The sequence below is a fragment of the Triticum urartu genome, chromosome 5 (assembly GCF_003073215.2).
Source record: "Triticum urartu cultivar G1812 chromosome 5, Tu2.1, whole genome shotgun sequence".
NCBI classification, from domain to species: Eukaryota; Viridiplantae; Streptophyta; class Magnoliopsida; order Poales; family Poaceae; genus Triticum; species Triticum urartu.
Window position 1 is genome coordinate 517,701,592 of NC_053026.1, and position 143,723 is coordinate 517,845,314.

Below are 143,723 nucleotides of genomic sequence, written 5' to 3' on the forward strand. Positions count from 1 at the left end.
GTAACTAACTCATTAGTCACATTGCTTGCAAGGATTATAGTGATGTGTATTACCTGGAGGGCCCAGAGATACCTCCCCGACAATCGGAGTGACAAATCCTAATCTCGATCTATGCCAACTCAACAAACACCATCGGAGACACTTGTAGAGCATCTTTATAATCACCCGGTTATGTTGTGACGTTTGATAGCACACTAAGTGTTCCTCCGGTATTCGGGAGTTGCATAATCTCATAGTCATAGGAACATGTATAAGTTAAGAAGAAATCAATAGCAATAAACTAAACGATCATAGTGCTAAGCTAACAGATGGGTCAAGTCAATCACTTCATTAGAATGATGTGATCCCGTTCATCAAATGACTACTCTTGTCCATGGCTAGGAAACTTAATCATCTTTGATTAACAAGCTAGTCAAGTAGAGGCATACTAGTGACGCTTTGTTTGTCTATGTATTCACACATGTACTAAGTTTCCGGTTAATACAATTCTAGCATGAATAATAAACATTTATCATGATATAAGGAAATAAATAATAACTTTATTATTGCCTCTAGGGCATATTTCCTTCAGTATTAGCATCCCCAAGCTTAATTCCTGCTCATCCTCGAATAGGTAAATGATAAAAAAGATAATTTTTGATGTGGTATGCTACCTAGCATAATCTCGATCATATGTCTAATCATGGCATGAATATTAAGACACGAGTGATTCAAAGCAATAGTCTATCATTTGACATAAAAACAACAATACTTCGAGCATACCAATAAAGCAATCATGTCTTTTCAAAATAACATGGCCAAAGAAAGTTATCCCTACAAAATCATATAGTCTGGCTATGCTCCATCTTCACCACACAAAATATTCACATCATGCACAACCCCGATGACAAGCCGAGCAATTTTTTCATACTTTTGACGTTCTCAAACCTTTTCAACTTTCACGCAATACATGAGCGTGAGCCATGGACATATCACTATAGGTGGAATAGAATATGATGGTGGAGGTTATGTGGAGAAGACAAAAAGGGAGAAAATCTCACATCGACGTGGCTAATCAACGGGCTATGGAGATGCCCATCAATTGATGTCAATGTGAGGAGTAGGGATTGCCATGCAACGGATGCACTAGAGCTATAAGTGTATGAAAGCTCAAGCTGAAACTAAGTGGGTGTGCATCCAACTTGCCTGCTCATGAGGACCTCGGGCATTTGAGGAAGCCCATCATCGGAATATACAAGCCAAGTTCTATAATGAAAATTCCCACTAGTATATGAAAGTGAAAGCATAGGAGACTCTCTCTATGAAGAACATGGTGCTACTTTGAAGCACAAGTGTGGTAAAAGGATAGTAACACTGCCCCTTCTCTCTTTATCTCTCATTTTTTCTCTCTTTTTTAAATTTTTTGGGCCTTCTCTTTTTTTGTATTTGGGCTTCTTTGGCATCTTTTATTTTTCATAAAGTCCGGAGTCGCATCCCGACTTGTGGGGGAATCATCGTATCCATCATCCTTTCCTCACTGGGGCAATGCTCTAATAATGATGATCATCACACTTTTATTTACTTACAACTCAATATTACAACTCGATATCTAGAACAAAGATATGACTCTATATGAATGCCTCCGGCGGTGTACCGGGATGCGCAATGATCTAGCGTAGCAATGATATCAAAAAACGGACAAGCCATGAAAACATCATGCTAGCTATCTTACGATCATGCAAAGCAATATGACAATAAATGCTCAAGTCATGTATATGATGATGAATGCCTCCGGCGGTGTACCGGGATGTGCAATGATCTAGCATAGCAATGATATCAAAAAATGGACAAGCCATGAAAACATCATGCTAGCTATCTTACGATCATGCAAAGCAATATGACAATAAATGCTCAAGTCATGTATATGATGATGATGAAAGTTGCATGGCAATATATCTCGGAATGGCTATGGAAATGCCATGATAGGTAGGTATGGTGGCTGTTTTGAGGAAGATATAATGAGGTTTATGTGTGATAGAGCGTATCGTATCATAGGGTTTGGATGCACCGGCGAAGTTTGCACCAACTCTCGAGGTGAGAAAGGGCAATGCACGGTACCGAAGAGGCTAGCAATGATGGAAGGGTGAGAGTGCGTATAATCCATGGACTCACATTAGTCATAAAGAACTCATACACTTATTGCAAAAGTTTATTAGCCCTCGAAGCAAAGTACTACTACACATGCTCCTAGGGGGATAGATTGGTAGGAAAAGACCATCGCTTGTCCCCGACCGCCACACATAAGGAAGACAATCAATAAATACCTCATGCTCCGACTTTGTTACATAACGGTTCACCATACATGCATGCTACGTGAATCACAAACTCCAATACAAGTATTTCTACAATCCACAACTACCCACTAGCATGACTCCAATATCACCATCTTTATATCGCAAAACTATTGCAAGGAATCAAACATATCATATTCAGTGATCTACAAGTTTATGTAGGATTTTATGACTAACCATGTGAATGACCAATTCCTGTCATCTCTCTAAATAGATATAAGTGAAGCAAGAGAGTTTAATTCTTTCTACAAAAGATATGCCCACACTCTAACAAATATAAGTGAAGCAAAAGAGCATTCTACAAATGGCGGTTTTCTATGTAAAGAGAAACAGGAAATCCAAACTTCAAATGATATAAGTGAAGCACATGAAGCATTCTATAAAGCCATACTCAAAAGATTTAAGTGAAGTGCAATGAGCATTCTATAAATCAACCAAGGACTATCTCATACAGCATGGTTCATAAAAGAAAAATGAAAACTAAATGCAAAGGACGCTCCAAGACTTGCACATAATGCATAAACGAAACGAATACGAAAACATACCGATACTTGTTGAAGAAAGAGGGGATGCCTTCCGGGGCATCCCCAAGCTTAGACGCTTGAGTCTCCTTAAATATTTACTTGGGGTGCCTCGGGCATCCCAAGCTTGAGCTCTTGCCTCTCTTCCTTCTTCTCACATCGAGACCTTCTCGATCATCGAACACTTCATCCACACAAAACTTCATCAGAAAACTCGGCAAGATCCGTTAGTATAATAAAGCAAATCACTACTCTAAGTACTGTAGCCAACCAATTCATATTTTGTTTTTGCATTTTATCTACTGTAATATAGCTTTTCCATGGCTTAATCCACTGATATAAATTGATAGATTCATCAAAACAAGTAAACTATGCATCAAAAACAGAATCTGTCAAAAACAGAACAGTCTGTAGCAATCTGAACATTCACCATACTTCTGGTAGCCCAAAAATTCTACCAAAATTAGGAAAAATAAACAATGTGTACAGGAAGACAGTGCAAAAGGAATCACAGCCAATTGACGTTCCAGGTAAAAATGTAAAATCGCGCAATACAGCCAAAGTTTCTGTCCTGCACCGTACAAACCAACAAGCATTGTAAACATCCTAAAGGCAAACCTTGGCACATTATTTTTATAATACAATCGGATTGTACAAGGGGATAATTATTTTTATTGAAAAGTTTCTGTAATCAACATTCACAAAGTTTTCGTCAGCATGAACAAAGTTCAAGGCTAGCTCCCACTTTAACAATGTTTATCTCTCTTACTTTCACTTTCCTTTTTGAAAAGTTTTGGGTTCCCCTCTTTATTTATTTTTTTGTTTTTAAACTATATGAAAGCACTCAACAGAAATAAATGACTCTCTAAAACTTCCGGGTTGTCTCCCTGGTAGCGCTTTCTTTAAAGCCATTAAGCTAGGCATATAGTGCTCAAGTAGTGAATCCACCCGGATCCCAAGGTATATCAAAGCCAATTTTAATTAACAATGATTTGTAATTTAGTAGTGAGCACAAAGTAACATATATCAAGCAATGGCGAAGTCTAACTCTCTTCCTATGCATCGGCATGTCATAAAAGAACAATTCATGCACACATAGTAAAGGCCAATGCATAGTATAAGCAGTTTCTTGCAATTCTATCGTGTTGGAAATATAAAGAGGTGGAGATATAGTTCCTCTCTCATAATAATTGCAAGTAGGAGCAGAAAGCACATGCATATTACATTCATCAAAATTATCATGTGCAGCGGTAAAAGGCAACCCATCAATATAATCCTTAATAAACACAAACTTCTCCGATATAGTGTAGTTTGGAGAATTCAAAAAGATAATAGGACTATCATGCGTGGGTGCAATAGCAACAATTTCATGTTTAACATAAGGAACTATAGCAAGTTCATCTCCATAAGCATAATTCATATTGGCATCTTGGCCACAAGCATAGCAAGCATCATCAAAAAGGGATATTTCAAGAGAATCAACGGGATCATAGCAATCATCATAGCAATCATCCTTCGGTAAGCACGAAGGGGAATTAAACAGTGTATGAGTTGTAGAGTTACTCTCATTAGAAGGTGGGCACGGGTGATCAATCCGCTCTTCTTCCTTTTGTTCTTCGCTCTCTTCATCATCTTTTCATCCAATGCGCTCACAGTTTCATCAATTTCTTCTTCCATAGCTTCCTGCGAAATATTAGTCTCTTCTTGGACAGCGGAGACTTTCTCAATAAATGTATTAATATTGTAATTGTATTCATAATTTTTATAACAATATTTAAGTATAGAAAAATTCTCAGATCTATCACCAGCATCATAAAGATTTTTAAACTCTTTGAACATAGATTCAATTTCATAAGCACCCATAAAAGGAACGAATTCTTCTATTTGTTCCACATCATAGTAATCATACATACCATTAGCATAATAAGCCAAGGTTTTATCATCATTAAATTTGCATGAAAAGGGAAGGTGTAGAGCCTTCATCCTAGAGCAGCAAGTATTATCATATCTCACGCATACTTGCCTAGCATACCACTTCAATAAATGAATTTGATCCCATAATAGTTTCCCTTTTTCTGTCAAGCGATAATCCTTAAAGTATTCACGTTGATCCAACGTTACTCCCATTACATAGTTGAACGGGGTTTTCTCAGGATTATCAAAGTAGTACATAATATCTTTCACATAGCCAACATCGAGGGTTTTAGGAGGTCCCCTATCTCCATGAGTAGCAAGTACACCTAATTTTTTTGGTATTTCGTGTTCCATATCCATAACTAAATATAGAGAACAACTTAGAACAGCAAATAAAAATTACTCAGTGATAAAGCAAACAAGCACACACGAGAATATTCACCCCACGCTATGACTCCCCGACAATGGCGCCAGAAAAAGGTCTTGATAACCCACAAGTATAGGGGATCGCAACAGTTTTCGATAAGTAAGAGTGCCGGACCCAATGAGGAGCTAAAGGTAGAACAAATATTCCCTCAAGTTCTATCGACCACCAATACAACTCTACGCACGCTTGATGTTCGCTTTACCTAGAACAAGTATGAAACTAGAAGTACTTTGTAGGTGTTGTTGGATAGGTTTGCAAGATAATAAAGATTACGAAAATAAAAAGCTAGGGATGTTTAGATAAATGTCACGCCCTCGATGCGGCTATAGCTCCCACGTGTCGAGGCACGACTTAGAGACATAACCGCATGGAAAGCAATGTCGCAAGTTAGGCAATCATCACAACATCCCATGTAATATATAGAGAAAAAGGGGAGATACATAGTTGGCTTACACTCGCCACGTCGCATCAAAGTACATAAATAACATACATCATTCAAACACTCATGGCCCGACTACGGCGCCAAAATAGAAGAAAACCCAACATGCGACACGGTCCCGATCAAACCCCAACTGGGCACCACTACTGATCATTAGGAAAAGAGACATAGTAACGCTGAGAGTCCTCGTCGAACTCCCACTTGAGCTCGTACGCATCACCTGGAGCGGAATCACCTAGACCTGCATCTGGTGTAATAGTAATCTGTGAGCCACAGGGACTCAGCAATCTCGCACCCTCGCGACCAAAACTATTTAAGCTTATAGGAAGGGGTAAGGCAAATATAAGTGGAGCTGTAGCAAGCGACTAGCACATATGGTGGCTAACTTAAACGCAAAAGAGAGCGAGAAGAGGAGGCGAAGCGCGAGCGAGAATCTAGAGAGAGCAACCTGCGCAATCATAACTCCAACACCGTGTCCACTTCCCGGGCTCCGCCGAGAAGAGGCCATCATGGTAACACACTCAGTTGATTCATTTTAATTAAGTTTATGTTTAAGTTATCTACAACTGGACATTAACAAATTCCCATCTGCCCATAACCGCGGGCACGACTTTCGAAAGTTCAATCCCTGCAGGGGAGTCCCAACTTAGCCCATGACAAGCTCTCACGGTCAACGAAGGAATAGACCTCCACCCGAGACATTCCGATCAGACTCGGTATCCCGGTACAACAAGACATTTCGACAGGTTAAAACAAGACCAGCAACACCGCCCGAATGTGCCGACAAATCCCGATAGGAGCTGCACATATCTCGTTCTCAGGGCACACTCAGATAGGTCAAGCTACGAGTAAAACCAACCCTCGAGTTTCCCCGAGGTGGCCCGCAGGCTGCCTGGTTCGGACCAACACTCAGAGGAGCACTGGCCCGGGGGGGTTAAATAAGATGACCCTCGGGCTCCAGAAACCCAAGGGAAAAAGAGGCTAGGTGGCAAATGGTAAAACCAAGGTTGGGCATTGCTGGAAAAGCTTTAATCAAGGAGAACTATCTAGGGGTTCCCATTATAACCCAATCGCGTGAGGAACGCAAAATCTGGGAACATAACACCGATATGACGGAAACTAGGGCGGCAAGAGTGGAACAAAACACTAGGCGAGAGGCCGAGCCTTCCACCCTTTACCAAGTATATAGATGCATTAAGATAACATAGCAATATAATGATATCCCAACAAGTAAATAAATGTTCCAACAAGGAACGGCTCCAATCTTCACCTGCAACTAGCAACGCTATAAGAGGGGCTGAGCAAAGCGGTAATATAGCCAATCAACGGTTTGCTAGGACATGGTGGGTTAGAGGTTTGACATGGCAATTGGGAGGCTGACAAGCAAATGGTAGGCATCGTAGCATTGGCATAGCAAAAGAGCGAGCAAACTAGCATAGCAAAGATAGTAGTGATTTCGAGGGTATGATCATCTTGCCTGCAAAGCTGTCAGAGTTGACTGGATCCTCAAAAGCAAACTCAACGGGCTCCTCGTTAGCGAACTCGTCTCCCGGCTCTACCCAAACAAGACAAACAAGCAACAAGTATACAATCAACCACGTGCAAACTCAAACAATAAGATGCAATGATGGGATGCTATGCGGGATGCGATGCGGGATGCATATGCAAGATATGACAGGAAATGCATGAACCTGGCCTCAACTTGGAAAACCAAGTATGCCACTGGAAATATGAGATGAAATCGCTTGAAAATGATATAAAGAACGCCGGGATCGGAGTTACGGTTTGGAAATGGCAAGCGATTCAAAATTGACACCGGTCTGCAATTTACAGCAAGTAGGCCTCTAAATGCAACGAAATGAACATGCTACAGCACTCAAACATGACATCAAAATACATGGCAGGGAAGCATTCAAGATGCTTAACAAAAGACTAGCACTGCGCCACGGCCAATTCTTCCATTATGAGGTTCAAACAAGCATGGCAAAAACGCAAATGGTAAACAGATCTCAGACTTGGTGAAATTAACACTTGTCTGAAATTTCAGATCATGAAGCCCTCTTCGGAGCAACAAAACAACATGCTACAGGATCTGAACATGACAAAGTAAGACATGTCATGGAGCTACTCAACAAGCTTAACAAAAGACCCTTAGTGACCTTGAGCCAAAAGGGAACGGAAAATATACTAACAAGCACACGAACATAGCTAAAACATAATCAGTTTTCAGACTTAGTGAAAACTGAGACATGCTGAAATATAACTCACGAAGGCATGTAAACGAGCCTGATGCACTCACTACGGTGCAAGTCATGGCAAGGCAAGCATACATCCGTTAAGAAGGCACAAAATTCAAGCTAGACATGGCAAGAACAATGGCATAGCATGCACGGATCGACTACAACATCACCGGCAAAATTGCAAACGAGTTGACAATCTGCCCAGATTCATCACGAAGCAAAAGTAGAGCTCGATTGACTCAAGCTAGGGTGCTCCATAATTGCAAACAAAGACATGGATGGATAGAGCACTACAATATTAACAAAACTCCTTTACTGATCATCCTCAAAAGAGGCACGGATCACTAGGAAACAGCATGAACATATGGCATCATGAACTAAACAATCCCAGACTTAGTGAAAACTACTAAGTCCCTGAAAACAGATTTACCGGGTGCCTCACTTTGCAAGCTTGCACAAATCACCACACACATCACAAAAACGCATGGGTTGCACCTCTGGAAAGATAACAAAATCCTTAACAAAACATATGTAGGACTCACAGGCATAGCATGCACACAATAATCATGGCAAAAATGACAAAAGTCTAAGATGAACTAGCAGATCTGACAATTAACTCACGAAGCCCTCTTCTAACAGCATTTCGGGCATCAAGATGAACTCAAATGAAAATGATGCAATGGAATGAAATGATGTACTCATCGAGGCGAACATTTTGATATACTATATGTCCAAATCAGAGCCACGGATGCGGAGATATCACTGGTCAAAGATATCATAAAAAAATTAACGGAGAGAGGCAAAAGTCAACCCTCGCTAGGGTTACTGTAGCAACCAGATCTGGATCGGCGCGCACGGACTTCGAGGCATGCCGTAGTTGAGCTCCTGTTCGCCGGAATCGACGGGGATCGCCGGAGTGGAGAGGAGAGGCCGGGGCCAGGCCGGATCCGGCGAGGCCGAGGCGAGGGGCGGCGGCGTCGCGGCGGCCGGCGACGAGGCGAGGTGGCGGCGGGGTCACGGCGGCCAGCGACGAGGCGAGGTGGCGGCGGAGCGGCGCCGGGCGGCGGCGGCTCGCGGCGGAGGCGGCGGGGCCGGCGAACGGGGCGAGGAGGCAGGCGGCTTCGGGCGGCGGCGCGGGGAAGACGGGCCGCGGGGGCCGGCTTCGGGCTCCCCGGCCCGCGGCGGCGGCGAGGTGGCGGTGCCACGTGGCGGGAGGAGAGAGGCTGGGGGGAGCGGGGCGGACGTGTCCGGCCCGGGTTGGACATGTCCGGCGGCTGGATCTGAGATTTTTAGGGTTAGGGGAAGAATGAACCGCGAATTTTTGGAGGGGGTGTATATATAGGCATAGGGGGAGCTAGGAGAGTCCAAATGAGGTGCGGTTTTCGGCCACGCAATCGTGATCGAACGCTCTAGGTGATGGAGCAGAGTTTGGTGGGTTTTGGGCCAAATTGGAGGGGTGTTGGGCTGCAACACACACGAGGCCTTTTCGGTCCCTCGGTTAACCGTTGGAGTATCAAACGAAGTCCAAATGACACGAAACTTGACAGGCGGTCTACCGGTAGTAAACCAAGGCCTCTTGGCAAGTCTCGGTCCAATCCGGAAATGTTTAATTCCCACACACGAAAGAAAGGTAGAATTGACCACCGGAGGAGAACGAAGCGTCGGAATGCAAAACGGACAACGTGGAAAATGCTCGAACGCATGAGATGAACACGTATGCAAATGCCATGCACATGATGACATGATATGAGATGCATGACAACGAAAACAACACACGGAGACAAAGACCCGAACCCAAGAAAATAAATTTCACTTAACGCCGGAAATGGCAAGAGTTGGAGTACAAATTGGGAAAGTTATATCCGGGGCGTTACAACACTCCACCACTACGAAAGGATCTTGTCCCGAGATCTAGGACTGAAAGAACGCCGGGTACTCAGAACGGAGGTGATCCTCGCGTTCCCAGGTAGCTTCACGGTCGGAATGGTGTGACCACTTGACTTTGAGAAATTTGATTGACTTGTTGCGAGTCTTGCGTTCAGTCTCTTCAAGAATAGCAACTGGGTGCTCACGATAAGAGAGATCTTTTTGGAGCTCAATGTCCTCGAAGTTGACTGTGCGGTCAGGAGTCTTGAAGCACTTTCGAAGCTGAGAGACATGGAACACGTCATGAACATTTGCAAAGTTTGAAGGAAGCTCGAGTTGATAGGCGAGGTCGCCTCTCTTGCTGACAATCTTGAAAGGTCCCACGTATCTAGGGGCAAGCTTCCCTTTGATACCGAAGCGACGAGTACCTTTGATAGGAGAGACGCGGAGGTAAACATGGTCTCCGATCTCGAAAGCCAAATCACGGTGCTTACTATCATAGTAGCTCTTCTGGCGGGATTGGGCTGCTTTGAGGTTTTCACAAATGACTTTGCACATTTCTTCTGCCTCTGTGATTAAGTCATTACCCAGAAGCTGACGTTCACCGGTTTCAGACCAGTTGAGAGGGGTACGGCAATTCTTGCCATACAGAATTTCAAATGGGGCCTTGCTCGAACTTGCTTGAAAACTATTGTTGTAGGAGAATTCAGTATAAGGAAGACAATCCTCCCACTTCATGCCGAAGGAGATCACACAAGCCCTGAGCATATCTTCAAGAATCTGGTTGACACGCTCGACTTGACCGCTTGTTTGAGGATGGAAAGCAGTGCTGAAACGGATGTTGGTGCCCATGGCCTTCTGAAAAGAATCCCAAAACTTGGAGGTAAAGATGCTGCCACAGTCTGAAGAGATCACTTGAGGAATACCGTGCAGAGAGACAATTCGAGAGGTATAGAGTTCCGCCAATTGAGCTGCAGTGATCGACTCTTTGATAGGCAGAAAGTGAGCCACTTTGGTGAGCTTATCGATGACAACGAATATAGCATTATTGCCACGCTTGGACTTTGGAAACCCAGTCACGAAGTCCATTTCAATGTGGTCAAACTTCCATTCTGGAATGGCAAGAGGTTGGAGGAGACCTGCTGGCCTTTGGTGTTCTGCCTTCACTCTTCTGCAGACATCACATTCATTCACGAATTGAGCGATCTCGCGCTTCATTCGAGTCCACCAATAAGCTTGCTTGAGGTCCTGATACATCTTCGTGCTCCCAGGGTGGATGGAGAGGAGAGAATTGTGAGCCTCGTTCATGATCACTTTATGGAGGTCACCTTTGGGTACAACAATTTGATCCTCGAAAAAGAGAGTGTCCTTGTCATCAAGGCGGTAGCACTTGTACTTGGACTGACTCTTAGCAATCCCAATCTTCACCTTTTTCACCATAGCATCAAGAAGCTGGGCTTGGCGAATCTGGTCTTCTAAGGTAGGAGAGACTTGAAGGTTGGCGAGGAAACCTTGAGGAACAACTTGCAGATTCAGTTTGCGGAAAGCTTCACAAAGCTCGGGTTGATAAGGCTTAAGAATCAGACTGTTGCAATACGCTTTCCTGCTCAAAGCGTCAGCAATCACATTGGCCTTGCCTGGAGTATACTCAATACTCGGATTATACTCTTGAATCATTTCAACCCATCGAGTTTGCCTGAGGTTAAGATTAGGCTGAGTGAAGATGTACTTGAGACTCTTGTGATCAGTGAAAATGTCCACTTTTCTTCCCAATAGAAGATGTCTCCAAGTCAACAGAGCATGCACAAATGTCGCCAACTCGAGATCATGAGTGGGGTAGTTCTTCTCATTAGGCTTCAACTGGCGAGAGGTATAAGCAACAACTTTCTTCTCTTGCATCAACACTGCGCCAAGACCTTGGAGAGAGGCATCACAAAAGACCTCGTACGGCTTGTATTCATCAGGCGGAGTCAAAACTGGAGCAGTGATCAACTTCTCTTTCAAAGTGTTGAAAGCAATATCACACTCCGGAGACCAAACGTACTTGACGTGCTTCTGAAGAAGATTTGAGAGAGGCTTCGCGATCTTAGAAAAGTTTTCAACGAATCTTCGGCAATAGCTCGCGAGACCGAGGAAATTGCGGAGTTGCTTCACATTCTGAGGAGGTTCCCAATTCACAATTGCAGACACCTTCTCAGGATTCACGGTAATGCCCTTGGCAGAGATGATATGACCAAGATAAAGAACCTCATCGAGCCAAAATTCACACTTGGAGAACTTGGCATAGAACTGATGTTCCCTGAGCTTATCGAGAACCAAACGCAAGTGTTTGGCATGATCTTCCTTGTTCTTGGAGAAAACCAGAATGTCATCGAGATAGACCAAAACGAAGTCATTGGTGTAGGCGTTGAAAATGAAGTTCATCATGCGAGAGAACGTCGGAGGAGTGTTGACGAGACCAAAAGACATGACAGTGTATTCATATGAACCAAAGCTTGTCCTGAAAGCCGTCTTGGGAATATCTTGCTCACGGATTCGAATCTGATGATAACCCATACGGAGATCAAACTTGGAGAATACTTGAGCACCTTTGAGTTGTTCGAACAGCTCATTGATGTTGGGAAGTGGGTATTTGTTCTTGATGGTCTTCTTGTTCAATGGACGGTAGTCAACACAAAGTCGGTCCGATCCATCCTTCTTCTTCACAAAAAGAACACCATAGCCCCACGGAGAAGAACTAGGCCGGATGAGACCCATTCTCTCTTGCTCATCGAGTTGCTTCTTCGGATCCTACAATTCTTTAGGTCCGAGCTTGTAAGGACGCTTGCACACAGGTTCCGTACCGGGCTCAAGATCAATAACGAAATCAACTGGCCGGTGCGGAGGCATTCCTGGAAGCTCTTCTGGAAAGACGTCTTGATATTCGCAAACGACTGGAATTTGCGAGATAGCATCCAGTTCACCCCTCTCATTGAGAGAAAATAGACGGATGGTATCATCACGAGCGGCAAAGACAATTACATCCTCAGACGAATGAGTCAATTGAATCTGCCTGGCTGCACAATCAAGCTGAGCCTTGTGCTTAGAAAGCCAATCCATTCCGAGAATAAGATCAATATCCGAGTTACCAAGAACCATTGGGGAAGAAAGGAACTTGTAGTCGCCCAAAGTGATAGTAACATCTGGCACCTCCAGACTTGCACTCAAACGTTTGCCGGGAGAAACGATATCCATTTGTTTACCCAAATGAGAAGAAACGAACTCATGCTTGGTAAAAAATGGCTTTGACATGAAACAATGCGATGCACCAGTATCAAAAAGAACTCTTGCAAGAATATCATTAACAGGAAGGTTACCCATGATGACATCTGATGAATCCTCTGGTTGAGCTGCATTCACCATATTGACCTTGGCGTGCTTGGGGTCATGCTTGACCACTACTGTACTTGCCGATCTGACAGGAGGAGGAGGAGGAGGAAGACGCCTCTGGTTGAAACACTTGTTGGCATAGTGACCCTTTTCTTGGCACTTGTTGCACGTGACCTCTGAGAGCGGACGGTGGTACGGAGCACTCGGTCTTGGAGGTTGAGACGAAGACTTGTTCTGAAAGCCAGGGTTAGGTGGGTGGGAAGAACCACTGCCACCTTTGCTCTTCTGCTGACACGGCTGACGGAACGGAGGAGGAGGAAGCCAATACTTCTGCTGCTTGGCCACTTGAGTAGAGGAAGAAGGAGTAGCATCTCTGGCTCGCTTCTTGGAAGCATCACACCTCAACTGAGCAGCCTCTTGCTTCAGTGCCATGTTGTAGAACTCATCGTATCTCAACGGCTCAAAGAGGACAAGAGCGAGCTGGATTTCTTCTCTGAGACCACCCCTGAACTGATATATCATGCTCTTCTCATCAGGTACGTCCTGCTTGGCAAAGCGGGCGAGCTTCTGGAACAACTTGTTGTAGTCATAGACAGACAAAGAGCCTTGCTTCAGATTGCGGAATTCCTGACGCTTACTTTCAACCACACTTTGAGGAATGTGATGAGCTCGGAAATCTCGACAGAAATCATCCCAAGTGATCAGACGTCCACCTCTAGAATCCTTGTACTGCTGGAACCATTCTGCAGCTTGATCTTTGAGTTGGAAGGAAGCGAACTTGACGAAATCTTCAGGCCTGACGTTGCTGCACTCAAAATGCTTACACAGATCCACAAGCCAATCGTCAGCATCGGAAGCCTCAACACAATTGCTGAACGTCTTTGGCCCATTAGCAAGGAACTGGTTCAGTGTAGCAAAATGATTCTGATTGCTACCTTGATTCCCTTGACTGCCTTGATTGCGCTCTTGGAGAATTTGCATGATCAACTGTGTGTTTGCATTGGTTGCGGCCATCACAGTTTGCCATGCCTCCGGAGGAGGTGGAGGTGGTGGCGGATCTTGATTCTGGTTCTGACTGGTGCTCTTAGCGGGAGCCATCCTGAAGAGGTTGACCACCGTTAGCACATAGACAGATAAATGAAGCTGAAACCAACGGAATGAAAAATTGCAACATAAAGTCTTCACATCCGAACAAAATGAACGAATGCATTTCTCTTGAAGTGGTCACATATCCATAAATTGCGAAGCCACGTAGAATGAAGGTAGATAAATAAATCAAGAAGGTACGGATGAAGAACGAATAATCGGTAAGAAATCCCAATCTCAAACCAATATCCGTGGAAGAAGAACTAGAGCTACGAGAATTCCCACCTATGAAACTCCCAAAACTTTCCGGTTATGCAATCGGGTGTTGGGGATACAGGGGAAGCATAATATCTCACCCAAACTAGCAATTCCTACATCCAGCTGTATCCATCCTTCAACACATAACCAAGAAACCTTCGGAAACCATCTACCTCAACCTTCGAAAAGCATCCGTTATACAAGTTATGGCGATACTCCCGAACTCCTGCCCCAGTACTGGGTGGCGTCGAGGTTATCTCACCAACGAACTGCATAAAAGAGATTTTCGATGTCGGCGAAAATATCTCAAGTATTCCAGAATTGCAACGATAAAATTATGATGAAAACAGCTCAGAGCTCAACTCCCCGGGACACTTCCACTAAATCCCTGACAGGAGGCACCAAGACAATGTTCTCATCATAAAACCATCGGAACGATTCCAAGATACTCGCGTGATCCTAAATTTTTTTTTAGTGAAATTTAAGAAGAGAAGAGTCAAAACTCTATATCAGGATGCCTTACCAGAGCGATGAGGAGACTGGGAAGTAAAAAGAATTCCTAAACTGTCCGATATATAATTCCTAAATGACTCAAAACATTTTTCTAGACACAACTCGGCTGCTAAAAACGATCAAGCAATGGGGCTCCTAAGGTCGGGGAAGGCTCTGATTACCAACTTGTCACGCCCTCGATGCGGCTATAGCTCCCACGTGTCGAGGCACGACTTAGAGACATAACCGCATGGAAAGCAATGTCGCAAGTTAGGCAATCATCACAACATCCCATGTAATATATAGACCAAAAGGGGAGATACATAGTTGGCTTACACTCGCCACGTCATATCAAAGTACATACATAACATACATCATTCAAACACTCATGGCCCGACTACGGCGCCAAAATAGAAGAAAACCCAACATGCGACACAGTCCCGATCAAACCCCAACTGGGCACCACTACTGATTATCAGGAAAAGAGACATAGTAACGCTGAGAGTCCTCATCGAACTCCCACTTGAGCTCATACGCATCACCTGGAGCGGAATCACCTGGACCTGCATCTGGTGTAATAGTAATCTGTGAGCCACAGGGACTCAGCAATCTCGCACCCTCGCGACCAAAACTATTTAAGCTTATAGGAAGGGGTAAGGCAAATATAAGTGGAGCTGCAGCAAGCGACTAGCACATATGGTGGCTAACTTAAACGCAAAAGAGAGCGAGAAGAGGAGGCGAAGCGCGAGCGAGAATCTAGAGAGAGCAACCTGCGCAATCATAACTCCAACACCGTGTCCACTTCCCGGGCTCCGCCGAGAAGAGGCCATCACGGTAACACACTCAGTTGATTCATTTTAATTAAGTTTATGTTTAAGTTATCTACAACTGGACATTAACAAATTCCCATCTGCCCATAACCGCGGGCACGACTTTCGGAAGTTCAATCCCTGCAGGGGAGTCCCAACTTAGCCCATGACAAGCTCTCACGGTCAACGAAGGAATAGACCTCCACCCGAGACATTCCGATCAGACTCGATATCCCGGTACAACAAGACATTTCGACAGGTTAAAACAAGACCAGCAACACCGCCCGAATGTGCCGACAAATCCCGATAGGAGCTGCACATATCTCGTTCTCAGGGCACACTCAGATAGGTCAAGCTACGAGTAAAACCAACCCTCGAGTTTCCCCGAGGTGGCCCGCAGGCTGCCTGGTTCGGACCAACACTCAGAGGAGCACTGGCCCGGGGGGGTTAAATAAGATGACCCTCGGGCTCCAGAAACCCAAGGGAAAAAGAGGCTAGGTGGCAAATGGTAAAACCAAGGTTGGGCATTGCTGGAAAAGCTTTAATCAAGGAGAACTATCTAGGGGTTCCCATTATAACCCAATCGCGTGAGGAACGCAAAATCTGGGAACATAACACCGATATGACGGAAACTAGGGCGGCAAAAGTGGAACAAAACACTAGGCGAGAGGCCGAGCCTTCCACCCTTTACCAAGTATATAGATGCATTAAGATAACATAGCAATATAATGATATCCCAACAAGTAAATAAATGTTCCAACAAGGAACGGCTCCAATCTTCACCTGCAACTAGCAACGCTATAAGAGGGGCTGAGCAAAGCGGTAATATAGCCAATCAACGGTTTGCTAGGACATGGTGGGTTAGAGGTTTGACATGGCAATTGGGAGGCTGACAAGCAAATGGTAGGCATCGTAGCATTGGCATAGCAAAAGAGCGAGCAAACTAGCATAGCAAAGATAGTAGTGATTTCGAGGGTATGATCATCTTGCCTGCAAAGCTGTCAGAGTTGACTGGATCCTCAAAAGCAAACTCAACGGGCTCCTCGTTAGCGAACTCGTCTCCCGGCTCTACCCAAACAAGACAAACAAGCAACAAGTATACAATCAACCACGTGCAAACTCAAACAATAAGATGCAATGATGGGATGCTATGCGGGATGCGATGCGGGATGCATATGCAAGATATGACAGGAAATGCATGAACCTGGCCTCAACTTGGAAAACCAAGTATGCCACTGGAAATATGAGATGAAATCGCTTGAAAATGATATAAAGAACGCCGGGATCGGAGTTACGGTTTGGAAATGGCAAGCGATTCAAAATTGACACCGGTCTGCAATTTACAGCAAGTAGGCCTCTAAATGCAACGAAATGAACATGCTACAGCACTCAAACATGACATCAAAATACATGGCAGGGAAGCATTCAAGATGCTTAACAAAAGACTAGCACTGCGCCACGGCCAATTCTTCCATTATGAGGTTCAAACAAGCATGGCAAAAACGCAAATGGTAAACAGATCTCAGACTTGGTGAAATTAACACTTGTCTGAAATTTCAGATCATGAAGCCCTCTTCGGAGCAACAAAACAACATGCTACAGGATCTGAACATGACAAAGTAAGACATGTCATGGAGCTACTCAACAAGCTTAACAAAAGACCCTTAGTGACCTTGAGCCAAAAGGGAACGGAAAATATACTAACAAGCACACGAACATAGCTAAAACATAATCAGTTTTCAGACTTAGTGAAAACTGAGACATGCTGAAATATAACTCACGAAGGCATGTAAACGAGCCTGATGCACTCACTACGGTGCAAGTCATGGCAAGGCAAGCATACATCCGTTAAGAAGGCACAAAATTCAAGCTAGACATGGCAAGAACAATGGCATAGCATGCACGGATCGACTACAACATCACCGGCAAAATTGCAAACGAGTTGACAATCTGCCCAGATTCATCACGAAGCAAAAGTAGAGCTCGATTGACTCAAGCTAGGGTGCTCCATAATTGCAAACAAAGACATGGATGGATAGAGCACTACAATATTAACAAAACTCCTTTACTGATCATCCTCAAAAGAGGCACGGATCACTAGGAAACAGCATGAACATATGGCATCATGAACTAAACAATCCCAGACTTAGTGAAAACTACTAAGTCCCTGAAAACAGATTTACCGGGTGCCTCACTTTGCAAGCTTGCACAAATCACCACACACATCACAAAAACGCATGGGTTGCACCTCTGGAAAGATAACAAAATCCTTAACAAAACATATGTAGGACTCACAGGCATAGCATGCACACAATAATCATGGCAAAAATGACAAAAGTCTAAGATGAACTAGCAGATCTGACAATTAACTCACGAAGCCCTCTTCTAACAGCATTTCGGGCATCAAGATGAACTCAAATGAAAATGATGCAATGGAATGAAATGATGTACTCATCGAGGCGAACATTTTGATATACTATATGTCCAAATCAGAGCCACGGATGCGGAGATATCACTGGTCAAAGATATCATAAAAAAATTAACGGAGAGAGGCAAAAGTCAACCCTCGCTAGGGTTACTGTAGCAACCAGATCTGGATCGGCGCGCACGGACTTCGAGGCATGCCGTAGTTGAGCTCCTGTTCGCCGGAATCGACGGGGATCGCCGGAGTGGAGAGGAGAGGCCGGGGCCAGGCCGGATCCGGCGAGGCCGAGGCGCGGCGTCGGCGGCCGGCGACGAGGCGAGGTGCGGCGGGTCACGGCGGCCGCGACGCAGGCGAGTTGCGCGGAGCGTGCGGCGGCGGCGGCTCGCGGCGAGGCGCGGGCCGGCGAACGGGCAGAGACAGGCGGCTTCGGGCGGCGCGGGGAAGACGGCCGCGGCCGCTTCGGCTCCCGACCTGAGGCCGGCGGCGAGTGGAGGTGCCATGTGCGGAGAGAGGCTGGGGGAGCGGGTGACGTGTCCGGCCCGGGTTGGACACGCGCGGCTGGATGAGATTTTAGGGTTAGGGAAGAGATCCGGAATTTTTGGAGGAGAGGTATATATAGGCAAGGGGGAGCTAGGAGACCAAATGAGGTGCGGTTTTCGGCCACGCGATCGTGATCGAACGCTCTAGATGAGCAGAGTTTGGGTTTTGGGCCAAATTGGAGGGGTGTTGGGCTGCAACACACACGAGGCCTTTTCGGTCCCTCGGTTAACCGTTGGAGTATCAAACGAAGTCCAAATGACACGAAACTTGACAGGCGGTCTACCGGTAGTAAACCAAGGCCGCTTGGCAAGTCTCGGTCCAATCCGGAAATGTTTAATCCCCACACATGAAAGAAAGGTAGAATTGACCACCGGAGGAGAACGAAGCGTCGGAATGCAAAACGGACAACGTGGAAAATGCTCGAACGCATGAGATGAACACGTATGCAAATGCCATGCACATGATGACATGATATGAGATGCATGACAACGAAAACAACACACGGAGACAAAGACCTGAACCCGAGAAAATAAATATCACTTAACGCCGTAAACGGCAAGAGTTGGAGTACAAATTGGGAAAGTTATATCCGGGGCGTTACAATAAAGACACAACTAAATTAGTTTTAGTAAAGAGTGTTTTGTTATGAGAAAGTTATTTGTCCCTAGGCAATCGATAACTAGGCCGGTAATCATTATTGCAGTTTCATATGAGGGAGAGGCATAAGCTAACATACTTCCTCTACTTGGATCATCTGCACTTATGATTGTAACTCTAGCAAGCATCCGCAACTACTAAAGATCATTAAGGTAAAACCCAACCATAGCATTAAAGTATCAAGTCCTCTTTATCCCATACGCAATAACCCCCTTACTCGGGTTTGTGTTTCAGTCACTCACGCAACCCACTATAAGCGAATCATGAACGTATTGCAACACCCTATAGCGGGGATCCCTCACGCTTGCGCGACACTGAGAGCACCATAGGACAGCACCAATAATAAAACATGCAACTCAAACCAATCACGATCATCAAATAATCATTAGGACAAAACAGATCTACTCAAACATCATAGGATAGCCATACATTATTGGGAAATAATATATAGCGTTGAGCACCATGTTTAAGTAGAGATTACAACGGGTAAGAGAGAGGTTACACCGCTGCATAGAGGGGGGAAGAGTTGGTGATGATGGCGGGGGAGGTGGTGTGGGGGGGTGGGGTGATGATGATGCCACCGGAAGCGAGGGGGAGAGAACCCCCCTCCTTCTTATTCTTCCTTGACCTCCTCCCTAGATGGGAGAAGGGTTTCCCCTCTGGTCCATGGCCTCCATGGCGTGGGAGGGGCGAGAGCCCCTCCGAGATTGCATATGTCTCTCTCTCTGTCTCTGTTTCTGCGTTCCGGAATTCTGCCCTGGCACCGTTTCCTTTATATCTGGAGATCCATAACTCCGGTTGGATTGAAACCTTTGCCCAGATCGTTTTCCAAAAATTAGCTTTCTTGCGGCCAAAGAAGGGCATCAACCACCTTACGGGTGGCCCACGAGGGTGGGGGGCGCGCCCACTTTATGTGGGCGTGGGCCCCTATCTCGTGGACACCTTGCGGATCCGCTCGTCTCGCGTTGATTCTTCCTCCCAAAAATCACAAATATTCCAAAATAATTCTCCCATTTGGACTCCGTTTGATATGGGGTTTCTACGAAACATAAAACATGCAACAGACATGAACTGGCACTGGGCACTGGATCAATATGTTAGTCCCAAAAAATAGTATAAAAAGTTGCCAAAAGTATATGTAAGTTGAATAATATTGGAATGGAACAATCAAAAATTATAGATACGACAGAGACGTATCACTCCCCGAGCCGGATACTCATTCACGAGAGGACACCGCCCTAGCCCTGAATCCAGAATCAGGCCACCCACAGGGCAACATCCCGGAGCCCGAACTTCCAAGATCGGAAACTCCCCTGCCCCGGGATCACAGATTGGGTCAAGGTCTGGACTTAAATCCACCCACCCACCCAGGTACAAACAATCTTTCCCACATTAGACAAGCGCCCCAAGAGACAGTACTTTACCATTGGTCCAGATTCCTCCTTGTAATGACCAAGGTCAAGGACTGTTGCGAGGAAGACGCAATTTCGCTCTTTTGCAACAATTGCACGGACAAGTGAGTCCTCAACGCCATAAGTCGCCGTGACATAGCACACTTTGCTGACTTGGCGGCCATAGTACGGAAATACTGTGCGATGGAAAGTGCCTGGAAAACCCAAATGCAATTTTGGGATAATCCAGCTCTGACAAAACCCCCAGTCCGGACTAAAAGGGTGCACTCTCATAACTCGCCCGACTCAATTACAAAGAAGCAAAAGCCCACTACAGGGCCATGGAACCGTATTGGAAGGATGGCTTAACATGCCCTGCAAAATCCATAGTACAACGGATACCATATCAACACACAGCCTTAGAGCATGTTGGGTACTCCGGCAGGTGGCCAAAAGCGGTGAGGATCTCCTCACCCAAAATACCTCAGAGCACCTTCCCATGGATAACAATATAGTATTAACGGTCTTCGAGACCTTTGCCTCAAATAACAGGCGCAAGCGAGCACTCTGCAGCCTTGCCGAAGTCTGCCACGTGGCAGCAATAAATCCATGGAGCGACACGGCTATCACCTTCAATGTCAGTGACAAACCTAAATTCCGAATAGCCCGAGCACCAGCCGCTTTGGTCCTCAGTCCAATTGTGGACGGCTTTCGGCTCACTAAGGTGCTCATGGACGGCGGTAGCGGATTAAACCTCATTTATGAGGAAACTCTAAAAAATGAAAATAGACAGCAACCGCATTGAGTAAAGCAGTATGACCTTCCGAGGAATCATCCCTAGTCGGGAGGCACGTTGCGCTGGGAAAGTCACACTTGATGTGGTATTCGGCACTCAGGAGAATTACAGGTCCGAAGAGATTACATTCCAAGTGGCCCCGTTCAGTAGTGGATACCACACCCTTCTAGGGCGGGAGGCTTTCACGATTTTTCAAGCCATATCCCATTACGGGTACATGAAGCTCAAAATGCCCGGACCCAATGGAATCATCACTCTAGCTAGTGATCTGGATATAGCACTCCGCGCCGAAGACAAAACAGCTGCACTAGCCCTCGAGGCATTATCCGAAGCCCTTGTGGCGGAGGAGTTAACCGCGCTGCACTCCACGGTGGACAGGGACGACGTGATACTAGACAAAAGATCCAAGTCCACCTCCTTTAAACCAGCGGACGAAATAGTCAAATTCCAAGTCCATCCAACGGACCCCACAAAAATAGCATCCATCGGGGCACAGTTAGACCCCGCTATAGACGCCGCGCTACGGGAGTTTCTGCACGAGAATTGAGACATATTCGCCTGGCATCCTTCAGACATGCCAGGAATCCCACACAGATTGGCCGAGCATAGCCTTAATATTTTAAAAGGATTCAAGCCGGTCAAGCAGACTCTTCGGCGTTTCTCTGAACCTAAGCGACAAGCCATGGGAGAGGAGCTAGCCAAGCTACTCGAGGCCAGATTTATTAAAGAAATAAAACATCCGGACTGGCTAGCAAACCTGGTGATGGTACCAAAGAAGGACAAATCCTGGCGCCTATGTGTCGACTTCAAAGACCTTAATAAGGCTTGCCCAAAGGATCCCTTCCCACTCCCTCGCATCGATCAAATCATCGACGCTACTGCAGGACACGAACCATTGTGCTTCCTCGACGCATACTCTGGTTACCACTAGATTAAGATGGCAGAGTCTGATCAAGCCGCAACGGCATTTATCACGCCATACGGCCCCTTTTGTTTTAACACAATGCCCTTCGGGCTCAAAAACGCTGGCGCAACATATCAGCGCATGATTCAGACATGTCTGGAAAAGCAGATCGGTAAGACTGTGGAGGCATATGTAGACGATGTGGTCATTAAAACCAGACACGTCGACTCTTTAATAGACGACCTGAGGCTCACGTTCACCAATCTCCGAACATACGACATTAAGCTCAACCCGAAAAAATGCGTTTTCGGCGTTCCCGCCGGAAAGCTCCTGGGCTTCATCGTCTCCAGTAGAGGAGTTGAAGCAAATCCGGCTAAAATCTGAGCTCTGTCACAGTAGGCTATCCTAACTGACCTCAAGCAAATCCAGAAATTAACTGGATGTGTGGTGGCTTTAAGCCGCTTTATCTCCCGATTAGGAGAAAAGGCACTTCCCCTTTATCGCCTTCTTCGGCGCACCGAACACTTTGAGTGGACGGACGCAGCCATGACCGGACTGGAAGAAATAAAAGCCATCCTGGCCACCAACCCAATCTTGTCCGCACCAACTGTTGGCGAACCAATGCTATTATATATAGCGGCAACTCACCAAGTTGTGAGCGCGGTGCTCGTCGTCGAACGAGAGATGGACGGACATAAATTCCCACTTCAAAAGCCGGTATATTATGTATCCACCGTCCTCACTCCATGCAAATCACGGTACCCACATTACCAAAAGATAGCATACGCGGTATTTATGGCATCCCGGAAATTACGACACTACTTTCAAGAGTGTTCGATTATGGTGGCCTCCAAAGTACCACTCAATGACATAATAAACAACCGCGATGCCACGGGCCGGATTTCCAAATGGGCCATCGAGCTCCTCCCGTTCAACATAACATATAAGCCACGACGAGTCATTAAGTCGCAAGTACTGGCCGATTTCGTAGCCGAATGGACAGAAGCTGAACTCCCTAAAGAGTACGGCGCATACTCCAATTGGATCATGCACTTCGACGGCTCTAAAATACTGGCTGGTCTGGGGGCTGGCGTCGTCCTAACGTCCCCCACCGGAGATACGGTGCAATACATGCTCCAAATACTATATACAGACTCCAATAACGCAGCCGAATACGAGGCCCTATTACACGGCCTCCGGATGGCAGTCTCCATGGGCATCCAACGCCTAGAGGTGCGTGGGGACTTGAACCTCACAATATCCCAAATAAATGGAGACTTCGATGCCAAGGATCCGAAAATGGCGGCATATCGCAACGCCGTCCTCAAAATGTCAGCTCAGTTTGAGGGGCTTGAATTCCACCATGTGGCTCAGGAAAACAACCAGGCGGCGGACATCCTAGCCCGTATCGGCGCTAAACGCGACCCTGTCCCACCGAACATCTTCCTGGAAAGACTGTTTAAACCATCCGTGGTATGGGAAGGGGACACGGGCAAAAATAGTCCGGACCCGGCCACAACCCCAGATACCGAACACTCTGACACAATTGGAGGCTATGCCACCGAAATAACACCTTCAGCCCACGTGATAATGCCCGTCATCGCCCCGTGGACAGAACCATTCCTGGCCTACCTAACTAGACAAGAATTACCCGACGACCAAAATGAGGCCCGCTGCATAGTGCGGCGATCTAAAGCCTACAAGGTCCATGAGGGAGAGCTTTATAAGAAAAGCACAACCGAAGTCCTTCAAAGGTGCATCTCCGAAGAGGAAGGGCGAAAGCTTTTGGCAGAAATCCATACCGGACTCGGCGGCCACCACGCCGCAGCCCGGGCCCTTGTAATCAAGGCCTTCCGTACAGGTTTTTATTGGCCGACGGCCCGGGCAGATGCACAACATCTGGTACAACAGTGTCGGTTGCCAGCTTTTTGCAAACCAAAGCCACATGCCACCTACCGCCCTCCAAACAATCCCCATTACTTGGCCCTTTGCGGTCTGGGGGCTCGATATGGTCGGACCCCTCAAAGGTGGAACCCATAAGAAAAAAAATACTTACTGGTCATAGTGGATAAATTCACCAAATGGATAGAAGCCAAACCTGTCAAAACAGCTGAATCTGGACCGATGATAGACTTCAAATCCGGGGTTGTACACCGTTATGGCATCCCCCACAGCATCATAACTGACAATGGCACAAACTTTTCAGCCGATGAGGTGAAACTTTGGTGCATCAACATGGGCATCAAGCTCGATTATGCTTCTGTCTATCATCCGCAAACTAACGGTCAAGTCGAACGAGCGAATGGTCTTATCATGAGCGGCATTAAACCCAGATTAGTCCGATCTTTAAAGGAATCATACACTCATTGGGTAGAGGAGCTAGACTCCGTACTATGGGGGCTGCGGACCACGCCGAATCGCACTACCGGAAACACACCGTTTTTATGGTGTACGGCACTGAGGCGGTGCTGCCTTGCAACATAATTCATGACTCACCTCGAGTGCGCATGTACGAAGAAAGAGAGGCCGAGCTCGATCGGCAGGATAGTTTGGATGCCCCGGAGGAGGAGCGCGACGTGGCAAAAGCCCGTTCCGCATTCTATCAGCAACAGGCTCGAAGGTATCAAAGCAGAGAAGTGCGGACCAAAACCTATAACATTGGCGAACTAGTTCTACACCTGCCGGAGAAGAAAAAGAACAAGCTCAAGCCCAAATGGGAAGGTCCCTTCATTATCGACCAGGTTCTGACCGGTGGAGCGTACCGTCTGCGGGATGCATCGGATAATCGACCACTACAAGAAATATGTCAACTTGTGACCACCACTATTGGTCACTGAAAGGTCACAAATTTCCATTTGCGACCTTTTTGTGACCAAAAACAGAAGGTCAAAAGCTGGCGGTCGTAAACTGACTATAGCGACCTTCTCTGTGAGAAGGTCGTGAACGTTTACGACCAAAATATTCCTACTGTGGCGTTTTGGTCACTAGCAACCTCCCCAGGCCACGTAGGCATCCAGCGTGGCAAGCTGATGTGGCACAAGATTCAGCCCGGTCCAATTCGGTTTTTTACATGGGCCGAGCCCATTAATTCGGCCCATTTATGATTTTTTTCCTACCAATTTTGGTCAATTGCTTTGGGCATTTTGTGGTCCATTTTAAATTTGGGCCTCACGATTTTTATAGTGCATTTAATTTTGGGGCCTTGGCCTTTTTGCGATCCATTTTTGGGCCCTGGCCTCTTTGCGATCCATTTTTTTTGGGTTGTAGCCATTTCGACCAGTTTTTCATTTGGTCCAATAGACATTTCGGCCAGTTTTTAATTTGGGCCACACCTCTTTATTTCAAATACAATTTACAGCAATATATTCTCTTTTTGACCACTTTCAATCCAAGAATACATTTCAAGTAAACATAGAATAATATTCCAAGGATTTGTACATATATCCTAGCATTTGTAAGTTCAGCAAGCAAATATACACCAAATTCTCAGCCAGATCAACAATACATCCAAATTCCCAGAAAATACAGCATTACAACAAACACATAAAGCAAGTCGTTGACTTGGACTTCCAGCTTCTTCAAAAAAATCAGCACATAACTCTCCTATAGATGAGAAGAAAAGCCACATGTTCAGTCTCAATATGGGTAATATATGCTAAAAATAAATCCAAGAACCGTGCAAGAGCCCTAGGATTTACTATCATTTGGACACCCAGATTGGCGATCCTTCCTTACGTAATGTGTGCAAGTCCAAATAAATTAATAAACAATCCATTTTATAGAGCAAATGATATGCCCCCCTTTTATCTAAAATGGTGGTGTATGCTAGTGACAGAACAAGGGGTAAGACTGTTATGATATGCCAGATTGCCAGCAACAGTGCTTACATGCATCTTCATATTTCAAAAGGTAACATGCATCACATCAAAAAATTGTAAGCATTGAACCTACATCATATCTATAGTAACATCACCAAGCAGGTTGCATGTGTATGCTAGAAATCAAGAATCAAAAGGACTTCAGCTTGTTTCGAATATCTTGCCTTTGTTGCTCCCAGTTCAGTAAAGAAATAGTTGAGCAGTGAGCGCTTCGCCTCATGGACTTGGCAATGCACAATAGATTTCAGAATGGAGCATAAATAGAATACCTGGAAAAGAACAATAAAGAGCTATACAGTTAAGTAAGCATCCTTGGCTGTACAAATAAGTGGAGAGAACAATAAAAAGCTACAGAGTCTAGAATTTCTGTTAAGAAACAGTAACTTGATGTAAAGTCGCTTGAAAATAGAAAACACCTTACAAGCTTGTGAAGCTTACCATGGTTTCAAAATCATGCGTTATCTAATCTTTTATGCCATCCTCCCAAAATTTGGCTAGATGATTCTACAACTGTAGTTGTACCCAGCTGCTCAAAATATAAACATATAGATGAGCGCTTCTCACATGTCACCAGAGGTAAATAGCAATACACATAAATGAATGAGCAGGGGAATATTCTACAACAAGATGAACCAACAGAGATATATCTTGTAGCCTACAACAATCAAGTTAGAAATCACATCCACTTTCTAATTAACCAGCACCTAAATATATACATGCACTACTTCAGGAAATTTATGACTAGGAGATGTATTAATAGCAGATTACGAACTAATGTACTTGTACTTGATCTAGTTGAATAAATGCAGATTAAGTTCCAGCTACAGCCAGCTCCAACTTATGCTACTAGCTATTGACAGAAAAACACGCAGAGAGATGGGGGAGGAGATCCAGCGACAGTATGTCTACAGCAGGCGACCCCGAGGGAAGATCTGGCGCCTCATGGATTGGTCAACCCCAGGATCTCACGCGCGCCTCCATTGCCGAGGCCGTCCATCTCGCCCGCGAGCTTGATGGTCCAGGCCCCCACGACGACCAAGTCGTGATCCATGCGGAGCTCCACGTCCTGCACGGCTGATCCATGCTCCAGTGGAGGCACGGATGAGAAGGCTAGGGCAAAGTTAGCTTTCTTGTCTGCGTAAGGATGAAAAATAATAACTGTAGTGTTGCAACATAAGGACAGTACAGATACCATAATAAGTTTCAGGAACATCACATCTAGCACAGTTACAGAGATGGCACAAAATTATTCTATGCAATTTTCAACATATTTGTAATAATTTTCATAAGCAATGAATCATGACAAACAAATTATGAGTTATGAAGTGGTTTCAAACTATAACAGTGAAGGACTAGACCCGCAAAACACAACGATGTATAGGCACTAAACGTACACAGCAAGTAATAAGAACAGAGACCATAAATGATACTGATCAAGGATAAAAACAGGTAGGTATCATATAATTCTCATCACAATCATACATTGAATTCATTAAAGGCTACAGATATAGAAGTATCATGCAACCAAAAGGGTTTAAGACCATACACAAGGATCAGTGTTAGCGGAATTGAGATATATTTGTACAGGGTAATGAAAGGTGCCAATCCAGTGCAAGATAATACAACAAATATGTCAAAGTTATTTAGATTTGCTAATGTGTTTGTTACACTACCAAAATTCAAGATAAACCATGACAGGGAAACCAGTGAATTACAGCAAAGGAGGCATCTAATTTGACTACCAGTACCACAATCATTGAGTGAAAGCAAACACCAGAGAATTCAGAAATTTTCTGAACTGAATGCAAGCAAGTCTGCACATGACATAGTAAGTATGCAATCCGTAATTAGATTAGATGTTCTAACTCATGAGCTACATACATAGAGACCTACTGGAATCCTTATGCTTAAACTAGAAAGAGAACAAAAAAACTGAACCTAACTATGCAGCAGAGAGAGATAGCATGGGGGGACGACCTATGGACCAAATTGTCCTTCACCAGATCATTCAAGGGAGCACAACAGCATTAGCAGACCTTGCATGTTGCTTCACACAACTAGATCGGAGCAACCTGCAAAGGAACACACTAATTAGATGGGGAGATGGAGAAGAAGAAGATAAGAGAAGTGGAGGAGCAAGTGACGAACCTGAGATGGTGCTGCTCCTCCTAGGTCGCCATGGACAATCTGATCCCCACATAATGTTTCTCGCCCTTCCTTCACAAAACCAGATCAACTCTCTTCATGAACCTGCAAAAAAAAGCAATCATATGCAAGATACGTTAAGTGTACCTGAAATGTCTATAGAGTATGGAGTGAATAAAAGATAGTCTTGCCGGATTCATCAAATGCAATGGTTTGAATGGACCTTGAGGATCCCACCTATTTATTCCAGAAGCAGTATCATCATCAGTAACCAATCATATGCAAAGGAAAAACTTATCGCGCCCTTCGCTTTGAGCATCTTAACATACAGACTATGCTAAGTGATGCACTAGCAGGGTGACACCAAAGAGCAAAAGCCTTAGACAGAATCCATTGCCACAGAGATGCATTCGCAACTACAGCCCAATCTTATAGGATTATAACGTGAACATGAACTGGCCAATACTTATTAGAACCAAGAATCGCATGACACATAGCACCACAGAGTATGTACAGAAACCCCACAACTTGCTCGCAAGTTGCAACACAGCTAATAAGTACTAGAAAGCACGCTTATAGCCAATAAGATCTGTTCTTCCTGATTTGCTTAAATACTGAGAAAATTAGTACAAGTGTGATCTTGTCGATGTTTCTGGGCTCATATGATATGATGAGTTGACTGGAAGGCACCTAGAATACTGCTAGGTGGGATTCCAGATTAAAATGTTATACTATTTCGGTAGAGTAAACCGGATTGAGTGCTACTACTGTATCATGCAACATCTTTTAAAAGTTTCTTCTGGTTCTGAGGCGGCCATGTAGCGACCGAGGTCGTCCCATGGTGGTGGAGCCATGTATGCGTTGTGAACCCACGTACGTGTCTTATCTCAAAGAAATAACCCGGCAGCAGCAGGTCGCACACTTGTTCAAGTGCAGCAGTTCTCTTCACCTACCAGGGTGCCACGGTGCCGGTTTCATTCAATCCTCTGCACCTAGCCATATCTTTTGTCTACCAACAGGGAATAAATTCTGCACCTACTAATCTTATCTTATCTCAAAGAAGACTTGACGACCATGAATGACGACGGCGGGTGAAATGAAAATGAAAGGAGAGGAAAGGCAAGGCTCACTCACATCGTTGGCGAAGAAGACGCGGCTGTAGGTGTAGCTGCCGGCGGGGTAGATCCAGGAGTTGGCGACGAAGCAGAGGTTGCCGCGGCCGGGACGTCGTGGAGGGTGACGGTCTTGAGCAGGAACTCGGGGCTGTGGTAGTTGTTGACGACGATGGCGCCGCGCCCGTGGGTCTTCCTCCGCGGCTCCGCGACGCGAAGCAAGCGGAAGGAGAAGCCCGCTGCTGGAACGCGCGCACGGAGGGGAAGGTCGTCGCCGAAGAAGGAGTAGAGTGAGGAAGCCCGCTCCCTGCTCGACGTCCTCGTGTCGGATCCGGCGCGCGGTAGACGTCGCCGGCCTTGGTTCGTGGAGGCCCCTTGACGGCGGGGGAGGGAGGTCGCTTGCTCGGGAGATCGATTGATGACGATGGCGCCTGGACGGAGAAGTGAGGGGAACTGGGTGGCGGCGGACGATGTGGGAGACGAGGGGGAGCGCGTGAGGTGGATCTGGAGCGCTAGGGTTCGACGGAGCGTTATGGGGAAGGATGGGGGCGGCGACGGGGGGCCGTCATCGTCGATATGGATGAGGAGGTGCGGATCCGGCGATGTGGGGGCAGTGAGGTCGGGGCGGTGGGTGAGGAGGAAGGGTTGCCGCGCGGGAGAGGACTGGATCGGGAGGGGGGCGGCGGCGGCGCGGAGATGGGAGGAAGCGATCGATCTGAGCTAGGGTTTGGGCTGCGGGTGGGGGGTATCTCTTTCTGTTTTCTTTTTTTATTTTTTCTGTAGAAAGATGGATGGGTGGATGTGGGATGGATGGATGGATGGACGCCATGTCATCAATCCGTGGGAAGTGTTCTGATTGGTTCGGAAAATCAATGGTTTAAAATAGTTTTGAACTATTAAAAATAGAGGGATTTTGTGAAGTAGATATCAAAAATATTTTTCAAAAGGGCACCACACAAATTTTCACTAGAGTTAGACCACATTTTATGGATAAGGACCCATTTGGATGCATTTCTGATCTTTCTAGCTATTTTTAATCATTTTCCGAGTGCCCGAAAGGAGGTTTTTTTGTGAAGGAACTACCAAATAATTGTTGCAAAATTGGACCAAATCAATTTTCTAAAATACTAGGCCATATTTAATGCACAATTGACCAAATGGTTGGGTGTAAAAAGTTTTGATCCACCTCTCGTGAAAAAGACAAATTTCCGCCGATTTAGTTGGAAGCAGGTCAAATTTGAACTGCAGCTGCCTCATAGTTTGCTATTTATTTTTTCTAAAAATCATTTCTAGGTACATAAGTATCTATTTAATCAGAGAAACACCAAAAGTTTTCCAAGATTCAACCACTAGCTAGGAACGGTCAAGCCCGCCGTTTTGACCGCATTTTGAAACGGGCATAAAAAATTCAAAAAAAATCAAAAAATTGGGAAACCTTCGCATTGTGTCATTATATGTGGCCAAGTTCCCAGGAAAAATAACAAACTTGTAATACGACAATTATTTTAAGAAAGTGTTCTCAGAAACGAGCTATGAAGTGTGGAGATCAATGGCTTTCAAGCCAAATGATCAATCTTATGGCCACATTCATGGCATAGTTTGTTCAAATGATCTCATATTGTGCACAAGGGTGCATATTGGAATGGCAAACAATGTTGCCTAAGGAAGTTTTCTTTTTCTTTGGACGAAAGAACCATTTTCCATTTTTCGAGTGCCCAAAAGGAGGTTTTTTTGTGAAGGACCTCCCAAATAATTGTTGCAAAATTGGACCAAATCATTTTTCTAAAATACTAGTCCATATTTAATGCACAATTGGCCAAATGGTTGGGTGTAAAAGTTTTTATCCACCTCTGGTGAAAAAGACAAATTCCCGCCGATTCAGTAGGAAGCGGGTAAAATTTGAACTGCAGCTACCTCATAGTTTGCTCTTTATTTTTTCCAAAAATCATTTCTAGGTACATAAGTATCTACTTAATCAGAGAAATACCAAAAGTTCTCCAAGATTCAACCACTAGCTAGGAACGGTCATTCCCGTCGTTTTGACCGCATTTTGAAACGGGCATAAAAAATTCAAAAAATCAAAAAATTGGGAAACCTTCGCATTGTGTCATGATATGTGGCCAAGTTCCCAGGAAAAATAATAAACTTGTAATACGGCAATTATTTTAAAAAAGTGTTCTCAGAAATGAGCTATCATCTCTGAAGAATCATGGCTTTCAAGCCAAATGATCAATCTTATGGTTACATTCGTGGCATAGTTTGTTCAAATGATCTCATATTGTGCACAAGGGTGCATATTGGAATGGCAAACAATGTTGCCTAAGGAAGTTTTCATTTTCTTTGGACGAAAAAACCATTTTTCATTTTCCGAGTGCCCGAAAGGAGGTTTTTTTGTGAAGGAACTACCAAATAATTGTTGCAAAATTGGACCAAATCAATTTTCTAAAATACTAGGCCATATTTAATGCACAATTGACCAAATGGTTGGGTGTAAAAAGTTTTGATCCACCTCTCGTGAAAAAGACAAATTTCCGCCGATTCAGCTGGAAGCGGGTCAAATTTGAACTGCAGCTGCCTCATAGTTTGCTATTTATTTTTTCCAAAAATCATTTATAGGTACATAAGTATCTATTTAATCAAAGAAACACCAAAAGTTTTCCAAGATTCAACCACTAGCTAGGAACGGTCAAGCCCGCCGTTTTGACCACATTTTGAAACGGGCACAAAAATTTCAAAAAAAATCAAAAAATTGGGAAACCTTCGCATTGTGTCATTATATGTGGCCAAGTTCCCAGGAAAAATAACAAACTTGTAATACGGCAATTATTTTAAAAAAGTGTTCTCAGAAATGAGCTATCATCTCTGAAGATTCGTGGCTTTCTGATCAATCTTATGGCCACATTCGTGGCATAGTTTGTTTAAATGATCTCATATTATGCACAAGGATGCATATTGGAATGGAAAACAATGTTGCCTAAGGAAGTTTTCATTTTCTTGGGACGAAAAAACCATTTTTCATTTTCCGAGTGCCTGAAAGGAGGTTTTTTTGTGAAGGAACTACCAAATAATTGTTGCAAAATTGGACCAAATCAATTTTCTAAAATACTAGGACATGTTTAATGCACAATTGACAAAATGGTTGGGTGTAAAAAGTTTTGATCCACCTCTCGTGAAAAAGACAAATTTCCACCGATTCAGGTGGAAGCGGGTCAAATTTGAACTGCAGCTGCCTCATAGTTTGCTATTTATTTTTTCCAAAAATCATTTCTAGTTACATAAGTACCTATTTAATCATAAATACATGGTTTGGTGGCGATACGTCGAGGTTTGGGCAGTGGCCGAGGGCCCCATCTCTAGAGCGCGTAAACTCGCATGCCCGCCGCGTGGTCACCGCGTGACCGTGGCGTTGCCATGTGTTCTGGGTGGCCTAGACATGTCTAGTTGGTTGGGCACTCCACAGGTAGGTGCTAGGAAGAAAATTACAACATAAGATTCTCACGAGGAGACCGATTGGTGCTCAAACATGAATTAGCAGCCAAGTGTTTGATTAGCGGTACAGGAAATGTACATGGCTAATGGGCGTGAGTTTTGGCTGAGGATGATCAGTTACTAAGAAGACCGTCTTCACAAATTTTCAGCTCAAAAGGAGGAGCCTAGGTGGTACTTGCTTTGCAAACTACCACACTGGACATAAATACGTATGTTGAAGCTTGGCTCAAAATAATGAATAGATTGAGCTGGCATTTGGTGGAGGATGTTTATTTGGGCATAGGAAAGCACTGTAGAAAATGGATACTATTTGGACATGCCAAAGTGGTACTTCCTTCACAAACTGTTGTTCTGAACAAAATAGGAAAATGAATTATTTTTGAATTATTTTTGAACTAGGCAAGGAAGGTTTTTACATATTTGACGAAGATATGACCCAAAGAATTTATGAGATTTTTTTGGGAATTTCGAGAATGACAGAAATATAGGTTGCTTCACAACCTAGGGCAAAAACTGCCACATGGACACGACACATAGGCAAAACTGATGAGGTGGCGCCTAGTCATAGCAACCCATCACAATTTACAAGGCTATGACCATCTATATTGGCCGTTAACAAATAGAAATAAGGCAGCGGACTAGCGCTGCTTGCTTTATGACCTTTTCGTGTGAGGAAATTACGACCTTTCTGACCAAAATGGTCGCAATGGTTTAGGGTTTGGAGCCCCCCGAACAGCTTTTGACCAATTGGTCTGAAATGGTCACAAATTTATGACCAATTCTTCAAGGGTCACTGACAGAAGGTCATAAGTTGACATATTTCTTGTAGTGGACTCGAGCCAAACCCATGGAACGCAGCCAGACTTCGAAGATTCTACGCCTAGCGCCGGACTCTATGTTCGTCTCCTTACCTCCATGAATTTTTTGCACATCTGTTTTTTTCCTCTCTTTCTTTCTCTCTTTTCTCTTCAAGGCCCTAAAGGGCTACACTTGTGTCTTGGTTACACAATCTTGACACGCTAACCGCGCTCAATATACCTGGGGGCTTCCTATACAGAAGCTTAATCTAATTACCTTTCCGGGCTTTATGCCCCACACATGTGTTATTCTTACACATGTACATTTTTTCGCCATTATATGCATCGATATGACTTACACTCCCGTTAATTCGGCTAGGGAATAAGGGGAGCACCTCTGTGATTGTTACTGTCGGGTCAGCCGGATGTGTACCTCAGACTGGGTGAAGCCGAAAGCTAGCGTTCTTAAGGGAATATTCAGTCGGTGAATAAAAGATGACCTTCATTTAAATTACTACACGCCCCCAGATGTTTTTAGCCTGTGTCTCACAGTTCGGACATGCACATTAGGGCATGTGTAGCCAGGGAAAGGAACCCTTAATGGAACTATTCTCCCTGGAAGATGTTGCTTACTATCCATGTAATATAACATAGCTAGTTGGGTACTTGTCTGTTCAAGCACTTATGACCCCTACGCCTAGTTTCCATGCATACCCTGGTTTTTACATAACCGAGTGGGTATTCGGATACACTCCGGACTATCGGGTCCAGAGGTTGAAGCGAAAAGGTCCGCCATGACAAATGATTTACAATCCGGCTAGGGACATTACATATGTCACTTGAAGTACACAGTCACTAAGACTGATTAAATTCTTCTTCTATACCATCCAACAGACTGTCTAGCCTACAATCCTATTGGGAATACTTTGCGGCTAATTCTATTTGATCATACACTAAACTAACAGGGATCTCTTTCCCATCGGGCCCCATAGGTCCGACCTCGGCCATGTGGTTTGGGTCAGCCTTGGTATATCGTGTCTTCACCATAGCCCATGCTTCCCTTGCACCTTGTCGGCAGGCTGATATCTTCCATAATCCAAAGCGCCGCCGTGCTCCCTTGAGCTTCTCTATAAGCTCCCCCATGCCTCCTGGCGGGGACGCGGATGGCCACAAGGCTTGGGCAATACCCTGCATCACCTGCCGAACTTGTTCGTGTAGTTGTGAGAGCTCTGGTAGAAGATCATCCGAAGACCCGGGCATCTCCTCCGCGGGACGACCCGTCAGCATACCTGCAGACATAACGCTGTTAGCAGGCTTCTTCGCCGAACTCCTTTAAAAAGTTCGTTCAAGCACTTACTAAAAATGTCGCGCCGAGCCGTTTATTCTCCTTCACGGAGTCCGCAAGCTGGGATCGGACATCCTTCAGTTCCACGCCCAACCGGATATTGGCGTCTTGGAGATCATTTTTCTCCTGGCTGACTCGCGTCAGCACGCGCTCGCCAGCATTTCGCTGTCGATCATCACGTGCCGTATCCGCCTCCACGGCCTCCGGATTCACTCCGGGGCCACCTGCAACATCTATTGTTAGGTGTGCATACATGCCGCATAGTACCTGGTACCCATATTCTTTGCAATAGACAATAGAGTTACGAGCGGGACCCTTTTTGGACTCCTTCAATGCGGCAACAGCGGCTTCCAGCTGGGCCTTGCACTCGTCCAGCTCTTGAGACAACTGGGAATTCTTCTCTGTAAGAACCTGCACAAATAATGATCCTTAAATCAGTTGCGGCAACTGTTTCAAGTCTGAGGAGCTACTGATACATATAATCGTCAGATTTGCTTACCCATATATCCCTTACATACTGGTCCGTAGCTCTGGCTAGACCATTTTGAGCAGCACGGAAGTACGCTTCTCTAGAATTGAAGGCATCAAATGCCTCTGATGAGAAGCAAGCGTCACGGAGTACGGCTCAGCGACGCCTATGATTCATGGCGCTCTCGACTTTTGAATTTGTAGCAGATAGTTTATCCGCATCCTCTGTAGGAGAAGCATCCGGCGTCCGCCCCATGTTGGCTTCCGCCTCTATGTCCGGCCCTAGAGCCCGACTGGTGGAGGCGTGATCGACAGCCTCTCCGGATATAGTCCGGCGAGCGTTTTTTCTATTAAAGAAGCATGGATGTCATTACATTTTGAGAAAGACGACAACCACGGAGCGAGGTTTTGTGTCATACCTTTGCGTCGGCATCTCCGTCCTGACAGCCTTCCTTTTTGGCCTACCCGGTTTCGGTGCCTCTTGTTGGCGAGTTGCTGCGGGTTCGGCACGGCATCCCGAATGCCTTCCCTGTAAAACACCATATGTGTACGGTAGGTGAAATGTCTAAAAGGGGATCCTATTTTTGGAGTTGGATTTTGGTTTTTCTTACGTGCGACGCAGGGAGCAGTCCGAGATAATCGGCCGTTATGGCCACCATGGCGTCATCGCAGCTCAATTGATAGAATTGCCTGTCTATCAGCTCCACGAATATGTCTGGATCCTCTTCGAGTCCGGGACCGAGGGCCCGGTCAGGGTCCTCTGGTTGTGGAGATGGGGTGTTGACCTCCCTTACAGCTTTTCGCAGTTCCTGCCGTAAAATGGCAAGGTGAGTACCTACGACGAAGAATGCGGGAGGAATGGGAGTAAAAAGGTATAACTCGCCCATCTTGGAGGGTTGTACATGGAGAATACATCCCGTGGCTTGATACAGATGAACTCCTCTTCCTCTCCCTTGAACAGCTCGGACAGATTTTTTGCTAAAGCAGCAGCGGAGTCCGGTCCCTTACGCCCGCAACGGGTGGCATCATCTTCCCCGTTAAAACACCACAGGGGGTGCCCTCGATATTGAAGTGGCTGCACTCCCCGCATTATGCATATTGACATAACCTCGATTATTGTCAATCCTGATTGAGCCAGCGCTTTAATCCGGTTCATCAGGTAGAGGACTTCTCCGTTGTCTTCCTCCTGGGGGCTTCGTGGGTGCCAGCTTCGGCGTTTCTTCAAAGGAGCATTGTTGAACTCAGGAAGACCCCGCCGAACAGGGTCTGGAAGGGGGACGTCCTCCATATAAAACCACTTCGAAGGCCAGTCTTCGGACGTCTTCTTCGGAGTACCGGACAGGTATCCGGTTTCGGCGCTGCGCCATATTTCGGCTCTGCCTACTTGATAAAGTGACCCCTTCTGTGTGCGGGGCACAAGGCAAAATAACCTCTTCCACAGCTTGAAATGAGCCCCGCAGCCCAGAAACAGCTCACAAAGGGCAACATAACCGGCGATGTGTAGAATGGAAGCATGGCTGAAATTATGCAATTGGAGGCCGTAGAACTCCAGGAGCCCGCGGAGGAATGGATGAATTGGAAATCCGAGTCCCCTTAGTAAGTAAGGGACGAGGCATACCCGCTCCCCCTTAGAGGGGCTGGGAAAACCAAAAATTTTGAGATAAGCCCTAGACTACCCACAGTGGGAGTAACATAGATGGTAACATCACACTTATCTAGGCAAAATAGATGATGTGACATGTAATTAATGAAGAAAGAGAGGCATGTGATAACATAGCTAAGTTACAGTAACATCACACATATCAAGAAAAGATAAGTCTACAACCTAATAAATGAAGTGATGCATGACACAACACATACGTTAGGGCCTGTTTGGTTCCAAATAAGTCACCAACTTATAAGTCAAAAAGTGAAAAAAGTGACTTATTTTGCCAAACAGACCCGACTTATAAGCCACCCCAACTTATAAGTCATAAGTCGCTCCACCCCAACTTAAAACTTATAAGTCACCCCCTTTTGCGTGGGTCCCACCACCTTTACATTAAAAAACAAGGTGGAAATGTGTGATCAGGTGACTTATAAGTGAAGTGACAACCAAACAGACATAACTTATAAGTCACTGGTTTTAAGTCACCTGAATTATAAATCAGGTGACTTATTGGAACCAAACAGGCCCTTACTATCCACTGTGAAGATAGTAACATAGACTAATAACATATGCATGTTACTACTCTAAGTTACTCCCCACTGTGATTAGTCTAAACCGGAAAGGAGGGAGTATATTATAGGATTGTGCCTCCCCATGTGTCCATTTAATTTTGTACATGGATGTTTGAGGCTGACTGTAAACCTGATAGCGCTCATACGATTACTTGAGTAGATGATCATGAGACAATCATTCTGTTGTTTTCTAATAGAACAGATGTCTTACCGATGCAGTAATTCCTGCGGAATCTTCTGGGTTATTTCTTTCGTGATATCTAATGCCGAATTCTTCCACTGGACAAGGGAGACAAAACTGTGTGCAGTCATATCCAAGGATGCTTTTTGGACGACACAAGGTGCGTCTCGGCTGAAAGCTCCCATTGAGTATTGATAATCTGATATCTAGTGTAAGGCTACAAGGTAGGCACATTCTCAATTTGCAGGCCATTCCTTAAGCAGCGGTTTTGCATGTTTGTGTTGCCACGCGGAAATATACTGTTAGGACATGAATAAGGACTAGGTTTTTTACAAGGATTTCTTTGTATGTGCTTATTGTGTGATGAATAAGGAACGATTTGCTAGGCAGTGTGATCTTTCATCCTCAAAGTTAGAATATAAAACCAGTATTAGAATATCCCCAGCTCTGTACAATTACAATATCAGTATTAGAATATAAAACCATCCACAAAGTTATGATCCTTTACATATTATAAACTGGGTCTGTGAATACATCTAGTTACACGTTGCACCAGATGAAGATTTACCAAAAAGGGAGCGCATATACATCATGAAGACATTGCTCTTGAAACCACTCTCCACCAGCCGTGTGGACGATGCAGTGACCCTTGTCTGCGATATCTGATGCGCTGTGTAGGTCGGCGCCTTTGATGGCCACCACCACCGTCAGCCTCTTCTTCCCAAGGGCTGCCATCAGTGGACACTTCTTTGTCTGTTGAACTAACCTCTTGTGGGTTTATTTATTCCAATGAGATGTGCTTGTTTGTGTGCTAGTTCCATGTGTTTGTAGGCCATAAGTTTGTCTGATGGTGTAGCCGTCAGTACGACTAGTTGGCGAGGTACAATGATAAAGCTCATGACTTTGTACCGCGGCGGGGCGTCCCAATGCTCGGCGCGTCGGCGGAGGGGTTATGCGTCCACCAGCGCGTTCGGACACCAGACGGACTGAACCACCTCCGGCGAGGTACCTATGGATGGCCTAGCGTCGGATCCATGCAATGAATTGCCGACGGAAGGAGTCCGAGCGCTGCCGTGCACGGGCCTCCTCCCGGGCACGGCGGAGTGCAAGCCGGACGGCCATCTCCTCCTCGGGGCCGCGTGGGATGAGCTCGGGGTCGACGGATTTAGAGGTGAAGGATTCGAATCCGCTGCCCGACATGCCAGAGACGGCCGAAAGGCGCCGGAGACGAGCTTGGGTGGCGAAGGAAAGTGGAAGGGGGTGGAGTGAAGTGGCTAGGTTTGGTATGGCGAGCGAATGGGGAGGAATATGAGTTGGGTCAGGTGGGTCAGCGTGGGCTGGCTCCGACATGGCGGATGTGCCCGGGCACGCCCGTGGATCTTATATCTGCTCCATGCTTGAACTGGATATAAAGGGTGCCAGTCAGCCCGGGCGTTTGAGGACCATTTGAGGCGCCTGTTTGGATCAAAATTTTGTGACCGAACAATGACCGGGTTATTTGTCCGGACGTATGAGACATGTTTAAGGCGCACGGCTATAGATGCTCTAATAGCTCAATAGTAGCTTCCTTGAAGATGTCACTCCATCCCAGACAAGTGAAACCCTTGTCACGTCTCGCCTTAACATTTTCGGAAATACTAATGCCCACACGTGTGGGCGTTTGCATCTTGCTTACACGCATTGATCAATATCGGTTTGAGTTTGCACGAATTTTGGCATGCTTTGTCAGATTTTTTATGCCATGTAGGATTGGGCCGGTGTGTGGGTATTCATCCGGTCGTCCACACGTTCGTTTTTATACGTGGAGGTGCTGGTGTGTGTGGGCATTTAGCAGTTCGCCCACATGCCAGTTTTCAATGCACGCAGAGAGGCTGGTGTGTGGGCGTTTATCAGTTCGCCCACACGCCCGTCTCTTCTCCCACACCCAAAGCTATCAGTTGCCATGTGTTTTGCAGGGTACATGGGAACTGCCCTAATATGCTTGTAAGCAGATGACAACTCTCTCTTTACCCGAACATGTTATTTTGCCATGTCTTTTTGTAGTGCTACATGGCAACTGTCTAGTGTTTAGTAGATGGCAACTCCTAAAGATACCACCGCGTCCACACGTCCGTCTTCTCTCTCACACCCAAAGTTGTCAGTTGCCATGTGTTTGCAGGGTACATGGCAACTGCCCGTAGTGTGCTTGTAAGCAGACGATGGCAACTCTCTCTTTACCCGAACATGTTATTTTGCCATGTCTTTTCGTAGTGTTACATGGCAACTGCCTAGTGTTAGTAGATGGCAACTTCTAAAGTTTTCAAATCATGGCAACTGTAGTCACACATGGCAACAGCTGCAGTTGTCTAAAAATGGCATCTGGCACTTGACCTGAGATGGTAACTGCAGTTGAGCAACCATGGCAACTGTAGTTGTCCGATATGGCAACTGTAGTTTAGCAACATGGCAACTGCAGTTAAGAGAACATGGAAGAGGGTCCGGGACCATGGCAACTACAGGATGCGTGGTGACTGTCACACGGGGCGTGCAGGACAAGGTACGAGGTCTGACATATGGGCGTGTGGGCGGTATCTATTTCGCCCACAGATAAACGTGTAGGAGGGACCGCGAGGCAAAAAAGGAAACGTGTAGGCATTACTTGTTTTGCCCACACGTAGACGTGTAGGCTGGTTCTTTCAAACACTACACAAAACATGTGATTAGACCCGATAACACCCACACATGTGGGCGTTATCAGCGTCCTTTTGCGCCCTCTTGCTTTTTTGTCATAGGTCCACACCGGCCCTTTAAAACCAAGATCAAACAGGTTGCACTTCGAGAGAACCTCCTAGAAGTTGACCATATTCCTTTTCGATCTTCTTGCTATGGAGATGTGCTCAGGTTGCCACATCGTTTCGTTGAAATCATCGATGACCAACCAAGACACATTGGCAATATCTTTTATTCTTCTATAAGCAGGTTCCACATATAATGGCGTTCGTGTGCTTTTGGTTCTCAATATTACAAAGGTACCGCGTCAATGTTGGCCACGGCAGTTCAAACGTATCAACACATCAATGTATCTCAAACCCTTGACAATCTTTATTACTTCAGCATTTTTATTATAAAAGAGCGCAATGTCAAGAATAAATCAAGTCTGAGCGCGGACTCATCTACATCCGTTGAGCAGTAAATTCTTAAAAAAATAGCAAAAAAATAAATCTGAACTTTTTTTGGCGTCGAAGATGATCAAGTGCGCAAGGAGCGTGCAAAATCTCATGATGTTTGGATATTGGAGGAGCTCTAGACAAAAAATGATAGAAGCAAACCCCCAAACAATGTACTTTTTTCAGGTCTCTCAAAACCAAAATTTATTTTGCCATGACCTTCAAGAATGTTGAAACACCACAATTTTTCACGGGCACTTCACATGTTCAAGCATCTTGTATGCCAAAAAGAAAACATATTTTTTTTTATTTTTGTTGCTGTTTTAAATGATTTTATCATTCACGCCGCACCTGGGCATCAAATCGATACTTCCGCAATGCCAACCCCTTTTCCTCTAACCAGCCACCTTTTTTTAGCCTTTTCTTTTCCCTCTCACAAGGCGATTAGGGGAAGCTTTCTTCCCTTCGATCTTCACCGACGAGCCTCTGTGGATTCGCCTCCCTCCCCCTCCCCCTGCCTGCCACTCCAGCAGCCGGTGGTGGGGAGGGTATTCCTGGTGCCTCGGCTTATATAGGTATGGTTTTAGTTCTCGCAAGGCGGCGTCGGACAGATGGTGGCGCTTCTTCTTCAAGTCAGTCTTTCGGGCTCCGATCCTCCTCAAGTTTGTTCGTCGGGACAAATTAGACTGAGCTCCGGCATAGATTCCTGCCAGCTCCTCGGAGCGGCGAGGTTAGGGTTCCTCGTCGTGCGTATGCAACGATGTGATTTGGTGTCAAATTCTTCGGATCAATTCAATGAGTCAATGACGATAATTGTAACTCCCGAACGTTGGTTCTTAGGGGCACGTGCACGAAGATTTTCTGGTTGTCATCGACAAGAAAGCCGGCTCCGGTATGGGAGCAACGACAGCGGCGCATCGACGGCTCGTTCTGGCGACAACAATGGTCGTTCAGTTGTCCATGAACCATGATGTAATTTTTATTATATTTGAGATGCTTTATACTTCGAATGAATCTTTATAATAGATCTGATATTTTCCAAAAAAAAGCTTTTCTCTACTCGGCCCTGCCTGATACAATGTTTCAAACCTAGCCTCCATCTCATCAGGTTACTTTGCCAAGTTTCAAGCACACTAACTCTTGAACTCCAGAATATTAAAAACAAAACTAAGAAAATCTGCACGAATCACTGCTTATTTTCGATGGTTTGAAAAATACTCAATCGGTTGAGAAAAAGAAATCTTGATTAGGGCTCCCTAAAGATAAAGCTGAAAGAAGTTTAGTTTATAGTTTATATTAGCAAAAGTACCCGTGCATTACAACGGAAGGATACATATTTTATACTCCCTCCGTCCGTGAACTTTGCCGCTGCTCGTAGCTAGATTCGCCAGCCCGGCTAGAGCCTAAATCGCCATCGTCTCCGACCAGCGCCGCCGCCGCAGCCGCACAATTGCCACACCAAACGCAAAGATCTCATCGTTTTCCCACCTTTTCTCTCCTACTTCCTTCCTTGACATGCCGGCCGGCGAGGGCAGAATCGTTCTAGCTAGGCGTGCTTGCATCCCGTCGCCGTCAGCTCGCCGGTACAGGGTGCTTTCTCTCTGCCACGCGCACATACGCACAGTTCCTGTACGGCACAATCCTCGTCAGCCCGGAGTGCTCCCACGCCACCGCACCTTCACCGCCGGACACATGCCTGCGTTGCCACGAAAGATCCATGCCTTCTTGTTTAATTCGTCCCTCGTGCAGCTGGTGATGGGGGAAAAGCACCGACCAACCCAACACCGTCCACCTCCCGGACTAATAAGACGCGCACGACCCAAGACGGCGTACATCCACGGAGACATGCGCGCGCGGCGAGGCACCGGCTGGCTTCCGCAGGAGCCGTAGGCATTGGTCCCAGCCAGGCGCGTGCAGCGAGCGACCACACGATGGCAAGGCGGGTGCAAAAGCAGCTGTTCGAAAAGATTGGGTCTCCCCTCAGAAAAAAAAAGACTGGATCTTGCTTCAGCTTGGTACGTGCATGTGCATGATCAACCAAACAAACAACACACATGAGCCATTTTGATCGATCGATCAATTGAGAAGTAGAACGCTCACATGTACTGTATCAGCTACGTGCGTGCATGCATGGTGTAGCAGCTTTGAGGCCATCAGCTGGGGGTCTCTCTCATTGCTCTGCATCTCACAAACCTACGTCCACCTATAAAAATAGCTCATGCACACGTACGTGTATATGCACATGCACGTGAAAAGAATAGATTTGATCGATTAGTTAATTATTACTCCTTTTGTTTCTAAATATAAGTCTTTCTAGAGATTCCAATATGGACGAGCAAAATGAATGAATCTACATTTTAAAATATGTCTATATACATCCGTATGTAGTTTCTATTGTAATCTTTAAATGGTGTGGCTAGGTCTCAGTCGACTGAGACTTGACCAAGTCTAAGTCAAATGACGTAACAAGCAAGAAACAAAAATAAAATTTTACATGGATCTTCATGTAAGATCCTGCGGATATAGCGTCGACTGAGGCGGATCTATATCTATATCTATATCTATATCTATACCTATACCTACTAATAAAGCATGGATTGAGTCTGCTGGTTCACCATCGTAATACACTTCTTTCCATGAATTTACGCTTTCAATTTGAATTTAAAACATATACGCAAGGTGGTACTAATTCAGGGAACCGTTTGTAGTTTCGTCCGTCATCAAAATTTCCGTAGGTTGCTGTTGTTTTAAGTGAGTTGGACTTCTCCCTGATCCGTCTGGGCCTCAGCCCACCAAACTCAACCCAGGTAAAACCGTGTAGTTCGGCGGAGGTGGCAAAAATAATGATCCAGCAACTGGTAGTCGAACTCCCGACCTCCTGGTCAATGTATAAGGAGGTGTCCAACTAACCAAGGTTATGTTGATGGCTTAAAGAAAGATTGGTTGTTATTAGATAGTCCCACCTCGCTTTCTTAGGCAAAATCTCACCAATTTAAATACATCTATGAGTTGATACCAATAAGCCACCAGCGAATTAATAAGGAGTGCATGCGTCTCCTTCATGGGAAGAAAATTATGGAATTAACTCCAGAGAGACTCTATTAAACTGGCTCATCCTAAGTAATCGGAGAAGAAGAAGGGACAGGACGCGTCCATGGAAAGGAGCAATGAGGAGTACAGGGACTAGCCACGTCCATGGAAAGGAGCAATGAGGAGTACAGAGACGGGCCGCGTCCATGGGAAGGAGCAAGGAGGAGTGCAGGCCGACGGAGCACTCTAGAGAGGTGGTGTGACGGCTGCAGCCCGCCGGAGCTGTAGAGGCGGCTGGAGACCACCATGGGTGCAGGATGGTGTGAGACGGGAGGTAAAATGAGGAAGGGCTTCGAAGATAAGTGGTGATGGTAGAAGAGCATCGACGGCTCTACCTGTTCAATCTCATGCGTATGTAGTAGCCGGGTGGGCTTTGTCGTCCAAACGGGCCTTTGGCCTAGATTGATGCGCTTTTTTCCTTTGCTCACGGAAATGAAATAGCAAAAGAAAGAGGTAAAATCGGCATAAGCTTTTGAGCCACAATATTAGTTAGGTAAAAATGAATGTACATGCAAAGGCGTGCAGTGCTATGATACTTTTGTTGTTTGTTTTTATATATGTTGATCAAGTCTACTTCGCGTATTAATATTTGTTTAGGTAACTCTGGCATATAGATCACAATGATTATAGTGTATGTATAAACTTAGATTTTGTCTGGTCTGTTGTACACTTTATTGTTAATTTAATCCCATTTAATTTCTAACCATGGCAACAATACTCAGTTATTTACTTCAAATGGTTATGAACCTAAGAAGCAGAAATTGATAGAATGCATGTTCCGAACTTTTGCACTAAGATTCAGACAATGCCACGGTTGAGATTGCTAAGCGTCATATTGTGTATGGTGTTTCTAGAAATATCTAAGGGGCTATGAAAAATTAAGGTTGTCAAGAATGAGAATACATACTCCTCGCCAAAATAGCGCCCCGAAGTACCTTTGATCCATAGTGTTTTTTTTTTCATCAGAGACTTTTGTCCGGTGTTGGCCATGACTAAAGTTGATTTATGTTGCTTGGGTGACAAGAGAGTTTCAGGACGCTCAAGGTGCCTAGGTTTAATTGAGAAATGAGAAAGTTGTAATCAGTTGATTTTTTTTCTCCATAGCAATGCATGGGTATTAAGTTATGCATCTCTTTACGTAGACAAATGCATGTATTATACATGCATGATACTTTAACAAATGGATAATTTAGTTTTTGGTTAAGGTGAATCTTGGTAGCATCATATATGTGAGTGTGCTCCCATGACAACGCACGGACATTCTAAACATGGAAGATTTTTTTCTTCCGTTGCAACGCACGGGCATTTTTGCTAGTTATTATAGTTTGTATAAATCTTGATTAGTTTGTTTCGTCCCGCCGCCGTTTCCTTCCAGGAAACAGATAAATCCGCCGCCGCCGTTCGAGCTAGCCATGGCTTCCCAGTTAGGCCCACCGTCGCCGTCGATGGCGCTGGCGAAGCTTGATCCAGCGGCCATCGCCACCGCCACCGCCACCGCAATCACTGCTATCGGCGACGACCTCCTCCGCGAGATCTTCCTCCGCCTCCCCTCCCTCCCGAGCCTCGTCCGCGCCGCCCTCGCCTGCCGCACCTTCCTCCGCGCCGTCCGAACCTCCCCCGACTTCCGCCGCCGCTTCCTGGCTGTCCACCCGCCCCAGATCCTTGGATTCTTCGACCACCCTCTCCGACGAAGGGGCATCCCTGCCTTCGTCCCCTTCCGAAGCTCCTCTGACCCGGACCTCGCCGCCGCCGTCAGCGGCGCCGATTTCCTCCTCACCCGCCTACCGGAAGACAGCGGCGACCCCGGGTGGGAGATGAATTCAACCTGCTGCAGCTACCTCGTCCTCCACAACAAGAAAACCAAGCAGCTGGCCGCCTACAACCCCCTCACGCGGGCGCTGGATATCTTCCCCTGCCCGGCCCAGGAGGCCAACTGCCATCCCCGGTACCTTGCGTGCCACATCACCGTCTCCGAGGAGGACCCGAGGTCGTTCCGTCTGGTTTGCGTGCGTTGCCGCAGGCGCCGTCGCCGGACGCTTGCTCGATTCTCCGTCTTCTCATCGGACAGCAGGGAGTGGCAGAGTTTCCCTTGGGTGGACACGTCCACGCCGCGGCTCTCTTCTTCTTCTTCTTCTTCCTCGTCTTCCACTAATGACACGCTGACGAATGGATGCGTCTACTGGAAACATAAGAATCAAGCGTATGTGGTCGTGCTCAACACCGCGACGTTGCAAATGTCTCGGATGGATTTGCCGCCAAACATGGAAGATGACTGCACAGATTTTCGGCTTGGTCAGACCAAGGATGGGCATCTCTGTATGGCATACATAGATCACCCTGATGCAAACATGGAAGTGCTTTCTGTTTGTTGTTGGAGCGCCGATAGTGATGGTGTTAGCAGGTTGATGACGCACAAGGTTTTCCCAAAGAGTACATTTATTGATGCCGCTATGTGTTCGACAGGGGATGCTGTCATGATGGAGGTTTCGGCGGTCATCGATGGATTTGTGTTCCTGTCTATTAATTATGCTAGGTGGAATGACTGCCTCGTATCCTTCTGCCTGGAAACAGAGAATGTAAACAAGCTCATCGGTCATACGTACTACTGCCATATGCATCCTTACATCATGGCATGGCCTCCTTCTTTGGTAGGCAACAAGGTGATCCCTTGCTTCAAGATGCTGGTAAGATTTCTTCAGACCTTTGGTCCCTGTATTGTGTATTGTGTGCAGTTAGGTTACTTGAGAGCAATTGATTATTGTGTACCAGTGAAAATCTGTCGTCAGTCTCATATTTTGCAGGTCCCTGGTCAACCACTTTTTAGTATAAGTCTAGTTACTAATACATGTGTTCAATTGCAGATTATATGCAATATTTTTGTTTCTTTCTTTGTGCATATTATATGAATCTGCATTGACAGTATCTTGGGCTAGAAATTTCTCTCCACTAAAATGTTGTCTACACAATGTTTTGTAATCCGACCACTATAGAGACGTTGGTGTATTTCACTTCCGTTGCTTCGGTCGTTGCTAAATAAATCTGCCATGTACCATTTTTTTTTATTTTTCTTGTACAACATTGGAGCCAATAACCTTGCACTGTTTGTCTGTGCCAACACTTGCATCCTTACTTAGTACTTACACTTAAATCGTTCTATGTCTCAGGAGGATTTAGAAATCAAAGTTACTGGAGATAATGTGGCGGATGATGGTCCTGTGGGCACAGAAGGGACTCCCTCTGTTCTTGCGATGACGTTGCAATCATATAAAGAAGCTTTGATTAATGGCGATGGGGCAAAAGTTTCAGAGATAGAGGCATTTCTACTTTCCATCGAGGATGAGAAGAAGTCTCTGGTTGCAGAATTGACTACTGCGAGAGATTGTATCTTGAGGATAAGTGCCGGCACCGATGGGTACAGGGGAGGGGCAGAAAGAGAGGGGTGACGACATGGTGACCCACTTCGTTACCAGTTGAACCAGCCGTGTATTTCTTGTGATGAGATGAACTTTTGTTTATATGTGTCGGTACTTTGGTTTTTGTGGAGACAAACATCATGTGTAGTTTTGATATACTTGTAGGGTAGCAAGGAAACACTCGAGACATAAGCTACGGCTAATGAGTGTAACCATCAGTATGGCTATTTGGCAAGAGACCAAGCCATGTGCTTTTTCTTCCTGGAGGTTGCTATATATCTCAAGCACACTTTGCTTCTTGACTTGAGTACTATTCAACCATCACGCGTCCAGTCAGTTTGTGTTTTGTTGGATCCAGCCTCTTTATCATTTGTCGCGGTCGGTTTTATGAGCCTCTTAACCCCCGTTTGTTTGCCCACTATGATACTCTGTTTCCTTCTGCTTGATGTTTGCATTTGAAATGGGTCCAGATGGCTCAGGAGGTTTCAGATTGTTCTTTTTAAGTTTTCATACGTTTGTTGCCTCGTCTTTGTTTCCATATTGTAAGAAGATCTACTTAATAATTATGAAACATTAAACATACAAGCAAAATTAAGGTCCCAGGCTGGTTACTCATTTCCTTGTTAGTCTTTGGGCAGTAGTGATGTACTCCCTCTGTAATTCTTTACAGAGGGAGTAGTTGAGATCACAGCCTTCTATTTCTTCAGGCTATGAACCTATTTTCTCCTGAATACGCACTAGCGTGCGTATTCATATTTTATAAAAGGAGCAAGATTGTTCATCTATGATGGCATGTTTGTGCATCCCTCGATTATGAAGCACATCTCATCAATCCACCTACCTACAATCCTAGAGTCTCGCTGCTAACGTTTCACAAAAAGCTTCATCTCTCGACCGCAGACGACCAGCAGCAACCCAAGTTGTAGCTTCCCGAACAATGGCAAAGAGCACCTTTTGCGCCTCAGCGGCCACCCCTTGTCCATTACCACCCATGTTGATCACGGGCACTCACCACCACCTCACTTCAACACCAACCAACTAATTCTATTTTCCACCTATAATCGGTGATGCTATGGATAACCGTTCGCCCTAACGCTCCTCCCAACGTGGCTTGAGCCATTCTGCTAAGTTGTAAGAGCATTAGTTTCTTATCTGGCATCATGATCAGTCTTTCCACCCATAAAACCAATCCTTTTCTAGCGGTGTTGCAATTAGGGTGTGAGGTTCAAGAAAATATGGCATATGTGATGTTGTCCTTGGATCGAAACAACCTGGTAATACCATTGAAAAAATAACGTGCTATAGCAAAATAGCGCCGCCCTTAAAATATGCTCTTGGCGTGCTATATCGTGCTATAGCATGCTATTAGCGAGACATCGTATGCTAGCAAAACACTGCTCAAAATGCTATAATGTGCTATTAACTGCGCTATAGTGTTCTATTTTTTTCAATGAGTAATATGCATGGAAATGGTGTGAGGCATCTCCTACATGCTTAATTTCAGCTTAACATATCGTGTGTTGGCTTCATTTAAATGGGCGCCCAACATGGTTACACAAACATGGAGTTCATATGTGACATGTCAATAACAAGTGCAATAGGGGTTGCTACCGGCATGTTAATAGTAGTATAGGGGTATTGCAGATGATATCTCAAAAAACATCTTCAATGATAGCCCCTATTTTAGAGAGTCTAAAGTTCAAAAGGGGCATGCCCCATTTACATAGGCCTACAAATGCTTTCGACTTAAGTAGCATTCCCTTCGTCTGAAAAAGTTTGTCCCGAACTCGTCTCTCAAATGATGTATCTAGCGTTAGATACATTTCTAAGCTCGCAGGAATTGGTGCCCTGGGAGCGCTCGATTGTTTTTTTTTTTCGGAAGTGCATGGCACTTGTCAGAGAAAGATCGCAACTGACGTCCAGGTAGCCACCCATCCAATAGTCGGTTTGTTCAGAATTATTTTTTGCGAGGACGGTTTGTTCAGATCAGCAATGTTGACTTTGTATGCCCTTGAGCTCGTGAGCCACCCTCCCATCTCTCTTCTCCCTGTAGTTTCCGCCCGCCTAGCGCTCGCCGGCCACCCAACGCCGGCTTCCACCGCACATATCCTCTCCGGCTACACCACCTTGCCCACTATTTCCTCCGTCCAGATCTGTGACGCACCACGAGATTGCTTGTGGCCTTCGTCCTCATACCCCGGCGTCCCCATCCACCGCTCCATCGCCCACCCCAGGCCGGTTTCTACAGTAAGGGCTATGGCCTATGGGGCTGGGCAGGTTAGGCGGAAGGATAGTGAGAGCTTCACGACCTGAAGGAGCGGGCGGTGTGGGAGCTGCGGGAGGCTGCCAAGGCCCTCATCGTGCGTCGCGCCGCCGTCAGGACGTACGCTTTGTGGTGGCGCTGGATAGGGACGTCCGCCACCCTTCCTCAAGCTCAAGCCCACCATGGTCCGCATCCCCTCCCCACCCCACCTACTCGGTTCTCTCTTTTCCTAATCTCTCTGTCTGGTTATATTGTTTTCTCCCAGGCTAATTTCAGAAAAGTAGATCTTAATTCCGAGCAAAATCATGGGCTATTTGGAGGCCTCTACTTATTTGGTCGGACAAGCTATATATGGATTTTAGGGTGAGCTCACTGAATTTCTAGATGTTGCCCAAGGAGTTAATCTTCATATACACCTTTTGTGTCCACTCGAAGAAGTAGTAACTATCCATAGGATTTTCATTCTGAAGAACATGTGTGGCAGGGGGTTCTTGGCTGCCTCGGAGGAGGCTCGGACTCAACACTACTTTCATGGACTTTCCCCTCCTGCTCTTTGAGTTGTACTGTATATTGTTTACTACTGCTCTTGGAGTAGTATTTTAGTGGCAAGAAGCCATGAACTGAAAAAATAATGACATCTGTGTATAGAGATCGGATTAACAATGGTCTCCTTCTGTACTAATTTTTTGCGATACTTCTTTGGAGCATTGGGTTCGGTGTTAATGGCTGTCACATTATGAATCTTTATGAGACACGATAGTTTGTTGTTAAATTTTCAACCTTTTCTATTTCAGATATATATTACAATCTTCAATGGGTAGCTCCAGGTTACATCTGGAGTGAGGTGATAGGAGCAGCAAGCAACAATAGGGAACCAACAGGATCTCTTGTATGAAGCAGGTTTTGTTCAGCTACTACAAATTTCGGAATCAGGTAATTGAAATATTTAATTTCGTGCAGGAAGGTCATAAGTATGAGTGACATCGTTAAGTAAGTAGATGATCTGATTTTTGCCTTTGAGCTAGGCTACACTCAGTAAAAAGCCTTCTATTAAAGAAAATGTGTTACACATGTTCCAATATATTCCTCTGTTTGGAATAGAGAAAAGAGCTTTATGCTGAGAATCTACTTTGTTTTAGAAGAAACTTCTGTTAATAACTACTTTTTTGCGGGATGTTAACAAATATCTTGAAATAAAAGGTGTTCTAATAAAATAACTCCTATCAAGATTATATGAAGGACAGACTGCCATTCTAGAACATATGTTATGTTGCTAATTGACAGTGCTTTCAGAAGTAACTTTTATTTACGACATGAACTGTCAAGGTGGCTCATCATTTAGTGAGAACCAACTATTTTACACTTCATCAAAGCATTGATCTGGGTAGATTGCAAGTGCATAAGTATTTGTAAATACATATGTTATGTTGCTAATTGACAGTGCTTTCAGAAGTAACTTCTATTTAGGACATTAACTGTCAAGGTGACTCATCATTTAGTGAGAGCCAACTATTTTACACTTCATCGAAGCATTGATCTGGGTAGATTGCAAGTGCATAAGTATTTGTAAATACATATGTTATGTTGCTAATTGACAATGCTTTCAGAAGTAACTTTAATTTAGGACATTAGCTGTCAAGGTGACTCATCATTTAGTGAGAACCAACTATTTTACACTTCATCGAAGCATTGATCTGGGTAGATTGCAAGTGCATAAGTATTTGTAAGAACACATACATTTTGTTTTGTTTTGTACTGCACCCTTATAATTTGGTGACTACCCCCCCCCGCCCCCCCCTCGGAGCTCTCACGACCGCGTCGCCCCCGCGGGCGACCGGCCGCGCATCGCCGCCTCCCTCCTCCAGTCCCCACATCTCCCCTTCCTCCTGCCGCCGTCGCTGGCGCCCGCAGCCGCCCTGGCCCCGGGGTCGCTGGTGGCGGCGGCCCCCTGACCTTCCCCTCCCGATCTCCCGATGGCTCTCCGGTGCGGGGCGGAGCTGCACCGAGGGGTGCTCCTAGGCGGCGACGGACCGGGTGGCGGCGGGGTTCCCTGGCGCGGCGCGGGCGGGCGGCTGGACGGCGGCGGCGTCGTTGGCGGCGGGGCGGCGCAGCGGTGGGTCCTGGCGGCGGCGCTCGGCCCAGATCTGGGCCCTACGGGCCCCCTCTGGGCCTGGGCGGGCCAGCGGCGGGGCTGATCCGTGGCGAGTCTTCCGGGAGGCGAGGGAACAGCGCTGAGCGGCGAGGTGCTGGCGGCGCCGGCGCCAGCCTGCTGCAGCATGGCCGGCGGGGCTTAGCGGGCCCGTTGCGGGCCTGGCCGGGCCAGGGGTGGCCTGGTTTGCCCCGCTGCCGTGTTCGGACGGCAACCGCGACTGTGCCGGAGGCACGGGCCTCTTGCACGACGGCGGAGGAGGTTGTTCCCTCCCGCTCGGCCTTGGTGTTGCTGCTCCTGTCGCTTGGCTCTTCTCTCCGGCCTTCTTGGCCTCATGTTGGTGCTCGTAGTGAGACAGCTTGGGTGGCGGCGCATCCGCGATGGCGCATGGTGTTGGGCGGTGGTTTGGCTGGTCGGCTCCGGTTGGGCGGTGGGGTTGGTGTGCGGGAGAAATCCTTGCCGGTTCGGCCGGCTCCGATGCGGTGACACCGACGGGTGCCACCTTTCCTTCTTGGAGGGTGTCGGTGGTAGCCATCCTCCACTTCCCTCCGTGTACCGGGGGAAACTCTAGGACTCGTCCGGGCGGCAGCGTCGTCGGCGTCGCATTCCTTCTTGAAGGTACCGCTTGGTACGCGGCAGATCGGAGCCTCGGGCGGTGGTGGTGTGTCTCTGGAGGGCACAGCGGTGGCGATTCATCCATGCTTTGTCGAACTGCCGTTGTTGGCATTCTTTTCTTCTTTTCTTTTGGGCTTGTTGTGCTGCTCGCCCCAGCAATGCTATGTGTATGGTGTTCGTTGCTTTGGAATACAAAGCGGGGGGAAACCCTTTTCCGGTAAGTATTTGTAAATTTTTGCCGTTTGTATAGTTGAATAAGAAAATCTATCAACTTAGGATTGGTTTTGCTTGCAGGAATTGGCAACAGCCTATTACAGTAATGCTTCCTCTACCCGTCATTCACTTGACCTGGAGAAAGGTTTGCATCCAGCTTTAATTTCTGAGGGGTTTATTAATGAAGGTCCAAACATATTAGCATATCTTGATGAGATGTCACTATGAAATAATACCAAGGCATAACATCAAATATTCTTCATGTTATATATTCTGATATATATTCCCAGAGAATATTTGTGTTTTACACTTTTACTTGGCATCAGTTTGGAGAAAAAAATGTGAAATTGAAATTATGCTTCTTTTAGTCATTGTAACTACTGCACTGAATTCTAGAAAAAAATGTGTTAGCTCAGATTAAGGAGATGAAATTTTATTTTGTCCCCTGTTACACTTCAACTATGTAAGTTCTGACTAGATTGTAGCATTGGTAAAGAAGTCCCGGGGTCGTTGTGCAAAGCTGTTTATAGTGAATAATGCTGCCCAACTTGCAACTTCAGTAACTGGTCGTATTATTAGTAAATGTGTTTTGTGCAGGTTTCATGCTCTCCTATTTGTGATCTATGGGATTTGCATGTAGTTGGCTGTATATATGTGATAGGTGGCACCACCTGGCAAGCTGCGATGGAGACACACTAGAGGCGGCCATGACATCCTAGCGACTGTTGCCTCAGGCGGAGATCCATGTGAGTTGGCCGTCGTCTTTAGGGCGTGAGGCTCCCCCTCAACGGGCGCACCAAGTTCTCCCCTGATTGCGACGAGCGGTGCTCTCCCGCGATGTGGCTTCTTTCCCTGAATCCTGGCCGTTCCTCTGTCAGGAATAACAGCCCAACATGTGCATCCGTGGTAAACGATCTTTGTACAGCACTGCGTCGTCGAACTCTTCGCAAGTCTCCAGGCAGAGCCGGCCTGGAGGTCCTTCGATCACAACCCAAGACCAGCGCAGTTTGACAACAGCGCGACAGCATGTGGATTATTAGATGACCACTACTGCGACCATGCAGCTTTGTTATTTTTAGATGACCTCTCTTGCCAATTTTAGTGCCAATCGAGCCTCAAAACGGCACTACAAAATTCAGAAATAAGTGAATTTTTCTTGGTGAATGCAAAATTCAGAAAGTGAATGCTTATTGGCGACTACAAAAATCTGATCAAAACAACTGTTTAATTTCTTTTGGAGAATGATATTGTTGAGGTTCATGTGGGTTTGTAATCTTGAGAGGTTCCCTAAGTGTTCACACTGCATTTGGGTTAGAAGTCTCATATGGTATTGGCAAACTTTTACACCTGATGCATACATGCTACTTCTGGTGCTAAGCAGCTAATAGTGTTGATGGTGCCCTTGCTGCTTGTTATACCATTCACTTTCAACAACATTTGATTGTACATTTCAAAATATTTGGGTTCGAGTTCATGGTTTAGCAAGACACCTATTCATCACCTCGGTATTGCAATTTAATTTACTTCATAGTGGCTTTGTTTTTTGTTATTTTTGGATGTTTCAGGAAGACACAAATTTGCAAATAGAACATGGAGAAGAACTCCACTGTAATCCACTAATACGTATAAGGCCATGGATCAGGATAGTGTTTCAAGGATTGAAATCAACTAGGATAGCTTAGATAAACAGATCAGACATCCTGCACTGTCATTTGGAATTTGGAATTGGCTTCATGCAGTCCAGCTCAAAAAACTTTTGTCTGAATGATAGCGTCATCATTGTCTAATGGTTAGAGAAATGGCGCGGCAAAGCGCGCGTACACTTCTAGTTCATTTGAGGGACAAGATTTTTCGGACGGAGGGAGTAGCTCCCATATCTTTTTCTTTTCTTTTTCTGCACATACACTTCAATTTGACACGACAATAGTTCAAAATATAATATTTATAATGTTAGGGTTTAATCATATTGAAATTCACAATTCAACCGCAGCAGCTGAGATTCAAATTTATTTATTTTTCAAACATGGAAATGACAAGTAACAAAATGGTTATGCCAATATCACAAATAGGTCATCAAGCATTCTCAAACATAGATCATCCAGAAAAAAAATCAAAACATAGTCCACAAAATGAAACATCAAAGTTGTTAGATATGCGACCACCAAGCTCAAATGTTGCTCCAGTCAACACCACCATTGCTATCTCCATTGTAGCTACGATTATGACTAGCACCTCCAAAATCACTTCCAAAGCCACAATCAAAACCACATCCAAGTAATTGTTGAAAGCAGTTGGACACCTTAGCTGCAACGAGGCCTCCTTTGGTTTGGAGGAATTTTATAGGAATTTCATAGGGTAGGATTTTTATTAAAAAAATCCTATAGAGCTCTTTGGTTTGTAGGAATGGAATCCTATTTCTATGGAGGAAATCTTCCTATCCTCCACATTTCATAGAAAAATAAACATTAGCCTAGACTCAACGGAAAAAATTCCTATATTGTGAAACAAAGGACATCTCCTTTCCTATTCCTACTCATAGGATTTGAGATGCATGTCATCTCATTTCCTATGACTTTTCTATTCCTATAATTTTCCTACCCTATGAACCAAAAAAGGCCTCAATCTCATCGCCAATATATACGTCCCCACATCCAGCTCCAGGGTACTATCACCATACCCCCCCCCCCCCCTCCGGTTTGAATGGCCCATCTCATAATTTCCAGATTTTGGTTGCAGTGCGTTAAATGTCACACTGCATCTAATCAGCACATGCAATCATCGAAATAATAAACCAGTTGTATTCTAGTATATGCACTATGTAGATGAGTGACGGAGAGAGAGAGTGAGGAAGACAGAGAGAGAGAGAGTGTGTGTGTGTGTGAGAGAGAGAGATGCAATGCACCATGCATACCAAATCAGGGGGTGTTTGTTTCCAGGGACTTTTTTGTGTAGGGACTAGAAAAAGTCCCTCTTAGAGACTTTTTTACCAAACGGGAGGGACTTTTTAGGGACTAAACTAGGCATTTGGGACTAAATGAAGAAGACTCTCAAGGAGGGTCTTTTTTGGGACTTTTTGGGACTTTTCCAACAATGCCCCTCCATGCATTCAATGGCCCGCCACCCCATGGTGTTGTTTGATTGTTATTTTTCTATATACTAGGGGTAACATGGTCATTTAATAACCTCTAGGAAGGGATTAGGGACTTTTTAGTCTCTGAAAACAAACAGGGAGGGACTTTTTAGGGACTAGAGACTTTTTAATTGGGACTAGAAAAAGTCCTAGGACTTATGAACCAAACAGGGCCTCAGTGGGAGGGACTGGACTACTTGGGGAGTCGAAAGGGTGGGGGCACATTTCACGCACATGCACAATTTTTCCGGAGGAAATAAAGCGTGCTAATTGAAAGAAAAAAAATAAGCTCATGAAATTCGTTCCCTCCACTCACCATCTCTCTTGGTTCCTAAGAAATTTGAGACAGGCCATTTAAACCAAAAGAGAGCGAGCATACCATAATCTTTGCTCTTAGGCTGGTCATAGTGGGAGTAACTTAGCAAGTAACATAGCGCATTTCAAGACAAGTTTGCTTATGTGGCATATAGTTAATGAGGAAAGAGGTGTTTGGAGTAACATAACATGTTATTGTAACGTAACGCAACCCAAAGCAAAATGAGTCTATAATGTAATAAATGCTATCATCTATGATATTACTTGTATATTACTTTGCACTATGAAGATAGTAACAAAGACTAGTGTCATATGCATGACACTAATAGTCTAAGTTACTCCCCACTCTAACTAACCTTAATCTCACATGAGCTCTCGGTCCTCAAGAGACCTTGTGTGCCTACTTCTCTTTGTTCTCCCTATATCTTTGTTCTTTTAGCTTTCCTAAATGACAACTCTAATCACCCAAACAACAGTCTAAGTCCAATAAGGTCATTTTTAGGCTTTAACTCACTCTAATCGAAGCGCAAAACGTCTTTAACTACAAATACTATTTGGCGCGGCACAAAAAAAATCCTCCCCACCAATATATAAGAGTTTCCGTCTACCACCTCAAAAGCGCCCCAAAACCCTACTTCAACGTGGGAGTGAAATTAACCCACCCCATCGGCGCGTCGATTCCACCACAACCGTCCACCATTAGTCCTTTTATCGTTGTATATTTGTGATTAGACCCCACCCGCCCCTCCTCAGTCATGCCAAACAAGATTGTGAGGGATATCACCACTTGTTTGCCCGGCTCCCATGGTGGATGTGCCACCTCATGGCGCCCCCCGCCGATAGCCGCGGATCCAGTCCATGCGAGCTCATCGTCAACCTTTGTCAGCGCATCCGCCTTCGCAGCAAGATCAAACCTCCATCTACCCATAACTCTCAGGTGTTGGCATGGCGGAGCTGCAGATGCTCCTAGACAACATGGATGGAGGAGGCATCACAACTATAGCCGCACGAGCACAACAATATGGATCTTGAGCAGGAGGATAATGAGATCAGCGAGCAAGGATGAGAAGCAGTGTGGCTTGAGGAGGAGGAGCGCATGCTTTTGACGTTTCACGGGAGTAGTGCTGTCATGAGCTCCGGTACCGCGAGCACATCACCGACATGGAGCGGTAATAGACGAGTGGTGCACCATCGAGGAGTCGTAGGCGACATACACCCATGACCTCCGGTAACATGACCACCTATGAGTCATTGTGACGTCAAGGATAAGGAGGCAGCGGCGACATAAGAGGAATTCCCGGCGATGGCCATGATGATGCCTAACTACGTCATCGTCATCTCATTTTACTCCGACGACAAGGCCAAGGGCGACCGTCGAGAAACTAAGTTTTTTCCTATTTATAACTATCTTTAATTTCAATATAGTGTTTTAAGAGATTTTCTTCCTCAAGTTGTGTTCATACCGCAACTCTAGAACCCAAGCATATGTAGGGAGGGGGGAATTTGGGTGTCCAGACATGTCGCGGCAGCTCATCATGGCGGACCCAATCCGCCGGAATCACTCCCCCCCCCCTTTTTTTTCTCTCCTCTCTTTATCCCGGACAATTTGAAAGCATACGGGTCTAATTAGACCAATCTAATTGTAGATGCTGTCTGAGTCCACCTAGCTGAAAGAAGTTTAGTTTGTAATCAATCAAGTTCAAAAAAAGAAGTTTAGTTTGTATCCATTCCGATTTGGCCCGGGTGATCCCGTACAAATAATTCCTTTCCGCTGTCGTTTACCTCAAAACCAAAATTCGCCGCCGCCGTTTGGAGCTCCAACCCGGTCGCCATGGCCTCCCAACTAGGCTCACCGTCGCCGTGGATGGCGCCGGCGAAGTATGATCCAGCGGCCACCACCATCGCTGACATCAGTGACGACCTCCTCCGCGAGATCCTCCTCCGCCTCCCCTCCCTCCCAAGCCTCGTCCGTGCCACCCTCGCCTGCCGCACCTTCCTCCGCGCCGCAAAAACCTCCCCCGACTTCTGATATCTGTTCATGGCGCTCCCCCCGCCCCAGGTCCTGGGAGTCTTCGAAGACTCGTTCTGGCAGAGAGGCACCCCTGCCTTCGTCCCCTTCGGAAGCCGCTCCGACCCGGACGCCGCCGCCGCCGTCAGCGGCGCCGATTTCCTCTTCACCCGCCTCCCGGAAAGCACCGGCGGCGACACCGGGTGGGAGATCAATACCTGCCGCGGCTGCTACCTTGTCCTCCACAACCAGAAAACCAGGCAGCTGGCCACCTTTTTTTCGAAAAAGGGGGGACTCCCCGGCCTCTGCATCAGAATGATGCATACGGCCATCTTATTAACCACCAAAACAGTGTCAACATGGTTCCAAGGTCTCCAAACAAAATGAAAACAAAGAAAGCTCACACAGAGCCATAAAGGCTAGAAACATCGACTAGCCAAGATAAGATGCCACAACCGGCTGGCTATATAGATAAACTAGATGCCTATCCTATTACATGATCGCCATCCAAACCGGTTGAAGATATCCCGAGCTACCATCTCCCAGCGGAAAGATCCAGTAACCAAATGCTCCCTGGCCTCCGTCTGAGTGAGTAGTGACCACGAACGGATCAGAGCCGTAGTGCGGAATATAACCTGCAAAAAATGAATACATGATATTCTGTTAAAGACCAAATCATTTCTGCAAGTCCAGATAGTCCACAGCAAAGCGCAAACCCCAACCCGAATGTGTTTCGCTAAGTCAGGCGGAATCCCATTCAGCCATGTCCCAAATAACGCGTTAACAGAATTCGGTGGTTTGATATTGAAAGCAATGTGAACCGTCTGCCAAAGGACTTTGGCCAACGGGCAATCAAAAAAGAGGTGTTTTATAGTCTTATCCCGATCACAGAAACTACACCTAGTAGGCCTTGTCCAATTACGCTTTTTCAAATTGTCCTTGGTTAAAATAATTTGTTTATGGACAAACCACATAAACACTTTTATTTTCAAAGGTACTTTGATATCCCAAACATGCTTGGATGTAGGAGTGGAGTTCGAATTAATAACATCAATGTACATTGATTTAACTGTGAATACTCCAGACTTAGTCAACTTCCAGCGTAATTCATCGGGTTGTTTGGAAAGTTGGACCCCCATCAGTCTCCTAACTAGACGGAGCCACTCCTCCCAACGATTGCCCGCCAGCGTCCTGTAACACCCTCGATGCGACTATAGCTCCCACGTGTCGAGGCACGACTTAGAGACATAATTGCATTGAAGGCATATGTCGCAAGTGAGGTAATCTTCACACAACCCATGTAATACATAAGGGAAAAGAGGACATAGTTGGCTTACAATCGCCACTTCACACAATTACATGATTAAACATTACATCAATCAAATACACTCATGGTCCGACTACGGAACCAAAATAAAAGAAGAACCCCAAATGCGACAAAGGTCCCCGATCGACCCCGACTGGGCTCCACTACTGATCAACTAGAACGAAACCACAGAAAGGACAAGATCTTCATCGAGTCTCTCCTGAGCTTGTTGCGTCATCTGTACGGACTCATCGCACCTTGCAAGCTGGTTTTGGAAGTATCTGTGAGCCACAGGGACTCAGCAATCTCGCACCCTCGCGATCAAGACTATTTAAGCTTATGGGTAAGGTCAAGGTATGAGGTGGAGCTGCAGCAAGCGACTAGCATACATGGTGGCTAACATACGCAAATGAGAGCGAGAAGAGAAGGCAAAGCACGGTCGAGAAAATATGATCAAGAAGTGATCCTAGAACAACCTACGTCAAGCATAACGTCCAACACCGTGTTCACTTCCCGGACTCCGCCGGAAAGAGACCATCACGGTTACACACGTTGTGATTCATTTTAATTAAGGTCAACTTCAGGTTTTCTACAACCGGACGTTAACAAATTCCCATCTGCCCATAACCGCGGGCACGGCTTTCGAAAGTTCAAATCCCTGCAGGGGTGTCCCAACTTAGCCCATCACAAGCTCTCACGGTCAATGAAGGAATAGACCTCCACCCGAGACGTTCCGATCAGACTCGGTATCCCGGTACAACAAGACATTTCGACAGGGTAAAACTAAACCAGCAACACCGCCCGATGCGCCGACATCCTGATGGGAGCTGCACATATCTCGTTCTCAGGGCAACACCGGATAGCAGTCTACGAGTAAAACCAGCCCTCAAGTTTCCCCGAGGTGGCCCCGCAGGCTGCCCATTTCGGACCAACACTTAGACAAGCACTGGCCCGGGGGGGTTAAAATAAAGATGACCCTCGAGAGAGCGACTCCCAAGGGAAAAGAGGCTAGGTGGCGAATGGTAAAACCAATGTTGGGCATTGCTGGAAGAGCTTTACTTAAGGCGAACTGTCAAGGGGTTCCCATAATAGCCCAACCGCGTAAGGGACGCAAAATCCGGGAACATAACACCGATATGACGGAAACTAGGGCGGCAAGAGTGGAACAAAACACCAGGCATAAGGCCGAGCCTTCCACCCTTTACCAAGTATATAGATGCATTAATTAAATAAGATATATGTATCCCAACAAGTAAACATAATATTCCAACAAGGAACAACATCTCCATGTTCCAACAAGGAACAAACTTCAATCTTCACCTGCAACTAACAACGCTATAAGAGGGGCTGAGCAAAGCGGTAACATAGCCAAACAACGGTTTGCTAGGACATGGTGGGTTAGAGGTTTGACATGGCAATTGGAGGCTGACAAGCAAAGGTAGGCATCGTAGCAGGCATAGCAAAAGAGCGAGCAACTAGCAAGCAAAGATAGTAGTGATTTCGAGGGTATGATCATCTTGCCTGAAATCCCGCAAGGAAGAAGAACGAGTCCATGAAGAAGACAAACGGACGTAGTCGAACGGTTCCTCACAAACTCGACATTACCAGAACCAAGCCGAAGAAGCAATCACCGGAAAATAAGCACACAACATAGTAAACAACCACCACATAGACATGGCAGGATGTGCAAACAAGTATGATGCATGTCCGGTTTAATTAAGCATGGCATGGCAAAGTGCACAAACAATCCTACAAATTAAGTGGAGCTCAAATATGCAACGAGTTGCATATTGACGGAACACCACGATAAGTTGTTTAGTTTGATCCTGTTTATGTACCCAACAATATTAAATGTTGTTAAACATGGCAAGAGGGTGAAGCAAATGAAAACTACCTATCTAGTCAAGGTTAAATGAGGCCGGAAACAACGAACAACAATTCCGGAAACTCCTCATGAGCATAAATTAGGTTTGGTACTGTTCTGCCCTAAACATTATTTTAGAGTTGTTAAACATGCAAGATGAGTGCAACATGTTAAACTAGACATTTTTCTACCCCATTTACATGTATAATTTATTAAATTCGGAGTTATGGTGAATTAGTTATGAATTAAAGCATTTTAACATGGCATAGGAGCAAATTTAATCAAACAGCATTTTTAACATTTTAAACATGGGTGAAAGTTGGATATTATTAATCTACACAAAATTCTGAGCAAGTTTCATATGTAAAACATTTTAATCCGATGCACGGTTAGTTAGTTATTAAATGCATGAACTAGGGGGACTATTCTGCAAAACTGCTGTCTCTCGAATAATAGCTAAATCCCAGGCGCTGAAAAAAAAACACATGCGGGCCGAAACAGAGGCCGGCCCAAGAAGAACAGGGATCTGGAGGGGAAAGCTCACATCAGGCCTTGGCCCGGCTGGAGGCTGTTGGGCCTTGGGAGGCTGGGTTCAACACGAGCGGTGGGCCGAGGCCCACGCGCGGGAGACGTGCCTGTGCTCGCATGCGCACACGCTGGCATGCAGGAACGGCGACGACCGGTGGGAGGGGGGGTGGCGCATCGACGGCGGGGCATTCCGGCAGACGATGGGGATGGATGCGAGGGCGGCGGATCCAGGTAGCTCCAGCCTAGATCTAGCCGGAGGAGGCACGGCGGCGAGCTCCATCGGGCGGCCATGGCGGAGCTCCTGCAGGAGAGAGGGGTTGTGAGAGAGGAAGACGAGGGAGAATCAGAGGGAGGAGGAGAGGAACAGGGCGGCGGGGTCCGGCCTGGGTGTCCTTCGGTGGCGGCTCCATCAAGGCCGCTGATGAGGGCGGGGTCGGGCGGCTCCAAGAGCTCGATCTGGAGCTCATCTCCTCGACCCCGCTCGGGGCAGGAGGATGGCGAACGGTGGCGGCGCAACACTGGCACCTCAGGGCCTAGATCGACCCAGACGGGCCGGTTGCGGGCTGTGACGGTGTAAGCATGGGGCTGGATCGTGAGGGGGGGATTTGGATCAAGGAGAAAGTGGCTGGTTGGCTCAGCGCTAAAAACAAGGAGAAAGAAGATTGCGGCGGCGGCGATGGGATGGATGGGACGGATCCCTAGGATTTAGGGTTGGGGCTATATATAGCATGTCGGCGAAAAGAGAGGGATGTGGATCATCGGATCGAAATCCGACAGATGAGAATAAATATGCTAAAGAGTCTAATAAATAAAACGATGATATTTTGTAGGTGTTTGGGGATGATCCGGACACAGCAGTAACGACTGTCCGAGTCGGGTCCGGGACAGCTTTCGGGCTAGCGTGAGGAGGGTCGCGGGCTGGCGAGAGAGGTTAGGTAGGGCCTGACGGTGAGTAGTGAGCTGTGTAGACGGTCTCGAGCTGAGAGAAGAGAAGAGAGAGAGGCCCGGTGACTGTTTCCGGAGACCGAAAACGTCCGACGTTAGACCAGCTACTATTGCCGCTATATTTATCCGTTGGGGCGTCAAACGGACTCCGAACGCGATGAAACTTGGCAGGCGGCCTACTAACAACAAAACAACACCGCACGCCAACTTTCATCCCATTCCGAGAACATTTTCTGGCCACTTATAAAATAATATTTCGGACGTGCCGCGGGCGCGTGCAAGTGTGGTAGGGCTCAGAACGGACAACGGAGAGAACGAGGAGGCCGGGACGGATGCAAGATTTGAAAACATGAAGATGCAATGCCCATGATGACATGATAAGATGCAACACACAAGCAAATGACACGGCAACGACAACGAATAACTGAACGACACCTGGCACATCGGTCTCGGGGGGTTACACGTCCGTCGGAACTGAATATTAAGGGGGATAGATTGAAATACCGAAGCTACGAACACCTCACGTCGTTGAACAATACGATACAAAGACGGATATTGGACGGCCAAGGGTATCTCGCCGAGCCAAGTATCCTCCCAGAAACGCGTGCTAGTGCCATTGGCAATAACAAACTTCGTCCTATTGAATATAGATTGTTTGACTTTCATCAGTCCTTTCCACAAAGGTGAATCAGTCGGCCTAACTGTAGCTTGGGACAAAGTTTTGTCTGAAGGTACTTGCTGCGTAGGATTTGAGCCCACATGGCATCATTCTCCGAAGAGAGCTTCCACAGCCACTTGCTAAGAAGGCATCTGTTTTTAACTTCGAGGTTCTCTATACCAAGACCCCCTTGGTCTTTCGGTCTATAGATGATATCCCATTTAGCAAGTCAGAATTTTCTTTTAAGCTCATCACTCTGCCAAAAGAACCGCGATCGATAGAAGTCCAGTCTCTTCCGAACACCAACTGGGACCTCAAAGAACGATTGGAGAAACATAGGCATACTCGTGAGCACCGAATTAATCAGGATTAATCGGCCTCCGTATGACATGAGTTTACCCTTCCAACAACTCAGTTTCTTCTCAAATCGGTCCTCGATGCACTTCCATTCTCGGTTTGTTAACCTACGATGGTGGATTGGAATACCTAGGTAAGAAAAAGGTAATTCTCCCAACTCACACCCGAAAAATTGCCATACGCCTCCTGTTCGTCTTTGGCTCTACCAAAACAGAACAGCTCGCTCTTATTAAAGTTAATCTTTAACCCGGTCAATTGTTCAAATAGGCATAGCACCAGCTTCATGTTTCTCGCCTTGGCCAAGTCATGCTCCATAAAGATGATTGTATCATCAGCGTACTGAAGTATGGACACATCTCCATCAACAAGATGAGGTACCAATCCATCTATTTGACCATTTTTCCTTAGCCCTTCCTATCAGAATTGCTAACATATCCACCACAATGTTAAACAGGATAGGTGACATCGGATCTCCTTGTCGTAGGCCTTTATATGTCTGGAAATAATAACCTATATCGTCATTCATTTTAATTCCCATACTACCTTTTTACGTAAATGATTCAACCTGTCTGCGCCAGACTTCATCAAAACCTTACAACCCCCTCACACAGGCGCTGGACGTCTTCCCCTACCCGGCCCAGGAGGCCAACTGCCATCCCCGCTACCTTGCGTGCCACATCATCTTCTTCAAGGATGACCCGATATACTTCGGTGTGGTCTGTGTGCGCCGCCGCCGGCGCCGGCTCCGGACGCTGGCTCGCTTCTCTCTCTTCTCATCGGACAGCAGCTGCAGGGAGTGGCAGAGCATCCCTTGGGTGGACACCTCGACGGGGCAGCTCCCGTCTTGCCCCGACACGCTGATGGTGGATGGATTTGCCTACTGGAAACACATTGATCAACCCTATATAGTCGCGCTCGACAACTCGACGCTGGAATTCTCTCGACTGGATTTGCCGCCGGGCATGGAAGACATGCAATGTGCAGAATTCCGACTTGGCCAGACCGACGATGGGTATCTCTGCATGGTTTACATATATGAAGACACGCTTGTTGTTTGCGGTTGGGGAGACGCTGGTGATGGTGTTGACGAACTGATGACATACTACAAGGTTTTCCCACTGAGTACAATTATCGATGCAACTATGTGTTCGGAAGAGTATGGTGTGCGCAGGTTTCGGCGGTCGTTAAGAATGATATGTATACCGAGTGCATCCTATCCTTGTGCCTGGAAACAGAGAGTGTAGACGAGCTCATCGGTCATGCATTAGATGACTGCCATATCCACCCCTACATCATGGCATGGCCTCCTTCTTTGGTAGGCAACGACGAGGTGAGCCCTTGATTCAAGATGCTGCTAAAATTTCTCCCGACGCTAATTTGGTCCCTATATTATCGTATGCATTTATGTTATGTTATGCTCCAAATTCAAGTATAAAGAGAAAGACTATATTAATCAGTATGGACCTAGGTCACATGTGTTATATATATATATATATATATATATATATATATATATATATATATATATATATATATATATACCTCTTATAAGCCGTCGCACGGGATAGTTGGTCAACTGTCTTTTTAGTTGGTTACAGGTTACAGAACAATGACGTACTTTATTCTAAGTCTAATTACAATAGATTCTATACAATAGTTTGGTCGGTGTGAGGGTAGGGGAGGGTTGATCTAGAAACTTAGGCCTAGTTTGGTAGCACAGTTTATCTAAAACAGTAGTACTACAAAACCTCGGTATTTTAGCGCGTGGACGTTGAATACTTCAGTATCTAAAAACCGCAGTTTCTCGTGGCTTTGGCAAAACCACTGAGGCGTTTGCCAAATCGTTTTTTCTCAGTTTTCTCCAATTATCACCTGTTGTTAGGTTGCATGAATAACCCTGAAGATATCGAGTTGAACCGAACTCAGCTACACGATCTGACCAGCTTGTGCTCATGGCTGATGTATGCATGCAGCGCTGTGTAGAGAAATTGACAAGATCAACGACAAAGTAGGCGTACAAGGGCGCGTACCTTCCTTCCCCTGTGCTGAGCTTGAATTGTTTATTCATAGCTACAGAGAAATGAAGTATAATCACACTGGTTGACGGCCGGAAAGATGGAGTTAAGAGACCGACGAGAGCAATCGTTTCTCGGTTTTAAAAAAAAGGGGGTCTGGACCTCTTTTTCTAATACCGTGAAAAAACCATGGTTTTGAAGATACTACGATTTTGCAAACTGGAGTATTTCTTGGCGCCAAACGCATCAAAGTATTTTAAACCGTGGCTTCTAAAAATACCATGGTATTTTTTTTAAACTTCAAAAATACTGTGGTGCCAAACGCGAGCTGCCAAACGCAGCCTTAGGGCCGCCGTCGCCGTCGCTGCCGCCGGCGAAGCATGGTCCAGAGGCAACCGCCACCACCATTACTTCTATCGCTGACGACCTCCTCCGGGAGATCTTCCTCCGCCTCCCCTCCCTCCCGAGCCTCGTCCGCGCCGCCCTCGCCTGCCGTGCCTTCCTCCGCGCCGTCCGTTCGTCCCCCGCCTTCCGCTGCCGCTTCCGGGCGGTCCATCCGCCCCAGCTCCTAGGCTTCTTTAGCGCCCCCTGCCGCACCGCCATCCCTGCCTTCATCCCCTTCCGAAGCCGCTCCGACCCGGACCTCGCCGCCGCCCTCCGAGGCTCCGATTTCCTCCTCACCAGCCTCCCGGAAGACAGCGGTGACCCCGGCTGGGAGATGAATTGCTGCCGCGGCGGCTACGTCGTCCTCCACAACCAGAGCACCAGCCAGATCGCCGCCTACAACCCGCTCACGCAGGCGCTGCATATCATCCCCCGCCCGCCCCATGAGACGAGACCTGCCATCTCAGCAATCTCGATGTCCACTTCATCTTCTCGGAAGAGGACCAGAGGGCGTTCCGTGTTGTCTGCGACCGTCGCCGCAGGCGGCGGCGGAGGACGCTGGCTCGCTTCTCTGTCTTCTCATCGGACAGCAGGGAGTGGCAGTGTTTCCCTTGGGTGGACACCTCGACGCCTGGGGACGATGGAGGCGACGAGTGCATGCTCACGTGTTACACTGATACGCCGCTGAATGAACCTGATAGATTGGCCCGCTGGAAACACAAAGATCAGGCATATCTAGTCGTGCTCAACACCGCGACGCTGCAACTATCCCGGATGGATTTGCCGCCGCCATTGAAGGACATAGATCCTGTACGAACCGAACTTGGTCGGACCAGGGATGGAAGGCTCTTTCTGCTTTGCATAGATGACTACGATGCAAGCAAAGGAAGGCTTGCTGTTTGGTTATGGAGAGCCGATGGTGATGGCGTTGAGAAATGGATGCCGCACAAGATTTACCCACTGCGTAAATTTGTTGATTTCACTCTGTGTTCACAAGAGTGTGATGTCATGGCACGTGATGTGGTGGTCATAGATGGTTTTGCATACTTGTGTATTGAGTATGATACGGATACCGGGTGTCTCCTATCCTTTTGCCTGGAAACAGAGAAGGTAAACAAGCTTTTTGATCATAGAGTCGACTATGCTGTCCATCCCTACATCATGGAGTGGCCTCCTTCTTTGATAGGCAACAAGGCGAGCCCATATGTGCTTCGAGATGCTGCAGTTAAGTTACTTTAGAGCATTGGGGCTATTTTACAGCTGTGACAATCTGCCATCGATTTCATATTCTGCAAGTCTGGTCAATTGCTTTTGAGTTGATTACACTGCAAAATGACTTAATTCTAAGTCTAGTTGCAGTAACTCTGCTATGCATAACTCATGGTACAAAGTGTTCAGTTGCAGATTGTATATCAGGGAAAGGACTATATATTTCAATGGTTTGCATGTAGTTTTTGTGCCGATTATTTTAGTTTGAAAATTTCTCTCCGCTAAAATGATGTACTTGAATCATTACTTACGCCGATGTCATTTTATGTCCCAGGAAGATTCAGAAACCAAAGTTACCGGAGACGATGCGAGGGATGATGGTCCTGTGGGCACAGAAGGAACTCCCTCTGTTCTTGCCACAGCGTTGCAATCATATAAAGAAGCTTTAATTAATAATGATGTGGCAAAAGTCACTGAGATAGAGAAATTACTACTTTCGATTGAGGATGAGAACAAGTTTCTTGTGTGTAAAATCACTACTCTAGATGCAGAATTAACTATCGCGAGAGATCATTTGATATGAATATGAGGAGTATATAGGATTATGCCTTCCCACGATATGTTCATTTAATTTTGCGCATGGATGTTCATACCAGTATGTACAGCTGACAGTGCTGATATATATGATTATTGAGTAGATGATCGTGGATGTAAGGATGCTCACAACATTTAATTTTGAGGAGTATATCTTTTTGTTGTTTTTTGATAGAACTGTTGCATTATCGATACACTAATTCCTGTGGGATCTTCTGGGTTATTTCTTCCGCGAAATGTAATGCCGAATTCTTCCTTGAACTATCCATTGGACAAGGGAGAGAGAATTATGTTAAGTCATATCCAGGGATGCTTTTTGGATGATAAAGTGCATCCGTTGAAAAACTCCTAGGTGATAGGAGTGCTCCAATGTGAAATCGGTTATTGCGATTACCCTTGAAAAGTTTGTGAAGGTTTGAAGGTCACCCTCAAGGTCTACTGCTAGGGGTTGGGAATCGCATTCGTTGTGATATCCAAGGAGAATAGAACGAGCCTTCGTAGCATCGATGTACCTTTGTGGTAACACATCCATTCCTCCAACGGTAATTAACTTCTCTCAAAGAAAGTGAACATCAGAATACATCGTTGTCTTCGTGTCTTCAGTTATCCCTAATCCTATATGTCTACTAGTGATTTACCTTAGTCACTAGACCCTGCATTTGCAACAATAATAGTGTTGCTTGCTCACCACATTGTTGTTGTTCACTATATTTCTAAGCAATTTAATCACATTTGCAACTGTTAGGATCACTTTCATATTTCGCATATTGTTTAGTAATTGAATTTTGTAATTGTACGTATGCACCATCCCTATAGGTCCATCTTGATCCTTTCAATTGGTATCAGAGTCCCGTGATCTATTCTTATGGCTTAACCTCCCTAGAGCGAGATGACCAAGGATGGGGAGAAGGAGGTTGCTAATATCGAAGAGCTAAGTGATGCATCATCGAAAGATGATAAGATATTTAGCTCCCCAAATTTAGCTAAAAAGTTAGATAAACAAAATTTTGACCTAGATGTTTTCATTGATCAGGTGGTTAAAGTAAGGATGGCATTGTTATAACCCTGGTGGTGTACCTATCACTATAGTGAAGACTACACCATTGGCGGCCAATGCTCATGACACTCCTCCTTTCACCCTACCGTTGGGGACCAACCCCGTTGAGATTGCATGGACTTACCCAAAATCTAAAATTGAGAAACTCAAATATCACTTCGTCCAACCGCTCACCCGACAGTTACGGCGTCTGTATTGAGATCCCGTGACTTGCTAGTCACCAGTCACAAGTGAACAGTACGGTAACTTGCCCCCCTCTCCACACCATACAATCAAGAATCTGTGGACAGGTCCATGTGAACAACACCTGAGCTACAGTGTTCAGTCTACGAAAACTCACCAACAGTTTTTTGCTACAGTGCTTGATTTGGTCTGTTAATCCTGCATCCAATTGTTGGCTTCCCTACAGTTACGGCATGACTTGGCAGAGACCAGTCAATGGATCCATGTCCGTTGTGTCTGGGCCACCGTTTGGAAATGTAGTGCACTGCACAAAGTTCGCATCTTTGTCTGGCGGGTGACCACCAAACTCCTTGCCAACATGGATTTTTTTATTTGAGCAAAAGAGAGGCTTGCCCTCTCCGATTTCATATAAAAGAACCCAGTTCTAGTAGTAGCAGTGTCCTTGCATGACAGGCAACGAAGCTAGGATATCTAGGCTAAATTATTTTATTACAAGCCAGCTCAACCAGGGAGCATACATGAAGCTAGTTTGATCACGGAAACAAAAGCAAACACGGGGAAAGCGAAGCGCGGGAGGCAAGAAAGAAATCTACATAACATCCGGACGACTTCTTCATTTTCTTCAGCTTTCCCCCTGTCTGTTAGAGGTCACTGACATTTGCCCTGTCTGTGATATGGATAAGACACGCTTCCACGCTTTTGTGCAGGTGCAAATATGCAAGAGAACTTTGGCTCCGTATGGCAGATTGTTGGTCTCTTCTGAATATAAGGCTGGTCATAGTGAGGAGTAACTTAGACTAGTTTAAGTTACTACCTTTATAATACAAAGTAATATAATAGTAGTGTCATAAATGGCTTTATTTATTAGTTTGTAGATTCATTTTGTTTTAGGAAGCGCTATGTTACAGTAACATATTATGTTACCACCTCTTATTAATATACTTGCCACATAAGCAAAAATTTCTTGAAGTGCGCTATGTTACTAGCTAAATTACTTCCACTATGACTAGCCTAAGTTGTATGGAACACATCAGACCATAATGGATTTTACATGCAATATGAATATGCCAGGAGGGCGGCACTTAAATTTCTTCATGTTGGTGTTGAGAATCTGGCACGCAAGGAATGAACTTTGTTCATCATAAGCATGCACCTACAATGGATGCCTCCAATTAAAAAACATATTCGCTCCGATCCAAATTAGTTGACTTTTTTCGTACTAATTTATTTAAGCAATTTTTTTGAGTGCTAAGGGCATCTTCAACATGTTGTATGTTAGTCTTATTGATAAAATGTCCATGTTATCAACCAACAAGCTATCATACAACTACTCCAATAGGTTATATCTAAGGTACTCCCTCATTTCCGGTTTATAGGTCTCAATTCAAAGATCTCACCAACCAAGGTAGATGGTGAGTGGTGGAATACTTTTTGTAGTTTGCAAAAGCACCCAATTAATGCTCTTGTTTTTCTAAAAAAAATAAGTTTACCAATGCACTAATTGCAATGCATGCATGCATAAAATACATGCATTGGTCAATTTTCTCTTAATACTTGCATTCAATGATTTAATGCACTTTAAAATCTGAACTTGTGATGGAGAACAACCAAACTGAGCCTTATAAAATGAAAAAACTAAGGGGGTGTTTGTTTACAGGGACTTTTTGGTGTAGGGATAGAAAAGGTCCATCTTAGAGACTTTTTAACCAAACAGGAGGGACTACTAGGGACTAAAAGTTGCTTTTTGGGACTAAATGAAGAAGACTCTCAAAGAGAGTCTTTTTTGAGACTTTTTTAACAATGCCCCTCCCTGCACCCATTGCCTCGCCGCCCCATGGTGTTGTTTGGTTGTTATTTTTCTGTATACTAGGGGTAACATGGTCTTTTACATGTCATTTAATAACCTCTAGGGAAGGACTAGGGACTTTTTAGTTCCTGGAAACAAACAGGGAGAGACTTTTTAGGGACTAGAGACTTTTTAGTTGGGATTAGAAAAAGTCCTAGGACTTATGAACCAAACAGGGCCTAAAATTTTGAGATAAGCCTTGTAAACCGGAAAGGAGGGAAACCGATTTCACCTTGAAGCTTGTGCAAAGGTTGTCGGCGAATCTATATACAACTTTGCTCTCTCTCTCTACATTTATTACATGCAACATCATCAATATGTCCTATGTGGCAAATTTATCAACACTTATCTTACGACTGTTGAAGATGCCCTAATTGACTCTCTTAGGTATACTTTTCCTGTTCGATGAAGAATGTACACTTTTCGCCGGACGAAAGGAGTAACTTTTTTTTTCGAGAATCACCGAGGAGTAACTAAAAACGTAGCCATGCCTCCAAAACAAAAACTATGCGATGAGCAGCACCCAATCATTTGCCGTCCGACGAGTTAGTGGGCCGGCCTTTTGCCGCACAGCCCACGCGTCTGCCGTTACCTTCCGTAATCCCGTTCTCAAGGAAAATCCGAGCCGAACTGCGCCGCCGCCGCTGGAGATCGAACTAGGCAGACATGCCCCCCCAAGTAGAGCCACCGGCGCGGGCGCCGTCGCCGGCATCGGCGAAGTATGATCCAGCGGTCACCGCCACCACCATCACTTCCATCACCGACGACCTCCTCCGCGAGATCCTCGTCCGCCTCCCCTCCCTCCCGAGCCTCGTCCGCGCCGCCCTCGCCTGCCGCACCTTCCTCCGTGCCGTCCGTTTGCCCGCCTTCCGCCGCCGCTTCCGGGGGCTCCACCCGCCACAACTCCTTGGCTACTTCACCGACCCCTGCCGCACCGCCTTCCCTGCCTTCATCCCCTTCCGAAGCCGCTCCGACCCCGACCTCGCCGCTGCTGTCCGCGGCTCCGATTTCTTCTTCACCCGCCTATCGGAGGACGGTGACGACAGTAGGTGGGCGTTCAACGGCTGCTGCTCCGGCTACGTCTTCCTCCACAACGAGAACACCGACCAGATCGCTGCTTACAACCCCCTCACGCAGGTGCTGCATATCTTCCCCTACCCGCCTCAGGAGGCCTGCGACCCCTACTATCTTGATTTCCGCATCATCTTCTCGGAAGAGGACCGGAGGTTGTTCCGTGTGGTATGTGTTCGTCGCCGGAGGCGGCGGCGGAGGACGCTGGCCCGCTTCTCTGTCTTCTCATCGGACAGCAGGGAGTGGCAATGTTTCTCGTGGGTGGACACCTCGATGCCGCAGCCTGGGGATGATAAGTCCACTGCTATGCCGCTGAATGAATTTGATAGATTAGTTTACTGGAAACACTTTAGTCAACCATATATAATCGTCCTCGACACTGGGACGCTGCAGTTATCTCGAATGGATTTGCCGCCACCCTTGCAAGATATGGGCTCCACGGAATTTAAGCTTGGCCAGACCAAGGATGGGAGGCTATCTTTGGTTTTCATAGATCACCTTCTTGCAAGCAAAGGAATGCTCGCTGTTTGGTTTCGGAGAGCCGATGGTGATGGCGTTGAGAAATGGATGCTGCACAAGATTTTCGCACTGAGTGAATTTGTTGATTTCTCTATGTGTTCAGAAGAGTATCATGATGTCATTGTGCATCCTGCGGAGGTCATAGGTGATTTTCTGTACCTGTATCTTTGTTATGATGGGTATACCAAGTGCTGCTGCCTATCCTTGTGCCTGGAAACAGACAAGGTTAACAAGTTCTTTGATCATAGTGTCCATCCCTACATCATGGCGTGGCCACCTTCTTTGGTATGCAACAAGGTGAGCCCATGCTTCCAAGACACTAGCAAAATTTCTCCCCCTGGCGTTTGGTCCATGCATCATATGCATTTAAGTTACTTGAGATCAATTGATTATTGTATAGGTGTGAAAATCTGCCTTCAGTTTCATGTTTTGCTAGCATTTATTCGTGAGAAAACAAAAAGTCTTGCGTCTCGATGCATTGATAGAAAAAGAGTCTGTACAAGTCTGGTCAATTGTTTTTGAGTTGGTTATAGAGCAATGACTTAATTCTTACTCTAGTCACAGTAGCACTATGTTGTGTAACTCATAATACAAGTGTTCAATTGCAGATTTTATACAAGGATTCAATATTTAATTTTTTTGCATGTGGTCATTGCAGATTATATGATATCTGTGCACTGATAGTATCTTAGGCTAGAATGTCTCTCCATTAAAATACTGTCTACACAATGCTTTGTAATCCTGACCACTATAAGGCCTTGATGTATTTACATTTTACACATCTCATTTCACTTCCATTGCTTCACTCGTTGCCAATAAAATCTGTCTCGTACTATTTTTTTCTAAAGATCTGTGTTATACCATTGGAATCTATGACCTTCTACGATTTGTCTATACAAACACTTGAATCCTTACTTACACTGAAGTCATTTTATGTCTCAGGAGGATTTGGAAACCAAAGTTACTTGAGACAATGTTGCGGATGATGACCCTGTGGGCACAGAAGAAACTCACTCTGTTCTTGTCACAGCATTGCAATCATATAAAGAAGCTCTGATTAATGGTGATGGGGAAAAAGTTGCAGAGATAGAGGCATTCTACTTTCTATCGAGGATGAGAAGAAGTCTCTAGTTTGCAGAATTGAAAACTGTGAGATATTGTATCTCGAGGGTAAGTGCCGGCATTGTTGGCTACAAGAGAAGGGCAGAAAGAGAGAGGTGATGACATGACTACTTCGTTGCCAGTTGAATCAGCCTATTTGAAATGATCATGGTGTATTTCTTTCAATGAGATGAGCTTTTTAGGGTAGCAAGGGAGTACTGGAGTCATAAGCTACGGCTAACGAGTGTAACAGATGTATGCCTATTTGGCAAGAGACAACTTTATCTTTCTGGAGGTTGCTATTTTACTGTGTGTCATTGAGTCACTTTGCTTCTTAGCTTGAGTACTTATCTGTTGTGGGTCCACTCTTTTTATCTTCTCGTTGGTCTTGTCTTTTTATTATTATCTCAGTCTTGTGTCATTTGTAACATTATTTTCCCATTATGGTTGTTAGTTTCCTTCTGATTGGTTTTACATCTGAAATGGGGTAAACAGTTTCCTTCTGATTGGTTTTATATCTGAAATGGGGTAACAATGCCGCTGAAGGTGTGACGATTTTCTCTCTTAAGTTGACCAGTAACCGTTTGATCTAACTAGACAGAGAATTGAGCTTGTTTGCATATCTTAAAAACTAACATCTTAATGCTGATGAAGCATTAAGCAAGTAAAAGTTATGTAACACTATGCAATTTAGTTCTGGACTATTACATCAAAACAAGATCATGGCTGGTTCTCGGTTCTAGTCTCAGGTTTGTTGCTGCTCAGCGGTGCTTGTTTTGTGACTGTTGTTGAAGCACTGAGATTTAACATCTTAGCATTTGGCAGGGGACAAGGCCATGAATTTGGTGTGTGCAACAGTCGCTCCGAAGGGAGGCAGTGAGATTCAGATCAGATATGGCTGGGCCATATGGCACTTGGGGCAAAGCTAGTGGACTAGTGGCTGGGCAGTCAACTGCATACTATAGTTCTTGGTGCTGAAGTGGGCAGAGGTATAGAGCAATCATCTCTGAATAGGTGAGGTCAAGAGCCAGCCTCACAGTGGGATACCACATATGCTTTTGGGTGTGTATTCTTTGCACTTACAGCTGCAGCTGCATGCTAGGTGTTTGTTGGTTGCTTCAGCAGTGCTTTGATTGTTGCAAATCTAGCAAGTTGCCTGACAGCTCCCTATCTCACGGTCTGCATGATTTCTAGCATCGCATGTGACATCGATTCCTGGTATCTCTACTGCATTTTCCAATTGACTTCGAGTCCATCTCTAGGGAGTAGGACTCTGGTAATGTAAGTTGCAACGCAAGGCTCATTCCTTAGACCTGAAATCATGAATAGTTTACTTGCATTGTCCATGACAGGGATATAACTAGTTATATTTAGTTTGGCCAAACACAGATGTGGTCATGTGGATGAGCTCATTTAATATATATATATACACTGAAAGGAAAATGTCTCAGTACCCTCTGTTTCTGTACATTCACAGGTTTTCTGGTCTGATTCAAATATAATTCAGCAGTATTATCTTTGGTTGAACAAAACGCAGCAGCTTTTCTACAAAAGGTCAGTTTCCTTCTCCATCTGTGAATATTTTCCAGCCCACGCCAATGTTCCTTTGTACTAGTTTTGGATATGAGATCATATAACTGTGCAGAAATGTTTTCAACAATGCTTCGTGCTTAGGTCCAACAAATCTGTGATCGATCATTTTATCTTTGAATTTTTTTCATATACACATTGAAAGAACAGTGTCTCTAACTACTGCTCACCTTCCTTGTTTGCTTCTTCACTTGCAAGATCAAAATTCCTTATTTTTTTCTATATCCCTATGACTCTGTAAATGGTAATCAGGAGCTGCAGACACCAAAATGATGGCTAACACCTGCGAAGCCGAACTCCTCTTGGGACATCCTCAAGAGCTCACCAAAGACCGTCGAGCCAAGGAACGCAAGCGGCAGCTCGAACCTCGTGCCGTCGTCAGTGTACACGATGCAGCGGCCCTTGCCGGCCACTGGCAAGCATGATGTGCCACAAGACCCTTTGGTTTCTTCCGCAGACGTTGATGATGACAAGGTGAGCCTCTTCCTCCTCATGTCTTTGTCTGTGGAAGAAATGGTGGTGCTTAGCAATGGATTTATAGCTCAGGGGTAAAGCAAGGTGGAGTGTGTGTGATGGTTGGGCAGGAGGCAATGCCATGTGCAATGCTACATGTGGTGCTGCGGTTTGGAGGTGCCATGATGTGATCTAGATCAGGTTCTGCTGGGGCCAAGTGTTTGGCACTTGCCGGAGCTTGGCCTGCACGTCTCGCCTACACGCGTCGTGATGGGTTTGCTGGGGAAATGGCATGAGGACCCCATGGGGCCAAGTGTTTGGCACTTGCCGAGCTGGGGTTGGATGCCTTGCCTGTACAGCTAGCCGTGGTGATCGGTTTTCTGGGGAGATGGCACGAGGACCCCATGGGGCTCTCTCACCGAACAACATTTCATATATGGATGGTGCTTGAAAATCTCATCAAAATCATTCATCACATTGTCTGTAGCTAGTTGCAACAACACTGCATGGAGAGCACTCAAGGGTCAAGGCCCTGTCCCCTGCCCACCGCTCTTGCTGATAGCTACACACTACCCACTGCCCTGAGCCCTTCTCTTCCTTCTACAATAAATCCATGGCCTGCTCAACACAAACTTCTTCATCTCATCTACTCCCTCCGTGCCAAAATAGATGACTCAACTTTGTACTAACTTTAGTACAAAGTTGAGTCATCTATTCTGGAACGGAGGGAGTACAAAGCAACATCACAATCTACACCACACCTTTAGACTTTCAGAGCCAAACTGAAATTTAGCCAGCCAAGAAAATATCAGACTCTACCATGATCCACCCAAATAAGTTTGCTCAGCTAGCCAAGAAGTTCCAGCGGATTTTACCTGCCGGAGCCGGTGCCCGCCGCCGGCAGCATGCCTCAAACACATCCGACGACGAATGCTGCAGCACAGCGCCGTCTATGGTTGCTGATGAGGGCCACTGTGTGGTGTACGCCGCCGACGGAGAACGGTTTGAGGTCCCTTTGGCGTACCTCGGGACGACGGTCTTCACCGAGCTCCTGAGGATGTCTGAGGAGGAGTTTGGCTTCACCAGCGGCAGCGATGGAGGCAGGATCACGCTGCCCTGCGATGCCATGGTGATGGAGTACGTCTTGTGCCTGGTCAGGAGAGAGGCCTCTGAGGAGGTTGAGAGGGCGTTCTTGAGCTCCATTGATGGGCACTGCCACAGCTACAATGCTAGCTGCACGGTGCCATCAATGGCACTCAGCCATAAATTTGCTCTTTGTACTTAGCTACCAGCTTAGCTTCTGAAATGTCCGAGAGGAACTCTGTAGAGTCTGAATATGGCACATCCTTTAACATAGTTCATATTAATATGTAGTATTACTGAAGAAGTTTGAAGGAAACCATGTGCCTATATAGTTGCACTTGTCAATAGTTTTTCTTTAACAGATGAGAGGCTGGCTTAGTTGGAACTTGCGGTTGTACTTGAATGCGTGTTCCTAACATTTTGATTAGGTGCGAAAGGGACGATCTTAATTGATGCAGCACAGACAACTTGCGAAACAGTGTCGTAACTTGGTTCTTGATGGCCTACCTGACTTGCAGGCTGTAGCCATTCCTTTAGCTCTTTCTCTGCACTTTCCTTTGCGCCTTCAGCCAGCTGCATGTTTGAAGATTCTGAATATATAACATATTCAGAATCTACTAAATATTGTGCCAGCATCTTCTGTAAAGTTTTGTCAGCCTCGATCGCCAGCTCATGAGCCAATTCATTGCTCTTCCTTTCCACAAAGACCACTTTGTGCGAGGCAAATCCGGCCAGCAGGTTTTTGATGTCCTGAATCACAGCATAGCAAGGGGCAAGGCACGCCTCCTGTTCGTATAGGTACTCAACAACAGTTTTGCAGTCCAGCTCCACTTCGATCGGTCCATTGTAGACAGTGGCCAATGACTGCAAACCTGCCATAACCGCCTTCGCCTCCGCTTCCTCCACACTCCCCGAGACAGTCAGCCGGCTGCCAATCGACAAGAATACATAGCCCTGATGGTCTATGGCAGCTGCGCCTAACCATCCCACTCCACTGTCCAGCAGAAAGTGTTAAGTTGTATATTTTTGTACACATTGTAACGTTGTTCTGTTACGTTGTATCGATCCTACTCCCTCCGTTCCTAAATTTTTGTCTTTTTAGAGATTTCAACAAGTAACTACATACGGAACAAAATGAGTGAATCTACACTCTAAAATATGTCTACATACATCTGTATGTGATAGTCCATTTGAAATCTCTAGAAAGACAAATATTTAGGAACGGAGGAAGTAGATTGTAGGATCTGAGGTCTCCCGCATGGACTGCGTGCCTCAACTCTCGGGACTCTCTCTCCCTCTCTATGTATACTCTCCCTCTCTATGTATACTCTCATGTGTAACAGAATCAATCAAGGGAAATTACACAAACACTTTCCAACTTGGTATCAGTCGCCAGGAACCTCTCCATGGCCGCGGACGACACCTCCTCCTCCTTCTCCGCCGCCACGAGCTTGGCCACATCGCCGGGCACCCTCTCCTCTTCCTCCTTGGCGCCTGCCGCCGGCACCTCCCTGGCTACCGCCCCGACCACCCCTCTGTTCGTCTTCGGCACGTCTCCAACCCTCTTCAGCGGCTCCTTCCCCGCCACGGCCTCCCAGTTTGCCCCCCTCTTCACCACCGCCGGCTCCTCCCCTACGCCATCGCCGGCCCTTGCCGCTCCCCACCCTATTTTCCGTGATCACATCACGAACCACATCAAGTTTCTCCTCAATCCTGTCGATCACAATTATCATAAGTGGAAGACTTTCTTTCTGATGGTCCTCGTTCGCTACGGCGTCTCCTACCTCCTCGACCACCCTCCCCCTCCCAATGCTCCGTCACAATACCTTGAGCTTGACGCCCATGTCGTTCTATGGATCTATGCCACTCTCTCGGACACCATGTGTGACCACGTTGTTGGCGCCACCACCACCTACGCCCTCTGGCACAAGATCAAAGACTTCTTCCTCGCCAATCGCGACGCCCGCTTCATGATCCTCAACCGCCAATACCGCAACCTCAAGCAGGGTGATCTCTCGGTGTCGGAGTACGCCCGCCGTCTGAAACTCCTCACCGACGCCCTCGCCGACATCGAGCACGCCGTTACCGAGGTGGATCTCACCATGCAGTTTCTTCACGGCCTTGACAAGCGGCTCGACACCATCCGCGTCGTCCTCGGCAACCAGGGCATCCCCTTCGACACCGTTCTCTCCCGTGTTGTCCCCGCGGAGGAGTCGTAGGCACAACGCGCGGCTGAGGAAGGCACCTCCGCGTTCGCCATGGAGGGCGGCAGCTCTTCGGGCGGCAGTTCCTCGGCCGGATCCTCTGGTGGTCGCGGGCAGGGCGATCGTGCAGCCGACCGCTCCTATGATAGCGCCCCCGACGTCCCTCATCCGCCGTCCAACCCCTCTGGTCGCGGGCGCGGTGACTGCTCCGGTGACGATGGTGACCGTGGACGCGGGCGCGGGCGCGGTCGTGGCCGTGGCCGCGGTGACCACTCCGGGCGCGATTCGCAGGCGCCTCAGTTCTCTCCCTTCACGGGGTATTTCGCCCCGTACGGGATGGCTCTCCTGACGCCCCGCTCTGGCTGGATCCCGCCGAACGCCGCCGGTGTTCTTGGGCCCCGACCCGGCGCCCACGCCCAGGTGTACCCTGCCTTCACGCCCTCGCCGGTGCCGTCCACTCCGTACTATCAGCCCCCACAGCCATCGTGGGACCACCTCGCCATGCTCAACGCCGCCTTCAGCAACGGCGGCTACGCCACGTCCCCAGCACCCGAGTGGTATCTCGACAGTGGCGCGTCCTCGCACGTGACAGGCACCCAAGGTAACCTGACCTCGTTGAGTTCTTCATTTTTGCATTTACCTTCTAGCATTGTTATCAGTAATGGGCATCATCTTCCTGTCACTGACACGGGCTCTACCACCCTCTCACCTCATGATTTTTGTCTCACTGACATTCTTGTCTCCCCCAACATAGTCACTAGCCTCATCTCTGTTCGATCGTAAATTCACTAAAGATAATTCTTGCTCTATTGAATTTTATCCGTGTGGTTTTCTTGTGAAGGATCTTCGCACTCGACGAGTTCTCATGATCTCCGTTAGCCATGGCGATCTCTACCCCTTCGTTGGCAATAAACCGGCACCGGTGTCCGCTCTCCTCGTAGCCACCCCCTCGGACTTGTGGCATCGTCGCCTTGGGCATCCCGGCGCACAGACATTTTCTTCCCTGTCTAAACATTTTCTTCATGATTGTAATAAGGCTCCTCACTCTCCATGTAGTGCTTGTCAACTTGGCCGCCAGCCCCGTTTGCCTTTTCCCTCTTCCTTTAGCAAAACTTATGCTCCTTTTGATTTAATACATTGTGATTTGTGGACATCACCCATTGTTAGCTTCTCTGGTTTCCAATACTATCTTGTGGTGCTTAATGATTTTACGCATTACTCGTGGACCTTCCCCCTCAGCAACAAATCCAACACATCCACTGTCCTACAACGCTTTTTTACGTTTATTCACACCCAATTCAATGTAATTATCAAAAGCATGCAGTGTGACAACGGTGGTGAATTTATCAACTCATCTCTTCGTGCCTTCTTCTCCTCCAACGACATTGCCTATCGCTTCTCCTGCCCCCATACCTCCCCCCAAAATGGCAAAGCGGAACGAATGATTCATACAACTAATGATGTCATGCGCACCCTTCTTCTTCAAGCCAACCTCCCACCACCCTTTTGGGTAGAAGCCCTCCACACGGCCACCTACCTCCTCAACCAGCGTCCCTCCCGTGTCATTGCGCCCCACACTCCGCATTATCTCCTCTATGGTGTTGCACCCACATACGACCACCTTCGTGTCTTCGGATGTCTATGCTTCCCGAACCAATACGCCACCATGGATCACAAACTCGCCCCCCGCTCGTCCTGCTGCGTCTTCCTTGGCTATGCCCTTCAGCACAAGGGTTACCGGTGCTTTGACCTCGCCACACGCCGCGTCATTGTCTCTCGCCACGTTATCTTCGACGAAACCGTTTTTCCATACACCTGCAGCACGCCAGACCACACCACCGTCACGACCACACAAAATCCCCATGCAAACCTCTTGCCCAGCCCCGGATTCCCTCCTGGATCCCTCCCACCTACCCCGCCTGGGCCCCACCCCCCACCAGCTTCCGTGCCCCGCCAACCATCCCCTCCCACGTCGCCCGCTGCTTCCCGCACCGGTCGCACCGCGCCAGCTGCGCCAACTCCCGCGTCCGGATCTTCCTCGGATCGCGAGTCCACCAACGCACCTGCCCCGCCCGGTCCCTCCGCATCCCCCTCGGATCGCGCGCCAGCCCACCCACCTGCCTCTCCCAGTCCCGCCACATCCCTCTCGGATCACGCGCCCACTCCCGCACCTGGCTTGCCCGTTCCCGACGCTTAAGTGCTTACTCCCTCCGTTTCTTTTTACTTTGCATATAAGATTTGGTCAAAGTCAAACTACACAAAGTTTGACCAAATTTATATAAAAAATATGAACATCTACAATATTAAAACTATATAGTATGAAAATACATTTCGTGGTGCATCTGATAATGTTGATTTCATATTGTTAATGTTTAATTTTTTTAATATAAAGTTAGTCAAACTTTACAAAGCTTGACTTTGACCAAACCTTATATGCAGACTAAAAAGAAACGGAGGGAGTACAAAGTGAGAAGCAAAGCACTTGTTATGGGAGAGCCCACCATTCAAAAAGGTAAAAGGAAGACAGGCTTGTGCTTATTTGCTTTTTTACTTTGAGTTTATAGAAAGGTTTGTATTATAAAAACAGGGATGCCCACGGAAGATGCACTTTGGATGAGTTGGGGATGTGGCTTCACATGCGCAAAGTATTTGCACCCACAACGTCGTGCACCAAAGGCTAGAAGGAGCCCTCAACTTTGCAATTGTTTTGTTGCTCTATATGGCCCACAATGGATCCACCTCAGTTCTAAATCTTTTTTTTTGAAATTCAAACTTTTATTATTCAACGCTCCTCATTGGGGATCTCGTCTGAAATTACATGCAAAATAAAGTCTGAGGGCATAACCGGCCACTCCAAGCAACGATTATTAGAAACAGCTTCCCTAGCTAAAATGTGAGCAGCCCGATTAGCTTCTCTTCTTACCCATGCAATTTTCCACTCCTCCCTTGCCTCCATTATCTTCTTGACCTCCTCCACGATCGGCCCTAGCGGTGACAGATCCTTCTCTTTGCTTCCCAGTTTGCCTACAATCTCTTTGCAGTCCGTCTCAATGAACACTCGTGGAATATTGTGAGCTTCCGCTAAGATGGCAGCTCGACGGCAAGCATGTAGTTCAGCTTTCACTGGATCATTGCACCTCGGGAGAGAATAGCTAGCACTTGTGATATACGCACCGTCGTGGTTTCTGAGGACCACACCAGCTCCTCCATCTCCCGTCTTCGTCGTAGCACCATCAACATTGGCCTTGACCCATCCTTCTTCCAGTGGTTTCCACCTCTCCATCGTCCTCGTTTGTCCGGCTTTGCTCCTGCACCCGTGTATCGACTGCCATTCCACCATGAGGTTAAGAACTCGCCTTGCTATCGCGTCCGCTTCCTCCACCTGATGTCCATCTCGGGCATTATTCCTTGCTAGCCAGAGAGCGTAAACTCTCTGTACCATGACTGCTCGTTCGTCATCCGAAGCTACAGCAAACCATGACATGAGCCATCTGGACAACGCACCCTGAGGGCTACAAGACTCCGGCGGGATCGCCACCGGCACCCCCATTTCCGAGTGCATTATCTGCCACAACTTAACCGAGTGGTAGCAGCCCCAAAATCTGTGATATATTGTCTCCTCTCTTCCACAAGCAACGCAAAAGACTCCCGGTTTAATTTTTCTCCTCTATAGCTCTGATCCAACAGCAATGTCGTTCCTTATGATTCGCCATATGTGCGTTTTAACTTTCCCAGGTGCCACCGTGTCCCACAAACATAGCCACGATTTGTGGTCCGCCACCGTCGAGGAGGATTCTGGCCTCCCAGTTCACGATTGATTCTGACTCATACGAAGATGATAGGCCAATCGCACCGAAAACTCCCCATTCTTGGTGAAGTTCCACGCCTGGTAATCTTCCATCCCGGCGCCTCCCACAGGAATCTGCAAGATCTCCTGAGCTTCATCTGCAGCAAACATAGTCTGCACCATATTCACATTCCAAGATACCCCGTCCGCCTCCAATAGATCACTAACTCGCACTATCCCCGGAATGTAGCTTTGGCCCAGTGGCTTTAAGCTACCTTTCCTAGGGATCCAGTTGTCGTGATGGATTTTAATGTTTGAGCCGTCTCCAATTCTCCATATGAGACCATCCAGCAGCAAGTTCCGCCCATGTAAGATGCTCCTATATGTGTAAGAGCCCCCGCTCGGGCAGGTTGCATTTAGTATTGATCCATCTGGATAGTAACGTGCTTTCAGAACCCTCGCACACAAAGAGGTCGGCACCTGGAAGAGATGCCAAGCTTGCTTTGCAAGCAAGGCTTGGTTGAAAGCCTCCGGGTCGCGGAACCCTAGGCCTCCCTCATGCTTTCTCGTGCACATTTTATCCCAAGCGATCCAATGGACTTTCTTCTTCCCATTTGCTTCACCCCACCAGAAGTTTGACGAAATAGATGACAGATTCCCGCACATTTTCTTTGTGAGTTGGAAGCAGGTCATGGTAAAGGTTGGTGTTGATTGAAGGCCGGACTTAACAAGCACCTCTCTAGCCATTTTTGAAAGTCCTTGTCCTTTCCATCCTGAGACTTTCCCTCTTGCTCTCTCCTTTACATATTTGAAAGTTCTGTCCTTCGAGCTCCCTACCACCGTAGGTAGCCCCAAGTACCGCTCACTCAATGCCTCCTCCTTGATGCCCAGTACTTGCTTTAGCTCTTCTTTTGTAGTATCATCCGTTCCTTTCCCGAAGAAAATTGCTGACTTGTGTAAGTTCACCTTCTGCCCGGACGCACCTTCATACTGCTGCAAGATAGTCCGGAGTGCTTCAAAATTATCCCTAGAACCTTCCACAAAAACCACGCTGTCGTCAGCAAACAGTAAATGAGTTACTATTGGCCTGTTTGAGCCGAACGACACACCTTTGATATCGGCCTCCTCCTGCGCCTTCTTTAGAAGAGCCGAGAAGCCCTCGACGCAGAAAAGAAAGAGGTACCGGGAGAGGGGGTCCCCCTGCCTCAGTCCTCTGGATGGGTTAAATCTATGGGATAAACCCCCATTGAGCTTTACCGAAAACGAAGGGGATTTAACACAGCGCATAACCATCTCCGTCCAGTGATAGGAGAAGCCAATCTTCAGAAGCATTTGCTCTAAAAAATCCCATTCAACTCTGTCGTAAGCCTTCATCATATCTAACTTGACCACACACACAGGCCTCTTTCGCTTCCTTTTCCTGATCGCGTGAACACACTCATATGCTACAAGCACGTTGTCTGTTATTAGTCTACCCGGCACAAAAGCACTCCGCTCCTCTGAGATCATGAAAGGCAGGACCATTTTCAGGCGGTTGGCCAGTGCCTTCGCCGCTATCTTATACAACACATTACAAAGGCTAATGGGTCGGAACTGAGAAAGTAACTCCGGTGAGTTCACCTTCGGAATCATAACAATGACTGTGTCATTAAAACTATTGGGGGCCGCTTTCCCATCCAAGAACTCTCTGACCGCTGCGCACACATTGTCCTTTACCAACTCCCAGTGGCGTTGATAAAACATGGTCGGAAGGCCATCCGGCCCAGGTGCCTTAGTTGGCCCCATTTGAAAAAGAGCCGTGCGTATCTCCTCGTCAGAGAACGGTGTTACTAGTTTTGCATTCATCTCCTCCATGACCAGTCCCTGTATGTGCTGCAGAACGTTTTCTTTGTTGTGTGATCCTTCAGAAGCGAAGAGATGCTCATAAAACTGTGCTGCCATCGCTCGCATCCCTTCGTCGTCAGTGCACTTCGTCCCATCGTCCCTCCTCAACGCCTTGACCGTGTTCTTTCGTTTGCGGTGCGAAGCATGATTTTGAAAATATTTTGTATCCTGATCTCCTTCCATCAGCCAGTCCACTCTCGACCGTTGCTTGTGGTACACCTCTTCTCTCTCATAGAGCTCATGTAGCTGATCTTCAATTTCCTTAACTTCCTGACGATAACCCGTCCTAGCAGCTCGTTCCTTCGCATCCACTAGCTGCCCCTTCAGGTGGCCAATCTGTTTTTTAATCGACCCAAAAACCTTTCGACTCTAGTCTTGCATGGCCTTGGTTGTTTCCTTTAGTCTGCTGCATGTCGCCCCCAGCCGCTCACCTTGCTGATTGGCTGTGCGGGCTGCACCCCATGCAGCGGCCACCATCCCGTCGTACCCATCATGACGAGCCCATGCAGCCTCATAAATAAAAGGCCGCTGTCCTTTGGCACGCGAGTCAGCCAGTGCCGCCGCTGCCTTAATAATCAATGCTTGGTGATCGGATTCTTCCGTCATCACATGCTGCACTTCTGTCGCCGGGAACATCTGGGCAAAATTCGCATTACAAGTCGCCCGGTCCAATCGAACTTGAATGTTCTCCTCCATATCTCGCTTATTATCCCAAGTGAAGGGGTAGCCAGAGAAACCAAGGTCCGCAAGTCCGCAGTCGGACAGGCAATCCTCGAACAATGCTCACTTTGCCGCAAAGCTTCATTAAAATCTCCTGCGCATAACCAAGGTAGATCATCTTGTGCCCTGAGATATTGAAGAACCTCCCACGTTTTCGTTCTCTTGTCCACACATGGTTCTCCATAGATTCCAGTGAATCTAAAGGAAAACTCATCAACCACAATCTTTGCATCGATGTAATACTGACACCAAGGTCGCACTGTAACATCAACATGATCTCTCCACCATAGCGCCAAACCACCACTCTTGCCCTTACAGTCCACCGCCACACCATGATTGAAACCCAACTTCCATTTTAATCTCTCCATTGCCCCCACACGTTTCTTCGTTTCCGACAGAAACACCACCTCTGGGTTGTATGACCTAACCAGGTCCCTAAGCTCGCCAACTGCCGAGTCCAACCCCAATCCTCGGCAGTTCCAGGCTAAGAAAATCATTGTTCTCGGCGGCCCCGCGCCTTGGCAGGGTCCGCCGATGCATCATCCGTAGCCATACGATCAAAAACAGAAGCTGTCTTCTGTCGAGCATCTCTCACAAAATTGCCAACTTCATCATACTTATCTCCAGCCTCCTTTGGTACCCACATCTGTCGGGGCCTCCTCTTCCTTGTATTTGGTGTAGCGCTGGGGCTATTTCCTCTTCTCCCATGATCCCCTTGATCACCCCGAGGCTTCCTAACATAATATCCTCTTCTTCTGTGAACGGGGTAGTGGGGTTTGTAGGCATAATCCTCATGAACTTGTCTATTTGCATCCTCCCACTCCCTATGCATTCTCATCTCATGCTGCTCTCTCTCCATGTCCCTCTTCCTTTGCTGCTCCTTAAGTTGTTCTCTTAGATCTCGTTCTTTCTTGCGTTCTATTTCATGTCTGAGATCCCTCTCCTCCGGCCATGCTCCTCTAAATTGGTCCTTCTTTGGGCTGTTCACCTCCCCCTTATCCAGTTTTTGCTGCCCACCAGTGCGGGAGCTTTCTGGTTTATCAAAGTCAGCTTTTAAGTTACGTTTGGTCGGAATATCTTTCTCCCTAGCCGAGCTGCCAAACTCCTTAGAATTTCCTTCCGAATGTGAGCTGGCAAAGCTGTTGCTAGTATTGAGTTTCCCTGCTTTCACATCGGTTTTGGAGCCAGTGCTCCTCCCCGGTGATGCTCTGAGCCAACCTCCCCATTGTGCAGATTTGTCAAACGGAGGGTTACACCTCCCATCCTCGTGGACTAGCCTTCCAAACTCAAAACAAAAATGAGGTATCTTCTCATAGTGGAAATCAAACCACGTCCTATTCTTATCCTCCGGTGTGGCCTTGAGGAATAAGTCCCGTACCAAAGGATCAAAGATGGAGATTCTTGCCCTAACACATAACTGGTTTCCTCTTGCCATCCCATCCTTGTCCACATCCACCTTGATTACCTCCCCTAGCCAATTGCCGAGGGCTCTGCCAAAACTCTCCGTCCTCTTCCCCGGTGGTAAGTCTGTAACTCTAACCCAGACATCTACTTTGTCAAACACCATCTCCGAGGGTCTAATATTGTTCTCATACTCTTTTAGCACCAGGACGTTGAAATCAAACTGCCACGGTCCGTTCGTCATCGCATGCTTCCAATCTCCCTCGCTACCAAAGTGGACTATGAATATGTTATCGCCCATATCTCGGAATCTTGCTTCGTGATGAAGACCCCATGCCCTCTGCATAGTTTTTTCCAGCACCGTCTTGTTGAACGGACGTGGTGAGAACGCCTTCCCCACCGCCGACCACTTCATGTTCTTAGGCAAGATCTGATCTGATTCCTCGAAGACGAAACCTTCCGCTTCCTTGTCCAGAAGTACCATCCCTCCCAGTCTCGCTGAGAGGCTCGCAGTTGGATCCGGCGTCTTGCACACCGTAGGGGACTTGGAAGATCCCCCGCTCACCGTCTTCCCCGGGGTCGCAGCCGCCGCCGGGGTTGCCTTTGCCGCCGGAGTCCCTGCCGCTTTCTCCTTCGTCTTCTCCGCCATAGCTCCGAACCGTGGCGAGGAGGACAACACCGGTCTGTGCCGAGAGGAGCGCCGTCGCCACTCCCGTCACCACCGTAGACACACCACCCCCGCCGCCGAAACCCTAAACCTAGCGCTGGAAGGAAATCGCCTGGCGATCGCCTCACAGTCGCCTTTCTAGCGAATCGGTACGTGGTGGACCCCGACTGTAGTTCTAAATCTTTCTAGATTGGTCCAAAACATCTGGCTGGCTTGCCAACTAGGCTAGAGTTCCTAGTCTGGTTAGAAGCTGCCCAGGAGCCTCTTTGGAATGACACCACCCTTTGTTTGCATGTATTAGTGGTTCGGTTTTTTGATGGTGTGGAACAAACATGTGCTAATTTTACATACACATATATTAAGGAAACACCATCTTCAACTGAAACCCGCACTTTGTCCTCATTTGTCTGGGCAGACAACCCGAACTGTGCCCGTCGATAAGAGAGACAAAGTCTATCCAATTTGACCATTAGATTGTTCCCATTAATCCGGTTGTCAAACTCTCAAATACAACCTGTATGTAAGGAGAAAATTAGGGTGTCCTAGCAGTCCGCTACGTCGAACACAACCCAACTTGAAGTACATTTTCTTTTTTTCTTTCTCTTCTCTCTCTCCATCCCATCAATACTATGTATGCGTCTGTGCAATGGGAGGGTATGACTGCGTGAAGTGCACGTACAAAACGAGGAAATAAGGGTTTGAAGCGAAACAAAACGACGAGCCGAATTAACCTAGTTTGATTGGAGATGCTCTAAACTTTGTATAGTGACGGTGTGACCATCAGTAAGTAGCAACCCACTCTATCCTGCTAGGAGGAGCAAGCGCCGTGGTCGTCTCTCCCGACCTCCTCCACTCGCAACTCTTGGCCTTGCCAACTCCGATCCGATGATGTCGAGTGCTTCGAATCCTCCCACGCCTCTCTCAGGGACATGTCTGTCGTCCTTGCGATGTAGATGTCGGTGAAGCAAAGGAATATCAATTGAGCAAAAGCGAGGCAAACAGTGCCAGGTGTTTGCGTGTGGGCTCAGGTTGTCAGGGAGCAAATGGTAATGAGAATTTTCGCTCACAAAGAAAGGGAATCGGTGAGTGAAAATTCTCATTGCTTCCCTTAAAAAAAAAAGAAAATTCTCGTTACTCTCGAGCTCGAGCTCGACAGCCATGGTCTCAGAGCTAGGGTTAGCGCCGCCGGCGAAACGCCCGACACCGTCCCCCACCACAATTACCGCCATCGGAGACGACCTCCTCCGCGAGATCTTCCTCCTCCTTCCGTCCCTCCCGAGCCTCGTCCGCGCCGCCCTCGCCTGCCGCACCTTCCTCGACGCCGTCCGTTCGTCCCCCGCCTTCCGCCGCCGCTTCCGCGCGCTCCACCCGCCCCAGCTCCTCGGATTCTTCATCGACTCCTGCCGTAGCAATCCCTTCGTCCCGTTCCGCAGCCGCTCCGACCCGGACCTCGCCGCCGCCGTCCGCGGCGCCGATTTCCTCCTCACCCGCCTCCCGGAGGACAGCGATTCCTCGCCCGGGTGGCACATAGAGGCCTGCCACGGCGGCTGCGTCGTCCTCGTCAACCTGACTACATACCAGGTCGCTGCTTACAACCCCCTCACGCAGGCACTGCATCTCTTCCCCTTTCCGACCACCAACGAGATCCTCGTCAAGGGCGTGCCTGATTTCATTTTCATATCCGACGAGGACCAGGAGGCCCGTATGATCTGTGTCCAACACCGGAACAAGCCGCAGCAAGTGCCGGCGCGTCTAGCTGTTTTCTCACCGGCCACCAGGGAGTGGCAGATCTTGCCGTGGGTGGAGACCCCCCAGCCATCTCAACCTGAGGACGATGGAGACATCGTTCCCACGTTTCTCCCTGGTACACAGCTGAAAGGATTCGTTTATCGGAGACACACGAGTAAGGCTTATGTACTTGTTCTCAACACTGCAACAATGCAATTCTCTAGAGTGGATTTGCCGCCATTCTTGGTAGAGATGGACCCTACGCTATTTAGTTTGGATTTGGGTCATAGCAAGGATGGAAAGCTCTGTCTGGCTGTCATAGAGGCAGAAACGCTTATTGTTTGGCTCTGGAGAGCTGATGATGATGTTGTTGAGAAATGGATGCAGGAAGGTACTTTTCCGCTGAGTACATTTGTTGATGACGCTAAGATTTCAGTAGAGGATTATACCACAGTGCAGATCGAGGCGGTCATCGAGGGCTTTGTGTACGTGTCTACTAAGTATGATGCGTACACCGAGTCCCTCCATTCCCTCTGCCTGGAAACAGCAAAGCTGAACAAGCTTTTTGATAATAAGTATACAAACTCTGCTCGTCCTTACATCATGGCGTGGCCTCCTTCTTTGGTAGGCAACGAGGTGAGTCCGTCCTTATTTCACTTCTGTTGCTTCGATCTTCGATCATTGCTAAATAAATCCGTCCTGCACCTTGTTTCTTAAGATCTTTCTCATGTCATTGGTGTATATAACCTTGCACAATATGTCTATCAAACACTTGAATCCTTACTTACACTGAAATCGTTTTATGTCTCAGGAAGATTTCGAAAACAAAGTTACCGGAGAGAATGTGGCGAATGATGGTCCAGCGGGCCCAGAAGAAGCTCCCTCTGTTCTTGTCACAGCATTGCGGTCATATAAAGAAGCTCTTATTAATGATGATGGGGCAAAAGTTGCGGAGATAGAGTTATTTCTACTTTCTATTGAGGATGAGAAGAAGTCTCTAGCAGCACAGTTGACAACTGCAAGAGATTATATCTTGAGGATAAGTGCCGACATTGATGGCTACAGGAGAAGGCCAGAAAGAGAGAGGTGATGACAAGTTGTGCCCACTTCTTTGCCAGTTGAACCAGCCCCTTTGGAGTGATCTTGGTGTATTTCTTCTGATGAGATGAGCTTATGCTTATATGTGCTGGCGCTTCAGTTTTTGGATGGTGTGGAGACAACAGCATGTACTAGTTTCATATAATAGTAGGGTAGCAATTAGCAAGGGAGCACTGGAGACATAAGCTATGGCTAATGAGTGTAACCATCAGTATGTCTAACTGTGCATCATTGAGTTGAGACCCACTTTGCTTCTTAGCTTGAGTACTTATCTGTCATGGGTCCACTATATCTTTTCTTGGTCTCGCCTTTTTATTATTTCTCTCAGTTTTATGTCCTTTATAACATTGTTCTTCCATAATGGTAGTCAGTTTCCTTCTGCTTGGTTTTATATCTGAAATGAGTAACGATTTCACTGAAGGTGCAGCGCTTTTTTAAGTTTACCAGTAACCATTTGACGTTTACTAAGCAGAGAAGTAAGCTCGTTTGCATACTTTAAAGACTAAGTTCTACTTAATACTGATGAAACATTAAACATACAAGTACAAGGTCCCAAACTAGTGCTTCTTCATCCTTGTTTGTAATTTTAGCCTATTGATGCAGCTAACTTGAGATTGCAGCGTTGATACGTTTTTCAGGCTATTCAATCCATTGATGACATACAGGCAAATGGGTACAAGCAACGGCTATTCATCTAATCAAATATTCGCATTTTTTATTGTCCCAACAGATCTGGCAGCTCTTCCATTAATCAGAACTTCAGAAAGCATTTTTCATGACACATTCTTAATCAATTCTGTATCAGGTGGTCATCACTTTGATTTCTAGATTCCATATGATCTACAGTCAGTCAATAAATTCGTCTGGTATCTATCTTTCTTAATTGTTTCCGTATCTGCTGTTCCCTTCTTTGATTTTTAGCATCTCTAGGGTCTACAATACATAGTTCCTTTCTTCAGTTATCTTATTCTAATTTTGTGCTTTTCTTGAGGCCTCCTTTGCAAACATTGTTTTTTAGATGCCGTCAGACTCTAGTGGCAATGTAGTTTCTAACACACTAGAGCTTCTGTGCTTTTCTCTATGAGATTTATTTATGATTGTTGTTGACATCTGTAGCTAACCTATGAACACAGCATCAACCTGTTGCTGGGATATATATATAGGAAACTGAACCAATAATAATAATGTTTACTTAACCAATAAAGTCTTAGCTTTTCACTGGATCAATAGATTTGGGGGCTTGTCCACTAATCTGATACCTTTCTTTGTGACACTTATTTATAATTGGTGTGTAATCAATTTACTTAATCACTTCTACATCAGGTGGTCGTTGCTTTGAGTTCCAGATCCCCTCTGGTCTGCGGTCCAAGATTCTTCCTTGATTTATCTTGCTTTCTTAACCACTTCCTTACCTGCTCATATCTTTTGAATTCTAGCAACTATGTGGTCTGCGTAATGGTTTCGTCCTCCATTGTTTCATGTTTTGGTGGAACATCAGCTATTCAAGCCTCTGTATGGCCATTTATTTGGCTCCAATGAAGGTTTCTTGTGCAGACATTGTTTACTAGATTCAGTCAGACTCAAGTGTCCACTGGACTTACTAACGCACTAGAGTTCTGTGTTTTTAACTTCAAAATTTATCGTTGGTGACCGACAACAGTATTTTGAACATACTCTTGACAGTGTATCCACTTTGAAGAGTCGATTAACATGCTTTTATTTTCTTAGTTGGTATATAATGCATGACTAATAAATAACTTTATGATATTTCTAACAAGAAAACTTCATCCTGTATCATTAAGAGAACCGCATGGATGATGGATTGTGAAACAGTGAAAGAATAGGGTGGCTGTTAATTGGCTCGAAATGGTTACTTCTGAATCCAAACTCATCCTGAGACATCCTGATTAGCTTGCCAACGATCGTCGTGCTGAGGTATGCCAACGGCACCTCGAACCGCCTCCCGTTGGCAGTGGCCCTTATCTGCGACAGGCAGTGTCACGCATCATGCTTCGTCGTCTCTGGCAGTGGTCAACTCGTCGTCTTGACCCTCTGCCACTTCCTCGCCAGCTCAGCAAGCCTCTTTGGGTGCATCATAGCTGGGTTCTTTGGTTCTAGTCTCAGGTATGTTGCTGCTTAGGGATGCTTGGTTTGTTGACTGTTGTTGAAGCGACGGTGTCTTACTAGTTAGCCCACGAATATCTGGGCATTGAGATATAACTCATTGGCATTTGGCAGGGGACAAGGCCATGATTTTGGTGGTTGCAATGGTGACTCCAAGGGAGGCAGTGAGATTCAGATCAGATATTGCTGGGCCTGGCACTAGGGGGCAAAGGTAGTGGACTAGTGGCTAGGCAACCAGATGCATACTACTGTTCTTGCTGCTGAACTGGGCAGAGGTATAGAGCAAACCATCCAGGGTCCCTTCGGTGCAGTAATCATCTCTGAATAGGTGAGTACAGCTTCAGCTTCAGCTGCATGCTAGGTGTTTGTTGTTTGCTTTAGCAGTGCTTTGATTGCTGCAAATCTAGCAAGTTGCCTGACAGCTCCATATCTCATCGTCTGCATGATCTTCAGCATCGCATGTGACAGCCATTCCTGGTATCTCCATTGCATTTTCCTATGGGCCAACCAGTTGGTAACCATCAGGGCCAGAATGGCATCAGGTCCATCTCTATGGAGCTGTCACTAGTTCATGTCACTATTTTTGTTTTCTGGTGGCTTTTGTTCATGGACTGCAGTAATGTAAGTTGCAGCGCAGGGCTCATTTTGTTAGTACCTGAAGTTTACTTGTATTGTCCATGACAGTGACTTAATGATGAGGGCATCTCAGTACCTCATGTTGTTCCCATGAAGGAGGAGGTGAAGCCCAACTTCAGGACTCCTCCAAGTTAGAGGTGTGCCAAAGGGGGTGACCGAACCATGTACTTGGTCGGTTCTAGTTTTATCTATTTTTATTTCCAAGTCTTGTTATGGGCCACTTAGGATTTTTATTTTGTGTGTTTCGGTGTGGGCCTGTCCAACCGACTAGTTTTCTAGATGCCTATATAAGGAGGCTAGTGGCTAGGTTTAGAGGGGGTGAAATTTTTAGATTGAGTTTTGAACATTGTGTCCACGTGGTGAATCATCCCTCCGGGGACGGCGCTGCTATTTATCAAATAAAGTGATGATTGCATGAAGGTTCTTGTGTGATCAAGGATTATCGTGCCAAGGTTAGAGGCATGTTGTTCATCTTCACGTTGCTTGCTGGATTCGTTTCCTCATCTTCAGGTTGCGTGGATTGATCACGCGATTAGAAAGTTTGCTATCTAATTGTCTTGCGGTGAAAGATCGGACAAAAACTATAGGATCATCACGTTGATCCTTATCACTTAACTAGTGGTTGTGTGGTACCTAGATTAGCCAAATACAAATGTGGATGAGCTCATTCAATGTCTCTGATTACTGGTCTGTTTCTGCACATTAGCAGGTTTTCCTGTCCCAATTCAAATAAAATTCAACAGTTTTATCTTTGGTCGAATAAAACACAGCTTTTCTACAAACCGTCAGTTTCCTTACCCTATTCGCAAAAAAAAAGTTTCCTTATCCATCTATGAAGATTTTCTAGCCCTAGTCAATGTTCCACTGCAATCCCAATTCAAATGTAATCTGACAACTTTATCTTGGTTCGAATAAAACACAGAGCTTTTCTACAAATGGTCAGTTTCCTTCTCTATCTGTGAAGATTTTCTAGCCCTTGCCAATGTTCCTTTGTAATATTTTGGGGTCTGAGGCCATATATCTATGCAGAAGAATTTTTCAGCAATGCTTCGTGCTTAGGTCCTAAAAATCTGTGATCAATCATTTATCTTTGCAAGATGTATATATACACATTGAAAGAACAGTGTCCCTAACTACCGCCCATCTTCCTTGTTTGCTTCTTCACTTGCATGATCAAAATGCTTCACATAAACAATTTCCTTTTTTCCTATATCCCTATGTCTGGCAGATGGTGATCAGCAGTTGCAGACACCAAAATGCTGGTTAACTCCCAGATGTGCCGCAGCATGATAGTGGCATGGCATCGCCATGGAGTAGAGGAACGCAGCCTCCATTTCTGCAGAGGCGCTTCTCCTGAGCAAGCACAGGGCGTACTCCATCACCGATGCGTCACATGGCAGCGTGATTCTGCGACTGTCAACGCCTGTGAAGCCAAACTCCTCTTGGGACATCCTAAAGAGCTCGCCGAAGACTGTCGTACCGAGGAACGCAAGCGGCACCTCAAATCTCACGCCGTCAGCAGTGTACACGATGCAGTGGCCCTTGCCGTCCACTGAGAAGCATGATGTGCTGCAAGACCCTTTGGTTTCTTCCGCAGACGTTGATGACAACCCGGTGAGCCTCTTCCTCCTCATAGCAACCACCTTCTGCCACTTCTTGGCCAGCCGAGCGAATGTCTTGGTACTCATCATGGTAGTTTCTTGTGTTTTGGAAACTGGAGAAATTCTTCTGCTATTGAAGGTTGGAATGCCTTTGTCTGTGGATGAAGCGGTGGTGTTTGGAGGGCACTTAGCAATGGATTTTATAGCTCAAGGGTAAAGTAATGTGAAGCGTGTGATGGTTGGGCAGGCGAGAATGCCATGTTCAATGGTACATGTGGTGCTGTGGTTTGATGGTCATGATGTGATCCAGATCAGGTTCTGCTGGGGCCAAGTGCTTGGCACTTTGCCGGAGCTTGGCCTGGACGTCTCGCCTGCATAGCCGTGGTGATCAGTTTGCTGGGAAAATGGCACGAGCACGAGGACCCCATAGGGTTCTCTAACCAGAAGCACATTTCAGACATGGGTGGTGCTTGAAAATCTCATCAAAATCATTCCATCACATTTCATGTCTGCAGCTAATTGCAACAACACTGCACATGGAGCACTCATGGCATTGTCCCCAGGGCCCAGCCCAACGCTCTCGCTGATAGCTACACGCAACCTACACACATATGCACTACCCTGATCCCTCTCTTCCTTCTACTATAAATCCATGGCCTGCTCAGCACAAACTTCATCTCATCTGTAAACAACATCACACTCTACAACACACTTTCAGACTTTCGGAGCCAGCCAGGAACACATCAGACTCTACCATGATCCATCCAAAGAAGCTTGCTCAGCTGGCCAAGAAGTGCCAGCGGATGTTGGCAGCCGGGACCGATGCTCGCCACCGGCAGCATGCCTCAGACATGGTCGACGATGATCGCTGCAGCACAGCGTCATCTGTGGTTGCCAATGAGGGCCATTGCATGGTGTACAGCACCGACGGAACACGGTTTGAGGTCCCTCTGGCGTACCTTGGGACAACGGTCTTCTCTGAGCTCCTGAGGATGTCTGAGGAGGAGTTTGGGTTCGCAAGCGGCAGCGATGGAGGCAGGATCACGCTGCCCTGTGACACCACGGTGATGGAGTACGTCTTGTGCCTTATCAGGAGAGAGGCCTCTGAGGAGGTTGAGAGGGCATTCTTGAGCTCTATTGCTGAGCATTGCCACAACTACAGTGCTAGTTGTGTGGCGCCATCGATGGGACTCAGCCATCAATTTGCTCTTTGTACTTAGCTACTAGCTTATCTGGTGATTTTTTTTGTTAGAACCTGAAGATCTCTGTACAGTCTGATGTAAGATCCTACTATCATGAGAAATGATAAAAAATATTATATTTTACTGAGAGAAATTTGGCTATTTGACGCATACTTTGGCCTTTGCTGTAGTTCGTCGTATAGAGTACTGAAGAAAGTAAAAAAAACATGGGCTGGAAGTTTGTCGGTATGATATGCGGAGGAAGGAAGCAGGAGAGGATGGGCCTGGCTAGAAGGTGGCAGAATGCGGTGATGGCGCAGCGAAGGAAATGCGGATGGAGGATTTTGGATGAACGATCAGCATACTGCTGTCCCTACCTCTACCTAGAACTGTTGGATTGACATCGCGTGTCCCAGATGGAGGTGGGTTGAGCTGGTTATAGGTCTTGAGGTAGGAACTGCAGTCTGTTGCCTGGAAGATGAACGCTTCCACCGCAGTTGCTATCGGAGACTAGCTACTTGCATGAGCTGGGTGGCCTCTGGTCGGCTCGCCACACTCCAAGTGAAAATGCAGGCCGGAATATGCCCTAACTACATTTTGCAGTACATCAGTTCAGTTTGGGAAGAAACTTGATGATTTCTGAAGAAAGTAGGATATCACACATCTAACTGATATTTGCTTTTGAACTTCTGTTTTGTAGACAATACCGAGAAATCAAATAAACCCTGTTGTTGAACATATTGTATGGTAACTTCCTTGGACTATTTTCTTCTGAAAAGGGTATGTATTTGTTGTTCTTGTATACAGATTCAGTACTTTTTTGAAGATAAGTGCAACAGAAAATTGGATTTTTTTAATTATTTATTTAGCATACAATATAATCACATCTTTGATTCTCTTAATGGCAGTGGTGCTTGTTAGGTGTTAGCTTTTGTACTCTGAATCCCGAGTTCAAAGTAAATCACTTTCCTGCGCCCTATGTCCTAATGATATATGGTTGTAGACTTGTAGTTAATGGTACTTCATAGGATGCAATAAGCTGGTATGCTAATACGTAATTTCCATTCTGCAGTGTTGAACTATTTTACATCGTGGGAGAAACATGCAAAATTCAGGAGCTACAAACTGCAAGCTGCTGGTGCAGTGATACCGTACTGCTTGGATATTGGGAAGGCATCACTATAGAGCTCAGGAACGGTCTCTCTACTTTGATGCATTTCTTCTGAGCAAGCACATGACATACTCAATCACCGCTGCATCGAAGGGCAGTGTGATCCTGCCATCACATGTAAACCCAAACTCCTCCTGGGGCATCCTTAGCAGCTCGCCGAAGATTGTCTTGTTGAGGCAAGTCAGGGAGAACTTAAGCCTCCTGGCATTGGCCATGCACACAGCGCAGTGGCCTTTATCTGTGCCCTGTGGTGTTGTGCAGCCTGCTTCGTTGTCGCTGGATGTTGTCCTGACCCTTTGCCACTTCCTCACAAACTGAGCAAATCTTTTAGGATGGATCATGGTCATGGCTGTGTGTTCTTGGTTCTGAGGTATGTTGCTCAGAAATGTTTAGCCTGTGAGTTTGTTGATGAAGTGATGGTGCACTACTAGCTAGCCCATGAATACATAGGCATAGACGTATGCCTAATTTGCATTGGGCAGGGGACAAGGCCATGAGTTCGATGATTTCAACGATGGCTCGTGAAGGAGGCAATGAGATCGTTTGATCCTGCTGGGCCATGGCACTATGGAGGCAAGGATAGTGGACTAGTGGCTGGGTGATAAGATGCCTACAACAGTCTATGCTGCCGAATTGGGCAGAGGCGTTGTGGGGCCATCCGGGGTCCAGCGTTTATGGCGGTGTTTCATTTTTTTGACGGTGATGGCGGTGTTTCATTCAGTTCAGCCTCCTGTATCAAGGGATTTGAAGTTCATGCTTTTGCAGGAATTGTGTGATTGCAATTAGGTGAGGTGAAGAGGAGCTCACTTCATTGCTTTTGGGTGTATTTTGCACTTACACCTGAAACTGCATGTTAGGTGCTTGTTGGTTTAATAGTGTTTTGATTGCTGCAGATCTGCCAAGTTGCTGGAAGTTCCATATCTCATTGTCCACACCCATGGTCTGCATGGTCTCTAGCATAGCTTGTGGTGCCAAGTGCCAACCATTTCCTGGCAGTTGAGTGTTCCGGGCCACACCCTTGAATCTATCCAAGGACTTGTCATTAATTCCGCTTTGGTATTTCTTTTGGGGAAGTGGACATGCTGTAATGTGAGCTCATGCTGTAAGTGGACATCCATGACCCGAACATAACTAGAGGCATCCAAATTTGCCAACCACAAAGTCTCGATGAGCTCATGCTGTGTGACACACCTGATTTCTGAACACTTGCAGGTTTGCCAGTCCCGACTCAGGTATTTGACGGTTTTATCAGCAGTTGAGAAAAAATGAAGTAGCCTTTCTCCAAAAGGTCAGCTCCCTTCTGCAGATGTGAAGATTTACCTTCCACCTCAACGTTTCTTTGTAACATTTTGTGTCTGAGGCCATAAAACTGCATAGAAAAAAATGTTCGACACTTACTGCTTGGATCCTAAAAATCTGTATATGATCATTTATCACTACAAGAAAAAGTATATATACGGTGGAAGAACATTGTCTCTGACTATTGTCCATCTTCCACCAAAGATCAAAATGCTTCACATAGACAAATTGCCTTTTTCCTGTTTTCCTATATCTCTGCAGATGCTAATCAGGAGCTGCAGACACCAAAATGCTGGCTAACTCCCAGATGTGCCGTCGCATGATAGTGGCATGGCATCGCCATGGTGTTGAGGAACGCGGCCTCCATCTCTGCGTAGGCGCTTCTCCTGAGCAAGCACATGGCGTACTCCATCACCGATGCGTCGCAGGGCAGCGTGATTCTGCCACTGTCAACGCCTGCGAAGCCGAACTCCTCTTGGGACATCCTGAACGAAGACCATCGTGCCGAGGAACACAAGCGGCACCTCGAACCTCACACCGTTGGTGGTGTACACGACGAACTGGCCCTTGCCGGCCACCGGTGAGCATGATGTGCCGCACGACCCTCCCGTTTCTTCCGCTGTATGTTGACGACGACCAGGTGGGCCTCTTCTGCCCGATAGATGACACCCTCTGCCACTTCTTGGCCAGCTGAGCGAGTGTCTTGGCACCCATCATGGCTCTGGAAACGGGAGAAATACTTCTGCGAGATGGAGCTTGGAATGCCTTTATCTGTGGATGAAATGGTGGTGTTTGGAGGGCAGTAGGCCATGGATTTATAGGTCAAGGGTAAAGCAAGCGCCCACAAGGTGGAGGTGGAGCGTGTGATGGTTGGGAAGGAGACAGTGTTGTGGGCATGGTACATGTGGTGCTGCCGTTTGGAGGCACCATGATGTGATCTAGATCAGGTTCTGCTGGGGACAAGTGTCTGGCACTTGCCGGAGCTGGGGCTGGATGCCTGGCCTGTACAACCATGGTGATCGGTTTGCTGGGGAATTGGCACGAGGACCCGATGGGGCTCTCTCGCCGAAAAACATTTCAGATATGGATGGTGCTTGAAAATCTCATCAAAATCATTCATCACATGTCTGCAGCTAGTTGCAACAACACTGCATGAAGAGCACTCAAGGCCTTGTCCCCTGCCCAACTCTTTTGCCGACAGCTACACACAACCCACACATATGCACTGCCCTGAGACCTCTCTTCCTTCTACTATAATTCCATGGCCTGCTCAACACAAACTTCTTCATCTCATCTACTCCTACAGAGCAACATCACAATCTACACCACACCTTTAGACTTTCAGAGCCAAACTGAAATTTAGCCAGCCAAGAACACATCAGACTCAACCATGATCCATCCAAAGAAGCTTGCTCAGCTGGCCAAGAAGTTCAAGCGGATAGCTGCCGGAGCCGGTGCCCGCCGCTGGCAGCATGCCTCAAACACCGCCGACGACGAATGCTGCAGCACAACGTCGTCTATGGTTGCTGATGAGGGCCACTGCGTAGTGTACGCCGCCGACGGAGAACGGTTCGAGGTCCCTTTGGCGTACCTTGGGACGACGGTCTTCGCTGAGCTCCTGAGGATGTCCGAGGAGGAGTTTGGCTTCGCCAGCGGCAGCGATGGAGGCAGGATCATGATGCCCTGCGATGCCACGGTGATGGAGTACGTCTTGTGCCTTGTCAGGAGAGAGGCCTCTGAGGAGGTTGAGAGGGCCTTCTTGAGCTCTATTGCTGAGCATTGCCACAACTACAGTGCTAGTTGTGTGGCGCCATCGATGGGACTCAACCATCAGTTTGCTCTTTGTACTTAGCTACTAGCTTGTCTGGTGATTATTTTTGTTAGAACCTGAAGATCCCTGTACAGTCTGATGTAAGATCCTACTATCACGAGAAATGATACAAAAAATACTATTTTACTGAGAGAAATTTGGCTATTTGACACATACTTTGGCCTTTGCTGCAGTTCGCCGTATAGAGTACTGAAGAAAGTTTGTCGGTATGATATGTGGGGTAAGGAAACAGGAGAGGATGTGCCTGACCAGAAGGTGGCAGAACGCGGTGATGGCGCAGCGAAGGGAATGCGGATGGAGGATTAGATGAATGATCAGCATACTGTACCTAGAACTGTCGGAACTGAATCGTGTGTCCCAGACGGAGGTGGGTTGAGCTGGCTATAGGTTCTTGAGGTAGGAACTGCAGTCTGTTGCCTGGAAGATGAACGCTTCCAGCGCCGCTGCCATCAGAAGTGTGCACTTCTGGGTACCATTTCCCTTGTGTCGGAGACTACTTGCGTGAGCTGGGTGGCCTCTCGTCAGCTCGTCACACTACAAATGAAAATGCAGGCCGGAATACGCCCTAACTGCCGTTTGCAGTACATCAGTTCAGTTGGGGAAGAAACTTAATAATTTCTGAAGAACGTAGGATATCACATATCTACCTTTGCTTTTGGTCTTCTATTTTGTAGACAATGCCCAGAAATCAAATAAACCCTGTTGTTGAGCATATTGTACGGTAACTTCCTTGGACTATTTTCTTCTGAAAAGGGTATGTATTTGTTGTTCTTGTATACAGATTCAGTACACTTTTTGGAAGATAAGTGCAACAGAAAATTAGAATTTTTTTATTTATTTAGCATACATTATAATCACATCTTTGATTCTCTTAATGGTAGTGGTGCTTTTATACTCTGAATCCCGAGGTTAAAGTAAATCGCTTTCTAGCGCCCTATGTCCTAATGATATATGGTTGTAGACTTATAGTTAATGGTAGTTTGTAGGATGCAATAAGCTGGTATGCTAATATGTAATTTCCATTCTCCAGTGTCGAACTATTTTACACCATGGAAAAACATGCAAAATTGAGGGAAAAGCTTGGCATATATTCAGGAGCTACAAACTGCAAGCTGCTGGTGCAGTGACACCATACTGCTTGGATATTGGCAGTGTACACGGTGCAGTGGCCTTTATCTATGACCTGCAGTGTCGTGCAGCCTGCTTCGTTGTCGTTGGATGTTGTCCTGACACTTTTCCACTTCCTCACCAACTGAGCAAATCTTTTAGGATGGATCATGGTCATGTCTGTGTGGTCTTACATCTGAGGTATGTTGCTCAGAAATGCTTAGCCTAATAGCCTGTGAGTTTGTTGATGAAGCCCATGGATATACAGGCACAGACGTATGACTAATTTGCATTGGGGAGCAGGGGACAAGGCCATGAGCTCGGTGCGTGAAATGGTGGCTCCTGAAGGAGGCAATGAGATTCAGAGTTTATTCTGCTGGGCATGGTTCTGAGGTATGTTGCTCAGAAATGTTTAGCCTGTGAGTTTGTTGATGAAGTGATGGTGCACTACTAGCTAGCCCGTCTGCCCATGAATATATAGGCATAGACGTATGAGTAATTTGCGTTGGGCAGAGGACAAGGCCATGAGCTCGATGCGTGCATGATAATGAGATCGTTTGATTCTGCTGGGCCATGGCACTATGGAGGCAAGGATAGTGGACTAGTGGCTGGGTGATAAGATGCCTACAACAGTCTTCGCTGCTGAATTGGGCAGAGGCATTGTGGGGCCATCCGGGTCCAGTGTTTATGGCGGTGTTTCGTTTATGGCGGTGCCATGATGAGATCTGGATCAGGTTCTACTGGGGCAATGGGGCCAAGTGTTTGGCACTTGCCGGAGCTTGGGCTGGACGTCTCGCCTACACGCGTCGTGATGGGTTTGCTGGGGAAATGGCACGAGGACCCCCTAGCCGAACCACATTTCAGACATGGAAGGTGCTTGAAAATCTCACCAAAATCATTCATCACACTGTCTGCAGCTAGTTGCAACAACACTGCATGAAGGGCACTCATGGCATTGTCCCCTGCCCAACGCTCTCGCTGATAGCTACACACGACCCACACGCATATGCACTTCCCTGAGCCCTCTCCTCCTACTATAAATCCATGGCCTGCTCAACACAAACTTCTTCATCTCATATGCAAGCCACATCACAATCTACAACACGCCTTCAGAGTTTCAGGGCCAAACTGAAATTTAGCCAGTCAGGAACACATCAGACTCAACCATGATCCATCCAAAGAAACTTGCTCAGCTGGCCAAGAAGTGTCAGCGGATGTTGGTTGCCAGAGCCGGGGCCCGCCGCCGGCATCATGCCTCGGACACGGCCGACGATGAATGCTGCATCACAACGTCGTCTGTGGTTGCCGATGAGGGCCACTGCGTGGTGTATGCCGCCGACGGAGCACGGTTTGAGGTCCCTCTGGTGTACCTTGGGACGACGGTCTTCGCCGAGCTCCTGAGGATGTCCGAAGAGGAGTTTGGCTTTGCAAGCGGTAGCGATGGAGGCAGGATCACGCTGCCCTGCGATGCCACGGTGATGGAGTACGTCTTGTGCCTGGTCAGGAGAGAGGCCTCTGAGGAGGTCGAGAGGGCGTTCTTGAGCTCCATTGCTGAGCATGGCCACAACTACAGTGCTAGCTGTGTGGCGCCATCGATGGGACTAGTACTCAGCCATCAATTTGCTCTCTGTGCTTAGCTACTAGTTTAGCTAGTGAAATATTTCTTTTGGTTAGGTCCGAGAGGAGTTCTGTAGAGTCTGATGTAAGATTCGTTTGTCACAGGAAATGTAGATAAGAGACAATTTTCATGGAAAAAATACATTATTTGTCACATCCTTTAACATAGTTCATACTAAAGTTGAGACACATTTTTTGGGATGGAGGGAAGAAATTGGAAGGAAACCATGGGCCTATAGTTGTCAACAGTTTTTCTTTTTCAGATGAGAAGCTGACTTAGTTGGAATTTGCGATTGTACTTGAATGCATACTCTTAACATTTTGATTAGGTGCGAAAGGGATGATCTTAATTGATGCAGTACAGATAACTTGTCGAATAGTGTCATATCTTAGTTCTTGATGGCCTACCTAACTTGTAGGCTGTAGCCATTCCTTAGCTCTTTCTCTGCACTCTCCTTTGGGCCTTCAGCCAGCTGCATGTCTGAAGATTCTGAATATATAACAGACTTCTACTAAATCTTGTGTCGACACTTTCTGTAAAGTTTTGTGGGTACAACATTCAGTAATTCAGTAACAGTTAAACATCAGTGTCTTTTCGTGGAGTACAGCCTGCTTTCTCTTCCATTTTGTAAATTTTATCCTACTTCTTGTATTGATGGCTTCTAAATATTCTCCTGATGGTTCATCCTAAAATGGCCCCTGTACCACCTGGCCGGTTCACTAATTCACAAGTTTTTGATCATTCTAGCGTCCTGATTTAGATGATACTAGATTGCATTGAAACTTGTTTTTTTTCATTCTCTGTGCAGCAGTATGAAACTATTGACATCTAGAAATAGAGTTGCAACAATCGTTGGCTCAGTTCATTATATAGTTATATGCAATTAAAACGAAAGAGAAGAATGGCTGCAACTGCTGGTTGACCACATTCCTGTTGGTTGTTGCTGTAATGATCACATTGCTTTACATACAATTTTCCTTCTCCTATTGTCTGCTATCTAACAATTGTACACTATCCAGGCAAACTACTCTAAACCTGCTGTTCTTCAGCAGCTACACACAGTAAATCTGATTGCCGGCTCCAACGGTAGGCATCACAGAGCCAGTGTAGTGGCAAGGTGTCACCATAGAGCTCAGCACCGCCTTCTCGACCTCGGCAGAGGCATTCCTCCTCAGCAAGCACATGATGTACTCCATCACCGCGGCATTACAGGGCAGCGTGATCTTGCCATCACTCGCGAAGCCAAACTCCTCCTGGGACATCCTCAGGAGGTCACCAAAGACCGTTGTGCCGAGGTACAGCAGCGGGACCTCGAAGCGCCTCCCGTCGGCCGTGTACATGACGCAGCGGCCCTTAGCCGGTGCAGAGGTGCAGCATCCTTGGTCTTCCTTGGCCGTCACGGTGAGCCTCTTGGCCAACTGAGCAAATCTCTTGGCGCCGGCCATGGTTCTGGCTGGGTATTGCTTTTCAGCTGGAGGTTTGGAGAACGTGTGCTGCTGTCTGCTATGGATGTTGCAGTGCTCAGCTGGTGGTGGATACGTGTGGCTTTATAGGCGAGCCGTTCGCTGGATTTATAGGCGAGACGACGGGAAGGGCGTCATCGTGTCGGCGCAGGACAAGGCCATGTGATGGGCGCATGCAAGTGTTGCGGTCTGATAAGTTTGGATTAGATCGCGGCGGGGCCAAATGTTTGGTGTATCATTTGCTTCCACATGGTTGGTGTTGAAAAGCTTGTGCTGGTCTAGAACACGATGTGTTTGATATTCGGCATCTCACGTTGTGACAGGAGTCCATATCTTGACTAGAACCATGCCAAACCCATCTTGTGTTATGTATCGCAGCAGATGCCTCTGATGTGTGTGGTGTGCTGACTGTTTGTGTTCCAGTGCATGTATTGTACTCCCTTCGTCTCAAAATTCTTGTTTTAAATTTATCTAGATACGGATGTATCTAACACTAAAATGTGAAAAGATACATCTGTATCTAGACAAATCTAAGACAAGAATTTTGGGACGGAGGGAGTAGTATTTGCGGCATGGACTTCCCAGTTATGGTATGGTTGAGTTTCTTAGACACAACTGTTTTAGTTCCTTGTGGACAAGGTTTTTTGAGGTTGAGGGAAGGCCTTCAAGGCTTAGCTCCTTGTGGACATGTTCATCATTTAGTTATCCAGCTTTCTGTAACCCCTTTGGTTCTGAACTTGAAAGTAGTTAAGAGGACATGTTTTGGTTATGTGGGGTTTCTAGGCACATCAGTGAGTTTGTTCTAGCAAGTGACAGTTTTATGTAAGCTAGATGAGGTTCATATCAGTAGAGGCAGCTGCTCATCTGATAATGATCACAAGCTGTATGCAACCTGTTGACAATAAGAAGGCACTGTTCAAACAGACCATCAACTAAAGACTGGGGCTTTAAGTTGCTTGTAGAGACTAGCTAGCTCTACTCAATCTCACGGGCCAGCACTACATACTTTCTCCTATATTTTATTTTACCGGGATATAATCAAGAGAACAGATAGCAATTGATCTGCATCTACTCATAGTTGCAAACAGGACTGGATCCAGTTTCAGTCATACATGTCTCTTACCTCGCAGGACACTAGCAAATGGTTGATGTCCAACAGAGTACAGCAGACAAGATGGAAAACTCACAGCTGCAGCAGCGCATGCATGTTCTGAAATAAGCGCCTCCGCATGCAAAGATGCAGTTAAAACAAGGTTACAGCATTCACATAACTATATTCTCTAGTGGAAAATAACTCAAGAAAACCAAAGCCACCCCCTACGGTACGCTAGCTACTCCCACAAGCTCCAGTCGCTTTGGGGTCCGGGTTCGACGACAATCGAAATGGAGACTTCAAAGCAGCCATGGACCCACGGTAACCCAGCCACAACTCGGCAAACCATACATATGTAGCCAAGCATCAAAACAGCTCGTGGGTATCTTCACATCCTGTCCTCCCTCCTGCGTGGGGCGCAGGTTATGATCTCGTCGACCCTCAGGATCATCTCCGCAGCCTCGGTCGCCGACAGGACGATGGCCTGCTTCACCTTGAACGCCTCGCAGATGCCACGCTTCTGCATGTCTCCCAGCTGCACAACAGGGGACCATGTTAGTTCCAAACTCCCTCAGGTACAGGTTCAGATACAAAATCGGTGTCACGATGAGCCTACCCCGCCGCTGATGACGTCGATTCCAACAGTGCTGTTCTCCTTGTGGTGCTCAGCTCGGAGCTGAGAGATCAGCTCGGCACTATCCAGACCAGCATTGTCGGCTATGATTGTTGGGATGGCTTGCAGGGCGCGCGAAAAAGCATCAATCGCATGAGATTTCTTCCCAGGGGTCCTCCTTGCAAGTTCATCCACCTCTTTGGACATCACCATCTCAGGCCATCCACCGCCAAATATGACACGCGTGTCATTTACTGTCTGGGAGAGCACACACAAGGCATCATGCAAGGACCTCTCAGCCTCATCAAGCACATGCTCACTGTAGACAACAAGACACATAGTCAATGTGCGGCCAAATAAAACAGAATGACTGAATAATACTCCCTCCGTAAAGAAATATAAGAGCGTTTAGAAACGCTCTTATATTTCTTTACGGAGGGAGTACAATGTTATCACTGCATGATAAGGAGCTGCACAAATAAGACATACCTTGCTCCTCTCAGGACAATGGTGCAAGCTTGCCCCATCGCAACCCCGGAGAAATGAATCAGCCTGTCCTCCCCAATCATAATCTCTTCGATGAGCTTGCAGTGCCCAAGCTTAACAGACTCTGGGTTGTCAAAAGTAGATGCAATATCACCACCCGTGACAAGAGCTAACCGCTCGATACCCTCAAAGTCAGCATGCTCAACTGCAAGGATACCAGCATCAGCAAAAAGTTCTTCAGGAAAGTTGTAGATTAGCTGCCTGTTGACAAAGCAGTTGATCCCGTGACCAATGATTTTCTCAACTTTCTCTCTCATTTTCTGCTTTTCAGCAGCTTCAATATCTGCAACCTTAGACATCGAATCCACCCGGACACGTGCCCCATAAATCTTAACTTTATCTGTATCCATAGCGGTGTTCGCAACCAAAATATTAGCATTCTCAATTCGCTTTGGTTGACCCAGGCCAATCTTCTTATCAAGGATGAACCTACAAAACAGATTCAGAATGTTAAACTGATGCCAGTCTGCTTGGAACTGATATAGGACCATAATATATTTGGGGTAAAAGAGAACTAGGTTTCCCATAATATAGTTTGTGAAAGAACATACCCTTCATCCAAAAAGGAATCCTTAAGAGATCCTCCAGGTTTCTTCAGAATTTGGATTGATTCCAAGTTGGTGCTACCCTGCCACCAATGAACAAGTGTGATGATATCAAATCAACGTTTTACCAACAGATGTGAATTAATAATAAAGAACTATACTGAACTAGACCTCAAACAACATCCCACATATAGAAAATATATGGTATGACCAACTTCCCCCAGTCCTTTTTACCTTAAGCCTGAGGACAGCATCAACTGCAAGTTCAGCAAAATACTCCTTGTCCTGGGAGAGAATTTTCGAACTAAGTGTAGTCATGGCGATGTTCATGAGATCTGATCTGAACTTGTCTGCAGCACCAATGAAGGTTTATTGTCAGAAGAATATTCCTGGGCGGGAACTCTTGATATATAAACTATAAAGCATAATGAATGCAATAAAATTTATACATCTGACTGAAAATACTGCCAGGCCCCAACTAGGGCAACCAATGATACCAGGTCCTATAAGCTAGTATTCCAGGAAGTAAACATAAACCTTGTTCCACACAAGTAATAACTAACAGAAGTTTACATAGTGCTTAAACATAGTGACAAAATCATACTCCCTCCATCCCAAAATAAGTGTCTTTGATTTAGTACAACTTTGTACTAAAGTCAAAGACACTTATTTTGGGATGGAGGGAGTATATGAGAAGGTAACTAAATAGGTGACCTGTATTATCTTTGTTGTCCATGGTCTTCTTCAACAAAGCATTTCTGGCGCACTCAGCAGCCATTCTGTAACCTAATAGTTCAGGGAGATGACAAAGCATTAGAGATGTCCACATGTAACCAAATGATTAGCTAAAGATCTGCAAACAGTTCTACAATATGTATCTCTTTTCTCTTTCAAATATCATGTGTGCTGTTTCTGCATAAATAATCAAACAAAACGACATAAAAAACAAAAAGGAAAACATGAAATGGAACAGAAAACAAATGGTCGTAGTTCTCCATTGACAAAGTGGCATCAATGCAGAAGTGCACTGCTTTCACATTTTGGTTTTTCAAGATACTATCTTGTACTTCTAAAATGGCATCAATGCAGAACTGCACTGCTTTCACATTTTGGTTTTTCAAGATACTACCTTGTACTTCTAAAATGGCATCAATGCAGAAGTGCACTGCTTTCACATTTTGGTTTTTCAAGATACTACCTTGTACTTCTAAAATGGCATCAATGCAGAAGTGCACTGCTTTCACATTTTGGTTTTTCAAGATACTACCTTGTACTTCTAAAATGGCATCAATGCAGAAGTGCACTGCTTTCACATTTTGGTTTTTCAAGATACTACCTTGTACTTCTAAAATGGCATCAATGCAGAACTGCACTGCTTTCAAATTTTCGTTTTTCAAGATACTACCTTGTACTTCTAAAATGGCATCAATGCAGAACTGCACTGCTTTCACATTTTCGTTTTTCAAGATACTATCTTGTACTTCTAAAATGGCATCAATGCAGAAGTTACCAATACTGAGGGAGCTGCTTTTTAATCATTTAAGCATGACAAAAAATAATAAGTATGTAAGCGTGAGATCTCATTTTTCAGAATTCACATGTCCGACTGCTCCAAAAAGTGTTGCTATTGTATCATTACTCACCCAAGACTCAGTAACGTGTATTGAAGTAATAATTAAGATGTTGCACAATTTTTAAATGTGAGCCTGTTAGGGATAACATTTTAGATAAACCGTGTCTAAAATGAGGATTACCTGCAATAATAGTCATCGGGTGAATCTTCATGTTAACCAACTTCTCAGCCTCCCTCAAAAGTTCTCCAGCCAAAACAACAACAGAAGTTGTTCCATCACCAACTTCATCATCTTGAACTTTGGAGATGTCTAAGAATGATCATTAAGGACCACATATTCTTTCAATTAGGAAGAACATTCATACAACCAGCTAATCAAATAAGGTCAGGAAAAGCTATAAGAAGCCTATATTGCCAGATCTAGAAATAACCATCATCTCAGCATGAACATCACCAAGCAATAGATTCAAACAAAAAGGATACCAACAAGGACCTTGGCAGCAGGGTTGTCGATATGGAGGGACTTCAAAATGGTAGCCCCATCATTCGTAACAGTGACACTCCGCCCTCGGCCAGTCGACTGAAGGATCTTGTCCTGGGCATAAACAAGGCATCATGTAAGGGAGACACACTAACACTAGCATTCAAAGGGCTGCCATCTTTTGTCCAAATGCACATTTTCTCTGGGAACAGCACACGCATACCATTCCTTTTGGCCCGAGTGTGGTCTTGACCAAGTCCGCGATCGCCATGGCACCAACGAAAGATGCCTGCCAGGAGATGAGACCGAATGAGTTAGAACCCCATATAACAAAAGGGGCTGAACGATAATTCAACAAAGCACGCAATCTACAGCCTCTTTGCAGTCCAAATAAAAGGAGATGAGTAAGCCCATTGCACACTGTTGCAAAAGCACATTGCAGCCGCAACAGAGCATCGGTAAGCCACAGATCCTATGAAGCGAAACCACTAGGCGGCGGCAGGGAACGCTCAGGCGCCCGATCTGGTGCTCCGCGAGCTGGCCCTTACTCAGCTCTCAGCTGGGAGAGCAGCACCGTGGAACGAACGAACGGACCGACCGACCTAAAGCAACAGTGGAACCGAGCGGATCAGGGAGGAGGGGTTGGGCGGTCGTCTCACCATCCGGGCGCGCTCGCCCTTCTCCTGTATGGCGTCATCCTTGAGCACCCTCTCCATCTGCCCAGCCACATAGAGAGAGAGAGAGAGAGGAAGAAAAATTGTCAGGAACGCATCGCGCTGATCCAGCCACGGAGAAGGGGACTGGGGGGCGGCCGGGCTGAGTACCTCGGGGACGGGTCACGGGTCGAGGCGGCAGGCCGGCGGATCTCGGTCCCGTAGTTCGTCGGGGAGGACGCGGCGGCGGAGGCGGGGCGGCGGCGGCGGGGAGCAGTGGCGCAGAAGAGAACACAGCTCAAACGGCGCTTCTAGTATCTACTAGCGCCCTTTGATGTGCGGCCGCGTCGCTCCGCTGGGCCTCCAATGGACTCGGCCCGCTTCTTAGGCGACTGTGCAAAAGAGTTCTCTTCTCTCGATTATCAGGCAAAAAAAACTTCTTCTCAAAAAAAAAAACATCAGGAAAAAAAACTACAACTCAAAAAAAATTATGACATTTTCTCAAAAAGAAAAGGCAAACCATGAAAGCCTTGTACCCCTAGGCGTCTAGGGTTTTTGTACTCCGCCATCTCCCCGCCGGCGTCGAGTTAGTGAGTCTTGTTCTGTCCCTGATCTCATAATAGTCCCTCGCCCCGTGACTGCACTCGTCGGCCAGATGGCCGCGTCATCGTCCTCAAGGAGTCCATACGGTGCGGCGGGAGGAAAAGGCAAGGGCGGGGTTGGAACCGATCTAGAAGAGGCGATGAAGCTGAAAGACGAAGAACTTGATGATATTTTTGTGGGTGAAGAGAAAATCTCAGGTCTCTCCAAATCTGCTAGACGGTTGGCGGTTGCAAAGGTGAACACGAACAAGTTTTTTGGTGCAGGTGCATTCAAGGATGCTATGAAATATGCATGGAACTTTGCACACGAACCGGATATCGGGGAAGTTGATGGCAATCTCTTCATGATATAGTGCTTTTTGCCTAGGTGACTGAAACAAGGTCATGCATCAGGGTTAGTGAATATTCCGTGGTTTGGTTGCACTTATTGAGGAATATGACGGCAAACAAAAACCAGGATCAGTCAAGCTGGAGCGGATCAACATCTGGGCACATGTTGATGATACTCCGAACCTCTAGGTTGCAAGGCATTGCTGATCAGATGGCTCATAGGATTGGCCTGGTAAACAACATGGAGATGAACCCATCCAGGGTTTAGGTTTACACCCTTGAACCTTAATGGGAAGGAGCAAATTTTTATGCGAGAAGATCGGCTTCTTTTGTGGAGTTTGCGACATCCTTGGTCATAACCTAAGACGAGGTTCATGGGCCGGATGATATAGAGTATGAGGACTATATGATGGCGGTAACCGATAAGAAGGTCATTTCTAGTGATTGGAGTGCTAGTCGAGGTGGTTTTGTTGCTTTGGCCAGGGGCATGCCGTTCAAGGGTGCGTGAGGTCGGGACCGTGGTGGTGGCTCGACTGGCACATGAAACATACCCTGCAAGGCAGGGAATGACAAGCTTGGATGAAGATGGGGAGTACGAGTTGGATGACTCGTCGACTAGCCCATTAAAGAATACGTCAGCTCCAGTAGGTGAAGATAAGGACAAGGAAAGTGTTGCAATGAAGCTGGACCTTGGTACATAAAATGTGCATGCTAATGTTGAGGATCATGATGTCACCGGAGACAAGAACATGCAAGAAGCGGCGGCTACCAAGGAAGGGCAATCTGGTGACGGGTTGCATGCCCTCCTCTCCCACCTGAATATGTGAAGTGAAGGGATAGGAAGAAACCAAAACAGGGAACTTCACCCTAAAAAAAGATGAACTCTGATGAAAAATTGGCAAGCTCCGGTATGGACCACCAGTATTCTCGGTTAGAACTGTTGCGGGATTGGCAACACATGATAGTTCGAGAGGTACACACGTGTAACACCCGAATGTAACTTTCCCTTTTTGTACTCCAACTCTTGCCGTTTCCGGCGTTAAGTTATATTTATTTCTCGGGTTCAGGTCTTTGTCTCCGTGTGTTGTTTTCTTTTTCATGCATCTCATATCGTGTCGTCATGTGCTTTGCATTTGTATACGTGTTCATCTCATGCATTCGAGCATTTTCCCCGTTGTCCGTTTTGCATTCCGGCGCTTCGTTCTCCTCCGGTGGCCATTTCTAGATTTCTTTCGTGTGTGGGGATTAAACATTTCCGGAGTGGACCGAGACTTGCCAAGCGGCCTTGGTTTACTACCGGTAGACCGCCTGTCAAGTTTCGTATCATTTGGACTTCGTTTGGCACTCCAACGGTTAACCGAGGGACCGAAAAGGCCTCGTGTGTGTTGCAGCCCAACACCCCTCATTTTGGCCCAAAACCCACCAAACTCTGCTCCATGTCCTAGAGCGTTCGATCACGATCGCGTGGCCGAAAACCGCACCTCATTTGGACTCTCCTAGCTCCACTTATGCCTATAAATAGCACCCCCCCAAATTCGGATCTTCTTCCCCGTCCAAACCCTAGTCAAAAAAAAACTCCAGATCCGCCGCCGACGGACGTGTCCGGAGCGGACCGGACAACGTCCGCCGCGCCCCTCGCCCACTCGCCGCGCGCCACATGGCGCCAACCACCGCCGCCGCCGCCGGCCCGCGGGAGCCCGCGCCCGGCCCCCGCGCCGCCCGAGCGGGCCACTCCCCCGCCGCCTCGCGCCGCCCGTCTTCCCCGTCGCCGGCGACCCGCGCCGCCGCACGCCTCCATCGCCGGCAGCCGTCGTCGTCGCCGGCGAGCCCCGCCATCGCCGCCTAGCCGCCGCCGGCCACCGCCTCGCCCGGCCCCGCCTCGGGACGCCGCCCCGGCCTCTCCTCCACTCCGGCCGGCCCCGCCGTCCTCCTCCTCCTCCCCAAGTCCGGCTCCTTCCTCTCCGGCCAAGACGAACTCCGGCGAGCAGCTCCGTCGAACCTCGAACCGCGTGCAAATCCAGATCTGATTCGAACGGTTGACTTTTTCTTCCCCAAACCCTAATTTTTTATGCCTAAATTTGACCGGCCGTAACTTTGCATCCGTAGCTCCGATTTGAACATATAATATATCAAATTGTTCGCCTCGACGACTACATCATTTCATTCCATTGCGTCATTTTCATTTGAGCTCATCTTGATGCCCAAAATGCTGCTAGAAGGAGGCTTCGTGAGTTAATTGTCAGATCTGCTAGTTCATCTTAGACTTTTGTCATTTTTGCCATGATTATTGTGTGCATGCTATGCCTGTGAGTCCTTCATGTGTTTTGTTAAGCATTTTGTCTTCTTTCCAGAGGTGCAACCCATGCATTTTTAGGATGTGTGTGGTGACTTGTGCAAGCTTGCAAAGTGAGGCACCCGGTAAATCTGTTTTCAGGGACTTAGTTGTTTTCACTGTCTGGGATTATTTAGTTCATGAGGCCATATGTTCAGCTTCTTTCCTAGTGATCCGTGCCTCTTTTGAGGATGATCAGTAAAGGAGTTTCGTTAATCATGTTATTCTCTATCCCTCCAAGTCTTTTTTTGCAATTATGGAGCACACTAGCTTGAGACAATCGAGCTCTACTTTTGCTTCGTTATGAATCTGGGCAGATCGTCAACTCGTTTGCGATTTTGCCGATGCTATTGTAGTTGATCTGTGCATGCCATGCCATTGATCTTGCCATGGCTAGCTAGTATTTTGTGCCTTCTTAATGGATGTATGCTTGCCTTGCCGTGACTTGCACCGTAGTGAGTGCATCGAGCTCGTTTACATGCCTTCGTGAGTTATATTTCAGCATGTCTCAGTTTCCACTAAGTCTGAAAACTGATTGTGTTTGAGCTATGTTCGTGTGCTTGTTAGTATATTTTGTGATCCCTTTTGGCCCCAGGTCACTTTGGGACTTTTGTTAAGCTTGTTGAGTAGCTCCATTCCATGTTCTTATTTATCATAATCAGGTCATGTATCACGTTGTTTTGCTGCTCTGAAGAGGGCTTCGTGATCTGAAATTTCAGACAAGTGTTAATTTCACACTGTCTGAGATCTGTTTTGCATTTGCGTTTTTGACATGCTTGTTTGAACCTCATAATGGATGAATTGGCCGTGGCTCAGTGCTAGTCTTTTTTTAAGCATCTTGTGTGCATCCCTGCAATGTATTTTGTTGTCATGTTTGGTGGCCGTAGCATGTTCATCTCATTGCATTTAGGTGCCTACTTGCTGTAAATCGCAGACCGGTGTCATTCTTAAATCGCTTGCCATTTCCAAACCGTAACTCCGATTCCAATGATCTTTATATCGTTTTCAAGAGATTTCATCTCATCTTTCCAGTGGCGCCCTTGGAATTCCAAGTTGAGGCCAGGTCCATGTATTTCCTGTCATATCTTGCATTTTGCATCCCGCATCGCATCCCGCATAGCATATCATCATTTCATCTTATTGCTTGGTCTTGCACGTGGTTGATTGTATCCTTGTTGCTTGTTTGTCTTGTTGGGTAGAGCCAGGAGACGAGTTCGCTACCGAGGAGCCCGTTGAGTTTGCTTGTGAGGATCCAGTCAACTCTGACAACTGTGCAGGCAAGATGATCATACCCTCGAAATCACTACTATCTTTGCTATGCTAGTTTGCTCGCTCTTGCTATGCCAATGCTACGATGCCTACCTTTTGCTTGTCAGCCTCCCAATTGCCATGTCAAACCTCTAACCCACCATGTCCTAGCAAACCGTTGATTGGCTATGTTACCGCTTTGCTCAGCCCCTCTTATAGCGTTGCTAGTTGCAGGTGAAGATTGGAGCCGTTCCTTGTTGGAACATCTTTTATTTACTTGTTGGGATATCATATTATTGTTATGTTATCTTAATGCATCTATATACTTGGTAAAGGGTGGAAGGCTCGGCCTCTCGCCTAGTGTTTTGTTCCACTCTTGCCGCCCTAGTTTCCGTCATATCGGTGTTATGTTCCCGGATTTTGCGTTCCTTACGCGGTTGGGTTATAATGGGAACCCCTTGATATTTCGCCTTGATTAAAGCTTGTCCAGCAGTGCCCAACATTGTTTTTACCATTTGCCACCTAGCCTTTTCTTTCCCTTGGGTTCTGCAGACTCAAGGGTCATCTTATTTTAACCCCCCCGGGCCAGTGCTCCTCTGAGTGTTGGTCCAAACCGTCAGCCGCCGGTGGCTACCAGGGGCAACTCTGGGCTGGCCTACCGGAAGTTTGGACAATCTGAGTGTGCCCTGAAAAAGAGATATGTGCAGCTCCTATCGGGATTTGTCGGCACATTCGGGCGGTGTTGCTGGTCTTGTTTTAACCTGTCGAAGTGTCTTGAGTTACCGAGATACCGAGTCTGATCGGAACGTCTTGGGAGGAGGTCTATTCCTTCGTTGACCGTGAGAGCTTGTCATGGGCTAAGTTGGGACTCCCCTGCAGGGATTGAACTTTCGAAAGCCGTGCCCACGGTTATGGGCAGATGGGAATTTGTTAATGTCCGGTTGTAGATAACTTGAACCTTAATTAATTTAAAATGAATCAACTGGGTGTGTTACCGTGATGGCCTCTTCTCGGCGGGGTCCGAGAAGTGGACACGGTGTTGGAGTAATGCTTGCGTAGGTTGTTCTTCTAGATTCTCGCTCGCTCTTTGCCTCCTCTTCTCGCTCTCTTTTGCGTTATAAGTTAGCCACCATATATGCTAGTCGCTTGCTGCAGCTCCACATATTTTGCCTCACCCCTTCCTATAAGCTTAAATAGTCTTGATCGCGAGGGTGCGAGATTGCTGAGTCCCTGTGGCTCACAGATACTATAACTCCAGATGCAGGTCCAGGTGATTCCGCTCCAGGTGACGAGTACGAGCTCAAGTGGGAGTTCGACGAGGACTCTCAGCGTTATTATGTTTCCTTTCCCGATGATCAGTAGTGGTGCCTAGTTGGGGTTCGATTCAGGGCCTTGTCGCATGTTGGGTTTTCTTCTATTTGGCGCCGTAGTCGGGCCATGAGTGTTTGTATGATGGATGTTATTTATGTACTCTGATGTGACGTGGCGAGTGTAAGCCAACTATGTTCTCTCCCCCTTTTAATTATATGTTGCATGGGATGTTGTAATGACTGCCTAACTTGCGACATTGCTTTCAATGCGGTTATGTCTCTAAGTCGTGCCTCGACACGTGGGAGCTATAGCCGCATCGAGGGCGTTACAAGTTGGTAATCAGAGCCTTCCCCGACCTTAGGAGCCCCATTGCTTGATCGTTTTTAGCAGCCGAGTTGTGTCTAGAAAAATGTTTTGAGTCTTTAGGAATTATATATCGGAGAGTTTAGGAATTCTTTTTACTTCCCAGTCTCCTCATCGCTCTGGTAAGGCATCCTGACGTACAGTTTTGACTCTTCTCTTCTCAAATTTCACTAAAAAATTTTTTAGGATCACGCGAGTATCTTGGATTTGTTCCGATGGCTTATGATGAGAACATTGTCTTGGTGCCTCCTGTCAGGGGTTTAGTGGAAGTGTCCCGGGGAGTTGAGCTCTGAGGTGTTGTCATCATAATTTTATCGTTGCAATTCTGGAATACTTGAGATATGTTCGCCGACATCGAAAATCTCTTTTATGTAGTTCGTTGGTGAGATAACCTCGACGCCACCCAGTACTGGGGCGGGAGTTCGGGAGTATCGCCATAACTTGTATAACGGATGCTTTTCGAAGGTTGAGGTAGATGGTTTCCGAAGTTTTCTTGGTTATGTGTTGAAGGATGGATACAGCTGGATGTAGGATTTGCTAGTTTGGGTGAGATATTATGCTTCCCCTGTATCCCCAACACCTGATTGCATAACCGGAAAGGTTCGGGAGTTTCATAGGTGGGAATTCTAGTAGCTCTAGTTCTTCTTCCACGGATATTGGTTTGAGATTGGGATTTCTTACTGATTATTCGTTCTTGATCCGTACCTTGTTGATTTATTTCTCTACCTTAATTCTATGTGGCTTCGCAATTTATGGATATGTGACCATTTCAGGAGGAATGCATTCGTTCATTTTGTTCGGATGTGAAGACTATATGTTGCAATTTTCATTCCGTTGGTTTCAGCTTCATTTATCTGTCAATGTGCTAATGGTGGTCAACCTCTTCAGGATGGCTCCCGCTAAGAGCACCAGTCAGAACCAGAATGAAGATCCGCCACCGCCTCCACCTCCTCCAGAGGCATGGCAAGCTGTGATGGCCGCAACCAATGCAAACACTCAGCTGATCATGCAAATTCTTCAAGAGCGCAATCAAGGCAGTCAAGGGAATCAAGGCAGCAATCAGAGTCACTTTGCTACACTCAACCAGTTCCTTGCTAATGGCCCAAAGACTTTCAACAATTGTGTTGAGACAACCGATGCTGACGATTGGCTTGTGGATCTGTGTAAGCATTTCGAGTGCAGTAACGTCAGGCCTGAGGACTTTGTCAAGTTCGCTTCCTTCCAACTCAAAGATCAAGCTGCAGAATGGTTCCAGCAGTACAAGGACTCCAGAGGTGGACGTGTTATCACTTGGGATGATTTCCGTCGAGATTTCCGAGCTCATCATATTCCGCAGAGCGTGGTTGAAAGCAAGCGTGAGGAATTCCGCAATCTGAAGCAAGGCTCTTTGTCTGTCTATGACTACAACAAGTTGTTCCAGAAGCTCGCCCGCTTTGCCAAGCAGGACGTGCCTGATGAGAAGAGCATGATATATCAGTTCAGGGGTGGTCTCAGAGAAGATATTCAGCTCGCTCTTGTCCTCTTCGAGCCCTTGAGATACGATGAGTTCTACAACATGGCACTAAAGCAAGAGGCTGCTCAGTTGAGGTGTGATGCTTCCAGGAAGCGAGTCAGAGATGTTACTCCTTGTTCCTCTACTCAAGTGGCCAAGCAGCAGAAGTTTTGGCTTCCTCCTCCTCCGTTCCGTCAGCCGTATCAGTAGAGGAGCAAAGGTGGCGGTGGTTCTTCCTACCCACCCAACCCTGGCTTTCAGAACAAGACTTCGTCTCAAGCTCCAAGATCGAGTGCTCCGTATCACCGTCCGCTTTCAGAGGTCACGTGCAACAAGTGCCAACAGAAGGGTCACTATGCCAACAAGTGTTTCAACCAGAGGCGTCTTCCTTCTCCTCCTCCTGTCAGATCGGCAAGTACAGCTGTGGTCAAGCATAACCCCAAGCATGCCAAGGTCAATTTGATGAATGCAGCTCAGGCAGAGGACTCGTCAGATGTGATCATGGGTAACCTTCCTGTTAATGATATTCCTGCAAAAGTTCTTTTTGACACTGGTGCATCGCATTGCTTCATCTCGAAACCTTTTGCATCTAAGCATGAGTTGACTTCCCAAGTTATGCATAAACCGTTAGCAGCCGTCTCTCCGGGTAAATGTTTGCTTGCTAATCACGAGATTCCGGATATTTCTATCATGATGGGTGATTTCAAGTTTCTGGCTTCTCCAATGGTTCTTGGTAACTCGGATATTGATCTTATTCTCGGGATGGATTGGCTTTCTAAGCACAAGGCTCAGCTTGATTGTGCAGCCAGGCAGATTCAATTGACTCATTCGTCTGAGGATGTAATTATCTTTGTCGCTCGGGATAATACTATCCGTCTGTTTTCTCTCAATGAGAAGGGTGAATTGGATGCCATCTCTCAAATTCCAGTCGTTTGCAAATATCAAGACGTCTTTCCAGAAGAGCTCCCAGGAATGCCTCCGCACCGGCCAGTGGAATTCGTTATTGAACTTGAGCCTGGCACGGAACCTGTGTGCAAACGTCCTTACAAGCTCGGACCTGAAGAGTTGAAGGAGCTGAAGAAGCAACTCGATGAGCAAGAAAGAATGGGTCTTATACGGCCTAGTACTTCTCCGTGGGGTTGTGGTGTTCTTTTTGTGAAGAAGAAGGATGGAACGGACCGACTTTGTGTTGATTACCGTCCGGTGAACAAGAAGACCATCAAGAACAAATACCCACTTCCCAACATCAATGAGCTGTTCGAACAACTCAAAGGTGCTCAAGTATTCTCCAAGCTTGATCTCCGTATGGGTTATCACCAGATTCGCATTCGTGAAGAAGATATTCCCAAGACAGCATTCAGAACAAGCTTTGGCTCATATGAATACACTGTCATGTCTTTTGGCCTCGCCAACGCTCCTCCGACGTTCTCTCGCATGATGAACTTCATCTTCAACGCCTACACCAATGACTTCGTTTTGCTCTATCTCGATGACATTCTGGTTTTCTCGAAGAACAAGGAAGATCATGCCAAGCACTTGCGTTTGGTTCTTGATAAGCTTAGGGAACATCAGTTCTACGCCAAGTTCTCCAAGTGTGAATTTTGGCTCGATGAGGTTCTTTATCTTGGTCATATCATCTCTGCCAAGGGCATTTCCGTGAATCCCGAGAAGGTATCTGCAATTGTGAATTGGGAACCTCCTCAGAACGTGAAGCAACTCCGCAGTTTTCTCTGTCTCGCAAGCTATTGCCGAAGATTCGTTGAGAACTTTTCTAAGATCGCGAAGCCTCTCTCTAATCTTCTTCAGAAGCACGTCAAGTACGTTTGGTCTCCAGAGTGTAATATTGCTTTCAACACTTTGAAAGAGAAGTTGATCACTGCTCCAGTTCTGACTCCGCCTAATGAATCCAAGCCGTACGAGGTCTTTTGTGATGCCTCCCTCCAAGGTCTTGGCGCAGTATTGATGCAAGAGAAGAAAGTGGTTGCTTATACATCTCGCCAGTTGAAGCCTAATGAGAGGAACTACCCCACTCATGATCTCGAATTGGCGGCAGTTGTGCATGCTCTTTTGACTTGGAGACATCTTCTATTGGGAAGAAAAGTGGACATTTTCACTGATCACAAGAGTCTCAAGTACATCTTCACTCAGCCTAATCTCAACCTCAGGCAAACTCGATGGGTCGAAATGATTCAAGAGTATAATCCGAGTATTGAGTATACTCCAGGCAAGGCCAATGTGATTGCTGACGCTTTGAGCAGGAAGGCTTACTGCAACAGTCTGATTCTTAAGCCTTATCAACCCGAGCTTTGTGAAGCTTTCCGCAAACTTAATCTGCAAGTTGTCCCTCAAGGTTTCCTTGCCAACCTTCAAGTCTCTCCTACCTTAGAAGACCAGATTCGCCAAGCCCAGCTTCTTGATGCTATGGTGAAAAAGGTGAAGATTGGGATTGCCAAGAGTCAGTCCAAGTACAAGTGCTACCGCCTTGATGACAAGGACACTCTCGTCTTCGAGGATCGTATTGTTGTGCCCAAAGGTGACCTCCGTAAAGTGATCATGAACGAGGCTCACAATTCTCTCCTCTCCATCCACCCTGGGAGCACGAAGATGTATCAGGACCTTAAGCAAGTTTATTGGTGGACTCGAATGAAGCGCGAGATCGCTCAATTCGTGAATGAATGTGATGTCTGCAGAAGAGTGAAGGCAGAACACCAAAGGCTAGCTGGTCTCCTCCAACCTCTTGCCATTCCAGAATGGAAGTTTGACCACATTGAGATGGACTTCGTGACTGGGTTTCCAAAGTCCAAGTGTGGCAATGATGCTATATTTGTTGTCATCGATAAACTCACCAAAGTGGCTCACTTTCTGCCTATCAAAGAGTCGATCACTGCAGCTCAATTGGCGGAACTCTATACCTCTCGCATTGTCTCTCTGCACGGTATTCCTCAAGTGATATCTTCAGACCGTGGCAGCATCTTTACCTCCAAGTTTTGGGATTCTTTCCAGAAGGCCATGGGCACTAACATCCGCTTCAGCACTGCTTTCCATCCTCAAACAAGCGGTCAAGTCGAGCGTGTCAATCAAATTCTTGAAGATATGCTCAGGGCTTGTGTGATCTCCTTCGGCATGAAGTGGGAGGATTGTCTTCCTTATGCTGAATTCTCATACAACAACAGTTTCCAAGCAAGTTCAGGCAAGGCCCCTTTTGAAATTCTGTATGGCAGGAAGTGCCGTACCCCTCTCAACTGGTCTGAAACCGGTGAACGTCAGCTGCTGGGTAATGACTTAATCACAGAAGCAAAAGAAATGTGCAAAGTCATTCGTGATAACCTCAAAGCAGCCCAATCCCGCCAGAAGAGCTACTATGATAGTAAGCACCGTGATTTGGCTTTCGAGATCGGAGATCATGTTTACCTCCGTGTCTCTCCTATGAAAGGTACTCGTCGCTTCGGTATCAAAGGGAAGCTTGCCCCTAGATACGTGGGACCTTTCAAGATTGTCAGCAAGAGAGGCGACCTCGCCTATCAGCTCGAGCTTCCTTCAAACTTTGCAAATGTTCATGATGTGTTCCATGTCTCTCAGCTTCGAAAGTGCTTCAAGACTCCTGACCGCACCGTCAACTTCGAGGACATTGAGCTCCAAGAAGATCTCTCTTACCGTGAGCACCCAGTTGCTATTCTTGAAGAGACTGAACGCAAGACTCGCAACAAGTCAATCAAATTTCTCAAAGTCAAGTGGTCACACCATTCCGACCGTGAAGCTACCTGGGAACGCGAGGATCACCTCCGTTCTGAGTACGCGGAGTTCTTTCAGTCCTAGATCTCGGGACGAGATCTTTTTGTAGTGGTGGAGTGTTGTAACACCCCGAATGTAACTTTCCCTTTTTGTACTCCAACTCTTGCCGTTTCCGGCGTTAAGTTATATTTATTTTTCGGGTTCAGGTCTTTGTCTCCGTGTGTTGTTTTCTTTTTCATGCATCTCATATCGTGTCGTCATGTGCTTTGCATTTGCATACGTGTTCATCTCATGCATTCGAGCATTTTCCCCGTTGTCCGTTTTGCATTCCGGCGCTTCGTTCTCCTCCGGTGGCCATTTCTAGATTTCTTTCGTGTGTGGGGATTAAACATTTCCGGAGTGGACCGAGACTTGCCAAGCGGCCTTGGTTTACTACCGGTAGACCGCCTGTCAAGTTTCGTATCATTTGGACTTCGTTTGGCACTCCAACGGTTAACCGAGGGACCGAAAAGGCCTCGTGTGTGTTGCAGCCCAACACCCCTCATTTTGGCCCAAAACCCACCAAACTCTGCTCCATGTCCTAGAGCGTTCGATCACGATCGCGTGGCCGAAAACCGCACCTCATTTGGACTCTCCTAGCTCCACTTATGCCTATAAATAGCACCCCCCCAAATTCGGATCTTCTTCCCCGTCCAAACCCTAGTCAAAAAAAAACTCCAGATCCGCCGCCGACGGACGTGTCCGGAGCGGACCGGACAACGTCCGCCGCGCCCCTCGCCCACTCGCCGCGCGCCACATGGCGCCAACCACCGCCGCCGCCGCCGGCCCGCGGGAGCCCGCGCCCGGCCCCCGCGCCGCCCGAGCGGGCCACTCCCCCGCCGCCTCGCGCCGCCCGTCTTCCCCGTCGCCGGCGAGCCCCGCCATCGCCGCCCAGCCGCCGCCGGCCACCGCCTCGCCCGGCCCCGCCTCGGGACGCCGCCCCGGCCTCTCCTCCACTCCGGCCGGCCCCGCCGTCCTCCTCCTCTTCCCCAAGTCCGGCTCCTTCCTCTCCGGCCAAGACGAACTCCGGCGAGCAGCTCCGTCGAACCTCGAACCACGTACAAATCCAGATCTGATTCGAACGGTTGACTTTTTCTTCCCCAAACCCTAATTTTTTATGCCTAAATTTGACCGGCCGTAACTTTGCATCCGTAGCTCCGATTTGAACATATAATATATCAAATTGTTCGCCTCGACGACTACATCATTTCATTCCATTGCGTCATTTTCATTTGAGCTCATCTTGATGCCCAAAATGCTGCTAGAAGGAGGCTTCGTGAGTTAATTGTCAGATCTGCTAGTTCATCTTAGACTTTTGTCATTTTTGCCATGATTATTGTGTGCATGCTATGCCTGTGAGTCCTTCATGTGTTTTGTTAAGCATTTTGTCTTCTTTCCAGAGGTGCAACCCATGCATTTTTAGGATGTGTGTGGTGACTTGTGCAAGCTTGCAAAGTGAGGCACCCGGTAAATCTGTTTTCAGGGACTTAGTTGTTTTCACTAAGTCTGGGATTATTTAGTTCATGAGGCCATATGTTCAGCTTCTTTCCTAGTGATCCGTGCCTCTTTTGAGGATGATCAGTAAAGGAGTTTCGTTAATCATGTTATTCTCTATCCCTCCAAGTCTTTTTTTGCAATTATGGAGCACACTAGCTTGAGTCAATCGAGCTCTACTTTTGCTTCGTTATGAATCTGGGCAGATCGTCAACTCGTTTGCGATTTTGCCGATGCTATTGTAGTTGATCCGTGCATGCCATGCCATTGATCTTGCCATGGCTAGCTAGTATTTTGTGCCTTCTTAATGGATGTATGCTTGCCTTGCCGTGACTTGCACCGTAGTGAGTGCATCGAGCTCGTTTACATGCCTTCGTGAGTTATATTTCAGCATGTCTCAGTTTCCACTAAGTCTGAAAACTGATTGTGTTTGAGCTATGTTCGTGTGCTTGTTAGTATATTTTGTGATCCCTTTTGGCCCCAGGTCACTTTGAGACTTTTGTTAAGCTTGTTGAGTAGCTCCATTCCATGTTCTTATTTATCATAATCAGGTCATGTATCATGTTGTTTTGCTGCTCCGAAGAGGGCTTCGTGATCTGAAATTTCAGACGTGTTAATTTCACTGTCTGAGATCTGTTTTGCATTTGCGTTTTTGACATGCTTGTTTGAACCTCATAATGGATGAATTGGCCGTGTCTCAGTGCTAGTCTTTTGTTAAGCATCTTGTGTGCATCCCTGCCATGTATTTTGTTGTCATGTTTGGTGGCTGTAGCATGTTCATCTCATTGCATTTAGGTGCCTACTTGCTGTAAATCGCAGACCGGTGTCATTCTTGAATCGCTTGCCATTTCCAAACCATAACTCCGATTCCAATGATCTTTATATCGTTTTTAAGAGATTTCATCTCATCTTTCCAGTGGCGCCCTTGGAATTCCAAGTTGAGGCCAGGTCCATGTATTTCCTGTCATATCTTGCATTTTGCATCCCGCATCGCATCCCGCATAGCATATCATCATTTCATCTTATTGCTTGGTCTTGCACGTGGTTGATTGTATCCTTGTTGCTTGTTTGTCTTGTTGGGTAGAGCCAGGAGACGAGTTCGCTACCGAGGAGCCCGTTGAGTTTGCTTGTGAGGATCCAGTCAACTCTGACAACTGTGCAGGCAAGATGATCATACCCTCGAAATCACTACTATCTTTGCTATGCTAGTTTGCTCGCTCTTGCTATGCCAATGCTACGATGCCTACCTTTTGCTTGTCAGCCTCCCAATTGCCATGTCAAACCTCTAACCCACCATGTCCTAGCAAACCGTTGATTGGCTATGTTACCGCTTTGCTCAGCCCCTCTTATAGCGTTGCTAGTTGCAGGTGAAGATTGGAGCCGTTCCTTGTTGGAACATCTTTTATTTACTTGTTGGGATATCATATTATTGTTATGTTATCTTAATGCATCTATATACTTGGTAAAGGGTGGAAGGCTCGGCCTCTCGCCTAGTGTTTTGTTCCACTCTTGCCGCCCTAGTTTCCGTCATATCGGTGTTATGTTCCCGGATTTTGCGTTCCTTACGCGGTTGGGTTATAATGGGAACCCCTTGATATTTCGCCTTGATTAAAGCTTGTCCAGCAGTGCCCAACATTGGTTTTACCATTTGCCACCTAGCCTTTTCTTTCCCTTGGGTTCTGCAGACTCAAGGGTCATCTTATTTTAACCCCCCCGGGCCAGTGCTCCTCTGAGTGTTGGTCCAAACCGTCAGCCGCCGGTGGCTACCAGGGGCAACTCTGGGCTGGCCTACCGGAAGTTTGGACAATCTGAGTGTGCCCTGAAAAAGAGATATGTGCAGCTCCTATCGGGATTTGTCGGCACATTCGGGCGGTGTTGCTGGTCTTGTTTTAACCTGTCGAAGTGTCTTGAGTTACCGAGATACCGAGTCTGATCGGAACGTCTTGGGAGGAGGTCTATTCCTTCGTTGACCGTGAGAGCTTGTCATGGGCTAAGTTGGGACTCCCCTGCAGGGATTGAACTTTCGAAAGCCGTGCCCACGGTTATGGGCAGATGGGAATTTGTTAATGTCCGGTTGTAGATAACTTGAACCTTAATTAATTTAAAATGAATCAACTGGGTGTGTTACCGTGATGGCCTCTTCTCGGCGGGGTCCGAGAAGTGGACACGGTGTTGGAGTAATGCTTGCGTAGGTTGTTCTTCTAGATTCTCGCTCGCTCTTTGCCTCCTCTTCTCGCTCTCTTTTGCGTATAAGTTAGCCACCATATATGCTAGTCGCTTGCTGCAGCTCCACATATTTTTGCCTCACCCCTTCCTATAAGCTTAAATAGTCTTGGTCGCGAGGGTGCGAGATTGCTGAGTCCCTGTGGCTCACAGATACTATAACTCCAGATGCAGGTCCAGGGGATTCCGCTCCAGGCGACGAGTACGAGCTCAAGTGGGAGTTCGACGAGGACTCTCAGCATTATTATGTTTCCTTTCCCGATGATCAGTAATGGTGCCTAGTTGGGGTTCGATTCAGGGCCTTGTCGCATGTTGGGTTTTCTTCTATTTTGGCGCCGTAGTCGGGCCATGAGTGTTTGTATGTTGGATGTTATTTATGTACTCTGATGTGACGTGGCGAGTGTAAGCCAACTATGTTCTTGTTGGGGAACGTAGCAGAAAACAAAATTTTTCCTACGGTTTCACCAAGATCCATCTAGGAGTTCATCTAGCAACGAGTGGTTAGATGCATCTACGTACCTTGTAGATGGCGAGCGGAAGCGTTCAAAGAACGGGGATGATGTAGTCGAACACGACGTGATTCAAATCACCGAAGATCTTAGCACCGAACAGACAGTGCCTCCGCGTTCAACACACGTACGGAACGGATGACGTCTCCTCCTTTCTTGATCCAGCAAGGGGGAAGGAGAGGTTGATGAAGATCCAGCAACACGACGGTGTGGTGGTGGATGCAGGGCGTCACAGTAGCAGGGCTTCGCCTATACTACAAGAGAAAGACGTAACGGGGAGAGAGGGAAGCACCAAAGGCTGAGGTATGAAATCCCTCCTCTCCCCCACTATATATAGGAGGGCCAAGGGGAGGGGGTGGTGTGGCAGCCTAGGAGATCCAATCTCCTAGGTGCGGCGGCCAGGGGAGGTTTCCCTCCCCCCCAAGGCACTTAGGGGTGCCTTCCACTAGTGGGACTCCTCCCCATGGAAACCCTAGGCGCATGGGCCTATAGGGGCTGGTGCCCTTGGCCCATATAGGCCAAGGCGCACCCCCTACAGCCCATGTGGCCCCCCGGGACACTTGGCCCCACCCGGTGGGCCCCCGGGACCCCTCCGGTGGTCCCGGTACAATACCGATAACCCCGAAACTTGTCCCGATGGCCGAAACAGCACTTCCTATATATAATTCTTTACCTCCGGACCATTCCGGAACTCCTTGTGACGTCCGGGATCTCATCCGGGACTCCGAACAACATTCGGGTTACTGCATATACATATCTTCACAACCCTAGCGTCACCGAACCTTAAGTGTGTAGACCCTACGGGTTCAGGAGACATGCAGACATGACCGGGATGACTCTCCGGTCAATAACCAACAGCGGGATCTGGATACCCATGTTGGCTCCCACATGCTCCACGATGATCTCATCGGATGAACCACGGTGTCGAGGATTTAATCAACCCCGTATACAATTCCCTTTGTCAATCGGTATGTTACTTGCCCGAGACTCGATCGTCGGTATTCCAATACCTTGTTCAGTCTCGTTACCGGCAAGTCACTTTACTCGTACCGTAATGCATGATCCCGTGACCAGACACTTGGTCACTTTGAGCTCATTATGATGATGCATTACCGAGTGGGCCCAGTGATACCTCTCCGTTATATGGAGTGACAAATCCCAGTCTCGATCCGTGTCAACCCAACAGACACTTTTAGAAATACCTGTAATGCACCTTTATAGTCACCCAGTTATGTTGTGACGTTTGATACACCCAAAGCACTCTTACGGTATCCGGGAGTTACACGATCTCATGGTCAAAGGAAAAGATACTTGACATTGGAAAAGCTCTAGCAAACGAACTACACGATCTTTGTGCTATGCTTAGGATTGGGTCTTGTCCATCACATCATTCTCCTAATGATGTGATCCCGTTATCAATGACATCCAATGTCCATAGCCAGGAAACCATGACTATCTGTTGATCAACGAGCTAGTCAACTAGAGGCTTACTAGGGACATATTATGGTCTATGTATTCACACGTGTATTACGATTTCCGGATAATACAGTTATAGCATGAATAAAGACAATTATCATGATCAAAGAAATATAATAATAATACTTTTATTATTGCCTCTAGGGCATATTTCCAACAGTCTCCCACTTGCACTAGAGTCAATAATCTAGTTACATTGTGATGAATCGAACACCCATGGAATTTTGGTGTTGATCATGTTTTGCCCTAGGGAGAGGTTTAGTCAACGGATCTGCTATATTCAGGTCCGTATGTACTTTACAAATCTCTATGTCTCCATCTTGAACATTTTCACGAATGGAGTTGAAGCGACGCTTGATGTGCCTTGTCTTCTTGTGAAACCTGGGCTCCTTGGCAAGTGCAATAGCTCCAGTGTTGTCACAAAAGAGTTTGATTGGCCCCGACGCATTGGGTATGACTCCTAGGTCGGTGATGAACTCCTTCACCCATATTGCTTCATGTGCTGCCTCTGAGGCTGCCATGTACTCCGCTTCACATGTAGATCCCGCCACGACGCTCTGTTTGCAGCTGCACCAGCTCACTGCTCCACCATTCAACATATACACGTATCCGGTTTGTGACTTAGAGTCATCCAGATCTGTTTCGAAGCTAGCGTCGACGTAACCCTTTACGACGAGCTCTTCGTCACCTCCATAAACGAGAAACATTTCCTTAGTCCTTTTCAGGTACTTCAGGATATTCTTGACCGCTGTCTAGTGTTCCTTGCCGGGATTACTTTGATACCTTCCTACCAAACTTACGGCAAGGTTTACATCAGGTCTGGTACACAGCATGGCATACATAATAGAACCTATTGCTGAGGCATAGGGGATGACACTCATCTCTTCTATATCTTCTGCCGTGGTCGGGCATTGAGCCGAGCTCAATTTCACACCTTGCAAAACAGGCAAGAACCCTTTCTTTGACTGATCCATTTTGAACTTCTTCAAAATCTTATCAAGGTATGTGCTTTGTGAAAGACCTATCAGGCGTCTTGATCTATCCCTATAGATCTTGATGCCTAATATATAAGCAGCTTCTCCAAGGTCCTTCATTGAAAAACTCTTATTCAAGTAGGCCTTGATGCTGTCCAAGAGTTCTATATCATTTCCCATCAAAAGTATGTCATCTACATATAATATGAGAAATGCTACAGAGCTCCCACTCACTTTATTGTAAACGCAGGCTTCTCCATAAGTCTGCATAAACCCAAACGATTTGATCATCTCATCAAAGCGAATGTTCCAACTCCGAGATGCTTGCACCAGCCCATAAATCGAGCGTTGGAGCTTGCACACCTTGTTAGCATTCTTAGGATCGACAAAACCTTCCGGCTGCATCATATACAATTCTTCCTTAAGGAAACCATTAAGGAATGCCGTTTTGACGTCCATTTGCCATATTTCATAATCGTAGAATGCGGCAATTGCTAACATGATTCGGACGGACTTTAGCTTCGCTACTGGTGAGAAAGTCTCATCGTAGTCAACCCCTTGAACTTGTCGATAACCCTTAGCGACAAGTCGAGCTTTATAGATGGTCACATTACCATCCGCGTCTGTCTTCTTCTTAAAGATCCATTTATTTTCTATGGCTCGCCGTTCAACGGGCAAGTCAGTCAAAGTCCATACTTTGTTTTCATACATGGATCCTATCTCGGATTTCATGGCTTCTAGCCATTTGTCGGAATCTGGTCCCGCCATCGCTTCTTCATAGTTTGAAGGTTCACCGTTGTCTAACAACATGATTTCCAAGACAGGGTTGCCGTACCACTCTGGTGCGGAACGTGTCCTTGTGGACCTTCGAATTTCAGTAGGAGCTTGATCAGAAGTATCTTGATCATCATCAATAACTTCCTCTCTAGTCGGTGCAGGCGCCTCAGGAACATTTTCTTGAGTTGCGTCATTTACCGGTTCAAGAGGTAATACTTCATCAAGCTCTACTTTCCTCCCACTTACTTCTTTCGAGAGAAACTCTTTCTCTAGAAAGGATCCATTCCTGGCAACAAAGATCTTGCCTTCAGATCTGAGGTAGAAGGTATACCCAGCAGTTTCTTTAGGGTATCCTATGAAGACGCATTTTTCCGACTTGGGTTCGAGCTTTTCAGGTTGAAGTTTCTTGACATAAGCATCGCATCCCCAAACTTTTAGAAAGACAACTTAGGTTTCTTACCAAACCATAATTCAAACGGTGTCATCTCAACGGATTTCGACGGAGCCCTATTTAAAGTGAATGCGGCAGTCTCTAAAGCATAGCCCCAAAAGGATAGCGGTAAATCGGCAAGAGACATCATAGATCGCACCATATCTAATAGAGTGCGATTACAATGTTTGGACACACCATTACGCTGAGGTGTTCCAGGCGGCGTGAGTTGTGAAACTATTCCACATTTTCTTAAGTGTGTGCCAAATTCGTGACTCAAGTATTCTCCTCCACGATCTGATCGTAGAAACTTGATTTTCCTGTCACGTTGATTCTCAACTTCACTCTGAAATTCCTTGAACTTTTCAAAGGTTTCAGACTTGTGTTTCATTAAGTAGACATACCCATATCTACTCAAGTCATCAGTGAGGGTGAGAACATAACGATAGCCACCGCGAGCCTCAACACTCATTGGACCACACACATCAGTATGTATGATTTCCAATAAGTTGGTTGCTCGCTCCATTGTTCCTGAGAACGGAGTCTTGGTCATTTTTCCCATGAGGCATGGTTCGCACGTGTCAAATGATTCATAATCAAGAGACTCTAAAAGTCCATCTGCATGGAGCTTCTTCATGCGTTTGACACCTATGTGACCAAGGCGGTAGTGCCACAAGTATGTGGGACTATCATTATCAACCTTACATCTTTTGGTACTCACACTATGAACATGTGTAGTAATACGCTCGAGATTCATTAAGAATAAACCATTGACTATCGGAGCATGACCATAAAACATATCTCTCATATAAATAGAACAACCATTATTCTCGGATTTAAATGAGTAGCCATCTCGTATTAAACGAGATCCTGATACAATGTTCATGCTCAAACATGGCACTAAATAACAATTATTGAGGTTTATACTAATCCCGTAGGTAAATGTAGAGGTAGCGTGCCGACGGCGATCACATCGACCTTGGAACCATTCCCGACGCGCATCGTCACCTCGTCCTTCTCCAGTTTTCGTTTATTCCGCAGCTCCTGCGGTGAGTTACAAATATGAGCAACGGCACCGGTATCAAATACCCAGGAGTTACTACGAGTACTGGTAAGGTACACATCAGTTACATGTATATCAAATATACCTTTGGTGTTGCCGGCCTTCTTGTCCGCTAAGTATTTGGGGCAGTTCCGCTTCCAGTGACCCTTCCCTTTGCAATAAAAGCACTCTGTCTCAGGCTTGGGTCCATTCTTTGACTTCTTCCCGGCAGCTTGCTTGCCAGGCGTGGCAACTTCCTTGCCGTCCTTCTTGAAGTTCTTTTTACCCTTGCCCTTCTTGAACTTAGTGGTTTTATTCATCATCAACACTTGATGTTCCTTCTTGACTTCTACCTCTGCTGATTTCAGCATAGCAAATACTTCAGGAATGGTCTTTACCATCCCCTGCATATTGAAGTTCATCACAAAGCTCTTGTAGCTTGGTGGAAGCGACTGGAGGATTCTGTCAATGACTGCGTCATCCGGGAGATTAACTCCCAGCTGAGTCAAGCGGTTATGTAACCCAGACATAGTGAGTATGTGCTCACTGACAGAACTATTTTCCTCCATCTTACAGCTGAAGAACTTATCGGAGACTTCATATCTCTCGATCCGGGCATGAGCTTGAAAAACCATTTTTAGCTCTTCGAACATCTCATATGCTCCATGTCTCTCAAAACGCTTTTGGAGCCCCGGCTCTAAGCTGTAAAGCATGCCGCACTGAACGAGGGAGTAGTCATCAGTACGTGTCTGCCAAGCGTTCATAGCATCTTGGTTCTGTGGGACGGGTGGATCACCTAGCGGTGCTTGTAGGACATAATCTTTCTTGGCAGCTATGAGGATGATCCTCAGGTTCCGGACCCAGTCCGTATAGTTGCTGCCATCGTCTTTCAGCTTGGTTTTCTCTAGGAACGCGTTGAAATTGAATACAACGTTGGCCATTTGATCTACAAGACATATTGTAAAGATTTTAGACTAAGTTCATGATAATTAAGTTCATCAAATTATTAATGAACTCCCACTCAGATTAGACATCCCTCTAGTCATCTAAGTGTTACACGATCCGAGTCGACTAGGCCGTGTCCGATTAACACGTGAGACGGACTAGTCATCGCCGGTGAACATCTTCATGTTGATCGCATCTTCCATACGACTCGTGTTCGACCTTTCGGTCTCTGTGTTCCGAGGCCATGTCTGTACATGCTAGGCTCGTCAAGTTAACCCTAATTGTTTTTGCATGTGTAAAACTGTCTTACACCCGTTGTATGTGAACGGAAGGATCTATCACACCCGATTAACACGTGGTGCTTCGAAGCGACGAACTGTAGCAACGGTGCACAGTTAGGGGAGAACACTTCTTGAAATTGTTGTAAGGGATCATCTTATTTACTACCGTCGTTCTAAGTAAACAAGATGCAAAACATGATAAACATCACATGCAATCAAATAATAATAGTGACATGATATGGCCAATATCACATAGCTCCTTTGATCTCCATCTTGGGGCTCCATGATCATCCTATCACCGTCATACTCATTGACATGTAAGTTGTGATTCCTTTTACAATAGCATGAACATCTCATACATCACATATAGATCATTCATTATTCATCACAACTTTGGCCATATCACATCACATAGCATACCCTGCAAAAACAAGTTAGACGTTCTCTAATTGTTGTTTGCATGTTTTACGTGGATGCTATGGGTTTCTAGCAAGAACGTTTCTTACCTACGCAAAGACCACAACGTGATATGCCAATTGCTATTTACCCTTCATAAGGACCCTTTTCATCGAATCCGATCCGACTAAAGTAGGAGAGACAGACACCCGCTAGCCACCTTATGCAACTAGTGCATGTCAGTCGGTGGAACCTGTCTCACGTAAGAGTATGTGTAAGGTCGGTCCAGGCCGCTTCATCCCACGATGCCGCCGAATCAAGATAAGATTAGTAACGGCAAGCATATTGAACAAAATCAACACCCACAACTACTTTGTGTTCTACTCGTGCAAGAGAACTACGCATAGACCTAGCTCTGATACCACTGTTGGGGAACGTAGCAGAAAACAAAAATTTTCCTACGGTTTCACCAAGATCCATCTAGGAGTTCATCTAGCAACGAGTGGTTAGATGCACCTACATACCTTGTAGATGGCGAGCGGAAGCGTTCAAAGAATGGGGATGATGTAGTCGAACACGACGTGATTCAAATCACCGAAGATCTTAGCACCGAACGGACAGTGCCTCCGCGTTCAACACACGTACGGAACGGATGACGTCTCCTCCTTTCTTGATCCAGCAAGGGGGAAGGAGAGGTTGATGAAGATCCAGCAACACGACGGCGTGGTGGTGGATGCAGGGCGTCACAGTAGCAGGGCTTCGCCTATACTACAAGAGAAAGACGTAACGGGGAGAGAGGGAAGCACCAAAGGCTGAGGTATGAAATCCCTCCTCTCCCCCACTATATATAGGAGGTCCAAGGGGGGGGGGGTGGTGCGCAGCCTAGGAGATCCAATCTCCTAGGTGCGGCGGCCAGGGGAGGTTTCCCTCCCCCCCAAGGCACTTAGGGGTGCCTTCCACTAGTGGGACTCCTCCCCATGGAAACCCTAGGCGCATGGGCCTATAGGGGCTGGTGCCCTTGGCCCATATAGGCCAAGGCGCACCCCCTACAGCCCATGTGGCCCCCCGGGACACTTGGCCCCACCCGGTGGGCCCCCGGGACCCCTCCGGTGGTCCCGGTACAATACCGATAACCCCGAAACTTGTCCCGATGGCCGAAACAGCACTTCCTATATATAATTCTTTACCTCCGGACCATTCCGGAACTCCTTGTGACGTCCGGGATCTCATCCGGGACTCCGAACAACATTCGGGTTACTGCATATACATATCTTCACAACCCTAGCGTCACCGAACCTTAAGTGTGTAGACCCTACGGGTTCAGGAGACATGCAGACATGACCGGGATGACTCTCCGGTCAATAACCAACAGCGGGATCTGGATACCCATGTTGGCTCCCACATGCTCCACGATGATCTCATCGGATGAACCACGGTGTCGAGGATTTAATCAACCCCGTATACAATTCCCTTTGTCAATCGGTATGTTACTTGCCCGAGACTCGATCGTCGGTATTCCAATACCTTGTTCAGTCTCGTTACCGGCAAGTCACTTTACTCGTACCGTAATGCATGATCCCGTGACCAGACACTTGGTCACTTTGAGCTCATTATGATGATGCATTACCGAGTGGGCCCAGTGATACCTCTCCGTTATATGGAGTGACAAATCCCAGTCTCGATCCGTGTCAACCCAACAGACACTTTTAGAAATACCTGTAATGCACCTTTATAGTCACCCAGTTACGTTGTGACGTTTGATACACCCAAAGCACTCTTACGGTATCCGGGAGTTACACGATCTCATGGTCAAAGGAAAAGATACTTGACATTGGAAAAGCTCTAGCAAACGAACTACACGATCTTTGTGCTATGCTTAGGATTGGGTCTTGTCCATCACATCATTCTCCTAATGATGTGATCCCGTTATCAATGACATCCAATGTCCATAGCCAGGAAACCATGACTATCTGTTGATCAACGAGCTAGTCAACTAGAGGCTTACTAGGGACATATTATGGTCTATGTATTCACACGTGTATTACGATTTCCGGATAATACAGTTATAGCATGAATAAAGACAATTATCATGATCAAAGAAATATAATAATAATACTTTTATTATTGCCTCTAGGGCATATTTCCAACAGTTCTCCCCCTTTTAATTATATGTTACATGGGATGTTGTAATGACTGCCTAACTTGCGACATTGCTTTCAATGCGGTTATGTCTCTAAGTCGTGCCTCGACACGTGGGAGCTATAGCCGCATCGAGGGCGTTACAACACGTTAGTGCACAAGACTGCCCCCCCAGTGTTATGTCTATAGGAAACTCAAAGGTAGCACTACAACAAATAATCTGGCGTTTAGGTTGGGCTTTGATAATAGTTGTGCCATAGGGAGTGATGGCCGCAATGGCGCTTTGGCTATGTACTAAAATAATTACGTTACAATGAGATTGATTCACTATTCCTAGTATCATATTGATATGAAAATTAGAATAGATGGAGAAGAACAATGGCGGCTTACAAATATCTATGGAGAAGCTAATAAGAGAGAGAGAGACAAAGAGAGAGAGAGAGAGAGCTTGGAAACTTATCGAGTTCCTGAGATCGGAGTCAGATCTTCGCTGCTATGGATTGGTGATTTCAATGAAGTACTACATCAGAGTGATGCTGGGGTCGGCAATAGGGACACTAAGAAAATGAATGAATTTCGAGAAGTAGTGGATGCGACTGGGACCCTATTTCATAAAACCACCACAATTCGTTTCTTTTATTCAAAAAACCGCCACTATTTGTGCTGACAGTTTCAGAAAATACTGATCACTGGATTATCACTCAATTAGAGATGATGTTTGACAAAAAAACTGATAGCTAGGTCCCATGGTCAGGTGCCATGTGGCTAGGACGAAATAACGCTGCTACTAACAAAATTCACTAATTGGAATCATAGGGAAGAGATCATGTGGAAGAAGTGATCAAGGGTTCAAGGGGATAGCAACACAAAAATCATTAGCGGGGAAGCAGACGGAGGAAGAAGAACAAGATAGGACAACTCGCGATGTCTGATGGAACAGTTGTGACGGATGTTCACGAGATGCATAACCTCATAGTCCATTTCTAAAAAACTCTCTATACTTCTGAAGGGGCAATAGGGACGGACGTGGTCCTTGATAGTGTAATAGTAAAGGTGAAGCAACTGGTGAACTTCAGGCTTGATAAGGAGTATGGGGCCGAAGAGGTGAAGGCTGCTCTTTTTCAGGTGTTCCCCACAAAGGTGTCGGGCCCGAACGGAAACCCAACACATTTTTCAGTGTCACTAGGATGTTTGTGGGGATGAGGCAACAAAAGCAGTACTAAGCATCCATAATGGGACTGAGTGTTGGAAAACGTACTAGAAACAAAAAAAAATCGTCCTACGATCACCCAGGAACAATATGAAGATGCATATAGGGTTTGGATCAACGATCGTTACCGACTCTGAAGTGCAATGGAAGTACACGAGTCAGTGTAGATCGTACTTGGAGTCCCTCAAACCATTGATGACGATCTCGCAAACCATAGACATAGTGGAAACACAAGAAGAAATAGTAACAAAAGATTTTTTGGGGGGTATTTTTGGAAATTATGGAAAACAAAGAAGAAGGCAAAAAGGCAAAAGGCAACTAGACAGGAAAATAGAAACAAACAAAATAGAAGTGTTTCTACGAAGGCACCTGGTTTGGTACATGATGACTCCCCGGCAACAATGCCATAAATTCTTTTGCTACTCTCGTAGGAGTTGTTGGATTTCCCAGAAGAGGAATGTTGATGTAGCACAATATCAGAAAGTATTTCCCTCAGTTAAGAACCAAGGTTTACCGAACCAGTAAGAGGCACTACACTAACAACATAAACAATATCTGCACACAAACACATCAATTTCTTGCACGCAACAAACACAAGGGGGACGTCACTCCCCTTGTTCTTGATGGTTACAAGATTAAAAGCAGATATAGTGATAGGCAATGTAGCAAAAATAGTAAAGAGCAAACAATAGGAGCTTTTGTATTAATGGAGAATAGACCCTAGGGCCATAGGTTCACTAGTGGCATCTCTCTTGAAAGCATGTAGTGACATGGTAGACAAAATTTTGCCGGACAATTGACAGAATAGCGCAAATTATAACTATGATTATTCATGGCATAATCTCACATAGGCATTACATTTGTGATAAGTAGACCATTAGTCCAACTGCATCTACTGAAGGAAATATGCCCTAGAGGCAATAATAAAGTTATTATTTATTTCCTTATATCATGATAAATGTTTATTATTCATGCTAGAATTGTATTAACCGGAAACATAATACATGTGTGAATACATAGACAAACAGAGTGTCAGTAGTATGCCTCTACTTGACTAGCTCGTTGATCAAAGATGGTTATGTTTCCTAACCATAGACATGAGTTGTCATTTGATTAATGGGATCACATCATTAGGAGAATGATGTGATTGACTTGACCCATTTGTTAGCTTAGCACTTGATCGTTTAGTTTGTTGCTATTGCTTTCTTCATGACTTATACATGTTCCTATGACTATTAGATTATGCAACTCCCGTTTACCGGACGAACACTTTGTGCGCTACCAAACGTCACAACGTAACTGGATGATTATAAAGGTGCTCTACAGGTGTCTCCGAAGGTACTTGTTGGGTTGGCGTATTTCGAGATTAGGATTTGTCACTCCGGTTGTTGGAGAGGTATCTCTGGGCCCTCTCGGTAATGCACATCATCTAAGCCTTGCAAGCATTGCAACTAATGAGTTAGTTGCGAGATGATGTATTACGGAACGAGTAAAGAGACTTGCCGGTACGAGATTGAACTACGTATTGAGATGCCGACGATCGAATCTCGGGCAAGTAACATACCGATGACAAAGGGAACAACGTATGTTGTTATGCGGTTTGACCGATAAAGATCTTCGTAGAATATGTAGGAGCCAATATGAGCATCCAGGTTCCGCTATTGGTTATTGACCGGAGACGTGTCTCAGTCATGTCTACATAGTTCTCGAACCCGTAGGGTCCGCACGCTTAAACTTCGATGACGGTTATATTATGAGTTTATGTGTTTTGATGTACCGAAGGAGTTTGAAGTCCCGGATGAGATCGGGGACATGAGGAGGAGTCTCAAAATGGTCGAGACATAAAGATCGATATATTGGACGATTATATTCGGACATCGGAAAGGTTCCGAGTGATTCGGGTATTTTCGGGAGTACCGGGGAGTTACGGGAATTCATATTGGGCCTTAATGGGCCATACGGGAAAGGAGAGAAAGGCCTCAAAGGGTGGCCGCACCCCTCCCCATGGGATGGTCCGAATTGGACTAGGGAGGGGGGGCGCCCCCTTCCTTCCTTCTTCTTTTCCCTTCCCTTTCCTTCCCTCCTACTCCTACTACTTGGAAGGACTCCTAGTTCTACTAGGAAAGGGGGAATCCTACTCCCGGTGGGAGTAGGACTCCCTAGGGCACGCCATAGATAGGGCCGGCCCTCCCCCTCCTCCACTCCTTTATATACGGGGGCAGGGGCACCCCAAAGACACAACAATTGATCTCTTGATCTCTTAGCCGTGTGCGGTGCCCCCCCTCCACCATAATCCACCTCGATCATATCGTAGCGGTGCTTAGGCGAAGCCCTGCGTCGGTAGAACATCATCATCGTCACCACGCCGTCATGCTGATGAAACTCTCCCTCAACACTCGGCTGGATCGGAGCTCGAGGGACGTCATCGAGTTGAATGTGTGCTGAACTCGGAGGCGCCGTGCGTTCGGTACTTGGATCGGTCGGATCGTGAAGACGTACGACTACATCAACCGCATTGTGCTAACGCTTCCGCTTTCGGTCTACGAGGGTACGTCGACAACACTCTCCCCTCTCGTTGCTATGCATCACCATGATCTTGCGTGTGCGCAGGAATTTTTTTGAAATAACTACGTTCGCCAACATCTACTACTATTACTCCACCCCAAGACCGCTATCCAGCATGCATTTCAAAGTATTAATTTCATAATAAACAAAGTAACGCAATAAGAAAGATAGCATAATATAGATAGAAAGAGATCAATCAATATGACCAAACCCCATCGTTTTACACTTAGTGGGAACAATATAATACGTGCCTTCGCCCCTCCTGTCACAGAGAAAGGTCGCCGCAAGATTGAACCCACTACTATGCACAACTCCCTTTGAAAACCTAGTCATCTAATTGGTCAGAAAAGACTCACAGATCGGAAATCATACATAGCTACAAAAATACACAAGAGAAATACTTCAAGACAATCAATATAAATTAATGAACAATATGATCATAATTCCGCAATTCATCGGATCCCAACAAACATGTCACGGGAATTACATCGAATAGATCTCTGAAGAGATTGTTGTACTGAAGATCAATAGAGAGAGATATAGGGAGAGAGAGAGATCCATCTAGCTACTACTATGGACCAATATGCCCTGAAAGAACTACTCACACATCATCATGGAGGCAACAAGGTTGATGAAGATGGCCTCCCCAATGATTCCCCCCTCCGGGAATAGGGCTTCAGATGGGATCACTTCGGAATAGAGGCTTGCAGTGGCGATAATATTATTTCGTGTCTCACTTCGAGGATTTCTGAATACATGGGAATTTATGGGTCAGGAATTAAGGAAAATAGAGCTATAGGGGTCCCACAAGCCAGGGTGGCACGCCCTACACCCCAGGGCACGCTCTCTGCCTTGTGGGGCCCTCGTGGGTCTTCTTTCCTCCCTCGAAGCATTTAGGGTCTCTTTTTATCTAGAAAAAATCTTCAAAAAGTTTTGTCATCTTTGGATTTCTATAGGTATGGATTTTTAAAAAACCCAAGAACATGCAAAAAATAGAAACTAGCACTGGACACTAAATTAATATGTTAGTCTAGAAAAATAATATAAAATGACATAGAAAGCATATATAAGTGATAATATAATAGCATTTACAATTAAAAATTATAGTTATATTTGAGACGTATCAGCAGCCCGCCCGTGCGTTTGGGATGGATATGGGGGGGTCCGGGTGTAGATGCTCTAACTGTCATGTATGTGAGGCATACCCATCTATGCCAACTCATTAATAAATTTCTGTTTAGATTGTACATACTTAGCTTTCAAGTTATGTTTGTGTGTGTGCGTGACACAAGTCCATCATGTTATGTAATCTAAGTTATTGTGATGGAGCTTGTGCCATTGAGGATATTCCGGTAACAATGTATCTCATTACTGATAGCATCCTTGTTATAATAACAATGCTCAAGATCAGGAAAACAAGATCATCATCAATACATGAGCTAGTCTTAGAGGCATGACTAGGGATCACATTGGTGTTTATGTTTCCACGCATGTATCTGGGTTTTTTCTATGAATCTCATATCCAAGAACTAATACACTTATAAGACAAAAATATAAACATGATAATGAACATGGAAATATAATAGTAAAAATTATTGCCTCTAGGGCATAATTCCGACAATTACAAGTTTCCTTCTTTATCAAAATATAATAGGAAGTAATAAGATGCTTCCTTTTTATAGCATTTGAATTAAATAGATTTAACCAAAGGAAGAAGTGTGTAAATATTGTATTCATCCTCGAGAACACATGATGATTTACTACCAAATATAAGGTATGTATGGTATATAATTATGAGTCATCAATGATTGCTTGACATATTGGGGAATGTAAAGAACCCACTCATTTTTTTCTAGCTATAAGTACCACCAAACATAAACATCTCAAACAACACAAATACCAAAGAAACCACCAGCTAGCTTGCTTCAAATCTTAAGTAATGGCGCTAACAAAAGTTGCTCTCTTCCTTGCCCTCAACCTTGGTCTCATTGCTATTGTGCATGGTAACCCTCCAATGGTTCCTACACCACCTTTGGTGCCTACCCCACCTATTGCACCGACACCATCGAATGGTGGTTCCTGCCCAATCAACCCACTAAAGATAACTGTGTGCAGCAATGTATTGTTGCTACTCAAGCTCCGGATCAACGTGCCGGAGACCGAGCAATGTTGCCCACTGCTTAGTGGGTTGGCTGATCTAGATGCCGCTGTCTGTGTTTGCACTGCCATCAAGGCCAACCTCCTTGGCCTCATCGACGTCGACATTCCCGTCGACCTGACCCTCCTACTCAACCATTGTAACAAGACATATCCCTCTAGGTTCACCTGCTCGCCATGAGCCATGATCAACTGTACCTCTCCAAAACATTCTCATAATTGTCATGCATGTGAGGCATACCCATCTATGCCAACTCATTAATAAATTTATGTTAGATTATATATTTAGATTTCAAGTTATGTTTGTGTGTGTGACATAAGTGTATCATGCATGTTATGTAATCAAATTTATTGAGATGGAGCTTGTCTCATTGAAGATATTTCCTACAACATATGAGATCATTATAAATAATTCAAAACGACATCGCAGCTGATCGTTTAAACCATCTATCTATATACGACATATTTATGAATTTTTACAACCGGTTCTATAGTCTATGGAAACATCTATGACATTTGGATCTTACTATGAACCATATGTTGACAGTTACTTATCATTGCTGGTTTAAGAGATTTCTTTGTTCTCGACTAGATGTGTTGATTATGTTCATGTGGGGTGCAAACTCTATAAACTAGTGACAGCTTGCGCGTTGCTGCGAGATTTTGTTGTTGCGAAGATGATAACAATTGAAATCAGTTATATGCCAAATTTTATTTACATACAGTGACTGCTGTATTTGTTTTATAACATGCATCACCCGCAGATGATTTAAACAATTTAAAAGAAAAATAAATTGGAAAGCCCAAGAGCTGGAATAGTTCCTGGCTTCCTACATGAATCATCCTTCATGGTCTGTTTTTGAACATAGTTAAAATGGCCATATAAAATGAATAATATGTCAAGATCCAAATTACTCAATATAGTAACACTTTGTAAAAGGAATAATTCAGAATAGTGACCCATTTCATTGTTGTAGTTTTTTTTAACACTGTATAGACGCAAGCGCTCATATACACGCGCATACACTCATCCCTATGAACGCACACACGCACACCTTATCCCTATAAGCACCTCCGAAAGATTGAGCCGGCATATCATCTTGAAATTTATGGTGACTTCGTAAATTTCATTGTTGTAGTTTATTAGTTGTGCAAACAGTTGGGGAACGCAGTAATTTCAAAAATTTTCCTACGCACACACAGGATCATGGTGATGCATAGCAATGAGAGGGGAGAGTGTTGTCTACGTACCCTCATAGACCGAAGCGGAAGCGTTGACGCAACGTAGAGGAAGTAGTCGTACGTCTTCCCGGTTCAACCGATCCAAGCACCGTTACTCCGGAACCTCCGAGTTCTTGGCACACGTTCAGCTCGATGACGCACCCCGAGCTCCGATCCAGCAAAGCTTCGGGGAGGAGTTCCGTCAGCACGATGGCGTGGTGACGATGATGATGTTCTACCGGCGCAGGGCTTCACCTAAGCACTGCAATGATATGACCGAGGGGGAATATGGTGGAGGGGGGCACCGCACACGGCTAAGGAACGATCACGAAGATCAACTTGTGTGTTCTAGGGTGCCCCCCTGCCCCCGTATATAAAGGAGCAAGGGGGGAGGCCGGCCGGCCGTATGGGGTGCGCCAAAGGAAGGGGGGAGTCCTCCTCCTAGTGGGAGTAGGACTCCCCTTTCCTAGTCCAACTAGGAAGAGAGAGGGGGAAGGAAAGAGAGGGAGAGGGAGAGGGAAAGGGGGGCCGCGCCCCCCCTCCTAGTCCAATTCGGACTCCCCATGGGGGGGCGCCACCTCCTGGGCTGCAGCCCTCTCTCTCCCCTCAGGCCCACTAAGGCCCAATACTTCCCCGGGGGGTTCCGGTAACCCCTCCGGCACTCTGGTTTTCTCCGAAATCACCCGGAACACTTCCGGTGTCCAAATGTAGCCGTCCAATATATCAATCTTTATGTCTCGACCATTTAGAGACTCCTCGTCATGTTCGTGATCACATCCGGGACTCTGAACTAACTTCGGTACATCAAAAACCATAAACTCATAATATAACTGTCATCGAAACATTAAGCGTGCGGACCCTACGGTTCGAGAACAATGTAGACATGACCGAGACACGTCTCCGGTCAATAACCAATAGCGGGACCTGGATGCCCATATTGTCTCCTACATATTCTACAAAGATCTTTATCGGTCAGACCGCATAACAACATACGTTGTTCCCTTTGTCATCGGTATATTACTTGCCCGAGATTCGATCATCGGTATCCAATACCTAGTTCAATCTCATTACCGGCAAGTCTCTTTACTCGTTCCGTAATACATCATCTCTCAACTAACATATTAGTTGTAATGCTTGCAAGGCTTATGTGATGTGCATTACCGAGAGGGCCCAGAGATACCTCTCCGACAATCGGAGTGACAAATCCTAATCTCGAAATACGCCAACCCAACATGTACCTTTGGAGACACCTGTAGAGCTCCTTTATAATCACCCAGTTACGTTGTGACGTTTGGTAGCACACAAAGTGTTCCTCCGGCAAACGGGAGTTGCATAATCTCATAGTCATAGGAACATGTATAAGTCATGAAGAAAGCAATAGCAACATACTAAACGATCGGGTGCTAAGCTAATGGAATGGGTCATGTCAATCAGATCATTCAACTAATGATGTGATCTCGTTAATCAAATAACAACTCTTTGTTCATGGTTAGGAAACATAACCATCTTTGATTAACGAGCTAGTCAAGTAGAGGCATACTAGTGACACTCTGTTTGTCTATATATTCACACATGTATTATGTTTCCGGTTAATACAATTCTAGCATGAATAATAAACATTTATCATGATATAAGGAAATAAATAATAACTTTATTATTGCCTCTAGGGCATAATTTCGTTCAGTCTCCACTTGCACTAGAGTCAATAAACTAGATTACATAGTAATGATCTAACACAATGGAGTCTTGGTGCTGATCATGTTTTTTTTGCTCGTGGAAGAGGCTTAGTCAACGGGTCTGGCTACATTCAGATCCGTTATGTATCTTGCATCTCTATGTCTCCCACCTGGACTAGATCCGGGATGGATTGAAGCGTCTCTTAATGTGTTTTGGTCTCTTGTGAAATCTGGATTCCTTTGCAAGGCAATTGCACCAGTATGTGACAAAGATTTTCATTGCACCCGATGCACTAGGTATGACACCTAGATCAGATATGAACTCCTTCATCCAGACTCCTTCATTTGCTGCTTCCGAAAGCAGCTATGTACTCCGCTTCACATGTAGATCTCCCACGACACTTTGTTTAGACTGCACCAACTACAACTCCACAGTTTAATGTAAACACGTATCCGTTTGCGATTAGAATCGTCCGGATCAGTGTCAGCTTGCATCAACGTACTTTACGATGAGCTCTTTGTCACTCCAAT

At 46.3% G+C, this 143,723-nt stretch overlaps 10 protein-coding genes and 1 pseudogene across 13 annotated transcripts; 8 read left to right on the plus strand and 3 right to left on the minus strand.

The window, feature by feature from the left end:
- The first annotated feature begins 45,747 nt into the window (after positions 1-45,747).
- On the plus strand, positions 45,748-47,778 carry LOC125507273. The gene is made up of 2 exons (XM_048671906.1): positions 45,748-46,995; positions 47,500-47,778. Exons 1-2 carry the CDS (start codon positions 45,748-45,750, stop codon positions 47,776-47,778), a joined length of 1,527 nt encoding a protein of 508 aa, XP_048527863.1.
- Positions 47,779-58,471: 10,693 nt separating this feature from the next.
- Positions 58,472-68,290, plus strand: LOC125507274. Its single transcript, XM_048671907.1, is given in 7 exon segments — positions 58,472-58,701; positions 62,279-62,370; positions 64,233-64,243; positions 64,678-65,158; positions 66,456-66,923; positions 66,926-67,692; positions 68,042-68,290. Coding segments are annotated over 7 exon segments (2,298 nt in total).
- A 3,701-nt stretch (positions 68,291-71,991) lies between these two features.
- LOC125510283 (auxin-responsive protein SAUR36-like) lies at positions 71,992-100,834 on the plus strand. 4 transcript variants are annotated; one of them, XM_048675427.1, is made up of 6 exons: positions 71,992-73,122; positions 73,226-73,274; positions 73,920-74,827; positions 74,904-75,092; positions 75,556-75,632; positions 100,710-100,834. In XM_048675427.1, exons 1-3 carry the CDS (start codon positions 72,054-72,056, stop codon positions 74,032-74,034), a joined length of 1,233 nt encoding a protein of 410 aa, XP_048531384.1. In that variant the 5' UTR covers positions 71,992-72,053; the 3' UTR covers positions 74,035-74,827; positions 74,904-75,092; positions 75,556-75,632; positions 100,710-100,834. The 4 variants fall into 4 exon arrangements, with proteins under 4 accessions (XP_048531384.1, XP_048531382.1, XP_048531383.1 ...); XM_048675425.1 differs by having other exon boundaries at positions 71,993-73,274; XM_048675426.1 differs by lacking the exon at positions 100,710-100,834 and adding an exon at positions 75,921-76,945 and having other exon boundaries at positions 71,993-73,274.
- LOC125510282 lies at positions 88,986-90,983 on the plus strand. The gene is made up of 2 exons (XM_048675424.1): positions 88,986-90,231; positions 90,407-90,983. The coding sequence occupies exons 1-2, from the start codon at positions 89,026-89,028 to the stop codon at positions 90,683-90,685; spliced, it is 1,485 nt and encodes a 494-aa protein (XP_048531381.1). The 5' UTR covers positions 88,986-89,025; the 3' UTR covers positions 90,686-90,983.
- LOC125510284 (auxin-responsive protein SAUR36-like) lies at positions 95,455-96,412 on the plus strand. The gene has a single exon (XM_048675429.1). It carries the CDS (start codon positions 95,666-95,668, stop codon positions 96,272-96,274), a length of 609 nt encoding a protein of 202 aa, XP_048531386.1. The 5' UTR covers positions 95,455-95,665; the 3' UTR covers positions 96,275-96,412.
- On the minus strand, positions 98,625-99,422 carry LOC125510286 (annotated as a pseudogene).
- LOC125510285 (auxin-responsive protein SAUR36-like) lies at positions 99,319-100,844 on the plus strand. Its single transcript, XM_048675430.1, has 2 exons — positions 99,319-100,616; positions 100,710-100,844. Exon 1 carries the CDS (start codon positions 100,096-100,098, stop codon positions 100,555-100,557), a length of 462 nt encoding a protein of 153 aa, XP_048531387.1. The 5' UTR covers positions 99,319-100,095; the 3' UTR covers positions 100,558-100,616; positions 100,710-100,844.
- A 1,647-nt stretch (positions 100,845-102,491) lies between these two features.
- Positions 102,492-103,591, plus strand: LOC125556528 (auxin-responsive protein SAUR36-like). Its single transcript, XM_048719246.1, has one exon. It carries the CDS (start codon positions 102,810-102,812, stop codon positions 103,278-103,280), a length of 471 nt encoding a protein of 156 aa, XP_048575203.1. The 5' UTR covers positions 102,492-102,809; the 3' UTR covers positions 103,281-103,591.
- Positions 103,592-104,163: 572 nt separating this feature from the next.
- Positions 104,164-104,909, minus strand: LOC125510288 (auxin-responsive protein SAUR36-like). The gene has a single exon (XM_048675433.1). The coding sequence runs from the start codon at positions 104,704-104,706 to the stop codon at positions 104,314-104,316; it is 393 nt and encodes a 130-aa protein (XP_048531390.1). The 5' UTR covers positions 104,707-104,909; the 3' UTR covers positions 104,164-104,313.
- A 992-nt stretch (positions 104,910-105,901) lies between these two features.
- Positions 105,902-110,558, minus strand: LOC125510287 (T-complex protein 1 subunit beta-like). The gene is made up of 11 exons (XM_048675432.1): positions 110,400-110,558; positions 110,235-110,291; positions 109,799-109,864; positions 109,578-109,689; positions 109,276-109,404; positions 108,236-108,307; positions 107,756-107,871; positions 107,528-107,604; positions 106,920-107,405; positions 106,434-106,749; positions 105,902-106,352 (listed from the first exon to the last, which is right to left on the minus strand). Exons 2-11 carry the CDS (start codon positions 110,289-110,291, stop codon positions 106,206-106,208), a joined length of 1,578 nt encoding a protein of 525 aa, XP_048531389.1. The 5' UTR covers positions 110,400-110,558; the 3' UTR covers positions 105,902-106,205.
- A 29,487-nt stretch (positions 110,559-140,045) lies between these two features.
- On the plus strand, positions 140,046-140,573 carry LOC125556529 (cortical cell-delineating protein-like). The gene has a single exon (XM_048719247.1). It carries the CDS (start codon positions 140,078-140,080, stop codon positions 140,474-140,476), a length of 399 nt encoding a protein of 132 aa, XP_048575204.1. The 5' UTR covers positions 140,046-140,077; the 3' UTR covers positions 140,477-140,573.
- Positions 140,574-143,723: the final 3,150 nt, after the last annotated feature.

Bases quoted from the DNA above. Each gene is read 5' to 3' on its own strand.
- LOC125510285 (XM_048675430.1), top strand. From the start codon at position 100,096: ATGATCCATCCAAAGAAGCTTGCTCAGCTGGCCAAGAAGTTCAAGCGG.
- LOC125510287 (XM_048675432.1), bottom strand. From the start codon at position 110,291: ATGGAGAGGGTGCTCAAGGATGACGCCATACAGGAGAAGGGCGAGCGC. The intron at 109,690-109,798 runs GTATGCGTGTGC...GTTTATGCCCAG, and splicing joins CACTCGGGCCAAAAGGAATG to GACAAGATCCTTCAGTCGAC. The intron at 107,605-107,755 runs GTAAAAAGGACT...CATTGGTGGCAG, and splicing joins ATGCTGTCCTCAGGCTTAAG to GGTAGCACCAACTTGGAATC.
- LOC125510282 (XM_048675424.1), top strand. From the start codon at position 89,026: ATGGTCTCAGAGCTAGGGTTAGCGCCGCCGGCGAAACGCCCGACACCG. The intron at 90,232-90,406 runs GTGAGTCCGTCC...TTTATGTCTCAG, and splicing joins CTTCTTTGGTAGGCAACGAG to GAAGATTTCGAAAACAAAGT.
- LOC125507273 (XM_048671906.1), top strand. From the start codon at position 45,748: ATGGCTTCCCAGTTAGGCCCACCGTCGCCGTCGATGGCGCTGGCGAAG. The intron at 46,996-47,499 runs GTGATCCCTTGC...TCTATGTCTCAG, and splicing joins CTTCTTTGGTAGGCAACAAG to GAGGATTTAGAAATCAAAGT.
- LOC125556528 (XM_048719246.1), top strand. From the start codon at position 102,810: ATGATCCATCCAAAGAAACTTGCTCAGCTGGCCAAGAAGTGTCAGCGG.
- LOC125556529 (XM_048719247.1), top strand. From the start codon at position 140,078: ATGGCGCTAACAAAAGTTGCTCTCTTCCTTGCCCTCAACCTTGGTCTC.
- LOC125510283 (XM_048675425.1), top strand. From the start codon at position 72,054: ATGCCCCCCCAAGTAGAGCCACCGGCGCGGGCGCCGTCGCCGGCATCG. The intron at 73,275-73,919 runs GTGAGCCCATGC...TTTATGTCTCAG, and splicing joins CTTCTTTGGTATGCAACAAG to GAGGATTTGGAAACCAAAGT.
- LOC125510288 (XM_048675433.1), bottom strand. From the start codon at position 104,706: ATGGCCGGCGCCAAGAGATTTGCTCAGTTGGCCAAGAGGCTCACCGTG.
- LOC125510284 (XM_048675429.1), top strand. From the start codon at position 95,666: ATGCACTACCCTGATCCCTCTCTTCCTTCTACTATAAATCCATGGCCT.